The sequence below is a fragment of the Puma concolor genome, chromosome B2 (assembly GCF_028749965.1).
Source record: "Puma concolor isolate L17-30 chromosome B2, mPumCon1.1.hap2, whole genome shotgun sequence".
Classification (NCBI taxonomy): Eukaryota; Metazoa; Chordata; class Mammalia; order Carnivora; family Felidae; genus Puma; species Puma concolor.
The window spans coordinates 106,575,055-106,716,891 of record NC_141671.1 but is presented as its reverse complement, the minus strand read 5'-3'; the positions used below and the strand labels follow the sequence as shown (position 1 = coordinate 106,716,891).

Genomic DNA, 141,837 nt, shown 5'->3' with positions numbered 1-141,837 from the left:
GCCAGTCGGATCGAAGCCAGTCAGGACATGGCATTCCCTAGCCCACAACCATTGCTGCTGACATAGGGCAGAGGTCCAGGATGAATGGATTGAAAGAAGAAAAGTCTGCCTGTTACAGGAGCTAATAAATTTACTGTATTCTTTTTTTTTAATTTTTTTTTTTAAATTTTTTTTTTCAACGTTTTATTTATTTTTGGGGCAGAGAGAGACAGAGCATGAACGGGGGAGGGGCAGAGAGAGAGGGAGACACAGAATCGGAAACAGGCTCCAGGCTCCGAGCCATCAGCCCAGAGCCCGACGTGGGGCTCGAACTCACGGACCGCGACCTGGCTGAAGTCGGACGCTTAACCGACTGCGCCACCCAGGCGCCCCAAATTTACTGTATTCTTTAAGCGAGTAGTGTTATGTTTCACTGCATAATTATCTGAAAGGTCAGATAATTTGCATCATATTGGAGAATAGCAAAGAGAATAAACTTTATTATTATATTTTTCTCATGGTTGAATGCTCAACGAAATGAAGTTGGATTTACAACAGCTCTCCTCCTCACAGAAAGGAAAGGGCTGTGGGAGACAGAGAATAGAGAGAGACCAGCATGATAGTGTGCATCCACCCAGCACACAAGTCCCAGAAAGGGGAGATCCCACAGGGAGAAGACCTTTTAAATCAGTGGTAGCTCTTTAAAAACAAACAAAACTCATACATTTCTGGTACGTCAACTATTTTTCCTGGAAACTTAAATCACTTCAGGAGTCACCTGGGGATTGCAAACTCAGAACAATCCCGATTTCCGGAGACTCTCAGTGGCCTCTATCTTTCAAGCCAGCAGACTACTTAGTGACTTTGCTGTTTCTGTGCAGTGCATGAATCACATAGAGTTTAATGGCTTAAAAGAGGAAACGCTAATTCCTTGTGGCCTGTATATATCAAACAACAGAGGCACCTGGAAATGCTACTTTCTTGGTTTGGGATTCAATTAAGATTTTTATCAGGTGCTATGCACATTAATTATATGCTGTGTCACTTAATTTTCATAACAATCTGCGAGTCATTAGGTTGATAACAAAGACAAAGTTGGACAGGAAACTACAAAGGAGTTCAATTTGCTGGCGCTTTCAATGCATCAAAGAGGCTAGAGAGTAGTAGGAGTGGCAATGGCTCTGGAGTGTCTCCTGTCTCTCTTGGGAGGCTGAGGGACCACAAGGAGGCAGCTTAGAAAAGAAGCTAATAAGCTTTGAATATTTTGAGTTTGAGGTTCCTTTGAAGCATCCAAACATCAGATGTTCAGAAGACAGGCCTGAACTGAAGACAGGCTGTGGAGTCATCAATACACGGATAATAGTAGAAGCAGTGGATGTGGATGGCAACATCTGGGGAGAGCATGGACCTCAGGAAATATAAGGAACAAAGAATGTGTAGAAATACCACCATTCAAGAGGCCCCAGGGAACAAAGAGCACAGGTGAGACCGAACTTTTCTTTTTTTTTTTTTTTTTTTCAAACGTTTATTTATTTTTGGGACAGAGAGAGACAGAGCATGAACGGGGGAGGGGCAGAGAGAGAGGGAGACACAGAATCGGAAACAGGCTCCAGGCTCTGAGCCATCAGCCCAGAGCCTGACGCGGGGCTCGAACTCACAGACCGCGAGATCGTGACCTGGCTGAAGTCGGACGCTTAACCGACTGCGCCACCCAGGCGCCCCGAGACCGAACTTTTCATTCACAGACAGAGATGGAAGAAACTGGTTACATGAAAGCTAAGAGTCTCAAGGAGAGCAGAGTGGGCAGAGACATTAGATGCCACAGAAAAGCCAAGAAAGGCCAGAAAAGGGACATTGGGTTTGATTAGGAGAATGTCTCCGCCTCAGAGCAATTTCAGGGCAAGACGGAGGCAGCAGATTTGTTGTAGTGGATTGAGGAGTCAGCAGGAGGTGAGTCACCATGTGATTATTCCAAGATGGTTCTTGGAATTTGACTGTGAATGGAAAGAAACAAAAGATACTTGGTGTAAAGATACTGGGTGGCTGTTGCTCTTTTATTTTTCTTTTTTTAAGAATGCAGGCATTTGAAGCTATAGGAGGCAGGAAATGACCGAGGAAGCAAGGCTCTGAGGAGGTAGAAGGGGTTGGGATCCAGATCAAAACAGTCCGACTCTGAACTGCACAAAAACTACCCTATCCCCTGAGAAGAGAGTAACGAAAGCGAGAGGGCTCATGGTTGGGGATGGGATTGGACATCTTAGGGGAAGACCTTGACAGAGCTCATGAACTGTGGCCTCAATCTTCCCTGTGAAGCAAGATTCAGAGTGTTGGTGGAGGTGGAGGTGGAGGTGGAGGTGGAGGGAATCCAGATGAGAGTACCTTCTGCTCGAAGCCATGGCCCATCCTCTCCCATTCACACCCAGAAATAGAAAATAGCCCAGCCTTCAGGTTGAACGATCATACACATGCCAGGGGAGAAAATACAGATCACCTTGACCTCTGTGCTCTAGTGAACAATTCTCTACCCTCCCACCAACACAAGAGGGATAACATCCTGAGTGGAGGCACTTACCTGAGACTCCACCTGGATCACAAACAGGATTTCCTATGTCTCGGGAGGAAAGAGAGACATTTGGTTCCAGGCCTTTTAGAGAGCTCTATCATGCAGCCAATAGATGTGTGTCCACAAAGTTGCCTCAGCTACTCCAGCATTTGGCAACACAGAAATGACCCTTTAGGAAAGCCACAGAAAGCCCCAAAACTAGACTACCAAGACTTGTAAAGTGATTTTTCCAAAGATGTAAAAGAAATGACATTGTTTCCCTTTGGAAAAGATTTTCCAAGGGTTCGTAGAGAATCTTGTGAAAAGCTAACATAAATGCCACTGTTGGGAGGAAAAACACCCCAGGGAAAGAAGCACAAAAACTGAACCTAATAAGTAAAAGTGTCCACTGACATAATTTTTATTGCTGCAGAGACACTTAAAACCGACAGGAAGAAGAAAATGCCCTCCCCCACCGTCAGCAGTTCCTGAAAACTGTAACCTGTGACTATTCTGTGGCTGCCTAAGGCATTTCAGATGGTCAGGAAAACCTCCAGGTCCAAACAATACACTTTTCAACCCCCTTTCTTTTAAGCTTTCTGAACACCTGCTGGGTTGAGTCCCTCATGAGGATGTCAAATCTAAATGAATGAATGGGGGGGTGGGGGGGGGGAAGGAACTGCAAAACTAGTTACTTGAGTTTAGACAGATCAAGAGGCAATTCTTTGCCAAAAATTCAACCACTCTAGGCCCAGTATTTGATTAAGATGGTGTTTCTGTGCATGGATTGGGCCAGCTGTCTCTTGGCAAGGATTTGTACTCAAATCTAAAGTTAAATGTAGTTGAACATAGTTGAACTACAATAATATGTCTGGTGGCTCCTTCTAGAGAAAGAAGTATTTGCAGTAGACTTGGCTTGGAAGCAGGGAGAAATCCATGCAACAACTCAGAAAGTTCTTTTCAGTTCTGGGATAGTGGACTTTATAGAAAAAGCTATAAAGATAAAAGTTTAGGACCAAACATGGTCTTGGAGATATCTAAAGTATCCTACTTTTTACATTCATAAGTTTACTGAGACCTGAAAGGTTGATAATGTCATGAAAAAGACCCCAGGGAAGAGCAAATTGAATACATAAATACTAGCATATGGAATTGCTTATTCTGATACAGACACAGGCATGTTCTAGTTCCCACTACCTCATCAGGGACCTTATTCTTATCACTTATCCACCTTCACCCTCCACTTGGCTCCTCCTCATAAGCCTAAAAATATATTCAAGACTCTCCCATCCTAGGAAAAACATTCTCTTAACACTGCTTCCTTTCTTCTACTGGCAAACTTTGAGAAAGCATGATGTAGCGGGAAAATGTTCTATGGCCTGAATGTTTGCCTCCCTCTAAATTTCATATGTTAAAGACCTAATCCCCAGTGTGATGGTATTTGGAGGTGGGACCTTTGGGATGTGACTGGGATTAGATTAGGTCTTGAGAGTAGGGCCCTCGTGATGGGGTTAGTGCTCTTAGAAAAAGAGAAAGAGACCCAAGATCTCTTTCCTCCCCTTCCATGTGAGGATATAACAAGGCAGCCATCAACAAACCAAAGAGAGGGTCCTCGCCAGACACGGGATTTGCTGGCATCTTTATCTTGAATATCCCAGCCTCCAGAACTGTGAGAAATAAATGTTTGTTGTTATTTAAGCCACCAAGTCTGTGGAATTTTGTTCCAGCAGCCCTAATTGTCTAAGAAAGAGAGCCAGTTTTGAAAGCGTATAATTCTATGTTGAAATGCTTGCCAGTGCTTACCTTAAATCTCTCGATTCTGACTCTTCTATTGTGTTTCAGCTGACTATTGATCATAAGTCTCTTTCATTCCTCTCCAGCTCCTCTTCCTTCCCCAAATTCTGATATATGCAGGCTCTGTGGTTTGCATTTCTCTTGAGGCCGATGTTTCCCCTGTGTAGAACAATCTGACACAGAAAATGTCACCTCTCTACCCTTTCACCAATCTGCTCCTATTCCCTACTCTACTTATATGTCCCAGAAGCATATATTTGGTGTGTTCAAAAAGCCAGCTCATTATTTCCTCTCACTCCCTGTAAAACCTCTTTTTCCTCCAACATTCCTAAATCCTAGTTAATGGTCCCATTGTTAAAACTAAAAGCCTCCTGTTAATTTCTGACTCCTCCCTCCCTTTTACTTCTCACATTGAATCTGTCGCCAAATTCTTATAATCCTACATCCTAAACTCCTCTTGATCTTTCTTTTGCCCTCAGTCCAGGGCCTCATCTGTTCTCCTTAAGTTGCTTCCTGATGTGATTTTTAATTTCTATTTCACTCTCCACTCTGGAATCAAGTGATCTCTATAATATACAATACAGCCACACTGCAAACTTCTCAGTTTTCCTGTCTGCAAGATAGAGCTTCTAGTACATACTAGACTCCTTATCCATCCAGTGAAGACCAACTCAATCTCTCCTACTTGGTGAAGACTATCCTAAGTGACCCATCTCCCCACCCCACCACTGGACCAAATGAGTTGTCCACTAATTTCTGGTCTCTTTAGTACCTTTTACATGTCTCTACACTATATGCTGAGTATTTGCCTACATGTCTTTCTTCCCAACTAGCCTTCTTTGGCAAAGAGCACATCTTTTTTACCTTTGTATTCCCAGCACCTGGCACAGTTTCTGACAATCAATACTTCTTAATATTTTTTGAGTGGCAAATATAGAATGAATGAATGAAGGAAGGAAGGAAGGAAGGAATGAAATGGTAATTTATAGGTCTTATTGGCCCATTTTGGAAGATTGTTCTCCATTTTATCTTCATGTGACCTTCTATTGCTAACGTCAAGCTTTTAGGGGAAAGTTCTCTGAAATACTGTATAAAACACACGGAATGCATCTGTGATACAGACTCCTTTGACCCTGAGGATACCTAGGGTGCCTTGACTCATCAAGCTAGGAACTGTGGACTCTGCTTTGCTCAAGAAGGTGAGATTAGGCTGGAGACCATAACGTCACTGCACCTTTGCTCTGCCCCTTAATTTTCTGGTGTAACCAGAGTCTCCATGACAAAAGGGTAAATAAATGTTGGTTATTCTACTTGTCCTTTGGCTCCCTCCAGGGCTCATTGTCCTCAAGGCATATGCTCTAAAATTAAAAACCATACGGGCTATAATAGAATGAATGTGCACACATTATCCAAAGAGATTTTATTCACCCTCGTAGGTAAATTGAAATAATCTTAAAAGAGCCACAGTAAAAGTGCTCATTGTATTACCAAGTCTTGCTAAATAATACCTCCACCTGTTCTCTATATATCTCAAGTTCACTTCCCTATACACTGTCACTGCCTTTGCTTTCATCCTGATCACCACAGCAGTGATTTTCTCATCCTGCAACCCCTGGAAACCAACCACTATTTTCTTCATTATGTTATGTGTGAGAGTAGTATTGTAGTTATTCAGGATATTATCATCTCTTGACAGATATATGTTAAAAATTTTTGGAAAAAGATGACATATTTGTGTTTTTCTTTAATTCACAAAAGCATTAATCAAATGACAAAATATTAATTGTAGATGTCTGCACAGGCTATTCATTTGTAATAACTAAAAAATAAAAACAATCAAATGTCTACCTGTAGAGGGCTGATTGAATGAACTATTTCCACATAATGGAGTACTATACTGCCATAAAAAAGAAATGAGTAATATCTTATTTATTGTATGGCATGATGACTTCTAGAATATATTGTCAAGTAATAAAAAGGAAAGTAGAAAAAAGTGTACATATATATTTTTTTAATAGGCTAAATCAAAAACATTTTTTAAAAGGGTACCACTGAGAGAGAGAGAACAGTATGAAAACAATAAGGATAAAAGCTAGATTTCTCAAAATATACCTTTTGGGGTGATTTAGTTTTGTTACCATGTAATCACTTTACATAATAATTAAACATTTGAAATTAAAAGCAGTTCTTAACAAATGAAAGCAAAATTAAATAAATGAATGTAACTACATATTGAATTAGTGGCATAGAGAGAACTAATTCAGGCAACTTTAAACACAGTAATTTGTACAACCTTAAAGGATATACCTTAAGGACAAAAAGGAGCAGAAAAACAATAAAAATAAAAATCCTAAACTTCTCTCGGAAATCAAATTGTCTGTGGCAGTGTTGGTGTCGTTATTTTGAGTCTTTTGGGTATGTATTGTGGTATAAAGAAATGGAGAGGCACCTGGGTGGCTCAGTCAGTTAAGCATCCAACTCTTAATTGTGGCTCAGGCCATGACCTCACAGTTTGTGAGTTCGAGCCACACATCAGGCTCTGAGCTAACAGCGCACACCTGCTTAGGATTCTCTCTCTCTCCCTCTCTCTGCCCCTTCCCCACTCTTGTGTGCTCTCTCTCTCTAAAAACAAAAACAAACAAACAAACAAAAAACCTTAAAAGAAATGTAGTAATCATGTGGTTATTAGGACTTGGGGTTTTGGAAATGAGGAAAAAGAGACAAAAGTTCAGTTAGATAGAGTTAAATTTAATTTTTAAAAAGCCTTGTAGTCCAGATTTGAATAGAAAACTACCAGTATATTTTTATTTTAAAAAATCCAGATATGATACCAAAACACAGGCAATAAAAAATAATAAATTGTAGTACATCAAAATTAAAAACTATGTGCATCAAAGGACACAACAGGGGTACCTGGGTGGCTCAGTTGGTTAAGCGTCTGACTCTTGATATCAGCTCAGGTCATGATCTCACAGTTCGTGAGTTCAAGCCCCAACTCAGGCTCTGTGCTAACAGTGTGGAGCCTGCCTGGGATTCTCTCTCTCCCTCTCTCTCTGCTCCCACCCCCCCCCCCAAATGAATATATAAACTTTAAAAAATACATTTAAAAAGGACACAATTAACAGAATGAAAAGGCACCCTATGGAATAGTACAAAATATTTGCAAATAATATATCTGATAAGGGGTTAACATCCAGAATATATGAAGAACTCCTACAGTTCAACCACAAAAAATAAACAACTCAATGAAAAAAGTAGGCAAATAACTTGAACATTTTTCCATAAAGGACATACAAATGGCCGCATGAAAAGATGCTCAACATCAAACCACTAGGGGAATGCAAATTAAAACTGCAATGAGATAACCACCTCACACTCATTAGGATGGCTATTATAAAACAAAAACAAAAATAAAAACAAAAAAGCAAAAAACAAAACAAGACAAAACAGAAAATAACAAGTATGTTGAAGAGTCAAGAAATTAGAATCCTTGTGCACACACTGTTAGTGGGACTATGAAATGGTGCAGCCCCATGGAAAACAGTGTGGTGATTCTTCAAAAAGTTAAAAATTGAACTAAAAATATGATTTAGCAATTCCATTTCTGGGTTCACACCCAAAAGAATCAAAAGCAGGATTTCGAAAAGATGTATCTGTACATCCATGTTCGCAGCAGCATTATTCACAATAACCAAAAAGTAGAAACAGCCCAAGTGTTCATCAAAGGATAAATGAATAAACAAAATGTGATATATACTTATAATGGAATATTATTCAGCCTTAAAAAGGAAGGAAATTCTGACAGAAGCTACAACATGGATGAACCTTCCATGAGGTACCTAGAGTAGTCAAATGCATAGAAACAGAAAATAGAATGGCGGTTGCCAGGGGCTGGGGAAAGGGGGTTTGGGGAGTCATTGTTTAATGAGTATGGAGTTTTGGTTCTGCAAGATGCTGAAAGTTCTGGAGATGGATGGTGGTGATAGTTACACAACATTGTGAAATACTTAGTACTACTAAGTACACTTAGTAATGGTTAAGATGGTAAATTTTAACCACAATTAAAATCTTTCTAAGCAACGAATCAAATAACTAAAATAAAAAAACTGATATGTTATTTTTTAATGTTTATTTATTTATGTTGAGAGAGAGAGAGAGAGAGGGAGAGAGTGAGCATGGGGGAGGGAAAGAGAGAGAGAGGGAGAGAATGCCAAGCAGGCTCTGCACCACCAGCACAGAACCTGATGAGGGACTTGAACTCATGAACCATGAGATCATGACCTGAGCCAAAATCAAGAGCCAGACACTCAACTGACTGAGCCACCCAGGTGCCCTGAGAATTTATATTTTAAAAAGACATTTAAGGGGCACACCAATTTTACAGTATATGGACCTTATTTGAATCCCAATTCAAACAAGTAATACTTTTATGAGGCAAGTAGGAACTTAAATACTGACTGGATAGTTGATGATATTAAGAAATTATTGTTGTTTTTTAAGTGTGATAATGATATTGAGGGCTTTGCTTTTTGGAGTAGTTTTTGTTTTAATTGAGACTTTGGTTTTATAGAGCAGTTTTAGGTTCACAGCAAAATTGGGGGAGAAGGTACAGAACTTTTCCCTTTATCCCTTGCCCCTACACATGCACAGCTTTCCCCATTACCAACATTCTCCACCAGAGTGGTATATGTTACAACTCACAAAGCTATACTAACACATCATAATCACACAGAGTCTGTAGTTCACATAATGGTTCACTCTTGGTGGTGTACATTCTGTGGATGTTTTACGTATTCTTTTCTAAAATATATACTTTACAGAAGGAATTGTATGACATTTGGGATGTGTCTCAACATAATCTGGGAATGGAGGGAAGTGTGTTGGAGAGTAGATAAGATTGGTAATGAGTTGGTAATTGTTGAAACTGACTTAGAGGTACAAGAGGCTTCCTTATGTTATTTTCTCTACTTATGTTTATTCTTGAAATTTCCCATAATAAACACTTTTTTAAAATGTTTACAATTCTACTCTGTCTCTCTCTGTCCCAAAAATAAATAAACGTTGAAAAAAAAATTAAAAAAAAAAAAGGGGCGCCTGGGTGGCGCAGTCGGTTAAGCGTCCGACTTCAGCCAGGTCACGATCTCGCGGTCCGTGAGTTCGAGCCCCGCGTCAGGCTCTGGGCTGATGGCTCAGAGCCTGGAGCCTGTTTCCGATTCTGTGTCTCCCTCTCTCTCTGCCCCTTCCCCGTTCATGCTCTGTCTCTCTCTGTCCCAAAAATAAATAAACGTTGAAAAAAAAAAATTTAAAATGTTTACAATTCTGAAATCTATGTTTATAGTGGTTCATTACACAGAGAAACACATTTCTCTGTGTTTATATAATATATATAATTTTCATAATATGTACTTTAAAAATCCTTCACCAGAATGATCCATCCATATCCAGTGGTATCACCAATTTCCTTACTACCTCTCCATTGTCTACAGGGCTAAGTGTAAGTTCCGTATGATGACAAATGAAGTGCTCGGTGAGCGGCCCTCTGCTTTGCTGTCCAGCCTGCATTCAGGGCAATGCTAAAGTAATTCGGTTCCTAAATACACAATGCTGTTCATGCCTCTGTGCCTTTTCACATGGTCTTCCTTGCTCCTGGAATGCTCTTCCCCTGCTTGTACACCTGACAAACAATTCATCTTCCAAAAACCTCTTCAGGGCTCATGTTCTCTAAAACCTTCCTTTATCATCTCTCACAACTCTTTAGTCAGTTTATATCTTGCTTCATTCCATAAATATCTTATGCAGCTCCCAGAAAAATTATCACTCTACTATTTCTCGGACATGTATAAACATTAATAATCTTCACACAAATTTCATTGCATTATAGTTATTTGATTATGGGGTTGCCCCCCTCACTAGACTATGATAGTATAATGGATGCTTGATAAATATTTATTAAATCAAACTGGCTCCTGCTTCAAAAACTTTTGGGTGACATTGCAAAGAGAAGGCAAGGCTACAATGAACAAAACCTATTCAATAATTAGAATATTGCTTTCCATACTCTACATCAATAGAGAAAACAAAATAGTCACAAGAACTGATTAAATAGATAACAAAAGATCTTGTTTCATCTCAGAACACAAAAAAATTCTTCTCAAAGAGCAAATCACTAAGAGTCCAGTCATATTTTTAATGATTATTTAAGTGATTATTTTAATCACTTCAGAAAACATGGAAAAATCTTAAGCAGAAGTTAATAAGTAGATATTCCTCTCTGTAGATGTGAGAACCTCATTTGGAGGACACCTGAAAGAGAATTTGGCACTCCAAAAGATGTAAAGCACCAATTAGTAACATTGGTAACATTTGCAGATTCTCACCATACATTTTAATGATTATTTTAGTAATTCTCCTGTTTCTCTTTTCTTGTTAAGTTTTACTTATTAAAAATGTATTCACACAAACAATTTAAAGAGCCAGATAAGAATATAAATCATTTCCTACCACTCCTTGACCTTCACCAGTCCTGCTTTCCACCATTTCCGGCTTCATATCAGCACCTCCTTTCTACTCTTGTCAACCGGTTCTTCTGGAATCTACTTCATTTTTGTCCATAATATGCTTATATAAGCTCTTTCTTGATTTTTCCGTTTGAGGCACCATTTTTTTAAATTTCCACATAGAAATGCAAGGCTTTCTCACACCCAGCCTTCATCCTAACCACACACATATACAAACTTCCTGACCCTCTTCCCTCTTATTATGTGGAATTGGACTTAGACGAGTATTCTGAGGTTCCACTACCATGACTGTGTAAACACTATAGACCACTGGACCATGTAGCATACCAAGAGTAGATTTCCCTGGAGTTAACGATAGAATCATTTTCACATTTTCTGAGCTTTCTCTATTCTTATCACTAGTCTTCAAACTCTTCCCCCATTTGAATATATCTTCTCTCAATATTATTCAGTACATTAACTTTTCTATCAATGTATCTTCTTAAAGAAGTCTCAAGCCTTCTGATGTTGTCTCCCTACTTAGCTGTTGCAGTGGGGGGAAAAAAACGGACTCAAAATTTAAACTGAGATTTTAATATTGCTGAGAACTGCACACAGGAAGGAAGGAGAGGTTCTCCCCAGCCAGTGGCTGGGCATATTCAAATTCCATTTCCTTAACCCATCAAAATTATAGCTCTTTTTACTCATGAGTACATTCTAAAACGCTCTTGAAAAATTGCCTCATGGCCAGCAGCAGAAGAGGAGTCTACGATGCTCAGGTGGAGAAAATGAGATGTAATGTCACTTAGGAACGTTAGGGAGGGTGGACCTTATAGTAGTCGAGTTACCAAATTTCAGTAGGCTATGTATTAGTTACTTTTTGCAGTGTAACCAATATCCTCAAAACTCAGCGACTTGTGACAACAATTTATTATCTCACAGTCTCTGTGGGCCATGAATTCAGGAACAGCTCAGCTGGGTGGTTCTGGTTCAGGGTTTCCCTCAAGGCTGCAATCGGGACATCAGTGAAGTCTGCAGCCGTATGAAGACTTGAGGATTTTACTCTAAGACAGGCCACACCCGTGGCTGTGGGCAGGAGGTTTTAGTTTCTCACCACAGGGGCCTCTCCAGGGGCTGCTTCATCATCCTCACAGCTTGGCAGTGAATTCCATCAAAAGAGCAGTCCAGGAGAGAGTGAGAGAAAGGAGGCTGCAACACCTTTTACAGTCCATTCTCTGAAGGCACATATCATCCTTTCCACTTTTTCCTATTCTTCAGAAGTGAGTCAGTAAGTCCAGCATACAACCAAGGGAGAGAATTCATCTCTACCTCTTGATGGTAGGCATGTCACAGAATCTGGGGATCCATTGTAAAGCCACCACACGTTATTTGAAACAGGTTGCAATGATTTTTTTTTTTTAGCGAAATATTAAAAACTCATAATTTTGTCAAAAATTTGACTTTCTCCCTGTCTAACCCTTGACTAACCCACCCGGGGCTAATCTTGTTATGGAGGGCTGCATTGCCATCATATTTTTTTTTTTTTTTGTCTATTTATTTATTTTGAGGCAGGGGGAGGGACAGAGAGAGAGGGAGAGAATCCCACGCAGGCTCCGTGTGGTCAGCACAGAGCCCAATCTCACAAGGCACAGCACAATCTCACAAGGACGCCTAAACCCAGTGTTCCAAAATTGCACCATGATGCACTTCACTGTGGGTCTGTATCCTTCCACTGTACTGATCACTCGATGGAACTCTTCAATCTAGAAATCCATGTCCTTTCATCTGGGGAAAACATATTGAATTATTTCTTTGGTGATATCTTATTCTATCCTACCTCTTTCTCCTGTTTCTCCTAGAATCTTATTAGTAGGATGACAGATATCTTAGACTAGTTTTCTAATTTTTTTCTTACTTTTCTCTCTTGTCCATCTCTTTATCTCCATCCATACTTCCTGTGAGATTTCCTCCAAGTCTATCTTCCAATCCTTCTACTGAATTTTTAATTTCTGCTGTCATGTTAATCTCCAAGAACTCTTTTGTTCTCAATTGTTTTCTTAATACCATTCTATTCTCATTTCATATATGTAATGTCTCCTCTTATATCTCTAAAATCATTATGGTAAGGTTTTTTTAAGTTTTCTAAAAAATATAATTTCTGGGGCGCCTGAGTGGCGCAGTCGGTTAAGCGTCCGACTTCAGCCAGGTCACGATCTCGCGGTCCGTGAGTTCGAGCCCCGCGTCAGGCTCTGGGCTGATGGCTCGGAGCCTGGAGCCTGTTTCCGATTCTGTGTCTCCCTCTCTCTCTGCCCCTCCCCCGTTCATGTTCTGTCTCTCTCTGTCCCAAAAATAAATAAACGTTGAAAAAAAAAATTAAAAAAAAAAATAAATAAAAATAAAAAATATAATTTCTGCTTCTTCTAAGTAGCCTTTTTCTTTGTTTTGACTTCTGTCTTTCATACTTTTTTCAAATCTCTGGAGATCCTTGGTTAGCCTCTCAAATTGGATAAAATATGAACTTTGGTAGAGTTTGGAGGTTATGGACTACAACATAGGATAATAACTGGAGGGGGCACTTAAATGTGAATCTTAAAATGTGTTGTTTTATTGAAATATCTTTTCTTGGGCAGTAAGATTTGCTAGATACAGATCCTCTGACCTACTGCCTAGAGAATAAAGGCCTGAATGCCAGTATTCTGGAAACCAGGTTGGGTAAGAAGGCTAGGGGGGAAAAAATTTGGTATGTACATTTTAGCTTAATTCCCATTTGCTCAATATACTGACTCTGTCTTCAACTAGCCTAGTGTTCCCCAGTTCAGAAATCTCTTCTAGGGGCATCTGTGTAGCTCAGTTGGTTGAGCATCTGAATCTTGATTTCAACTCTCCTGGTTTGTGGGTTTGAGCCCTGTATCAGGCTCTGGGCCGGCAACAGAGCCTACTTCAGATCCTCTGTCTCCCTCTTTCTCTGGCTCTCCCCAGCTCACACTTTCTCTCTCCCAAAAGTAAATAAACATTTTCTTAAATAAATAAATAAACATAGGAATTAATAGAAAAAAATCTGCTCAAAAAACTGCATCTAGAGATTGAAATTGCCATCTTTTTCTAGGTTACAGAGAAGCAGTTGTCCAGCCACTTGGAATGGGGACAGAGATCTGAGAGACCAATTCTTTTTTTTTTTAATTTTTTTTTCAACGTTTATTTATTTTTTGGGGGACAGAGAGAGACAGAGCATGAACGGGGGAGGGGCAGAGAGAGAGGGAGACACAGAATCGGAAACAGGCTCCAGGCTCTGAGCCATCAGCTCAGAGCCCGACGCGGGGCTCGAACTCACGGACCGCGAGATCGTGACCTGGCTGAAGTCGGACGCTTAACCAACTGCACCACCCAGGCACCCCTGAGGGACCAATTCTTAAAGAAGCTTTCAACCAATGCTGTTTTTTGCCCCCACCACCAGAGGTGACTGGTGCTGCTAATTCCTGAGCTTTTTTTTTTTTTTTTTGACAAATTCCATGGTAAAAATCATTTCATTTCTTTTTTAATTTTTTAAAAATGTTTATTTATTGGGGTGCCTGGGTGGCTCAGTCGGTTAAGCGTCCGACTTCGGCTCAGGTCATGATCTCGCGGTCCGTGAGTTCGAGCCCCGCGTCGGGCTCTGTGCTGACAGCTCAGAGCCTGGAGCCTGTTTCCGATTCTGTGTCTCCCTCTCTCTCTGACCCTCCCCCGTTCATGCTCTGTCTCTCCCTGTCTCAAAAATAAATAAACATTTAAAAAAAAATGTTTATTTATTTTCACAAGAGAGACAGAGCGCAATCATGGGAGGGGCAGAGAAAAAGGGAGACAGAATCTGAAGCAGGCTCCAGGCTCTGGGCTGTTAGCACAGAGCCCAATGCGGGGCTTGAACTCATGAACTGTGAGATCATGACCTGAGCCGAAGTCAGACACTTAACCAACTGAGCCACCCAGGCACCCCAAAATCATTTCATTTCTTATCTTTCTCAAGTTCTGGCTTGGGATTTAGATTTTTCAGGTCCATTAGGAAAATTGCCATTTACCATCTGCTTTGTAACTTCTAAAAATTGTGTTATTTTCTTCTCTCTTGTTCTCCATTTGCTTTCTGATGTAAAAAAAGATCTCTATACTTTTGTTTTATTGTGGTGGAATACATACTTTCAAACCAACAGTTTTAACCAGAAGTACCTCTTTCAGTTGTCTTTCACTGCCAATAATCATATTTACCAAGCATTGATTTTAATAAGTGTAAATTGTTCAACCTCAAGTTGGAGTGAGAACATAGAGGACCTGTAATAAAGGTTTAGATTTTAGGAAAATAAAAAACTTTGATAGAAGAGCTTCCTTGTGTATCTGCAGGGAGAGACAGGCAGTTTCTAGCTGGGATAGATGTGATTATGAGGCTGGAAAATTGTGGAATTCTGTTGGTATTAACAGTGGCAAACAGATTTAAAGTTAAAGAATGTGAACTCATTTAATGTTAGTCTTCTTAGGGGCACCTGGGTGACTCAGTTGGTTAAGCATCCGACTTCAGCTCAGGTCATGATCTCAAGGTTTGTGAATTTGAGCCCCACATTGGACTTTGTGCTAACAGCTCAGAGCCTAAAGCCTGCTTCTGATTCTGTGTCTCCCTCTCTCTCTGCCCCTCCCCCACTCACACTCTGTCTATCTCTCTCACTCTCTCTCAAAAGTAAACAAACATAAAAAAATAAAAAATAAATAAAGTTAGTCTTCTTGGATTGCATATGAATTGAATAGGAACAATCATCTCATCAAGAAATCTTGAGCAGAGCTGGGAGCTGAGAAAGGATTTAAGATTATTTTGATTTTTGAGAGGAAAAACATCTGGTTTTGATTTTATGCACTACCCTCTCTCCAAGCGTTTTTAAGTACCTTTAAAGATGCCTAGACAGATGACGATCTTGTCTCTGTGAAATAAAGTGTCATTTAATGAATCCGGAATGTACCCATCTACTTGTTTGGCCACTGAAATAAGTTGCCCTACAGCTTGACCATGTCTCAGACTTGAGTTTATTCAAGCTGCTATTTTTGTTTTTGTTTTTTTTTTTTTTTTTTTTAATTTTTTTTTTTTTTCAACCTTTATTTATTTTTGGGACAGAGAGAGACAGAGCATGAACGGGGGAGGGGCAGAGAGAGAGGGAGACACAGAACGGGAAACAGGCTCCAGGCTCTGAGCCATCAGCCCAGAGCCTGACGCGGGGCTCGAACTCACGGACAGTGAGATCGTGACCTGGCTGAAGTCGGACGCTTAACCGACTGCGCCACCCAGGCGCCCCAAGCTGCTATTTTTGGACAGACCATGTGATTTAAGAATACTATGAAGTAAGCCAAACAACAGTTGATTTTCCATCTGCCTCTCATTATCTAAGGTAATGTTTCCCAAACTATGTCCTGTAGAACATCAGAAACCCAAATTGTTGATGCGTACTCCTTGGAAAAAACAAACAAACAAACAAACAAACAAACAAACTTTTGTCTATTAAGTTTTGTTTCTTTACTATATGTAAGTAAAATATTAAATATATTTATACAATTATTTTTCTTACTCTATAATCAGCCTTTAAGAAATGCAGTGCCAGAGTGCTTGGGTGGCTCAGTCAGTTAAGGTTCCAACTCTTGATTTCAGCTCAGGTTATGATCTCATGGTTCCTGAGATCAACCCCACGTCAGGCTCTGCCCTGACAGCGTGGGGCTTGCTTGGGATTCTCTCTCTCTCTCTCTCTCTCTCTCTCTCTCAATGTCTCTTTGCCCCTCCCCCGCTCATTCTGTCTCTCTCTCTCTCTCTCTCTCTCTCTCTCTGTCTCTCTTTATATATATATAAACATTAAAAAAATAAAATGTTTTATCTCAATAAGTTTTAAAAATATTTGGTCTTTCTCAGTTGTTTTTATCAGTTGTTTTGCTGTATTGTGACATTTGTAAGACAATCAGTTTTCTTTTTAAGTCTTTATAAGGCATAAAATCATGCTGAGGAGAGAAAACACAGTTCATATGACACAAAGAGGTATGTGACCAAGTGCTACAGTGAGTTTCAGAGATGAAGTCATTAAGAGCTCAGGGAAAGAAGTTATGTGGACGGATGTCATCAGGGAATGCTTTGAATAGAAAACGTGATTTGAAAGAGGGCTTGAGGGCGCCTGGTGGCTCAGTTGGTTAAGCGTCTGACTCTTGGTTTCAGCTCAGGTCATGATCTCATGGTTTGTGAGTCTGAGCTCCATGTCAGGCTCTGAACTGCCAGTGTGGAGCCTGCTTGGGATTCTCTCTCTCTCCCTTTCTCTGCCCCTACTCTGAACTCTCTCCCCACCCCCCTCTCAAAATAAATAAACCTAAAAAAAAAAAAGAAAGGGGGCTTGAAAGACAGAAAATTATGTGCACGTTCCTACATGTCTCACTAGTATGCCAAGAATGCAAGGCTATGATTGCTTTTTACCCAGGCCATTTCTCAGAGTGTGTTTGCAGCAAGCAACATGGAGAGGTGAAATAGTTTCCCTCTTGGACAAAGAGCAGGCTTGATTACTATTTTTATACGATGGTGGTACCCCAAGCTCTGTGTTCTCTCAAGTAACATAATCCACTCAGTGTGATGGAATTTGGAGGTGATTAGGTCATAAGGGCAGAGAACTCATTAATGGGATTAGTGCCCTTATATAAGAGACTCCAGAGAGCTCCCTTGTGCCCTCTACCATGTGAGAAGACCCCTATCTATGAAACAGGAAATGGGCACCCACCCGACACGGAATTTGATGATATCTTAATCTTGGACTTCCCAGCCTCCAGAACTGTGAGAAATAAGTTTCTATTGCTCATAAGCCACCCAGTCTACAGTACTTTGTCTCCAGTGACTAAGCTGTTAATCATGGTATTACAAAGACTCCCACACACAGTAGGTATCCTCAATATATGTTTGGATGTTTCTTGAATGACTGAAAATGAATATATTAAGAAGATAACGGTGACCATGAGGGGATTGGTTAATGAGGCCCAAAACTTGACAAGGAGAATTACTTTAAAGTGATTTGCAGAGTTTTAAAAGCAATTTGTAATTATACAATTTCTTTTGAGTATATTAAGCTCATTTATCGCCATTATTAATAATCTTATCAAACCAAGTTTTCTTAAATTAATATTCTCCTAGCAAAAAGAAACGAAAAAAAACTATCAAAAACGTACTAAAGGCACCATAAAATAACTCATGTACATACTCACACACACACACACTCATGTACACACACACACACACACACACACACACACACACAATGCACACACGCACACATACACATATACTTTTCACCTGACTTTAATTCCACAGTAACATATGCTATTAAGTCTTGGGCATCATTTTTCTAATTCCAGGGCATCTATAGTCTTTGTTTTAAATGTTTTTTAACGTTTTTATTTATTTTTGAGACAGAGACAGAGCATGAGCAGGGGAGGGGCAGAGAGAGAGGGAGACACAGAATCTGAAGCAGGCTCCAGGCTTTGAGTTGTCAGCACAGAGCCGGACGCAGGGCTCGACGCGGGGCTCGACGCACGGCTCGAACTCATGGACTGTGAGATCCTGACCTGAGCCAAAGTCAGACGCTTAACCAACTGAGCCACCCAGGCGCCCCCAGGCCATCTATAGTCTAAAAGGGAGTATCACTTCCTCTTTTTGGAATCAGCATGTTCTTGCCTTCCATTGATTACCCGGTGTATCCAATGGTCTTGCTCAGTAATCAATTGATTTAGGCTTTGTAGGGAATGTGTGAGGTGGTTATTCAGTTCATTTAGGGTAAAACCCAAAGCCCTTATTCTGGCCCAAATGCTTTTTATGATCTACTGGCTAACTTCTCACCCCTTCCAGTCTCTGCCCAAAGGTGACTTCTCGGTAAGGACAACAACTCTCTAAATTCCAGCATTTCTAATGCCTCTTAGAGTGTTCTCCTTTTTCTTTTCTTCCTCACGGTATTCTTCTCTTCCTTACCTTCAATTATTTGCTTATTTATTATCGTTACTGTTTGTTATCTCTCTCTCCCCTTAGAATGTAAGCCTCACAAAGTCAGGGTCTTTGCTGTTGGTTCATTAATGTATCCCAAGTACCTAGTACATGCTGGAAGCAAAGCAGGCACTAAATAAATATTTGTTAGTCTAAATGAGTGAATAATAATGAAATCACAGAAATCAATAGGAAATATTTGCCCAAATCAATCAATATTTGCCCAAATATTAAAAAATGGGCAAAAGGCTTAAATAGGCATTTCATAAAAGAGGATATCCAAATGACTAGTAAACCTAGGAAAAGATGCCGAAAGCCTTTCATGGTTAGGGAGATGCCAATTAAACACACAATGAGAAATACCATTACATACTCACTAGAGTGACAAACAATAAATAATTGGAAATACCAAGTGTGGCAGAGGTGAGAAGCAGTGGGAACCCTCATAGTAGCGTACATTGGTATAACACTTATGGCAAACATTTGATATTATCTAGCAAACTGGAATATATACATGACCTCATGCTTTCATCTATTCCAGGAACATACCTTGAAGCAACACTTGCACATACCTACCAGAATTCAAATACAGGAACGGTCACTCCAGCATTGCTCACAAACGCCGGAAATTGGGAGCAAACCAAATGTCCATCAGCAGTTAAATGGATAACTAGATTGTGGTATATTCAGGTAGTAGAATACTATCCAGCAATCAAGACAAATAAGTTGTTCTAGGCATACTATGGATGAATCTATCAAATAAAAGCAAAAAAGATGATAAAACAATTCATAGAGAACCAATTAGAAAGTGATTTCACTCATACAAAGTTCCAAAACAGACAAAAATAAACATTAATAATTTAGGAATGCGCACATAGGTGGTAAAACTATAAATAAAAGTAAGGTAATGAGGGCGCCAGGGTGGCTTAGTTAAGCATCTGACTTCAGTTCAGGTAATGATCTCACAGTTCATGAATTCAAGTCCCACATCGGGCTCTCTGCCATCAGCACAGAGCTTGCTTCAGATCCTCTGTCCCCCCCTCTCTCTGCCCCTCCTCTGCTTGTTCTCTTTTCTCTCTCAAAACTAAATAAACTTAAAAAAAAAAAAAAAAGTAAGAGAATGATCTCTCCCCGCGCCCCCGACCGCCTGCCGCCCACATTTAGGCAGAGAGAGTTGACCCTGTGAAGTGACACTCGGGCAGGTGTTTTCTGGGTTGCTGGAGATGTCCTCTCTCTTTCCCCTCTGTGGCGGTTACGTAGATGTTTACTGTGTAATTATTTTTTTAAATGGACACAAATGTTTCATATACTCTTCTCTATGTTTGATAACCCACAATTTTTAAAATGACAATAAATTGCCCAATTTTATAGAGATTTCTTTCATTCAGAAGTTTTTCATGTTTTATTCCTTGTGGCAAAGGATCTTGATAGACAATACCCCTTTTTTGATACAGGTCTCTTTCTTTAGATAAGAATATAATATCATCAGTTCCACAGCCCTTATATTGCAATTCACAGGAGATATTTCGTAAGGCGACAATGAGGAGGAAGGGACAAAATAAGATCAACTACAGGCTTAGCTTTCAGGGCAGACCCAGTTTTGGACACATGGTAAGCACCCAATGGAAGCTTGCTGCTGACTAAATAGGCAGTGGCGGCTGGGGCTGACTCAGACAGGGAGTATTTCTCAATCTTTGTTTTAGGAAGAATTCTGTACAATAGGCCACCTGGTAGGTAAGATGTTGTGAAACTTAGGGTTCCCAGATGTTTTCCAGCCAGAGACATTTGTGGGGACATTGTGTAGACATCTGTCTACAAATGTAGACAGTTGTATATAATTCTGTTTGCAGATGCTCCCTCAGGACTTGCTTCTTTAGTTTGTAGAGCATTGATATTTTGATCTATGGCTTTGGATGGAGCAAAGAGATCATGCCTAATCTTATGAGGCTCTGTAAACTGTGTATCTTGCCTAACTCAACGCAGTGTGGAGTCATCTCTTAAAACAATATGGTTGTTTTGCAGCAAATATTATTAGTAGATGCTGTGTCTGAATCTCTTCTAAGCTGAAGCCTTTAGGGCAGCATAAAGCCAGGGTGATCATAAAGAATCAGTTGGTGAGCCAGCAAATAAATACAGTTGACCCGTGGACAACAGAAATATGAACTGCACAGCCCCACTTGTACACAGATTTTTTTCAGTACAGTATAATACAGTAAATGTATTTTCTCTTATGATTTTCTCACCTTATGATTTTCTTTACTCTAGATACAGTAAATAATACATGTAACATATAAAATGTGTGTTAATCAACTGTTTATGTTATCATGAATGCTTCCAGTCAACAATAGGCTATTCGTACTTAAGTTTTAGGGGAGTCAAGGGTTATACATGGATTTTCGACTGTACGAGGGTCAGCGCTTTGAAGCCCCAATTGTTCAAGGATCAACTGTATACACCCAGTGGAGAAATGCTTCGTAAGCCCATGATGTGGCCTGTTTGTGGCTGGACTCCAAGGAGTAGTGATAGTGGTGACCATGTTCCCACCATGAAATAACTTCTGTGTCCTGATTCCCTATGTTTATTCAAAGTGGTCTCAGGTATCAAGAGTTGCCAAGTTCCTGGATGAGATGAAAAATAGTAGGGGTCACTAAGGACATCTGCATCTTTTCTGCTCACAAGGGCACATGGGCTAAAAAGGGACAAAACTGGCCCAGTAATAAGGACAACAGGTGGCCACTCTGAACCACACTATCCAGACAGGCTCAGTCCACTAACTTTATTTAGTTCTGCCTGCCATTGACTGTATGACCTTGGTCTAGTAATGTAACCACTCCAACCTTCAATTCCTCACTTGTACGTGCGAGTGATGTGTTTTGTGGGTACCCTACAACGTTGTAAAAATGAACTGAAGAGAAAGATATAAAGCTTCCTGTTGACTGCAAAGCCCTACACCATTGTAAGGGTTCTTTTTAATCTTTTCTAACTACACAGTTAACATTTATTATTCATTACAAAAAACATCCAAAGATCAAAAACACATGAGGTTTTTGTTTGTTCTGGAGTTGGTTGTTTTTTTGTTTTTGTTTTTGTTTTTTGGTTTTACGTGTTTTTTTTTTGTTTTTTTTTTTTGTTTTTGTTTTTGTTTTGAGAGAGAGAGAGAGCGGGGGAGAGGGGCATAGAAAGAGAGAGAGAGAGAGAGAGAGCGAGAGAGAGAGAGAATCCCAAGTAGGCTCCACACTCAGCATGGAGCCCAATGGGGGCTGGATCCATGATCCTGGAATCATGACTTAAGCCAAAATCAAGAATCAGACGCTCAACCGACTGAGCCACCCAGGTGCCCCCAAAAGACATAAGACTTAAAGAAAAACTCCTCTGCCTTATTGCTAGTCTTTAGAATTGACCAAATTTGACAATTTGTTGCTTATCTTTATATACTTTATGAATGCATGTGTTTATATATGTGTAGGTATATTTTTTTTAACAAAAAAGCATAACTCTTTTCTAATTCTAAAAATTCTAATCAGCTGAATTTTTTTATGAGAGAAACTGTTACATAGGGACATGGAACAATGATATTTAATGTGAAAAAGCTGCAGAACCACATTTATAATACGATAATATTTGTGTAGACACAGCCTATGGCTTCCTCTGGTAAAACTATATTGCAAAGGAATGAGGTAAGTGTACGTTTTACTTCACATAGTTCTCTAGTGTTATCATTTTTTTTCTTAAGCATATATACTTGAACAATAATTAATAAAGACTGTGCAAGAGGAAGTAAACAAAATGGAGACAATATACTGTAAGATGTAAGTGCCCATGTTAGACCAGAGGGGGGGGGAAGCATTGAAAGAGAAGAATATACAAAAGAAATGGGAAGATGAAATAAAGGAAGCAAAAATAAAAGTAAGGATGATACGAATTTCAAAATTATTCATTAGGGAATAGAAAATAAAACTGGTCATGTAGTTTCTGCCACTAACCTTCTTATAATATAGACTCACTAACAGGATATTCAGTTCGGCTGACAAGTTCTTTTAAACGATCCTGTGCAACAAAGGGCAAATAGAGCCCAAGACAGAGATCTGTTCAGAGAGGAAGAAGGGCTAAATAGGCCCAGTGCTCAATTCCTTTACAGTTTAAAGTTTTCATATTTTATTTTTTTTAAATGCACAAAACAGCCATAAATTTGGGAGATGTGCGGGAATGACAAGCTAATGTCCCCTGATATTGTCAAGCACCCAACTCTTGATTTCAGCTCAGGTCATGATCTCACAGTTCATGAGTTCGAGCCCCGTGTCGTGCAGAGCCTGCTTGGGATCCCCTCTTTCTCCCTCTCTCTCTGCCCCTTCCCCCCACCTCTCTTTCTTTCTCTCTCTCTCTCAAAAAGAAATAAACTTAAAAAAAATAATTTTGTGGGGTGCCTGGGTGGCTCAGTCGATTAAGCGTCCGACTTCGGCTCAGGTCATGATGTCACCGCTTGTGGGTTTGAGCCCCGTGTCGGGCTCTGTGCTGATGGCTCATAGCCTGGAGCCTGCTTCGGATTCTGTGTCTCCCCCTTTCTCTCGGCCCCTCCCCCACTCACGCTCTCTGCCTCTCAAAAATAAATAAACATTAAAAAATAATTTTGTCTACAGATACTGTGGCTCTCAATAAGTGTATCCCTTCTCTCCATTAACAAATCCTGTCATGTCTATGTTCAAAATTTACCTTGACTCTATTCACTTTTTCTATCTTCATCACCAGTGACCCACTTCAAATTCACTCCTACCTATTTTCACTGCAGTGGCCTCCTGATGAGTCTTTCTGTTTCCATGTTGGCTCTGTCTCTTCCCCCATGCCATTCCTTTTTCCACAAGAAAATTAGAACAGTCTTCCTAAAATGCTCATGGGATGAAAACCAAAACCCTTCGCATGACTTAGAGGACCCGCACCACCTGTCCCTTGCTCCTTTTTTCCAATCACCTCTAACTAAGGCTTCCAGCTGCGCTCAGATCTTTCTCACCTTAGTCTTTGCCATGCTGTTCCGCAAACTGAAATGCTCTTCCGTTCCTCAGGTTTCAGTTTCTCACAGAGTTCCCAGCCCCCTCCTGTACTCTAAATCAGGCCACAATTGGTATTTCTATATTTACTTGCATGCTATGGGTTTCATCTGACTTCCCTACACTGTCAAAACTGTATAATGACTATACAGGGGGCTCAGAACATGATCCTTTCTACTTTTGTGCATATTTGAAATTTACCAAAATAAAGTTTTAAAATCTGCCCTCTGACCCTACAAACTCAAACCAACAGTTAGGCTTGCAATTGTCATTTTCCATATTTTGTATTTTTAAAACATTGACTTTCCTGTTCGTGATAATTTTTTGTTTGTTTAGTACCCACATTAGAGCCGTCAGAGGCGGTATTTTAAAGTTTGAAACAATGTATTATCTTCAAGAAAGTGAATTTGAAACTAACATCAGATAACCTAACAGAAAGGTCAAAAGTTCAATCATTCTTCCGCGGTTTCTGCTACTGTCTCTGCTACTTAAAGTCTTTTATTTGACAACATTCTTATTCAGTGAAAAGGACCCTAAACCAGGGGTGTAAAACTTTTGATCTAGTTCCAGTTTGCCCCTTGGACAGAATCATTTGACTTTGCTTCCTTTTTCATAACTAATATAATGAATAGGTAAAGTTCTCAATTTTTTATTTGATTTAAAATTGTTTCCACAATTTGAAAAATCGAAAAAAAAAGTCATAAAAATACCAAAGTTTATTTTTTAAAAATGAAGCGATAACTCAAAAGAACTTGCCTCATATCCATTAATAAGGTCACAAGTCAGCAGTAGTGTGCATACCAGGTGTATCCACAAAGCCAAGAATGGGAATCACTGTATCTCCTTCTTTAGATTTGATGCTCTCACTCTTCTCTGTTCTATGAACATACTTGTGCAACATGCTATAGTACTGCTCCTTTGGATTGAAAGTATATAGTGATGAAATTTGCTGCCAGTCTCTAATGCTTGGGGTATTGTATTCCTTCGGATGTGAGCACTCAAAGAAACATTTGACATTCTCTTTGGCCAATTGTGTCGCATGCTCTGTGGCTTGACTCTTAAGGATCTGCTGCTCCTGTTCCAAATAGATTTTCCAAAATTTCAGCTGCAGAAAACTAACTGGAGATAGGCATCGGATGATAGATGTAAAAATCAAAAGGAAGATGATAACAACTGCGATTAGGATCCAGCCCAGCACCTGAGGAAAACACAACAAAACAGCAACTTAGTGACATTTTTTCGTAAAAAAAATTTTAAATCCTTACATAAAGGTTGAACTACTCACAGTTATGCTGATGAACAAGCAACCGTTTTAGGTCTTAGTCTCTTAAGAGAAAGAAGAGACAACCTCCCCAACGCTTCAACCACTTGACAGGTTATTTTCCAAGTCCCGTCGAGGGCCCAGGGAAAAGCCTACTTACTCGCCACTCGGCTAGAATTCAACACGTGGAATTTCGGCAAATCCAATGAAACAAGCATTCATTTTCAAGAGTCTCCGGGCTTTATATGCCCAGAAGCAGTGTGGGGCGGGGGCTTTAGAGCCAGGGAGGCCCATTTTATTGTAACAATTCTGCCTTCTTCCGGCCGGACAAACAACTCGATCTGGACTTGGTGAACTGGCTAAAAAGAGAGTAAGGCAGGACGGGAGCTGAACGGCCAGGCGCGGTATCCGGCACAGAGCAGGTGCCTTCCCTCCTTTTCGTTCGTTTTACTGAAATTGTCGCCGTTCCAGCTTGTCGCCCGGGGTCCCGTGTCTGGGGCGAGGGCACCGGCCCAGCCGGCCCCGCTCCCATCCTCCCAACCGCGTCCAGCGCCCGCGCCTCACCTGAGACTGGGCCTTGAGCTCCTTCAGGAGGTCCTGCGCGTCGGGCGCCCGGGCCTGGTGGCAGGGCGCCAGCGGCAGCTGGGCCTCGCAGGCGGCGTCGCGGCCCCGGCACAGCAGCCGCGCCAGTGGGGCGCTCCCGCTGGCCGCGCACTCGTAGAAGGCGCCCCCGAGCAGCGCCACGGCCACCCAGGTGAGCGGCGCGACGGCGGCGGTGGCGCTGAGCTGCACGCACACCAGGGCGGCCCGCAGCCGCGGCCCGCAGCCCCCCGGGCGGGCGCCGCGCGCGCAGCAGCCGGTCAGCAGGCGCCAGGTGCGCGCGCTCAGCACGTAGCCCAGCAGGAAGAGCGCCAGCGCGGGCACCAGCAGGAAGACCAGGCCGTACGGCAGGTTCCAGACGGCGCTGCAGGGGCACTGGAACACCGCGACGGAGAACAGGCGCTCCCCGCCCGCCGTCAGGAGCGTCACCAGGCCGTAGCCCAGCACGCGGGGATGCTGCAGGTGCAGGTTTAGCACCTCCTGAAACTTATCCATGGGCCTCGTGCCGTGGACGGGGTGCCCTGGACGGGGCCGGATGCTTCTGCCTCTTCACCGCCCTGCACTTTTGACTGCCCCGCGCTTGCAGTGGTTTGGGTGGACTGAGGTCTAGGGCTTCCCACTCTGCGAAGCAGCAGCTTCCGGACAGGGGGAAAGGGCCTCTCCGGGCTCCGAGAGCTTTCGCTTTCTTATTTCAGGCAGAGCAGCTGTGGCCAACACACACCTTTGACGTCCGCAGGACCCTGGTGACTTCTCTCTCGCAGGTCAGGAACCTGACTGAGGATAGACCCCATTCCATTGTTACCTTTGTTTCCCCCCAACTTACAAGAAACTAGGGGGCTTTCCTTGGCATCCTGATTCAATGCAGCTACCCAAATGAAAAGAATACATTGTATTTGGGCAGACAGGAAAACACTCCATCTTCCCTTATTGCAGCCACCCTACTTAGTTCCTAAGCCAACTCTAAGATCAAATGATTACGAAAAAACCTGGTCATTTACGGGAAACATTACTCAAGGACAAATTTTCTAGTTTCTCTTTCATAAGCGAAATCACCACAAAGCCCAGCTCAAGTTAGGGTACCTCCGTGATCTTCTGTTCCCCTCCTGTTCTCTTTCTGGACAGAATCACCAGCATAATTCACACGGACTTCTCCTCTCATCTCCCACAGGTCGTTAGACTGGATATATTGTATTGACTTCTGCCTCCTTTATCCCCCCAGGTATGTGCTAGCATTGTCAGTACTTTGACAAATGTCCAATTTTTACTCAGTGACCACCAAGGTGATCAGAGGTGGGTGGTGAGGCAGCGGAGACATGGTTATTCGGAAAACACTGATTGAACCCCCAAAATTCCAACTGCTGCCACATCCAACTAACAGGTTGTTTCCTCCACCTTTCTCAAAAAGCAGCATTGCTCTGACTCAAACTGTCACCATTTCGGTGAAATTGAGCCATTTTGGTGTGTGGCTGCAGAGTGAGGTGAGAGGTGCTTGAAAGAACATAGGCTTTGGAGTCGGGTGCATCGTGTCTGTGCGTGTATTTAATAAGTGCGCCCCTCTGAGACTCTGCATCCCCATTTGTAAAAGCAGAATAGTCCTCACTTTTCAAGATTGTTGAGACAAGTAAATTGAGTAGCATATGTAAAACACCTTTATATATAAGGTGTGCCCATTAAATGAATGTTTTTTTTATTTTTTTTAATGTTTATTTATTTTTGAGAGAGAGAGAGAGAGAGAGACAGAGCATGAGTGGGGGGAGGGTCAGGAAGAGAGGGAGACACAGAATCTGAAGCAGGCTCCAGGCTCTGAGCTGTCAGCACAGAGCCCATCGCGGGGCTCGAACTCATGAACTGTGAGATCATGACCTGAGCTGAAGTTGGACGCTTAACCTACTGAGCCACCCAGGCGCCCCGAATGAATGTTTAATGTGAGGGATTGCCTCTTATATCGCAACGCTGGGAAGAGACAACAAATAACTGTGTTGTACATGATTTAAGAATGCGTATTAATGCTCAGTTTTAGACCAAGGATTGTATTCAGTGAGTCGATGATCCTCTCTTGCCTTAGGAGAATTGCTGTGCCCTTTGAGGTCCACCTCACTACAAGGAGGGTATTTGGTTATGGAGTCTGGGTGGACAGGTCATAGTGAACTGGTTACTGTCAGCATCCGTCCACCAGGTTTGCCTTATTCACCTGGGAAGAGTAAGTAGGCTAAAGAACCATGTGGACTGTTAGAGCACGGAAAAGAAATGTATTATTCTTTTCTTAGTCCAGCTTGCCTTCTTAGCTACCTCCCAGTACTGGTGCCTGGCCCCAAATCACCATTCCCTAGCATTTTGATGAAAAGCTGTTCTCTCTGTGTGAGTCTTAAGAAGCTACCCCCAGATCAGAGTCTAAATTGTCATGCAGGACAGTTGGGGACCATTTCTCTGAGATTAAACCAGGTACTGCTGGGCTCCCTGTAAACTTGCAGCAAAAGTCCGTATTTGAGGCACATCGCTTCTTCTATGACTATCATCTCTTTATTCCTACATCTCAAAAAAAATTTTTTTTTCTCTCCCATTGTCCTTCAGGTGATTCTGCCCTTTTACTGCTAGACTCTTCTTCACTCCCACCACACGTCTCCTAAAGATGTTGCCCTCCCCCTTCTTGCTTTCCATATATCACCATGAACAAATTCTTCTATATACACCTTTATGCAGATGGCTTTACCCAAACTGTAAACCAAACTGTAACTGTAACCAAACTAAAATGTGCCCGCTCTGTCCTCTTGAGTGAGGTTTATTTTATTCTCCCACATTTCTCAAAACAAGGAGGAGGGTTGGCTGGCATTCTCCCATTACAATGTCCAAACCCAGGCTTTCCTGTCATCTTCTAATACTTTATTCTCCACTGAGAGTCAAGCTATTCAGCACAACTTCCTCCCCCACTTCACTCCTGCCACCTGTGCTCATTCCCTGCATTTATCAAGACTTTCGCATCTGGTGACAGCCTTCCTCGTCTCCCTAGCTCCTGTTATTTAGTCAAGGATTTGGTTTCATATCTTTTTAGTTATGGAAACTTTCATTTTGCCAGTCCCCTATCCGTCTAATTTGTTTATTAACAGTTTATTTGTTCATTTGTTCATTCAGTCGCTCATCTAAAAGGTGTAATAAGCCCCCATGATATGATAGGAACTTAATAAAAGTGCCTGGTATTATTGGGTACCACAAGGAATAACACAAATAGATACCCTCCTTTCATTGAGCTTATATTAGTGAGGAGATAGATAGAGGAGGCAAGTCTCAAGGGTATGCAAATAATTAAAATGGAATCATGTAGTAGAGAGTCTCCTGAAAAAGCCTTTGTAAGGGGAGGACATTTAAGGGTCCATCTGAATGACCAAGGCTCTGGGGTTCAAGGTATCTTGGCATTCTGTGGTTGGAAAGAAAGCCAGAGTGATGGGACATTAAAGGTGAAAAGGAAGTTGGCACATTTTGAGGGCAGAGGTGCAGGTGAATGGTTGGGTTTAGGGGCTTTATAGACCAGAGTATGTGGTTGAGAACCCTGCCCCTGAACCTCATTACAGACTGAGCGGCTTCCTGACCGATTATCCTATCAGCTTGTGTCTCCAAACACGACCTCCTGGGGTTGCCACCACCGTACTCCCCAACTCTGCACTTATTACAGGTTACCGTAATTGTGAGTCTGGGTTCTGCCTGCCAGTCTGAATTTTCTCCCAGAACCAGCAGGTGAGTCTAGTACCCTGATATCTATCCCTGCCATCTCTGGAGCAGCGGGTGGTTCTAGTTCTGAGTCTATTGAAGATGGTTCAGCCCTTTATACCCAGCTCCGTTTGGAGAAAATATTGCTGAGAAGTTCAGTGTTTAGTGGAAATAGAGTAACATCCTAATGGTGTGGAGAGGATTCAAGAATTTTCTCTTGAGAGTAGACTAAATAATATTTGAAAGACCTTTACACTTTGGGAAATCTGTAATTTAACACCAATTTACTTTAGCTTTTAAAAAATGCACGAGAGATTCTCATGGTAAGCATGTTGGAAAACCAATCGTTATGGGGTTTGTTTTGTCTTGTTTTAACTGTAATACTTTCTTTCTCAGCACTTTCATTACCACTGTCAGGAATGGGTTTCAGAAACCACAAAAAATTTCATGGAAGAGACAGGAAAAGAAACTCTTGAAAGAATTTCACACTGAATGGAAAAGTTCCTTCTAGTCGTCTTCGAGTGAGCTAGTTCTCAAACATTATTCTCTGTAGTCTTCCTGAGAACTCAGACTACTGGTATGACCCTGCTTGGAATATGACTGCTGGATTCTAGCAATGTGTTGATCCCGGCCCCAAGACCCGCCCACGAAAGTAAAGTCAAATCAAAATTTGTCTATATTTTAAGTATCCACCATGTACAAGACAAAACTTTAGATGCCAAAAATAACACGTAAATTTAGAAAAATCTGACAATCTTAGAGAGTACCTTTCTGTGTGCTGTAATTTATGGATTTATTATTTATGTTGTGTATTTGAAAATCTTAACCTGATATTATCTGAAGATTTTTGAATGTTTATAAAAGTTCTTCCAGTGGAAGTTTAAAGCCAAAGGAGGGAAAGATCATACCCTTCCCCAGGCACAGGATGTCGCTTGTTAAATGGCAATCCCATGACGGTTCAAGTAACCTTTTTACGGATTATTTTCTCTTTTTCTTAGCATGAATTTTCTAAACCTGTCACAAAATTTTAAGTATTCACTGATTCACACACTAAGAATACTTTTTTTTTTTTTTTTTTTTTTTTTTACAAAAGATGATTATTTTAACCCTGAGGACCTAGATGTGGCCAGTCTTTGCCGGGACCACTGTTGTCATCATCATCGTCACCATCTAACACCGTAAGTCTATTAAAGGTTGTAGTTTTCCCGCCGTGGTTCTTAGAACCTATGTCTATTAAGGATTTTGGTAAATTAAATTATGTTTTTCCCTCGACTCAAATTTTTTCACAGGTGATTTTACTGTGTGCTAGAGTTTCATGGTCAATGGCCACTTACTTACACTTTGCTTCATCCCGAGCCTCAGTTCCCCTGCCATGCCGATTTGGTTTACCAGTTTGCGAACTATGATGAAAGGTTTGGATTTCCAAAGATAATAATGGTGAATCGCAAATAAGATTAAAGGACAAGAATAAAGAAGAAAAGTAATTTAATAGGAGGAAATTTGGGTTTCTTCAAATTATAAATAACATTATCGCAAAGTCTCAAAAAAATTTACGTTAATGGAGAACTTAAAAAGTGTTGTGGAAGGTCTTTCCTAAAAGAATATATCACATGAGGGGCACCTGGCTGGCTCAATTGGTAGAGCATGCTACTCTTGATCTGAGGGTCATGAGTTTAAGCCCCACATTGGGTATAGAGATTACTTAAAAATAATAAGATAGAGAAGATAAAAAATAAGTCACATGAAATACGCCACATATTGAAAACACTCACATCTATGCGAATGGAATACAAAGTAAGTACACATGATTGAGGTAGATCTGTATGTGCTAGTATGGTGAAAAGGCAGAGCTGACATGTTAATTGGAAAAGGTAAACCAAAATTCTGCCTGTCATACATTTGTGCAAAAAAAGGAAAGAAAAAGAAAATGTATATATGTCCCTTGCAGATGTGTACGCTATTCTGCAAGATTAAAAAATACTGTCAAGGGATGCCTTGATGCCTCAGTTGGTTAAACATCTGACTGGGGCTCAGGTCATGATCTCACGGCTCGTGGGTTTAAGCCGCACATGGGGCTCTGGGCGATCAGCACAGAGCTCACTTCAGACCCTCTGTCCCCCTCTCTCTCTGTCCCTCCCCACATCTCTCTCTCTCTCTCTCTCTCAAAAATAAATAAACATTAAAAAAATACTGTCAAATGTTTATCTCTGAGAAGTAACGGAGAGGGTTGGGAATGAATGCAGGGAGAGAGATTGGTTGTATATCTTTCTTCACTGTTTGCCTTCTAAAAACATGCATATGTTTCTTCTACAATTAAAAAACACTAACATGAAATGTCTTGATCTAATGGAGAATCTCTGAGGAACAAGTCTGGAAAGAGGCTTTTTCACAGGCTCTTCTTTGTCCTTCCTTCTCTGTACACAGGGCTTTTATCAAGGGTTGCTCCCTGAGCCTGGATGCCAATCATTCACCTCTCCATGGCAAAAGTAATAAATCATAGCGAGAAACTGACTGCTTTTGAAGAATATAGAAGATAAAGAAACTGAGTGTTTGAGAACTGGAAGGTGGCAAAAAGCAGCAGGAGGCGAAGAGGAAAAGATCAAGTGGAAAGGTTGGAATTGGGTGACATTTGTCCAAATTCTGAGGGAAACAAGATGGAAAGACCCATCTGTCTCCTTCAGAGAGGGCTTCAGCTCTACTCTGTAGAGTCTCCTATGTATCCATTACTGTCACAGAAACAAGGCAGAGAGGAAAGCCAGGTGGTAAAGAAAGGAGGTGTTTAGATTGTGGAGCTTTTGAAGGGCAATAGGGAGTTCAGCTTCCAGCAGTTTAGAAACCACTATTGCTTCTTTTAAATGTTGATCCAGACAAGTTTTTCCTGGGTTTCCAAGAGCTACCTGTTTTGCTCTAGCTTCCTTAAAAACCATGTATGTACGGGGGAGAATCCAGAAAACCAATAGTGTTTGGTGAGTTAAGATATTGTTTAATGGAGGCTGGGAACTGCTGCTAACTGAGCAACAGATTTAAGGAAAGAGAAGTGATTCCTAGTAAAAAGAATTCCAATTTATCCCAGGATCTCTTTCCTGGGGGGCTATTACCAAGTTGCAAGAACAGTAAGAAAAGAAATACCATTAAAGCACTACTCTCTTTCCATGGAAGGAGGAGGAAGTTGGGGCAGATATTAGAAAGCACTCTGGGAATTCATTACTGAATTGAAATGGCTTCTCATCTGTACACACTGACAGATAATCTTCAGGGATACTAGAAAACCAGGTTGGAGGGACACCACTGTCTTCTAGATGGAGTCTTGGCTTCTTCCCAGGAACCCCACACTCTCCTTGCTCCAGCTCTGGGAGCTGCATACTCTGCTCCTTTAGGAAGCAACTCTCTCCTCTTTAGGGATTGCTTTTCAATGATGAACATATAGATCATCTTCTCTGTGTCTACATTCTTCTACTAGGCAGCATTTGCATCTTGGGAAAGTTTGGGTAATACCATAATATCCTGTCTCCAAGACATTTTCTGTTCCTTCGTCCTGTTCATTATAGACAGTGATGTGATCAGAATATGTCCCCCAAAATTCATACATTGAAACCCTAACCCCCAAAAGTGATGGTATTAGTAAGTAGGGCCATTCTGAGGTGTTTAAGTCATGAGAGTTTTTAAGAGTAGGATTAGTGCTCTTATAAAAGAGGCTCCAGAAAGATCCCTAGCTCCTGGGGGGTGGGGATCTCCCAATAGCCGTTAAATACTTCAGTGACTTCTTGTGGTCCACTTTACTGTACGGGAACAAGTACATGTAATCTTTCCATTTGCCAGAAGGGAAGGAATGATCATCAGTTCTACTATAGGCTACTCTTTTGTTTCACTCCTCTTCCCACTCCAGAACTCACAAACCTTCTTTCCACCCCTTCTAACCGCCCCCGCCCCCCCCCCCCCCCGCCACAATAAAAACACAAAGAACAAAAAAGCAGAAGTCCAAACATGGAGCTCACAGTCCAGAGTTTGGGTAGTGCATGGTAGTCTCTACATTAGGTCTTCATGTGGCCCTTCTTGGGCTGCAGACCCATGAACTCACAGTAATAGATTAATCTGTCCCTCCACAGACAACGTAGAGTGGAGGAATAGGGCCAGAACAACCACAAGAAATACTCCATTCTGAAAGGGAAAAATGGAAGCCAGAAGCAGGCACTGATTGACCTCTTATGTTTCTGGGCAAATACCAGAAAGGCCTCTACCCAAAACAAGGCTGTTGAAAAATGTTCCTTGACTCTCGACTCTACCCTCTGGAGAGTCTTCTTATGTTACTGTCCTTGGCCACATACTCAAGGAGTATATGCTCTTCTGGGAGCAGACTAGTGTTCTTAGTTCATGTGCTACTTGTACAATGTTGGAAGACCACAAGTCCAGTTGGGTTTTTGATTCCTTTGACTGTAAATGTCTCCCCAGATTTTTTAGTAAGCTTCTTGTCTCTGATTTCAGTAAAATATATTTGCCAATACTGTTACTCACAGTTCTTTTCAAAACATAGTTCTCAGATATACTATATGCTTTTGCTTTCTTGCCCCATTCTCTCTCTTCTTCCCTCTGCCCCCACTAATTTGTACATACCTGTCTTTTTCTCTTGCCAGTACAGGTACTCTGAGTAAACATGAGACTATAGTTTTCTGTGGGAAAGCTACACCTTTATTTTGATCTTTCTGTGGCTCTTTGCCAATTGAATACCTTAATTTTATCTTTGCGCCAAAGTTCTGAACTTACTGAGAGGTATTGCCAATAGGTGTAGAAGCCACACTTAATTTGGCCTTTCCATGAGTTTATTTTAATGGACTTGGTCTTCCAAGGCTTCCCCAAATTCTCTCTTTGAGTTTGGCGTCTAAAACCTGTCAGGTTTTCCGGTTTTGCAAGTCCTCATTTTTCTGAAATATTTCTATTCCTTGTTATTTCTTCTTACAAATCAACCAGTTCTTTCTTAAGGTCATAAAGTCTTGCCAAAATGTAGCCAGCAGCAATCAACACACACTAGAAACATTGTTTTCTAATTTTTTCTCCTAGAGCCACATTTTCTTTAGCTATATATATATATATATATATATATATATATATATATATATACACATATATATATAAAATCTTTCCAAATTAATGCAGAAGTTCATTTTATCAGCAACCAAATAAGAACTGTGGCCTCACTGGCCTCCATTATCAGCTTCTATGCTGTTCACCACTGGCTTGCTAAACTAACACCACAAATTTTAGGAAGGGAAGTGAAACTTTTTCAAGCAATCTAACAATAAGACATAGAAAAAGTTATTTCCTTTTGGTTGTTGTCTACAGCTGAAGTAAAAAAGAAAAATGCCTCCCTTATTTCATCCTCTTCTGTTTGGGTTTGGGAATGACAGGGGAACAATGGGGCAGATAGTGAGGACGATGACAAATGATTTTTATCATGGAAGTGCCCCACGTCAAATACCAATATTTGGTCCAAACTGGTCATAAGGCTCCACCAAACTGCAAGGGAAAGGGGGAGTGTGGTCCTCTCCTGTGCCTTAAAGGTGAACAGAACTGCACAAACATGAATGTGTGAGGTCTACCGTGCGTTACACGATCAGTTTTTCTAAATTCCCCCATCCACCCCTGAATCTTTTTAAGCCTCCTATTTGTTTTCTTATTACATATGACAGTTTTATCATCTTTTATTTGCTGCTTACGATTTTTTCCATCTCCCCAACTAGATTATAGGTTTCGTGACGGCAAGATCTAACTCCTCTTTGGTTACACAAGTCTTAGCACAGTACCCAGGACATTATAGGTGTTCAAAAATATCTGTGGGTATAAGGAGTGAATCAATGGATGAATGAACGAATGAATGGGAAGCAGACTTGGATTTTTCTCTTCTCTTACTGCAGAGTCACCACCATGTGTACTTTGCTCAGCTCGGAACTTGAACCCTTCTACAGAGATCACGTCTGTCTGAGCCTCTTGAATCGCCAACCTTGTGATAAACAATAGATGAATGTATCCAGGGAGAAACAGGGCAACACCAAGGAGACAACAGGGCCATAGGACAGGTTCCAGGTACAGCTGAAGGGCCATCTGGACACCCACTCCCACCCACTTTCGTCAGAGTCACCAAGCACAGTGGGGGGTCGGGGTGGAGCCACAGGTGCTGACAGAGTAGTGACTCCCCCACAACTTCCTCCTTCCTGCCCAGCTCAGCCTGTTTACTCAGCAGACTTGTCTGTAAAGCTCTCATCTTCCCCACAACAGGCCCCATTCCTCCACCACCTTCCCATACCACACATAGCTGTATTTCTTAAGGGAGGGATTTTTCTTTTTACGTTAGCTGTAGACAGCAACCAAAGGTAAATAACAATTTGTCTATATTTTATTATTCGATTCCTTAAAGAGGTTTCACTTCCTTTCTTGGGAGCAATGAGCCAAGCATGAATAGGTTTTGTGGACACTAAGTCTCAAGTTTGACTGTGACTCCACTTTGGCACTCTACCTGACCTTCTCCGGTAGTGCCGGGCACCTGCCTTACCTTATTAAGTTAATTAAAGTTTGGCTACTAATGACACTCTTCTGGTTCTCCTCCTAACTTGGTGGCTGTCCATCTAAGTGTCCTTCCCAGGCTCCTCCTCCAATCATTAATATTGGTAGTCACTAGAATTCAATCCTTTCCACATACACTTCCCGAATAATCTCCTTTTGGTGCACCACTAGCTAGATGTGTGACCTTGGGCAAGTTATTGGCCTCTGTGTGCCTCAGTTCTTTCATCTGTGAAATGAAAATAATAATATTATGTGCCTCCTTGGGTTGTTGTGAAGATTACATGGGTTGATATAAGTAACATTCTTTTTTTGAATTTTACTAAGTTTTTAATTTTAATTCCAGTGTAGTTAACATACAGTGTTCTATTAGTTTCAGTTGTATGACACAGTAATTCAGTAATTCTATACACTACTCAATACTTATCATGATAAGGGTACTCTTAATCCTCATCACCTATTTCACTCATCTCCCCACCCACCTCCCATCTGGTAACCATCTGTTTGTTCCCTATAGTTAAGGGTCTGTTTCCTGGGGTACCTGGGTGGCTCAGTTGATTAAGTGTCTCACTCTTGGTTTTAGCTCAGGTCATAATCTCATGACTCGCGAATTCAAGTCCCACATCGGGCTCTGCGCTGACAGCACAGAGCCTGCTTGGGATTCTCTGTCTCCCTCTCTCTCTGCCCCTCCTACCCCCTCTCACACTCTCTCTCTGTCTCAAAAATAAACATTTTTTTTATTTCTTTTTTTTTTTTTTTTTTTTTTTTTTTCAACGTTTTTATTTATTTTTGGGACAGAGAGAGACAGAGCATGAATGGGGGAGGGGCAGAGAGAGAGGGAGACACAGAATCGGAAACAGGCTCCAGGCTCCGAGCCATCAGCCCAGAGCCTGACGCGGGGCTCGAACTCACGGACCGTGAGATCGTGACCTGGCTGAAGTCGGACGCTTAACCGACTGCGCCACCCAGGCGCCCCATCAAAAATAAACATTTTTTAAAAACTGAGTCTGTTTCTCGGTTTGTCTCTCTCCCTTTTTCCTTTGTTCATTTGTTTTGTTTCTTAAATTTCATGAGTGAAATCATAGGGTATTTGTCTTCCTCTGACTGACTTATTTCTCTTAGTATAATACTCTTTAACTCCATCCATGTCATTGCAAATGGCAAGTTTTCATTCTTTTTTTTTTATGGCTGAATAATATATGTTCTATTGTATATAAATATATCACCTCTTCTTTATCCATTCATCTATCAGTGGACACTCAGGCCACTTCCATAATTTGGTTATGGTAAATAATGCTACAATAAACATAGGGGTGTATGTATCCTTTCAAATTAGGTTTTCATATTCTTTGGGTAAATACTTAGTAGCGTGATTACTGGATCATAGTGTAGTCCTATTTTTAAATTTTTGAGGAAACTCCATACTGTTTTCCACAGTGGCTGTACCAGTTTGTATTCCCACCAACGTGTACAAGGGTTTCTTTTCCTCCACATCCTCCCCAACACTTGTTGTTTCTTGAGACACATGTAACGTTCTCAGACTAGTGCCAGCCACGTGGTAAATGCTCAGAACGTGCTGTCAATTACTCGTTACTCTCTTTTCCCATGGCTCTGACAACCAACTGTATGTCACCATTGCCAAATCCCCATCTCCAGTCCTTCCCTTTCCTAAGTTCTCTATGGGTATTTCTGATTTCCTATAGCAGACATTTTTGCTTATGTCCAGCAATCATCTCAAACCCAAAATAGAACTCATTTTCCCCCAAAACTTACTTTTCCTCCAGAATTCTGATGTCACTTAAGGATATCAGTCTTTCAAGCTGGAAAACCGAGGGTCACCTGTGAGTGCCACCCCATTTCCTGTGCAGCTCGGTGCTGCCCCAGGACCGTCCCTCATATTGGACCTCTTCTCCACCCTCACTGAAAGTGGACCGGGCCCTTATTCCCTCACTCCACTCTAGCTGATGCCACACGGTCCTATCAGACAGAGTTAACTTCCTGAAAGAAATCTGATTTTAGGCTGGAGAAACTGTTGTGCACATGTGAAAAGCTCAAAGTACAAAAGCTCATAGCAGTATTGTTTGTATTAGGAAAAAACTGGTTTAAAAAATGTCAATAAGTATCCAACAGCGTCACACAGGAGAAATTGCAAAATATTCGAACAGGAGAATGCTATGCAGCAGCGTAAATAAACGCTGACACAGCGACAACCAACAAGGATGCATGTTAAAAACATTATGTTGTTGGGCTGTCTGCGTGGCTCAGTCAGTCAGTTAAACATCTGAGTTCGGTTCAGGTCATGATCTCGCAGATCGTGAGTTCAAACCCCATGTCCGCCTCTGTGCTGACAGCTCAGAGCCTGGAGACTGCTTCAGGTTCTGTGTCTCCCTCTCTCTCTGCCCCTCCTCCCCCCTCTCAAGAAGTAAATATTAACAAAAAAATATTTTTAAAAAAACATTATGTTGAGCAAGAAAAATCAAACACAAAGAAAAATTTAAGTATGACTCCATTTATAAAAAGTTCACAGTTAAAATGAAATTTTATTTTCTGAGGATGTTTATAAAAGTCATGAAACAGTAAAGAAAAAGAAAGTGTTGAGGAAGAATCACAGACACAGTGATTACTGTCTTTGGGGCTTGAATGGGATTATGACTGGGATAGAAAGAAGGGGGAGTGTTCACAAAGTTATATTTCTATACCAGGGTGAGGGGCACAGAAGTATTTGCTTTATAACTATGCTTTATACAGTATATTTGTTTTACTAGTTTTCTGACTGTGGCTTATGTTTCTTAACTTATCAGGCAGAAAAAGAAACAAATACAGTCACATTATTTTCTGGTTGAATATCCTCAATATTCCCATTGTCAAGAGGACAAGTTCTGTATTCCCAGCTATATGGAATCTCTTCCCAGTCGTGCTCCAGACACCTCTGTCCCCTCCATCCCGTGCACCCCAGTTTCCCACAGCGCTGCCCCCTACATTACCTGTACTGACTTATCACAGCGTTCCTCAGTTGTGTGTCTTTTCATTAGCTCTGCTTGCTGCTTGGGATGCCGTTTCTCTGTTCTTCACCTGGCAAACTACTCTCCTCCTTTAATACTTCGTCCAATGTCATGTTTTCATTGAGGCTATCCTTAAAACCCCCAAGTGGAGTTAGTAGTTCTGTTTCCTTGCTCCACACTATTAAATAAATAAATAAATAAATAAATAAATAAATAAGTCTGCAACAGTCCTTATGGTGCCTACTGCAGCAATCCTTTCCAGAATTCTGTCTCCCCTACTAATCTGGGAGCTCCCAGAGGGCCAGGGCCTCTTCGTATTCATCACTGTGTCACTGAGCAAAGCCAGTCGTTGCCTGTCCAGCGCTCTTCTCACTCCTGAGGGAGCTCTCACCACACCACATATTAGCTGCCTCTCTTTACTTGGCTGTCTCCATTGATCATACAATTTTTGTGAGAATTGAAGTGAGATAGTGGAAAGAACCCAGCACAGTACTTAGGTCATTTTGGTTTTACAGTTAGATTTTATAAAAGATTTTTTTTAGCAGTGGTGACTCCGAAATGTGCTAGAGGGCGCTAGTTCACTGCCATAATAGGCTCTTAGGCTCTATGGGGTGTTAACGTTTGACTTGATCATCTAACAGAGAATCAAAGACAGTTTAGTAAACAAATTATCAGCCATCTTTATTCAGGGAAATAAATGAATACAGTTCAAAAATTTAAGTCTGCAACTTGCTTGAAATTATTTGGGGGAAGAACAATCCAACAGCTGGATTGATGGCATCATAAACTTGTTTTCATCCCTGTTTTGTTTATTCTCCCCAACCAAGAGTTGGTCTAACTTACAGTTGGAAATGTCAAAGCAGGCAATGTTGATTTTGGTGACGCCTTCACCTGCACCAAAGTGAAGAAATGCCAAGCAAGGTAACTCCTTAACTGTGAAATGAAAGGATTGGACTAGATCATCTGCAGAGTCCCCTTCAACTCTAACATTTTGTAATCCACAATTCTGGTTCTGGAAGGAAACAGGCATGATCTCCAGAAATTACAAACATTCAACCAAAAAGTGCCAAAATTCAATCAAAAGTGAAAAAATAAATAATTCTTTAAATCTTCCAAAACAGGAAGATAAAACAAAACAAAACAAAAAACAGTTTCATTCTTTCCTTCCATTGAACGCTGGGGTTTAAAAAGCAGTGTGAGCATCCCCAAAGGCAAGGGAATTAAAAGCAAAAATGAATTACTGGGACCTTATGAAGATAAAAAGCTTCTGCACAGCAAAGGAAACAAACAACAAAACTAAAAGGCAACCAATGGAATGGGAAAAGATATTTGCAAATGACATATCGGACAAAGGGCTAGTATCCAAAATCTATAAAGAGCTCACCAAACTCCACACCCGAAAAACAAATAACCCAGTGAAGAAATGGGCAGAAAACATGAATAGACACTTCTCTAAAGAAGACATCCAGATGGCCAACAGGCACATGAAAAGATGCTCAACGTTGCTCCTCATCAGGGAAATACAAATCAAAACCACACTCAGATATCACCTCACGCCAGTCAGAGTGGCCAAAATGAACAAATCAGGAGACTATAGACGCTGGAGAGGATGTGGAGAAACGGGAACCCTCTTGCACTATTGGTGGGAATGAAAACTGGTGCAGCCGCTCTGGAAACAGCGTGGAGGTTCCTCAAAAAATTAAAAATAGACCTACCCTATGACCCAGCAATAGCACTGCTAGGAATTTACACAAGGGATACAGGAGTACTGATGCATAGGGGCACTTGTACCCCAATGTTTATAGCAACACTCTCAACAATAGCCAAATTGTGGAAAGAGCCTAAATGTCCATCAACTGATGAATGGATAAAGAAATTGTGGTTTATATACACAATGGAGTACTACACGGCAATGAGAAAGAACGAAATAGGGCCCTTTGTAGCAACGTGGATGGAACTGGAGAGTGTGATGCTAAGTGAAATAAGCCATATAGAGAAAGACAGATACCATATGTTTTCACTCTTATGTGGATCCTGAGAAACTTAACATAAACCCATGGCGGAGGGGAAGGAAAAAAAAAAAAAAGAGGTTAGAGCAGGAGAGAGCCAAAGCATAAGAGACTCTTAACAACTGAGAACAAACTGAGGGTTGATGGGGGGTGGGAGGGACGGGAGGGTGGGTGATGGGTATTGAGGAGGGCACCTTTTGGGATGAGCACTGGGTGTTGTATGGAAACCAATTTGACAATAAATTTTGTATATTGAAAAAAATTTTTAAAAAAAATTAAAAATTAAAAAAAATAAAAAGCAGTGTGAGTAACAAGTGATTGGCTGTCTCAAAGATGTATTGATTGTGAAGTATTTTCTAGCTTCTTTTATATCTCCACACCTGTTAATAATTATTTCAGACAAATATTTGTCTTTAAGAGAGGGAGATGAGGTAGACTTCTTTTATATAAAGTATTAGCCAGCCAATATAAGCCAGCATTATAGTTTTACAATGACTTCATTCATTTCAAACAACCTGAAAAACCCACAAACATTTATGAGTAAGAGCAAAATCCAGATAACAATATTAAGGGATGAATATGAAGAAATCAGTAAATAATTTGTTTTTATGTTTATGAAGCATTGCTACTTCATAAGAATCAAAGTGACTCGCAGTTTGGGTGTAAGATGAGACCAGAAACAAAAAGCAGAAGTCTGATTTTGCACTGATGATATATCTGATGCCCTGTGTAAGCCGTGCTGCAGAATCTTAAACTACGACAAATAGTTGTAATTTCTAGAATATGGGGTTGTCGTTTAGAGGACAAGCCAGGCTGGGACCCGAGAAGGTAACGGGGTAAAAATACTGCTCTGGTGGGCAGCGAGGTGCAGGTTCAGAAGCGCATTCATTACAGTGTTGCTGAAGCATGGGGAAAATCGAACTGTGGCAGAAGATGAGAAAGAGCCCAAGACTGAGCCAGAAGTCAAGAAGAGTAAGGCAGGAGCAAAGGAAAATGGAAAAAAGGCAGCAGGAGAGGGGGAGTCCTGTACGAGGACCCCCATCCCCACAGATGGGAAAACCTTGCCCAGTGGCAAATCGGACACGTTCAAGATCTGCACCTGGAATGTGGGTGGGCTTCAAGTCTGGATTAAGAAGAAAGGTTGAGACTGGGTAAAGGAAGAAGCCCCAGATATCCTGTGCCTCCACCAGACCAAATATTCAGAGAACAAACTACCAGCTGAACTTCAAGAGCTGCCTGAGCTATCCCATCAGTACTGGTCAGCAGCGTGAGACAAGGAAGGTACGGTGGCGTGGTCCTGCCCTCCCACCAGTGCCCACTCAAAGTCTCCAAGGGCATTGGTGAGGAGGACCATGATCAGGAAGGCTGAGTGACTGGCTGAATTGGACACCTCTGTGCTGGTAACAGCCTAGGGACCTAACCCAGGCAAGGTCTAATGCATCTGGAGTACCAGCCACACAGGGGGGAAGCCTTTCACAACTTCCTGAAGGGCTTGGCTGCCCGTGAGCCCCTTGGGCTATGTGCGGCCTCACTGTGGCTCAGGAAGAAATGGGCCTTTAAAACCCCAAGAGAAACAAAAAGAATGCTGGCTTCTCTCCCCAAGAGCATCAAGACTTTGGGGGAATTGCTACAGGCCGTACCACTGACTGACAGTTTGGGGCACCTCTGGACCTACATGATGAATGCCTACCAAAGTGTTGGTTGGCAATCTTGATTACATTTTTTGTTGTGTCACTCTCTGTTACCTTGCACTGTGTGACAGCAAGTTCTGTTCCACAATCCTGGGTGACCAGTGTCCCATCACCCTATACCTAGCACTTTGACACCTTCCCTAAATTAAGCCTGGGAAGTAAGTTCCCCAAGCTAGCCTTAAAACTTAACACCCATCCCCAACTTCTTTAAAAACTGCTCTCTGAAGAGGGGTGCCTGTGTGGATCAGTAGGTTAAGCACTGGGCTCTTGATTTCCACTCAGGTCATGATCTCCTAGTTTGTGAGGTTTAGCCCCTTGTGGGGCTCTGTGCTGACAGTGGGAAGCCTGCTTGGGATTCTCTCTCGTGCACATACTCTCTCTCTCTCTCTCTCTCTCTCTAAATAAACTTAAAAAAAAAAAAAAAACCCCGCTCTCTGGAGAAATCTGCACTGTATTTCCCTTCTAAAAATGTGAATCCTTCAACCAGGCTCTTAGTGATACTCAGGTTTCCTTTAAACCCAAAATTTCTCTCTATTTTGGTGGGTTTTTTCTCCTTCTCCTTCTCCTTTTCTCCTCACCCTCCTCCTCCTCCTTCTTCTTCTCCTTCTCCTCCTCCTCCTTCTCCTTCCCTTCCTCTCCCTTCTCCTTCTCCTCCTTCTCCTCCTCCTCCTCCTTCTTCTTTTTGCATTAAACAAAAGCTACTGATGACTTCCTCTGAACTGTCCACTTGAAAATAAAGAGCCATAGTTTAAAAAAATAAGTAAATAAAATACGGGGGTGTCTTTTAGTCTTTTTTTAATGTTTATTTATTTTTGAGAGAGAGCAAGCAGTGGAGGGACAGAGAGAGGGGGAGACAGAGGATCCAAAATGGGCTCTGCGCTGACAGCAGAGAGCCCAGTGTGGGGGCTCAAACTCTAGAACCTGTGAGATCATGACCTGAGCTGAAGTCACTTAACCTACTGAGCCATCCAGGTGCCCCAAGTCTATCTTATTTTTTAAAGTCTACTTTGACAAAAAAAAAAAAAAAAAAAAAAAAACCCACCCTTTTGTTGCTGTTTTCAGTTTCACAAGATTAAAGGTAGAAACTGCAGTGACACTTTAGTAGTTTTCACATGATTATGCTCATAACTCAATTAATAGTTTAAATTGTTACAATGAGGCATTTTGAGCATTTCAAGTATTAGAAGCAAATATTAAAATATTGTTTTACCTTTTTGATTTATTTTGAGAGAGAGAGACAGAGAGAGAGGGAGGGGGAGAGAGAGAGAGAGAGAGAGAGAGAGAGAGAGAGAGAGAGAGAATCCCAAGTAGGCTCCTCACTGTCAGCACAGAGCCCCATGTGGGGCCTGAACTCACGAACCACACAAGATCATGACCTGAGACAAAATCAAGAGTTGCCATTTAAATGATGAGCCACCCAGGTGCCCCAAAACATTGTTGTATTTTGAGGTTCATAAAATAGTCCATAATGATTTCTGTGCATCTCTAGTCCCATTTCTTAACTTTGCTGAGCCTAGCTTCCTAATTTATAAGATGGGGCTATAGCTTATATCTTCCTTACATCCTTACCGAAGTGGTGTGCAGATGTCTGCAAAATTCTTGCTCTACAGGTCTCAGTAAGATGGCTATTATTATCACTGCTCGCCCATATGCTTTAACATAGTAATGGTGTAAACATGGAGAGGACAGTGTTTTCATGAATTGTGGGCTCTTTATATCTATCCTATTTAAAAATTTTTTTTTCAAATGTTTATTTATTTGAGAGAGAGAGAGAGAGAGAGAAAGAGCAGAGGAGGGGCAGAGAGGGAGACACAGAATCCGAAGCAGACTCCAGGCTCTGAGCTGTCAGCACAGAGCCCGACACGGGGCTCAAAACCACGAACCGTGAGATCATGGCCTGAGCCGAAGGCAGACACTGAACCGACTGAGCCCCTCTGTCTGAGCCCCACTGAACCAACTGAGCCCAGGCGCCCCTCTTTATATCTTATTTTAAAAACAAGACTTATTTTACAGAATTATCAAATGCCCTTTCATTCCCTATTTCTTCCTCTGGCATCCAAATTATTTTTTTAAATAAAAAAATGACCTCTCCTAAGCAGTAAATTCACAAAGGTCCTCTCATCATCTATAAGACTTTTAAAACATCCACTAAGCAACACAGAAACTCTATTTAGAAGTAGAGAAAACATGCAGTAACTTATATGAGCTCCTCCGCTTGCCAGTTTTCTCCAGGAAGTCCGATGTTCTCCTAGGTGCCCTGGCGTGACTCTCCACGCATGTAGGTGTGGCTGCAAAGCCAGCTGAATAATCAACCCTCCTGGCCACACTGCCTGCCCACATCCCCTGCACCCACACCACATTGTCCTGTGTTCTCTAGGAAGTCAGCTGTGCTGGCGTTGCCTTGCTTGCTGCATTGCACAATGTCGTGAACTCAAAAGGCATTCTCCTGGGCAATTCCTGAAGCTTAGCAACACTCTGTTGATTACTGGTGGTTTACAACATCCCACACAAATGGTGTGTTATTTTAAGTCGTGCTTTGGCATCTGGGCTTTCTATCCCACTTGGGACCACCACACGTATTACAGCCATAGCGCAGCAGTTCACATCTGTCTTTCTCATGTGGCTTGTCCTGGAGATTGAATTTTAGAACCACCACATAGCCCAGAGATTTCAACGCTGAAACAGCTCTAGGGTCTAGTTGGAGCATCTCTCAGGGCCAAAGTTCACAGCGATGTGGGAGGTTAGTGATGTTAGCTCATTGCACCAGCTGGAGTTCTATATGTTAAGGTCTTCTGAGACTACGTTCCATTCATGTATTCCGTCAGTCAGTTTGTCAAATATTGTTTGAACACCATGGATGTGCCAGGCACTGTGTAAGAATCATGTATATACAATGAGCAGGACGGGCACCTGGGTGGCTCAGCTGGTTGAACATCTGCTTCTTGATTTCAGCTCAGGTCATGATCCCAGGGTCGTGGGATTGAGCCCTGTGTTGGACTCCCTGCTCAGCATGGGGCCCGCTTGAGATTCTTTCTCTCTCTCCTTCTCTCTCTCCCTCTGCCCCTCTCCCCTGTCCCTCCTCTCTCTCTCTCTTTCAAAATAAAAAATAAATAAAAATTAAAAAATAAAAAACACAACGAGCAGGAGACCTAATCGCTACCCTCAAGGTTTGTAGTGTAGTGGCGAAGTCAGAGTAGTGATTTTCATGTTCTCTTTATGTCTTCTAAGTGTGAGGTACCCAAGGGCAATTTTCAGTAATAGTGATGTTTTCAGTTGTTATTTCAATTTATAGTTCAACTTTGATAAAAAGTTCTGTGAATTCATCTTTCAAAATAATCACATTTTCTTTCCTTCAGTCCTTTTTGTATAAGGAACAGAGCTTTAAATATATATAGTGCTCCAAGAATTCTCCTCAGAACTCGAATAAATGGCATGGATATGCTTTGTCACTAAAACAGATTCCTTAGAGAGTGGGGTGAGGGAACTAAGGAATCAAGATTATCTGCATAGGAAGGCAATAAATGAGAATTTCCTGTATTTTACCTGTGGTCTCTTACCCTGGACAAAATTAAAAAGTGGTAAACAACAAATGCTAAAAAGTGAAAAGCAGGGGCACCTGGGTGGCTCAGTTGGTTAAGCGTCCGACTTCGGCTCAGGTCATGATCTCACCCTCTGTGAGTTTGAGCCCCGCATCAGGTTCTGTGCTGACAGCTCAGAGCCTGGAGCCTGCTTCAGATTCTGTGTCCCTCTCTTGCTCTGCTCCTCCCCCGCTCATACTGTCTCTCTCTCAAGAATAAATAAAGCATTAAAAAAAAAAAAAAAAAGTGAAAAGCAGAAAAGACTGCTGGTATGTCCCCTTCACAGAGAAGGGTAATTCCAATATCCTGTTCTTACACTTTATTTGAAAGGAAAAGAAGGTGCCTAAACCATTGGAAACTTTTTTTATTCAGAAAATAATTCCTAAATATATACTAAAATCACTTCTCCTTGTTTAATTTGGAAAGTGTGAGCTGACTGAAATGTTTTTAGAAGCTCTTGCCTTAAGAAAATCCACCTCGGGGCGCCTGGGTGGCTCAGTCGGTTAAGCGGCCGACTTTGGCTCAGGTCATGATCTCGCAGTCCATGAGTTCGAGCCCTGCGTCGGGCTCTGTGCTGACGGCTCAGAGCCTGGAGCCTGTTTCAGATTCTGTGTCTCCCTCTCTCTGACCCTCCCCCGTTCATGCTCTGTCTCTCTCTGTCTCAAAAATAAATAAACGTTAAAAAAGAAAATCCACCTTAAACCAAAGCTTCAATAGCCCATCCCCAATCATTCGTGTTTCCTTTGGGGCTCACCATTAAAGTCACATGATCCTTCCATGACAAAGTTGCCCTATAACTTCCAGGGACAGCAGGAGGAGGAAGGAGCACCTCTAATTTTCCCATTTAGAAGGTATTTCGACTGCCTGCATTAATCAAAATGCCAATACAATTGGTACTATTTAAAAAATTAAGGGGAGAAATTAAAAAATTAAGGGGAGAGAAGGGGCATCTCCTCTACCCCACTGTCTAATGTTTTTAAAATTTTTAATGTTTATTTATTTTTGAGAGAGAGAGAGAGAGCAAGCAGGGGAGGGGCAGAGAGAGGGAGACACCGAATCCAAAGCAGGCTCCAGGCTCTGAGCTGTCAGCACAGAGCCCGACTTGGGGCTCGAACTCACAAGCTGTGAGATCATGACCTGAGCCAAAGTTGGAAGCTTAACCGACTGAGCCACCCAGGCACCCAGCACTGTCTAATTTTTTAGTCTTGTTTTCCACTACCCTCCATCGTACACCCTCTACCCCGACCACACCAATCTATGTGGAGTCACTGAAACAGGCAGGCTGAAAATAGAAGTGGCAGGAAGACTTGGACAATTTCCGAAGCTTATTAAGGGACAGTCAAGAGGATCGGAGCAGAGGTGTGCCAGGCACCTGTGCTCTTCTACAGTAAATGGGACGCAGAGACACATACATCCTGAGGGCCCCTGGATTTATCATCTTTTGACCTATCCTTCCACAAAATATATATCCCTTTGGTCACATGTTTTGCCTGTGAGCTGGATCTTAAATATTCCCTCTCTAGACTTAAAGAGCGAATTATCTCCTACCTATGGAAGGACTGTGCAAAAAACTTCCTATCTCTTCCCTATTGGGTCCATCCCGTGTTGAAGCTAAAGCTGTCTTTCTAAAATGCAAATCTGTGAGGTGTCTGGGTGGCTCAGTCGGTTGAGTGTCCAACTTCAGCTCAGGTCATGATCTCACAGTCCGTGGGTTCAAGCCCTGCATTGGGCTCTGTGCTGACAGCTCAGAGCCTACAGCCTGCTTCTGATTCTGTCTCCTTTCTCTGCCCCTCTCCTGCCCATGCTCTGTCTCTTTCTGTCTCTCAAAAAATAATAAATAAATGCTCAAAAGATTTAATGAAAATAAAATGCAAATCTGTCTATTTAAAAAGAAAATCTTTCAATGGTTCTCCATTGCTTGCAGCGATTTCCAACTAGAGGGAAAACTTCTACTAGAGTGAATGGGTGGGAAATGGGGCATATGAGCACCACTTCAAGGATTTTTCAAAACCTCACACACACACACATACACACATGGATGTGTGCTATCATTACCTCCCTTCCTTCAAGTCCCCTTAGCCACCCTATCCACACATCCCACCTGGTGAAACTTACTGCCATGTTGGTTCAGTAATAGGCATTGTTTGTATCCCTCAGTTATGCTGAAGCATAAGAAAGGTTGAGGAGCCCTCACTGCAGAATGAAGTCCAAATTCCTTAACATGCCATACAAAGTCCTCTTTACTTATTTATTTTTTCAAAGTCCACTTTAATATTCTCCCGGCTTTCCATTCCAGTCTCATCTTCAACCACTCCCCATTTTATGCCCTATGAGCCAACCACATCAATCTGGGTCAATCCTTGAATAAGTCTTGGTTTTTCATACATCTGTTTATGCTATTCCACTTACCAAGAATGCATTTCTCCCCTTACACAGCTAGGGATTTTCCATTTAACCTTTAAAAAGATATCAACAACTGAGGCGCCTGGGCGGCTTAGTCAGTTAAGCGTCTGACTCTTGATTGTGGCTCAGGTCGTGATCTCATGGTTCGTGGGATCAAGCCCCACGTCTGGCTCTGTGCTGACAGCATGGAGCCGGCTTGGGATTCTCTCTCTCTCTCTCCCTCTCTCTCTGACCCTCCCCCACTCTCTCTCTCTCTCAAAATAAATAAACTTTAAAAAAAAAAAAGGCACCGACAACTCTATCTACAGCCACAGCCTCTTCCTGGATTCTAGGACCATCTGGGTGTTTAGAAAATATACAAGCTCCTGGACTCACCTCTCCCTGGTTATTTCTCCTGCAGCTGGCCACATCTCCCACTGACTTCTCCCCCTCAAAATCCAAGGCTTTGCTACAATCCATGAGGGAATGTATAATCAGATCTTGCTTCCCAATATTCTCCCCTTTCCCATTCTGCTCCAGCCACACTGGCCTCCTGTTCTTGAAACACATCAAACACATAGTGACCTCAGGGCCTTTGTAACTTCTGTTCCATCGGGAACACACTTCTCCTAGAAATCGTCCTTTCTTTCAAGTGTCTGCTCATATGTATCACACATGAAACCACTTTTTATAGAACAGTACCAGCTCACCATCACTTTACATCCCTTCCCATTATTCTCCATAATGCTTACCCTACTGGACATATTATATTTTTATTGTGGTTGTTACTTGCCTCTCCCTCTCACCCACTCATATCAGAACATAAACCACCCAAGGACCAGGTTCTATTTTGTTGTTCTCTACCAAATTTCTAGCTCCTAAAACAGTACCTGGAACATAGTAGGTGCTCAGTAAAAGTGTGCTGTTGTCATTCTTATTTAGCAACTCTCTTAAAAAGTGATATGGTGCTTCCAGTTAAACACACTGGGTTCAATATCAATTTATATCTGTTTCTTCCTGAGACTCCACTAAATTGACAGTAAAAGGATCTTAAAAATGAAAAGGAGAACGGGAGTGGGGACATCAATGGAGCCTACCCTGGCCACCCTGTTTAAAATTACACCCTTCCCTTCTCAGTCTCCATTACATCCTCCAGCACCTATCATCCTTTAATAGGCTATGTAATTCACTTATACATTATGCTAATTTGTCAGACCCATCCCTAGAACGTGAGCAACAAGAAGGCAGAATCTTTCTTTCACTAATGTAATATTCTAAGTAATACAACAGTGCCTGGCACTAAGTGGGTTCTCAAAAAAATAAATAAAAAATAAAAAATAAAATATATATATATCTGTGTGTGTGTGTATATATATATATATATATATATATATATATATATATATTTGTAGAATGAATGAATGGAGAATGGAATAAGACTGTGGGAGCTGAGAGAAGATGGATGGATGGATGGTAACTAAAGAGGAGGCTGGAATCCAAGCAAGAAGAGAATGGGGTTGTCAACAGAAATAAGCCAGTTTGCTCTGCAGCACTGCAAGGAGGCTCAGGAATTGGCAGGTGGGGGGGGTGGGGGAAATGCAGTTGAAAGTGGAAAATCCAACCACAGAGCAGGCAGAGGCACACTTGGACTCCAGCAGAAGATGAGGCTTTGCCTCTCCAGAGAGACTGAGAAGAGGGATTCTGAATTAAAGACACGACACAGCTGAGAGTGGAGATGCTGAGCTTAATCAGAGAATAAGTGAGACTTCTAGCTCCCTTCCTCCATGACCTTCAGAACACAGACAGTTAGGTTTATTAAGCGCCTCCTTCCCCCAGCATCCCTCCGCTGAAGTAACCAGGGAGGAGAGTGGAGACTTTGGTGAAAATTGCTCTGTCCAGGAGAAAACTCAGTAACATTTGGGAAGTCATGGAGCTACGCCATCACAATTTTGAGGAAAAGTTATTTCCAACCTACAGTAGTTGTTGGCTAAGTGATTGATCAAAAGGAGAGAATAAAATTTTTTTTCAGATATGCAAAGGGGCAAGATATTTACCACTCACGTGTTCTTCCTCAGAAATCTCAGGGAGGAGGGGCAACTGGGTGGCTCAGTCGGTTAAGCATCCAATTTCAGCTCAGGTCATGATCTTGTGGTCCTTGGGTTCGAGCCCCACACTGGGCTCTGTGCTGACAGCTCAGAGCCTGGACCCTGCTTCTGATTCTGTGTCTCCCTCTCTCTCTGTCCCATCCCCACTTATGCTCTGGCTTTTGCTCTCTCAATTCTTAAAAATGAACGTTAAAAAAAGAGATATTAATGAAGAAAAAGGAAGCATGAAGTTCAAGCAGCAGACGATCTACACAGAAAAAGGCACACAGAATCCTCAGAATGATGGAGAAAAGAGATCTGAGCACAACTAACATGTAAGGAGGGCTGGTCCCAAGAACACAAAGGGCTATCCGATTACATAGAGGTGACTGAACATAGAGGGAGGAGAGTCCCACTCCTATTGGAAAAACTGGGAGATGAAATGAAATTGCTTGACAACTAAGCAAATGGAAAAAAGAAATAGTCATTAACCTTGGGGAAACCAAAGTTCTACATGGAAAGAAGCAAGACAGTGCTCTACATGGCTAACCCGCAGGTCCTACTTATCATGGTGGTAAGTATGGAAATGCTGAATGGTGACTTAACCAAAAATTATGATAGCTCTGTTAGAAGGTTGGGGGTGAATGAAACAGGTGTGAAGAGAGAGGAGATGGACAAGGGAGCTAAATCCTCTTCTTCACTGGTAAGAAGTTTTAGACCTTGTCATAAACAAGGACATAATGGACACAGCAGCTAAGACAATCAAAAATTAGTTACTTCTGGAAAGCATGAACCTAGAGTGAAAAACGAGTGGGCAGGATGTGTTTAAAATTACATGCCTTTTGAGGCACCTGGATGGCTCAGCTGATTAAGAGTCTGCCTTTTTTTTTTTTTTAATTTTTAAAAAATGTTTATTTATTTAGGGAGAGAGAGAACACGTGTGGGGGAGGGGCAGAGACAGAAAGGAGAGATTCCCAAGCAGGCTCCTTACTGTCAGTGCAGAAGAGCCTGACACGGGGCTGGATCTCACGAACTGTAAGATCATGACTTGAGCTGAAATCAAGAGTCAGACGCTTAACCGATTGAGCCACCCAGGCTCCCCTAAGTGTCCAAGTCTTGATTTCAGCTCAGATCATGGTCTCATGATTCATGAGATCAAGCTCTGTGTTGGGCTCTACACTGACAGTTTGGAGCCTGCTTGGGATTCTTCCTCTCCATCTCTCCCTGCCCCTCCCCCTCTTGTGCTTTTCTGCACACTCTCTCAAAATAAACATTTTAAAATAAATAAAAATGCAAGCCTCTTTGTACTATTTTACCTTTTTAATCATGTATGTGTATAACTTGAGGAAAAAAATCTAAAACTGAAAAAGAAACCCCCAAAAACCTCTTTCCCCCAAAGAGAGGGAAACTATACAGCCCAGAAGAACAAGAAAGTCACAGTGCAACTTTGACCTTTGTTCTTCAAGTGGTGATGTGTCTGAACCTGTTAAAATAGAGGACCGAAAATTAACTATTTAGACTCTGGAGTGGATTGCATGATTCCCTGCAGTCATTTCCTGAGAAATGTCAGCAGTGAATCTGTGTTACAGCATAAAGCAAATAGCTGAAACACTGCTGGGAAAGTATTTATCTTTGCCAGTAACCTAAACAAGCTGCAGAAACTGACCTCTTCTCAACGTGATCCTAAAGATGGGAGAATCAAGCCTATGGACTTTGCCAACGGAAATGGAATGAGCGCAGGAATAAGCATGACAGGAAGTGAGAGAGAGGAAAGCCCCTTTGCTGAAGACTGTTTCCCCACCTGTAGAATTTGGAGGCACAATTAGATCATCTCAAGTTCCTTTTTTAGCACTAAAGTACAAGTGAGACCTTTGCACGCACCTCCTTAACCTCTTTCATTTCCTGAATTAACTAATGGTTTATGGCATAGATGACCATATGTCCTAGTGTTCCCAGAACATTCTTGGTTTATATCTGTAGTTTGCTCTTCCTTTAACTCTCCAAAGTGCCTAGTTCAGATGATAAATTACATGGGCCTATTCCCCATCGTCATATCCATTTTAATCTTGTTTATATTTCTAAGGAAAAACATGAATGTAGTTTTTAACTTACAAATACAACATTTCACAACTTGGTTTCTCTGAAAAATCTGGAGAAATCTCAAATTCCTTTGTGGGCAGTTTTGTAAACTATCAAGATTTTTTTTTTAACAGATTAAATCATAATGTAAATTTTTCTTTCAAAAAAACATTCAGTGTGCATGATATTCTGTTAAAACTATCAAACTTAGGGGGCGCCTGGGTGGCGCAGTCGGTTAAGCGTCCGGCTTCAGCCAGGTCACGATCTCGCGGTCCGTGAGTTCGAGCCCCGCGTCAGGCTCTGGGCTGATGGCTCAGAGCCTGGAGCCTGTTTCCGATTCTATGTCTCCCTCTCTCTGCCCCTCCCCTGTTCATGCTCTGTCTCTCTCTGTCCCAAAAATAAATAAACGTTGAAAAAAAATTTTTTTGAAAAAAAAAAAAAAAAACTATCAAACTTAGGACATTTGCTACTTCTTTAAAATCATGACTAAATATTCGTGGAAGAATTAATTCAATATTCTAGGCAATACAATAAGTTTTAATCATTAAAACAGTTCCAGAACAAGGCCTGCCACCGACTTTATTAACAATTATAACAATGATCTCAAAAGAATGTTCTTAGTAGATACGTCTCATCCATCTTCATGGCTGTTTGTAAGCTAATCAGTTACCAACCAGGGAATACGCATGCCCCTTCCACTGCACAAAATGTGTATGCTATTAATTCCCAAACTTTTTTTAAGGTTAAGGCTAGAGTCCTGCCAATCCCCTGAAAAACAGCTTACATATTATTCAGTGAACTTGAAACACTCCTTTCAGTGAGCAGCCCTGAAACAGATTCCATAATTGATTACTCCGTTACAAGGGAGATTTAACATTGCTTGGTTTTCTGGGACAAAGAGTTGCTTAGTTTTATTCAAATATGCACTATCCCTGATATAAAACATGTCTCACTATAAAGAGCTGTGATTTGTTTCAGCATTTTCTTTTTTACTTAACCACTTAAGACACTGCCTCTGGAAGTTTCTTTTAAGTGAAATATGAGGTCCAATTAGAAGGGGAAAAAAACCCAGTGAATGAATTTTGCTTCAAGGATGCATGATTACCATATTTTTAAAAATTGCTTAAAAAATGAGCTAATGTGTTAGACTGGGCCATGCTATGATGACTAATTCACTGTCTGCCCTAACCTAACGAAAACAAAAGGAGAGCTGAATCTGGCACTCGCTTGCGCTTTTAATCGGTATTAGAAAGTATGCCTTGAGTTTTTGGATCTGAGATCAGGTTTGCTTGGTAGCCTCAAAGAGCAATTTTCCCTTTTTTTTTTCTTCCTAAATTTGCTTTTGATCATTTCAGACAATTCATCCTTTTGAATGAAAAACAGAAGAGAGGAATCTTGAATGAGGTTAAGTAAACGGAGAAACTGTCACATAAAGCAAGTTTAAATCCCAGTAACAGCATCCATGCAGGACAAACGGAAGCATTATTCTTTTGAAAACATTATTCTTTTAAACAGTGTGTAATGACATCCTCCCTAGAGACTTCTTCCATGAAAGAAGGAAAAATACTTCCTCAGAAGTCATTTTCTAGATTCCAAGTGTAATGAGTGAAGCACAGTTAAAAGTTAAAACCTGGGTTTTTACTTTACATAACAAGGTTCAAAATTGAACCGCAAAAAAAGGTGATTCTAAGAGTTTCTCCATTTCCTTGTTTTCTGTTACTTTCTGATATGTCCATGAACGAAAGGGACAAGTAAAAAGACTGCCATTACTATTTTAAACCTACAAATCAGTGCATGTGTTCTTACTGTAAACTTTGAGCTAAGCATATTTTCTGTTTTCAAGGAGGAAATCTGCAAGACTCAACTATGTGGAACGTCAGATAATTTACTCTTAACTTCCCTGAAAGTAGATAATTTTCTTACGCTGAAATATAAACTGTGGAATATGTTTCAAGTACTCTGTGCTCCCGTTACCACCTAAGAACTTAAGTAAAATAACTATAGCAAGTTTATGTTTTTAAGTTTGGTATTTAAGTATCAGAAGTTGGCTTTTGTTCCAAATGTTTAAAATAGGATTAGACAACAAAAAGGTACGTAGCAGAGAAAGTACTTCTTTCAATTCAAACACTACTTTATAAGTGATGCATGGTCCAAATAAAGAGCTCTCTTCAAAGATTTCAAAACTGTTGCACACACATTTAATGTAATCCAACAATGAAGAAAGACACTACAGATAAATCATAATTATGATGTTTATTTAGCAAAATAAACTTAAAGTTTTCTATTAAAAAAACATAAGAATCATATCCAAACTTTAGCTTCCCCCATCTTCTTTGGTATTGAAATCAATGTTCGGGGTATAAAATATTTTATTCTGAAGTTGCGTCACTGGGTCTATAACAGTTTTCCATATAAGGAAAATAGAAAATTAAATTGCCTGTAACTGTCTTATTTATTGAACAACAAATGGATGCATTACGTGTGCGCAGAGACCAACATCAAGGAAATATTCATTCACTGATGTGTTTTCTACAGAAAAATATATTTCAATTTTTTAATGATCATCTGTCATCATTTTATTATGTTGTCCGAATAGTAATCCAATATGCAGATCCTGCTGTCACTTCCCTGATGAACTACCCTCCAAGGAAGTGAACACTGCCATCCCAGGACTTAGCAATACTTATTTTTCAACATGATTCCACCATTAAAATTTTTCTGAATTTCTCATTATTGTGGGCTTCAGTCTTTGCCATAAAATAGTATCTGGAAACTGCTAAACATCATTAAATTAATATTAATAAAACCCAAATCTATCTAAATCTTTTTCTCTCAAGAAAAAATATCACTTAAAATCAGACTTGTTGTTTCTTCTAAGAGTAGTATTATATGCATTGCTAACTTAGCCAAGCCAGTTACTTCCAGAAACACCATGGGACAACCAAGCTACTCTCCTTCCTCTGATAAACCTTTGCCTTTCCAATTCCGATTTCTCCATATCCCTGCTTTCTTGTATGAAAAAATCTTCCCCTTAATTTGTTAAAATGAATCTGAGATAAAAATTCCAGTAACAAACTAGGGCAATTTTTTTTTTTTTTTTTTTTTTCTGCATAGACTCTTGTGACCACACAACGATCCGGCAACGCATGGCTTTAGCGCTAACACTGTGACTGGGAACAGGACGAGTACAACCACAGTAAAATACAGCTGTCTATGAGAAGGACTGCGTAAAGGCATCTTTGGCCGTGCAGGCTCTGGGCCCTCTGGAAATAAGTCAGCTGCATCGCCAACATGACAAAGAAAATAGCGATGTTCAGGATCAGGAATAGTTTGGTGTACGAAGCGGAAGGGGCTCTGCTGCGAGTTGTCATCATCCGCGTCTGTCCAAACCGGCCTTTCATCAAGCCCCCGTTTTTGTGTTTCTCATACGTTACATCTGCAAAATCTAAAAGGTCTTTCATCTCTTCATCTTCATCTATGGGCAGTTCTTTCTGTGCTAGAATCTGAGCTTTCTGTCGAATCTTTTTTTCATTGACCTCAATCTGTGCAAAAATATCAGGGACCGCGTCCACAAATTTATAGCGTTTGCCTGCCCTTCGGTTTTTCTTTGACTTGCTCTGCTGCTGCTGCTGCTGCGATATGGCAAAAATCCTATCAATGGCCTCCTCCGTCTGCCTCTTGTCTGAAAATCTCAGCAGGCGCTCAGCGGTCTTCCTAAAGCTAGCTGTGTTCCGGACTCGAGACAGGATCTGCTTCTCCAGCAGCTGGAACACTGGCTTAAAATGCTGCAGGTTCTGTTCCACAATAGCAGCGTAGTCCTTCACCTCGGGCACAGGGGTGCTCTTGATGGCTGAACTCCGGTCGAACAGAATTTTCTGACGATCTGCAATGACCTGTGCAAAGGCAGACTGTCCCGTGGTCTCTCCTGTCCAAAGGTAAGTGGCGTAGGCATGCTGGCTGGTGGCTACGAACACATCCAGTTGCTGGGAGTCCCCGTGGATGCTGAAACTCTGAACATCTACAGACGGCCCTATAAAGAGGTAAGCGGTCCTGGTGATGGGACTCCGGAGGTGCATGGTGACATTCACGTAGTTTGTCCCGTTGTAGGGATAGCCCCGAGGGTATGTCACTGAAGCAAAGGTTGCTTTCTCACTGTAGCCGGTATCATCCATCCAGTACATTTTGTACAGACCATCCCGTTGCCTGATAAAAGCCCCGTGGACCCCATCTACCACTGTTTCCTCAAAGGGAACATCCACATTGTGGAAGAAGCTTGCGGCGGTCTCCAAGGGGCTGTCCTCTCCCAGGTGTATTTGGTCCACGAGGAGAAGGAGCTGTGGATGAAGGAGGATCAGATTCCTCTGCACGCTCCTCAGATTAAGCTGGGGGTTATAAGCTCCCACACCTTCCCCTCGGATGAAAACCACTCCATTTTTCTCCACTGCTGCAACCACTCTCCCCTGGCAGCTGGCGGCCAGGTCATGCTTGTATTTAGACCATTTCGATGAGCAGTCTTCCGTGACCTGACCCTCCCAGGGAGAAAAGCAGCTCTTTGACACAGCTGGGGAAAACATCAAAACATTGTTGAAGAAGGTGTACTTTGGCCCATAGAGAGCCTCAGTGATGAAAGGCACACCATTGGGAGCAAAAGTAAATGAGTTTTGATCAGGATGCTCGTGCCCGGCATTAAAATTTCTCCATCCTTTGATCCAATCTTTGTATTTGTTTCTGTGGACAATGTCATATATTGCACGGCCCCCCAGTTTTCCTGACTTGAAGGAAAGAAACGATCTATTGATTTCTGCAGGCAGGGCACTTCCGTAAGTCACAACACCCCAGTCTTCAAAATAATGCAACGTAGGGGTGCCAAAATCCGGAGGAGGAACAGATTTCAAGCTGGCATCATACCTGAAAGGATTCATTTTTAAACAATGAAATGGGTTTCTGGTGGAAGTTAAATAACACCTCAGGACTGTGATGCCACTTTGTGACGTGGCTGGAGGAAACAACACAATGCTCCCCAGAGGGCCGGCTGTGTATTCTGTGTTCGGGACACTTCCGGAAACACCCGTGGATAAGCATGCACAGGGGAGCACCCTTGCTGAATGGGAGAGGAGTACTTCACACCGTGGGATCCTCGGGCTTGAGCCTGAAATGGCTGCTGCTGTTCATACTACAGGGACGTTCTTCACATAACGATTTCAGAACTGCCATCCAAATGACCAGGGCTCACAGAATTAAGTTCCCATCTAAACTAGTCCAGGGGTGCCTATTCTAGAGAACCCCGTGTTAGGATCTAGACTCTAACAAGCCTCAAGTTGTTAGGAAGTACTGTTCTGTCATGGCTGATATTACTGAAAGTTTGGTAGAGTACTTTCACCCTCTAAAAAAATAGATTTAAATAGAATTGAATTTCACACACTAGATAAAATTTACTACCAATACCACACGTAAGAATGTAAGTGGATGACAGGCGCCTGGGTGGCGCAGCCGGTTAAGTATCTGACTCTGGATCTCAGCTCACGTCATGATCTCATGGTTCATGAGTTCGAGCCCCACATCGGGCTCTGTGCTGATGGGGTGGAGGCTGCTTAGGATTCTGTCTTTCCTTCTCTCTGCGCCTCCCCCGCTTGTGTGCACTCTCTCTCAAAATAAATAAAGAAACTTAAAAAAAATTAAAAAAAAAAAGAATGCAAGTGGATGAAATTCAAGAAACTATTAATACCAGGAGATTTATAATTGTGGCCTACTAGTGCCTACCTGGACCCACAGGTTTTGTTTTAATCTGCAGATGATGTCATGCATTTTGGACAATAAATGGCCTCTCATTTTTTTATTTATGACAAATGCTTATTGTCAAATTTATACAATAATTAACATTAAACTTTCACAGTGATTAAGAACACAGGTTTGTGGCTCAGAGAGGCCCCCAAAGTAATCATAAACAAGACTGTTTGCTTTTGATGATTTGAGATAACATTTCTGACAGGTCTGGATGATTTACTGCTCAAGGGAAGAAAGGCAGGCCTAGATTATTAGCTCTTAGATGCTTTTCTCTGAAATGAATCAATCACCAATGGTAGAGTTAATCTTACTGGTGTTTGGTTTTGGCCGTTTTGTGTCTTGTTCTAGAATCTCAGGCCATCAGAAATTGTGTTTCTTTTCAGGTCTAGTTAATAATGTTGACTTAATTATTGTGATTTAACAAATCCAGATATAAGACAAATTGGTAATACTTCTCTGACTTTGGTCACTTTGCATATTCCTATAAATGGCAGAATTTGAACCAAGTGAGATTTAGCATCAATCTGACTCCTAGAGTCAGCTTTATAGGGCTCTCCTGGTCATATATTTAGGGTAAGTGAAATCACATCAAATTACTATTTTATCTGTGACAACAGTCTTTTAAAATGCTGGTTAAAGGATAACCAGTTTTAACTTTATTAATGTCTTTGTCCTCTCTTAATTTTTTAAATTAAAAAAAAAATAATGAGAAGTAGAGCAAACCACAGAAGCTTATCTTGGAGTTGAATACACATTTCAATAGCTTGAAAAGACATCAAGGATTAATGATTAACCAGTTCCCTGTAATTTTTATTTTAACTTATTGGATGCCAACAATATACTTGGCAGAACTTTAAACAGGAGGCCCTGGCTTCTCTTTCTGGGCTTAAAAGATTAAGGCAAAAAAAATTACATGGTTCTTTTATTATCAAAGTGAAACTGTCAAATACTGTCAAACACTTTTAAATAGTTTTGAAAATTTAGTACCAGCTTTGCTATTAGAAGATTATAATGCTCCATTTACTAAAACAAAACATTTTACTACCTTTATTTATTTATTTCTTTGGTGTGATTGTCAGAGTAAATCCCAGTCTAAATTGTGTGCTTTTCTCTTTATATGATTTCAAAAATGATGGAAATCAAAACATGCACATCTATTAAATATGTGAGCCTAAGTCATCTCCCAGTATGAGAAAATCAAAAACCGCAAACAGTGATGAGATCTTACATGTAAGGAAATGTTTCTAAATGTTTCTAGCAGTGTCAAAGGCTGTGATATGAATTGAAGCTGCAAGGCGGGAGGGGGCATGGAGAAAGGGCTACAAAGTACTTTAGATAGTTGTTCTTTTTAATTGCAATAAGCTAGCACCCTGTATCCCCAGGGCCCAATTCCCCCCTCCCCGCCCCCCTAGACAGCCCCACGTGTCATACCAGAGAAATTCCGTGTGAAGAGTGCACCAACGCTGGCCTTTGGATGGTGTTCCTGGACCTTCCACCACACGGTTCCTCCTGATTTGGTCAGCCAGCCAGTTACCACTGCCATTACGCATGACAAATTTATCCAGGAACACTAATTGGCTTTCTGGACCATAAAACCAGTTGTAATTGGAGTCTGCAATAGCCACAGTTCTTTGAAACCCTGGGGAAAGAGGTTTGACAGAATTAAGATAAATGTAAAACTGCATATTCCCATGAAGATCTAAACAATGATTTTCAATCCTGGTTGCAAATTAGAATCAATTCTGTATCCTGGATTAAAAAACCAAAAACACAATGTCCAGGCTTTACTCCAGCCGAGTTAATCAGAATCCCTCTGAAGCCCTTCCACAAATCTTGTGTACAAGTTTGTGTCTGTTATGTGGCAGCTTATTATTGGTAACAGAAGTGCCATAGTTCCTAATGCATTTGTATATGGCCCCCTTCCTCATTTTCCAATGTCCATGTTACGTGTAATTATATTTGCGTAGACACACAGGCTATCTATCCTCTGGTGCGTGGTGAGCTGCAGAACCTGGAATGAACATCAGCTCTCCTACCAACTCAACCCACATTCTACGCCAAGATAATGACAGAAGGTGCTTCAATCTTGCATCCAATAAAGTGGAAGTGATAAGGTTTAAGGGAGAAACTCCATTTCTATAGGAAGAAAACAATTCCCATGGAAGAGCCTGCTAATACATACTGCTGGAAGTTAGAAAATGCAAAGATCATACAGGAATAGGTCAGCAAAACAAAAGCAGGTAAGACTGGATATGATCCAGGTGTTCTTGAAGAATGGGAGGCAACTCTGAGCTAGACAGGAATAATTGGTACTAGAACAGACATTGTAGAAGGAACAAAAAGAGAAATGCTGTTGAGAACAGGCTGACTTTTAACACACAATCCCTTCTAAAAAGATGCCATGACTGTATTTACATAATTTACAGCTAGTGTTTTCACTTCTACCAGCTTCGTAGATGCTACTGCAAATAAGTCTTATGATAAAATGTGACTTCTGAATCTTCTATTAATCTGTGAATTCCCTGAAAGCAGATGATATGCTTTATTTCTCTTTGAATCCCCTGCCTTGTACAATGCCTGGCATGTAGATGTTTAATAAAGATTTGCTGGATTAACTGGCACAAATACATGCATCTTTCTTAGAGGTATTTATACTGTCTTCCAGTTTAGGATGCAGTCAGGGACACAGCTCACAGCAGTGATGTGGCTGGCTGTTAGATCTCAGCTCAAATTACAAAGCAGTGAGACCTCTTCAAGATCCCTTGCTTTAGATGGCCTTTGTTTATCAAGATAAACTACAAAACAGACCTCTCCTCTATCTAAGAATATGCAGTGAAACAATAGGGTTCTGAATGTTCAGTCTCAACTAAACTTTAAGAATCTTAGGGTTCTTTTGCTCTGTAATGTTTTCTAGATAACTAATCCAATAATGGGAGTACTATTCAGTTCATGTGTCAACAACCAGAGCAAAAGATTTAAAGACTGGATTATTTACCAGAGGTCTAGAATCACCACCTAAAAATTGCATTTCACTGGGGTAAAAAAAATCCCCATCCTGACGAAAATCTACATCCTAAACTTTTTCAAACATCTTAGTCTTGTTTAGAAATGAGAGTTATAAGGCTGTCCTAGAAATGAATGCGTTCTTGAATCAAATACATCTGTTTTTAGAGCCAGTTCTCTTAGAAGCCTAAGCTACATAGCAACACAGAATTTAGAAGCTTTATAGCAATTCATTTTTTTTTGACTTTTCAAATGTTTATTTATTTTTGAGTCACACACAGAGAGAGAGAGACACAGCATGAGCAGGGGAAGGGCAGAAAGAGAGAGAGCGAGCGAGAGAGAGACAGAATGCAAAGCAGGCTCTAGGCTCTGAGCTGTCAGCACAGAGTCCAACGTGAGGCTCGAACTCACAGACCGAGAGATCGTGACCTGAGCCGAAGTCAGACCTGACTGAGTCACCCGGGTGCTCTTACAGCAATTCATTTTTTTATTTTTTATGTAATTTTTTTCAATAAACTGTTTAAAGAAAACACCAAAGCTCCAGCAAATACATAGGTGTAATCTTTCATTTTGAATATATATAAAGTTCGGAAATAAAAACTAAAAACTAAAAAATGAAAGAGACTCAAGTTATGATCATACGTCAAGGAAAATTACCATGTAATCATAAATGTTTATATTTTGTGAAGGTTCATGAAAAGTAATTTGTATACGTACCCAAGTATACTTGGGTACAAGTATACCCAAAATACAAAAATAAAAGTACTATGGGGGCTATGAATTGCATCTGATCCATTATGCTCCAAGTTTTAGAGTGTGTAAATCACAAATCCTCGCATTAATTCTCCAAATGTTCTGGTGATACATAACTCTTGAATTCTTTATTTTTTTTTTAATTTATATATGAAATTTATTGTCAAATTGGTTTCCATACAACACCCAGTGCTCATCCCAAAAGGTGCCCTCCTCAATACCCATCACCCACCCTCTCCTCCCTCCCACCCCCCATCAACCCTCAGTTTGCTCTCAGTTCTCAACAGTCTCTTATGCTTTGGCTCTCTCCCACTCTAACCTCTTTTTTTTTTTTTTCCTTCCCCTCCCCCATGGGTTCCTGTTAAGTTTCTCAGGATCCACATAAGAGTGAAACCATATGGTATCTGTCTTTCTCTGTATGGCTTATTTCACTTAGCATCACACTCTCCAGTTCCATCCACGTTGCTACAAAAGGCCATATTTCATTTTTTCTCATTGCCACGTAGTATTCCATAGTGTATATAAACCACAATTTCTTTATCCATTCATCAGTTGATGGACATTTAGGCTCTTTCCATAATTTGGCTATTGTTGAGAGTGCTGCTATGAACATTGGGGTACAAGTGCCCCTATGCATCAGTACTCCTGTGTCCCTTGGATAAATTCCTAGCAGTGCTGTTGCTGGGTCATAGGGTAGGTCTATTTTTAATTTTCTGAGGAACCTCCACACTGCTTTCCAGAGCGGCTGCACCAATTTGCATTCCCACCAACAGTGCAAGAGGGTTCCCGTTTCTCCACATCCTCTCCAGCATCTATAGTCTCCTGATTTGTTCATTTTGGCCACTCTGACTGGCGTGAGGTGATACCTGAGTGTGGTTTTGATTTGTATTTCCCTGATAAGGAGCGACGCTGAACATCTTTTCATGTGCCTGTTGGCCATCCGGATGTCTTCTTTAGAGAAGTGTCTATTCATGTTTTCTGCCCATTTCTTCACTGGGTTATTTGCTTTTCGGGTGTGGAGTTTGGTGAGCTCTTTATAGATTTTGGATACTAGCCCTTTGTCCGATATGTCATTTGCAAATATCTTTTCCCATTCCGTTGGTTGCCTTTTAGTTTTGTTGGTTGTTTCCTTTGCTGTGCAGAAGCTTTTTATCTTCATAAGGTCCCAGGAATTCACTTTTGCTTTTAATTCCCTTGCCTTTGGGGATGTGTCGAGGAAGAGATTGCTACGGCTGAGGTCAGAGAGGTCTTTTCCTGCTTTCTCCTCTAAGGTTTTGATGGTTTCCTGTCTCACATTCAGGTCCTTTATCCATTTTGAGTTTATTTTTGTGAATGGTGTGAGAAAGTGGTCTAGTTTCAACCTTCTGCATGTTGCTGTCCAGTTCTCCCAGCACCATTTGTTAAAGAGACTGTCTTTTTTCCATTGGATGTTCTTTCCTGCTTTGTCAAAGATGAGTTGGCCATACGTTTGTGGGTCTAGTTCTGGGGTTTCTATTCTATTCCATTGGTCTATGTGTCTGTTTTTGTGCCAGAATTCTTTATTTTTTTGACAACAAGTCTAACCTCAATATGACTCAAACCTCACATTTCTTCTCCTCATCTAGCCCATTTTCATAATCAGAAACAAACAATAGCTAATGCTTTCCCACTTTCCCACTTCTGATTCCTCACTGTACCTGGTAGGATGGTTCTATACATAAACGCAAAGTGTTGTTTCAGCCATGGGTGGCCAAAGTGGTTGATATCAAAGTGCCTCTGAACGAGAAACATATACTGGAAGAGGGATCGAGTGGTGTAGCTGCCATAGGCAACTCCTTCATAGAGGGAGCCATCTGTCACCTCTCGGAGCAGGACCAGAGACTTCTCCATGATGGTCAGAACTTGTTTGGTCCATAAGTATGCTTCTTGGAGATACCCTGAAGAATGAAAACACATGGATACAATCACTATGGCTCTAATAAAGCATAAACAAAATTTGGCAAAACGATAGCCGAATAAAACCCTCTGAGTCATCTGGCTAGTTTATATTACAAATGGCATTTTGCAAAACTCATTTGTCAACATTACAAACAGCATTCTGCTAATCTAGGTTTGGGTCGGGTCCATGATGTGGGTTAAAAAGTTCTTGAATGCAAGTCCCTTATTAAATGAAGATAAACCTTGAAATGAGTACCGCTGTTAAATAAACTGAAACCTCATCACATCTAAGATAACTTTATGTCTATGTGTAAAGATCTTGTATATTGAGATTTAATTCAATTTTTCTAAATTAAAAAAAAAAATTTTATTTGTTTTTGAGAGAGACAGAGCGTGAGTGGGGGAGGGGCAGAGAGAGAGGGAGACACAGAGTCCGAAGCAGGCTCCAGGCCCTGAGCTGTCAGCACAGAGCCTGACGTGGGGCTCGAACTCACTAAGTGAGAGATCATGACCTGAGTCGAAGTCGGACATTCAATGGACTGAGCCCCTCGGGCACTCCTTCAAGTTTTTTAAAAACTACTACTTGAAAATATTTTTGAAGCTTAATACTTCATATAACTTGCACCATTATTTTATAGGATTTTTAATAAGCTGCAAATATGATAAAGCCTAAGCAGATAGTCTTCAGTTTGTCCTGTCATTAAAGACAGTTTCTCATTCTTCCTGTGCTTTTAGATTCCAGAGGATCTCAAAAGGCAGCACAGTGGGGTAGAGAGACCATTGGAGTGACAATCTCATGGTAAAAATAATCAACTTGGAGTCCTGAACCTACCTAAAATGAGGTCCAAAATTTGGTTCAAGCGCTCAAGCTGTCACATTTTTCAATTTCTGCAACTGAAAATTAAAGGCCTACAAACTTTATAAAATTCTTTTGACTCAAAAATGCTAGTTTTCTATAATTCTTGCAAGGCTAGTATTTTGGTAACAGTAACAACTCACATTTCTAAAACATTTATAATCTCCACAGCACTGAACACAATCTTACTTAATCCTTTTAACAATTCAATTAGGCACTGTTACTCCAAAATTGCAGAAAGCTTGCCTTGTTCAAGACCTCTGACACATGACTAAAAGTGAACAGGACTTTGATCTGAACCTAGGTCTTTAGATTTCAGGTTTGTTTTGTTTGCTTATATTTAAAACATAGAACCAGTGAGGATAAAATTAAGCTCATTGCCTCCTGATGTGGATGGAGTTTTGTGGCTTCACCCCCACAGACATGTGTGTGATCACCAGTGCCAAACACTGCCACAGCTTACTGCATGTGCTGGGAGTGAGGGCTTCCAGGGGCCCAGGGACCACAGACCCCAGCCTAAATCCAAGGTCCCAGGCTATGCAGGACCGGGCTCCCATCTCATGAGGGCAGCACTGTTCTCAGGCTCAGCTTTTGCAGAGGTGACTGTTAATTGCACATTGACTCCTCCTATCCAGCTCTACACCTGACATGCCAGTCTTCTGGAGAGTTTTCAGTTTCCATTCTCTAATCATTAGGGTTTAAAATTCCAGGGGTGTCCGGGTGGCTCAGTCAGCTGAGCATCCAACTTCGGCTCAGGTCATGATCTCACAGTTCGAGGACTGCTGCAGCCCCACGTCAGGGGCAAAATACGCCAGCACGGAGCCTGCTTCGGATTCTCTGTCTCCCTCTCTCTCTGCCCCTCCCCTGCTTGCGTGCCCTCTCTCAAAAATAAATAAACATTAAAAAAATAAAAATTCCAGTCATCATCTTTTTCTTCTCCATATCTACCATCTCCAACCAGACACTAATGTGATGATTAAAATCAGGCCTGCTAACTTACTGCTCCCTGATATAGCATTACCTAGCTTTTCCTTATTTTTTCCTTACAACAACCTTGTTCAGGAGATATGAGGCAGTGTCCACCTTTGTGAACTTCAAATCTGTCAATATGAGGCGCTGGGATTGTTATTGATGCTATGCTCTGTGTTTATCTACCATCCATATAGACCTTGCCTGGAATGTGCTTCATTATTTTCATTATCCATACCCTGTCAATCTTTCAAAGTTCTATGAACCTTCTCTAACCCACCTAAAGAAGACTGTTTTCCTGAATTCAAACTTAATACACTCAATTGATATTTAACCATAGCTTCATAGTACCTCTTACTTTATTCTCTGTTGCTATTATAACTATTGCATAATCACTTAAACATTTCACATCTATCTTCTTTGCAACTGATGTGTAAACTGCTTATGTGTGATCTTGCGGTCCCTGTGCACCGAGTTCTAATTCTCCCACTTTTGAGATTTTATGTGAGTCTGCTGAGAACTACCGATACACTAAGCTACCTAGTCAGTATCTACGAGGCTGGTCTGGAGGACGCGGGATTGTTGAAACAGCCTGTGAGGTAGCCCCTAAAGGTAGTGGGTATGCCAACAAAGCCAGGACTGTAAGCCTGATTATTAACTGAGATGTGCAGGGCCAGAGATTTCACCTCTTCGTCTGTCCAATCGTCTCATAAATGTGTACACTGCTGGGGCACCTGAAAGGCTCAGTCGGTTAAGCCTCTGACTTCGGCTCAAGTCACGATCTCACAGTTTGTGAGTTCAAGCCCCGCATCAGGCTCTCTACTATCAGCACAGAGCCCACTTCAGATCCTCTGTCCCCTTCTCCTCTGCCCCTCCCCAGCTGTCTCTCTCTCAAAAATAAATAAACTTAAAAAAAAAAAGGCGTACACTGCCTATGTGGGGGTTCTGTAAGACTGTATCCCATAGTTCTGAGCAACCAGAACCGTAATCACAAAATAAATGCACAATGAAAACTCCTGCCAGGGGAGAACTACACATTTTGATCCAATCTGAACCAGTATTTTCGATGCCTGCATACTTTCTGGAACAATTTTATCTACCACAAAGAATGAAGAAGTAAGCTCTCTTCCTGCTACTAAAGAACTAAACATTTATATAAAGAAATAACACTATATTGGGCTAAAACCAAGGACCCGGGCTGAGACCTAGCTCATCTTGGGTTCCTTCCACCATTTCATGATGATGTCATTCCACAGGCATTGGGATTTATAAATACTTTGAAGGTTTGCATTTTAATCTTTCATTTTTTTAATTAATTAATTAATTTTCATTTTCATCTTTTAAATCTTGTTTGTTTTTGTAAGAGTAGGGGACAAAGGGAGCTAGGATGAAACTCTACCCTCTTAAAGCTTTCCTTAAATTACTATAAATTGAATCTCTATTCCAAGAGAGGCAACAAAATGTAATGGAAAGAGAGTGAACTTTGACTTTGGCCAGAACTAGGTCCAAATCCCAGCTACCTTATATGGCTAGTGCGATAATAAAACAGGGACAAGGATTAGCACGTGTCATATGCTTAGGTAATGTTAGTTTCTTTTCCTCTAAGACTAATTAAAAGTGATGGCTGGTTGGTAAGACAAGGGAGAAAGCTAGACTTGAGGAAATCTGATGTTGGATAATCTACAAAATGCATACTAAATCTCATGGGGAAGTAGTCAAGAGTTCTGTTAGATTTGCCTATTCCAAGTATATATTTAGTATCCTAATAATTCGCTGTGATCTTAGGGCTGCTTTTCTTAAATACAGTCTTATTTAATCATTTGTAGACTTTCACAGGTGTTGTAATTAAGTCAGAATTATAGAAGCAGAGCAAATGTAATATCAGCAATTACATAATACATTAATGCAAAGTAGCTATGTGATCCACAAAAGTCACTTCCAAATTTGAGCTAAATGATCTAGATTGGTTGTTTCAAGTCTTTAGAGAAAAAAAATAGTGTTGTAATGATAGACATCTATTTGCAAAGAACAGTCATTTCAAATAATAAACCACCCACTTAGGTTTTAAAAAGATGAACATATGGGAAGGGAGAAAAAAAGGGAGAGAGAGAAGGAAATCACAAGAGACTCTTAAAGACAGGGAACAAACTGAGGGTTGAAGGAGAGACGTACGTGGGAGACGGGTAAGATGGGTGACGGGTATTATGGAAGACAGCACTGGGTATTATGTTTAAGTGCTGAATCACTAGGTTCTACTCCTGAAACCAATATTATACTGCATGTTAACTAACTACAATTTAAATACAAATTTGAATGAATGAATGAATGAATGAATAAAACTAAAAACTCCATTTATCCAGGATGGCTGTCTTCACTGTCAAAATTCTCTGGGAAAATGAATTTTCACCACTGACAGTGTGCTGTAAGGATATGGCTTGGCACAATCAGAAGCCTTACTTAAATAACCTGCAGGCTAATATAACTAGCAGAAATGAGGAAAGAGATGTGTCTCAATTCTCTAAGGGATATCCTAGGTATTACTTCATCTCATGAACTTAGTTGGGATCTGACTATGAACATATATACTAAGGCTAGGTACAAAAATGCTCTGCTCTCAAGGCAACTGTGACTGATATTGGCTTGGGCATCCCCTCAATTGTGTCCACACGCACCTTGATTCATCAGAACTAGGCTTCCCGTGAGCAAGGCCATGCAGTTGGTGGGTTGGTGATTGTGGAGGTACTGAAATCCCCATCCTCTTCGGTATGAAGTTTCATACATATATCCCGAGACATTGGCAATCACTTCAAGAAACTTCTCCTGCTGTGTCTTACTCAAGTAGTTGTACAAGAAGTCATAGGCAGTGGCAAAACCAACCAGGGAGTGAGCAAGCGGGACTTCATCCCAAGGAGCGTCTTTCACCAGCCTGCAGAGGAAAAGCAACCACGTGACTGAGTGCAAGGGTCTTATAGCGTTCATCCCACTTTTCGAGTATCTGTTTCTTAGAAGGAAAGGGCACCACTGAAGACACAATCCAAGAGGTTTAGTGCCTCACAATTAGCTTCCTTCCACAGTAGACACAAGCATAAGGCTCATCTCATGGGAAAATTACAGAACAAATGATTTTTTTTTCTCTCAGATTTCTGGCAACAACAAGATGTTGAGAATTTTTACTTTTGACTTTTTTACTTTCGACGAGAGGTAGAAGGATATGGTCAAAGAGATCTAAAGCATATAACATGTAGTGGCAGGGCAAAATTCTCAGGAGTACCCATTTCACCAATACTCACCCTCCCCTTTTTACCTGTGTAAGAGGTTCTCAGTTTTATTCTTAGGGCTTCCTTGCCAAACCAGTGGAACATGTACATCCCATCTCATTTCCCATAGGCAGGTCAAGGTGAAGGTATCACAGCCTATGAAATCTAGTTAAAGTGAGTGAAATGAACTGATTCTAACTCAGATTTCTACATCTTGTTCTTTCTCTTAAGATGAACTGCACTGCCTTTAGGTCCTTTGAGTAATAACTTCCAGAGAAATGTAAAAGCTGACCTGTGAAATATGAAACCGTCACTTTCTAGGAAGCCAACTTTCTGCTTAACTTGCTACATTATTCTGCAAGTGTTTTAATACTGTGTGGCCCGCATTACAGAGGAAGCTTTTTAAAAGGGATCTTTCACAATCACAATTCTACGGAACTATCCAGAAAGCCCAAACCATCTCAAGATGTATGTGACTAATCTCTAGGAGAAGGACACAAGTGAAGGAAGTGCTGTACGGTTGGGAGGTTGAAGAAAATTCTCAATTGGGGATTAAATGAAAGCTTAATATTTCTATGCCAGGAACCTCCTGACCTCTTGGCAATCTGGTGAAGCCTCAGCCTCTTTCTCAACGCTCTAAAATTCATAAGATAGAATACGTAAGGATATAAGGAAAACTATTACTTTGACATCTAACTATTAATACAGAGTTCTTAAAAATTGTGATCTCTATGCTTCTTTATTACGGCACTAAAAACCAAGATTTAACAGTAGAGATAGGAACTACCATAATTTATAAGTCGTGATGAGCATAAGCAAGAGTGTCTACAATACTTATAATGGGACACGAAAATATCTCTCTGCAACAAAATTACAAGTTCTCCCAATATTACTATAGCTATGTACATCATTTGGAAGAAATGCTAAATTGCAGTTAGAGTCCATGAAAACTAAGATGCAGTATTTCTCCCATGCAAACCCCAGAGATCCCAGGACAAGGATACTTAAAAATGTTCTGAAGGGGCGCCTGGGTGGCGCAGTCGGTTAAGCGTCCGACTTCAGCCAGGTCACGATCTCGCGGTCCGTGAGTTCGAGCCCCGCGTCGGGCTCTGGGCTGATGGCTCAGAACCTGGAGCCTGTTTCCGATTCTGTGTCTCCCTCTCTCTCTCTGCCCCTCCCCCGTTCATGCTCTGTCTCTCTCTGTCCCAAAAATAAATAAACGTTGAAAAAAAAATTAAAAAAAAAAATGTTCTGAAAGGGGCACCTGAGCAGCTCCGTCAGCTGAGCGGCCAACTCTTGATTTTGGCTCAGGTCATGATCCCAAGATGATGGGTTGAAGCCCCACATCAGGCTCTGGGCTGACCATGGAGGCTGCTTAAGATTCTCTCTCTCTTCACACACACACAAATGTCCTGAGAGACCACTTCCTCTAGACTATAGCCTTCTTTTAGGAGTTTATATGAAAGACATGATCTTATGCTGGAGAGGATGTGGAGAAACGGGAACCCTCTTGCACTATTGGTGAGAATGCAAACTGGTGCAGCCACTCTGGAAAACAGTGTGGAGGTTCCTCAGAAAATTAAAAATATACCTACCCTATGACCCAGCAATAGCACTGCTAGGAATTTACACAAGGGATACAGGAGTACTGATGCATAGGGGCACTTGTACCTCAATGTTTATAGCAGCACTCTCAACAATAGCCAAATTGTGGAAAGAGCCTAAATGTCCATCAACTGATGAATGGATAAAGAAATTGTGGTTTATATACACAATGGAGTACTTACAGGGCAATGAGAAAGAACGAAATAGGGCCCTTTGTAGCAACGTGGATGGAACTGGAGAGTGTGATGCTAAGTGAAATAAGCCATACAGAGAAAGACAGATACCATATGGTTTCACTCTTATGTGGATCCTGAGAAACTTAACAGGAACCCATGGGGGAGGGGAAGGAAAAAAAAAAAAAGAGGCTAGAGTGGGAGAGAGCCAAAGCATAAGAGACTGTTAAAAACTGAGAACAAACTGAGGGTTGATGGGGGGTGGGAGGGAGGGGAGGGTGGGTGATGGGTATTGAGGAGGGCACCTTTTTGGATGAGCACTGGGTGTTGTATGGAAACCAATTTGACAATAAATTTCATATATTGAAAAAAAAAAAAAAGACATGATCTTAATGTTGCCTTCTATGGTCACCCTGCAGAATTCCAACTAACAGTATCTCATTTCCCTTTGTCACTTTTTTTGTCCTCTTAGCATTTGTGTATGTATACATGTATGTATGTGTGATTGCATATGTATATGTACATGTATATGTATGTGTATATGTATATGTATCCTCTACCAGGTGTTAAGTTCTACAAGTGCAGGGTTTTATTTTTGCCTCTATTGTATTCACTATAGGATCCCTAACCCTACAACAGTGTCTGACACACCGCAGATACTCAGTAAACATTTTGGGAAAAAAAGGAAAAAAGAAGGAACAGGCCTACAAAACCAGGCCACACTGTTAACAGTGTGAAGAGTATGAATGAACCCTCCACTTCCAGGGAAAACAACTTATCCTGCAAGCTCACTGTTAGGGAGTTAGGAACACAGTCTTCACTGACTCCTGGTGGTTGCTAAGCAAGCCAGGCAGAGAGTCCAGGCCATTTGTTTCCCAGCCCCTGTCTCTGCACCATGTCACGATGCATCTATTAACGACAGCATACGTACCTGGCCATGGTAGAGCTGACATCAGTGAACCGCTACCATCACCCCAATCCTGACACATCTGATTGACCAGGGAACTTATTTTCGTAGATCAAAGAACACTTATTATTATAATTCTCATCCTTCAGGAAGTATTATTATGCAATTTATGAAATTAGGCAAACTATGAAATCCCCAAGATGCCCCCATATACTTGCTTATTCCAGGCAGTTCCCAACTCAACAAAATGCTAGTATACTGACTTTGAAAAAAAGCTGATACCATCCGGCTCATCACTGTATCATTATGAAATCTGACCTGTAAGAGTTATATTTCTAAAAGGTTATCTAAATACTTTACCAATACAATTTGACTCAGCCACAGATTCAAAGTGCAATGATGGGAGAGAGCATATTTTACTATCATGGAAACCAAAGGAAATTTGCTTCTAGCACATGGATAGCCGCAAAGTAACTATCTGATTCAATGTGACTCTCACTACTGGTCAGCAAATCTACTGGAAAAGTTGGTTAAGTGGTGAATCATTAAAAAAAAAGATACAGGTATTAATTTATGCATTTTACTTCAGCTTAACATATCCGTATGTACATACATTCATTAATCTTTTGAAGGTGAGATAAAAGCCTTTTTTAAAAAAAAATGTGAGGGGTGCCTGGGTGGCTCAGTCGGTTGGGCAACCGACTTCGGCTCAGGTCATGATCTCACAGTCTGTGAGTTCGAGCCCCGCATCGGGCTCTGTGCTGACAGCTCAGAGCCTGGAGCCTGTTTCAGATTCTGTGTCTCCCTCTCTCTCTGACCCTCCCCCGTTCATGCTCTGTCTCTCTATGTCTCAAAAATAAATAAACGTCAAATAAAAAAAAAAATTAAAAAAATAAGTAAATAAATAAAAAATTTAAAAAAATGTGAGTCTAAAGATTGGTTTCATTGTTCTTTCCTGCAAAGAACACACACAACACATCATCACAATTGCAAGCTTTAGTTTCTTTATAATATAGAAATCAAAGATATTTGTGAAGGAATGCAGAATCCTTCCAGATTTGCATGTTTTTCCCTAACCTTTTACAAATCTCATCCACAGTAAATTATATGATAGCAATCTTTTACAGTAAGTCATTCCAAAGCATTTAAGTTAGTTTTAGAAACACTAAGTGTTTTCTTTTTGAACTCCTACTTACTCACATAATATTAAAATTGTGTAACTAAAGTATTGATGGCATTGGCATAAAGTCATTTGAGAATACAACTGGTATTTGCAAAAACACTTCACTCTGCTGGTGGGAACAGAGATGAATGGACATAGCAGAGGACAGCTGACCAACCTTGACATTCAGCATTTTGTGAGAGTTGCTGCCAGATGACACAAGGAATGGAGGCTAATTTCACTGGCGAGTCAGTTAAGAGGGGGGTTAGAAAAATGTTTACTGTAGCCCTCTTTTTATAAACTATACCTTCTTCCCTTACGGGCCATTCTTAAAGTAAGGTCCATGGATCTCCAGGGTCTTAGAGACTCTTTGAGGGAATCCTCAAGTAAAAATTAGTTTCCCGATAATACAAATACGTTATATGCTGACATTTGCACTGATGGTGCCACAGCACTTACAGGTTAAAAACACTGGCACCTTAAGCAAGAGTGCAGAAGAGGGGGGCGCCTGGGTGGCGCAGTCGGTTAAGCGTCCGACTTCAGCCAGGTCACGATCTCGCGGTCCGTGAGTTCGAGCCCCGCGTCAGGCTCTGGGCTGATGGCTCGGAGCCTGGGGCCTGTTTCCGATTCTGTGTCTCCCTCTCTCTCTGCCCCTCCCCCGTTCATGCTCTGTCTCTGTCTGTCCCATAAATAAATAAAAACGTTGAAAAAAAAATTAAAAAAAAAAAAAAGAGTGCAGAAGAGGTACCAAACTCCTCTAGCAATCCTTGCCTGATTCTGCATACTGTCATGAACTCTTAGCTACACACACAGACACACACACAGGCCAGTTTCACTTAAGAATATTCTTGATAAAGGGGGCACCTGGGTGGCTCAGTCAGTTAAGTGTTTGACTTAGGCTCAGGTCACGATCCCACATTTTGCAAGTTTGAGCCCCGCTTTGGGCTCTGTGCTGACAGCTTGGAGCCTGCTTGGGATTCTCTGTCTCCCCTGCTCTCTGCCTCTCCCCTGCTTGTGCTCTCTCTCTCCCTCGAAAATAAACAAACATTAAAAAAAAATTAAAAAAAGAATATCCTTGATAAAGTGTGAAGATTATTAATTTTATCAAATCTCAAATCTTTGAGTATATCTCTTTTCCATATTCTGTGTGATGAAATGAAAACTATGTAAAAAGCACAGTGGACACCAAAGTGCAGTAACTATCACAATGAAAAGAAACTATGCATTAAGAGCTGAAGTAGCTCCTTTTTTTTTTTTTCCATGAAACATCATTTTTATGTGAGAAAATGACAAACTGACAAATTGCAATTATTTAGACTTAGGTATTTAAGTGGAAGTTTTCTTGAAGATGAAGAAGCCTGCCGGCTCAAAGAAAATTGAAAGCCTCTGCTGCCAATGACTAAATTGGAGCTTCCAAGAGAAAATAAGAATTTTAGAAAACGTGTATCTACCATGTACTTAAGAGTTTACCAATACATAAAAGTTTTTCTGATGAGGTCAGTAATAACAAATGTGATTTATTTTTATACTGTATAACTAAATACATCAACACTTGGAAGACTGGAATAACTCAGCAAGCAAACATTCAAAATAAAAAAGGCAAGGTATTTTTTTTTTAATTTTTTTTTTTTCAACGTTTATTTATTTGTGGGACAGAGAGAAACAGAGCATACGGGGAAGGGAAAAAAGGCAAGGTATTATAAAACCATGCACAGATAAAAGATCCCCTGGACGTGCAAAATCTACCAATGGATTAGTCTACTAATTAAAAGATGGGAGTTCATTAACATGGCTTCAGATCCCATACTTTTATGAATCAGAGTCCATTTAAAACCAACTTTTGGGGCTCCTGGGTGGCGCAGTCGGTTAAGCGTCCGACTTCAGCCAGGTCACGATCTCGCGGTCCGTGAGTTCGAGCCCCGCGTCAGGCTCTGGGCTGATGGCTCAGAGCCTGGAGCCTGTTTCCGATTCTGTGTCTCCCTCTCTCTCTGCCCCTCCCCCGTTCATGCTCTGTCTCTCTCTGTCCCAAAAATAAATAAACGTTGAAAAAAAAAAATTTTTTTTTAAATAAAAAAAAAACAACTTTTATGCAACTCCTACTTGTCAAGTTCTAGTATAGAATCAAAGAATATCCATAATTTTCTGAAAAGATTCTTAAAAACTCTGTCCTTTTCAAGCACATATTGATATGAAGCGGTTGTGTTTTCTTCATATATAGAAACCAAAACACCACACTGCGACAGACTGAATACAGTAGACATGCAAAATCTGCAAGAATGAGCAACCAAGATCTCTTTTGTGCTAAATGCTTTGTTTTAAAAAAGTATAGTTATTTCTTCCTAAAATTATGTTAATGTTAATACAAAATGGACCTCTCACCCTAAAAGGAAAAAAAATGAACCTTTAAAATGAACGCATACATATTTTCAATATCTTTCAGCTTTAATTTTTAATATAGTAAAATATCAATAGGTATAGTCGTCACAAAGCTCTTTGATGTTTTCATTAATTTTTAAGAGTGTAAAAGAGTCCTGACTCTAAAAAGTTTTTAAAAAGCTGCCTAGACCACTTTCAGAGATAAGTTTAAGTGAATTTATGTGAAACAGAAGGATATGAACACAAAAATGAACTATTAATGGCCTAGGTTGGGGGTATGGTGTTGGTGAGGAGAGGAATAGAGGTTATCAAGATGTGCTGCTTCCATGAATCAAGATGGCTACAAAAGGAAGAAAAGTGGCATAAAAATCTTTCCAAAATGCAATAGCTTCATTGATCCAAATTTTTATAATAGTTTTATATGAACAGACTGCCTCCATTATCATAAACGCCTTTTGAACCATCTATTATGTACAGAGTACAGTGGGCATTCTAAGAAGTCATACTTAAAATTGGACAGTTTACTTGATAAAACGAGTAAAAAGAAGCTTAATAATAATATTGGCATCTATTTTTATTTCTATAGATTTATGATCAAATGACTGTATTTAAATTTTTTTCTTATAGCTCTAATAGATACATAGTCTTTCAAAATAACCATGTGTGAAAAGATTAACATTTAGTATTACAGGGTTCACAGAATACTCTATTTTTATGTTATTTCATTTACACAAATACTGTTAAGGTAAATGCTTGGAATAACAGAAGTTTGGTGTTTAAAATCTAAGAGGGGTCAAAAAGTCACTGATATTTATTTAAATGAATCAGTAGTATAGAAAAAATAAATACTAGAAACAATGGGACAACTCGTAACTCCCTTTACAATGTTATCATGGTTATTAGTCCTGTTTTCTAGCACATTTTACAGCCTAACAATTTTATGTCATACTTTTCCATATGTAAGTATATCTTGAAGGTCATGATTTGATCCATGGTATAGGCAAATTCATACATTTTTATAAGCATGTTGAAATGAAGCTCTACTGCTTGTTTAGCTTTTACAAAAAGCAGAACTCAAAAACAATCCTTTTTCTCATTTTGAGGTAACATTTAGTTTTATTAACCTATAAAATATTTAGTAAATTCATACAGAAGATTCATGTTAAAAAATCTGGCTTAGGGGCTTTCGGGTGGCTCAGTCGGTTAAGCATCCAACTTCGGCTCAGGTCACGATCTCACAGTTCACGAGTTTGAGCCCTCTGTCAGGCTCTGTGCTGACCCCTCAGAGCCTGGAGCCTGCTTTAGATTCTTTGCCCCTCCCCCGCTCCTGCTCTGTCTGTCTCTCTCTCTCTCTCAAAAATAAACACTAAAAAAATTTTCTTTTTATGTTAACAAAATCTGGTTTTAGACACTTGATATTTATAGCAATGTAAATTTAAGAAAAATGAAAGAAGCTTTAAAATAATTAGGAATTTAAATGTAGAACATAGCAATGAACACTTCAGAAATTATTCCCAAGGGTAAACTTTACAGGCTGGAGCAGTACCAACTTCACTCTTACCAGCTTCACGGCTGTTGTGTCTACTGTATATTAGCCACACCTCTGCCTACTGTGTGCCCTGGGTCACACCACCCAAATATGCCAAAATAAGGTCAATTCTACCTTAAGATGTAAATTAGTCTATTCACTCTAAAAGCACCCTGAAGACAGTAATCTGATAGAAAGTCATTCAGTTTTCAATCAATTGCCTTTGTGTGCTTAGAAACAACTTCCAATAAGTTAGGAGAGTCATGTAGTACCACTGTTTTTAAAACATGACTAATGGCAGCTGTGATTCATCTTTTTTCCTTTCGTAAGTTAAACATGAAAACTAACTATGAATGTTAAATGTCAGTAATACATTAAATATTGTAAGTTATTCCTATAAAATTTAGCCAAAGGAAGTGGATTTCTAAGCTGTGTGGCCTTGCCTGTGAAGCACATTGGGGCCTCGACAGTGACTTTCCAAGGAGAGCAGAATAAACCTGGAATTTAGAGAGACTTGATGTGGGGGCCTCTGAGTGGGTGGCCAGGTATCCAAGGGGCATATTCAGCTAAATTCTGGCCTGCCTTGGTGTCCATATTCCAAGTGTTTGATCAGGTGGCTAAGAGTGGCATTTGCATCATCAAGCAAAATTCACTATTTGTAACTGGGAGGAAACAGAGATGTTGTACTTCATATTAAGCACATGGCATGTGCCAAGCCCTTTATGTACTTTATTTCATCTAATCTTCAAAACTCACATTAGGTATTACATGTCCATTTTATAAGCTGTAAAAGTAGTATTTAGAGACAGGAAAATTACATGCTTAAGATCACACAGTTAAGTTAAATGGTGGAGCCAAGAATGGCATCCAAGATCATCTGAATCTAGAATCATTTTACTTCTTTGTGAGGAAAAGCACAGTGCTTTCAAAGAAAAGTCACCAAGTTTGCAATAAGAACCCGGCCAGAAGAAAGTGCTAGAGTTAACAGACCTACCATGAGCCAGGCAGAAGGGCACTTAGGCTGAAATACATTACAGGGTTCCAAGTCCTGCCATTTTCATGACACCAAGGCAGATACAAGGCAAGAAATGTGGGGGAAGAAGGCAGACATTAGAAGAGATACCATGATTCTGTGTCCATATGGTTGCTCAACACCCACCCACGGAACATGAGATACCAATCATGAAGAATGCCTGAAACAACTCTTTCTCTCTCCACAGACATCCACTGAGCCTGGGGCTCCCAATATTCTACTCCAGGTACAGTTGGTGAAGGGGATAGTGGGCCTGAACTTGCATGCTCAGAACCTTTAGCCCCTTAAGCAGGACAGGGCTACAATAAACAGAAATGGTCAGTGAGCTTCCTTTTTAACATCTACTTTATTCCCTACTTGGTAAAAAGTATTGCTGGAAGGAATATATATATACATTAAGAGATCTTCAGGAAAAATATCTTATCACCCCTAAAAAATAAAAGACATTTTCTCCCACTATCTGTATTTCTATATTCATTAAATTACTAGATTCAGTACAGCAAAACATTACCACTTAATTTCATTTTAAAGATGAGAATTCAGTATCCCAAATTTTAAAATCTAAAATACAAAAATTTAGTTTAGGTTGGCTTCACTCAAGCAGAATACTGAGGAATCACTTATGTGAAAGCAGAAATTAAAGAGAATATTCTTTTTTACTTGAAAAAATATTCTAAATAATGTGTAGAGAAAATTAATTAATTTGAATGTCAAAATATACCAAGCTAAATGAGTAGTGTTGTTAAATGGGAAAAGGCACTGCTATGCCATTATTCCAATGTTTAGTTCACTGACACAAGTCTTAACCAAACATCCAAGTGTGCCATCCAAGCATAATCTATTTAAATAGAATCAAATAGCTTTTATGATTGTAATCCCTTTTAGCTGACCAGTGGGCTAGTGTCCAGCCTGGGCTAGTGTCCAGCCTGAAAAGATAAGGCGGAGAAACATGATAGGCAAGATGATTCGAATTTGATAACAAGACCTCTGTTTCATTGGAATGGCAGAGCTCAAAGGACCCTAGTCCTTACCTATCAAATTCTAATGAAAAACTATCAAAGAACCCATTATAATGGAAAAATTGTGAAACCTACAAAGAATAGGAGAGAATAACACAGACTTGCCTATATTGTTCACAAAGTGTATTCGAATGATTTTTGCACATTTAAAAAAGTATCTTGGTATTTTATAAGTAGAAACACACTTACATGTTACACACATACACATTTATACGTTAACAATGTAAAATATGTTTCAAAGGGTTCAGCAGGACAGCTTATTGCGTCATTGCTTCAGTCGATGACTATGCAAGCATACAATGATCATGTAAGAAACAATGCCTTAAAATCGTCAATTTGATTACAAAAATTAAGCATGCAAGAATAGCCAAGGAGGTCAATTAAAAGAACAATGATGGAGGGTAACTAGCTCGGCAGAGAAGAAAACATGCTCTAAAGCTTCACTAATCAAAACAGAGTGGTACTGACATATGAACAGAAAGACACACAAATGAAGCAAAACAGAAATGTGGAAATTTGGCACAGGACAAAGGTGGCATCAAAAATCAACAGGAAAAAGAAGTATCTTTAAACAAGTTTTCTGGAACAACTGGACAGTCATTGGAAAAAAGATAAAACTGAATCCAAACCTCATGGAATACAACAAAATAAACTCTAAATAAATTAGGCCTCTAAATGTAAAACATGAAATCACAGTACTCTTAGAAGAAAAAGTGGATGAATTCTTTTGTGACCTAAGGAAGGAAAACCTTTCCAACCATGACTCAAAAACAGAAAGCACAGAAAAATAAAGTGATCGTTTGGGCCATATAAAACTTTAAAAAGAACTTTTGCATAGGGGAAAAAAATACCACAAGCAAAGTCAAACACAAATAACAAATTGGGAAAAAATACCTGTATCATATACCTTGAATACAACTACACTTACCCAAACATACAAAAAAACTCTTAAAATTTAAAAAAAAAAAAAAATCATAATGTCATTAGAAAAATGAACAGAAGACAAGACAGTTAACAAAAAAGAAAGGTAAATATATCTCCCCTCCCAAATTCTCATCTCATAATAAAAGAAATGTAAATTAAATCAACAATAAGGTAACATCCAGATTAGTAAAATATCAAACTATGACAAACACTCTAGTAAAAGCTGTAGAGAAATGAGGTCACTGTCAAAATGCTGTTAGAGGTGCAAAACAGTACAAATCCTATAGGGTAGAGTTTAGCAATAATTTAACAAAATTATATAAACATTTTATCTTTTGACCTACTTCTATTACTTACAGAAATACAGCTCCACAAAGACAAAAGCACATATGTATAAGGTTGTTTTCTCAAGGATCGTATGTAATAGGATTCTGATATGGCACATTGTGAACTATGTAAATGTTTCAAATATTTCAAATTAAATATATGTCAAATAAATACTAAAGTGAAATGAATGTTTGGGATTTGATTCAAAACGAAATGAACAAACAGGGCAATATGTTCCCCAAAAGAATGAGATAAATCTGTAGGAAGCAAAAATCTGTAGGAAGCAATCTTAATGAAATACAGATGAATGGTTGCCTGATAGAGAGTTTAAAATAATAGTCATAAAGATGTTTACCTAAGTCAGGAGGGCAATGTATGAAATAAGTAAGCATTTCAACAAAAAGAAAATATTAAAAGTACCAAACGGAAATCACAGGGCTGAAAAATATAACAATGAAACCGAAAAATTTGATAGAAGGATTCATCAGCAGACTAGCTCAAGTGGAAAAAAGGAACAGTAAACTTAGAGACAGGGTAGTGGAATTCATCCAGCCAGAGAAGAAAAAAAAGAAAAAAAGGAAAGGTAGCTTAAGGGACTTAAAGGACACTATGAAGAGGACCAATAGAAACATTATAGGGGTATCAGAAAGAAAAAAGGGAGAAAGGGACAGAAGTTTATTCAAAGAAATAATGGCTAAATTGGGGGAGAAATGAACAGACATCCAGATACAGATAGCTCAAAGGGTTAAAAAAAGATGAATCTAAAGAGACCCACAAGATACATTTAAATTGTCAAAAATAAAAGATAAAGAAAGAATCATAAAGTAGCAATAGAAAAGTAAGTCGTTAACATACTTAGGAACCCCCCTAAGACTATGAGCAGATTTATCTGCAGAAACCTTTCAGGTCAGAAGGGAGTGGGATGACATATTCAAAATGTTTTAATAATAATACTAACAACAACAACAACAACAAAGACCCTGCCAATCAAAAAATACTCTACCCAGCAAAGTCGTCCTTCAGAAATGAAGAAGAGATAAAGCTGACCAAAACAAAAGCTGAAGGAGCTCATCACCACTAACCAGCCTTACAGGAAGTATTAAAGGGAATTCTTCAAGTTGAAACGAAAGGATGCTAATTACTAACACGAAGACATAGGAAAGTATAAAACTCACAGGTAAAAATAAATATATACCCAAATTCAGAATACTCTAATGTTGTAATGGTTGTGAGTAAATCACTTAGAACTTTTGTATAAATTTTAAAAGAACATAAAAAATAATTATATAATAATTTTTTAATAGATGCACAATATTTAAAAATGTAAATGGGGGTAAAGAAATGTAAATTTTGACATCAAAAACATAAAATGTGGTGGGGAAGAGTATAAAAATGTAGAGCTTTTGTATGTGTTAAAAGTAAAGTTATCAGGGGTGCCTGGGTGGCTCAGTCAGTTAAGTGTCCTGACTTCAGCTCAGGTCATAATCTCACTGTTTCAAGTTTGAGCCCGTGTCAGGCTCTGTGCTGATGCCTCAAGTGGTAACAAGAGACAAAGAAGGTCGATACATAATGATAAAGGAGTCAATTCACCAAGACGATATAACATTTATAAGTATGCACCTAACGTAGAAACACCTAAATGTATAAAGCAAATATTAACAGATCATTAGCAATACAGTAATCAGCAATGAACAGCAATACAGTAATAGTAGGAAACTTCAATACCCCACTTTCAACAATGAATAGATCATCCAGACAAAAAAAAATCAGGAAGGAAAATTGTACTTAAACTACACATTAGACCAGATGACTCCACATAGGCATCTAGAAAACATTCCATCCAACAGTAACAGAATACACAGTCTTCTCAAGCCCATGTGGAACATTCTCCAGCATAGATCATATGTTAGGTCACAAAACAACTCTTAATAAATTTAAGAAAATTGAAATCATAGTAAGCATCTTTTCTTGTTTTAAATGTTTATTTTTGAAAGAGAGAGAGACAGAGTGTGCATGGGGGAGGGGTGGAGAGAGAGGGAGACACAGAATCCGAAGCGGGCTCCAGGCTCTGAGCTGTCAGCACAGAGCCCGACTCGGGGCTCGAACTCATGGACCACGAGATCATAACCTGAGCCCAAGTCAGATGCTTAAATGACTGAGCCACCCAGGAGCTGGACCAGTAAGGATCTTTTCCAACCACAATGGTATAAAACTGGAAATCAATTATAGATGGAAATTAAACAACATGCTCCTAAGTAACCAGCGAGTTAAAGATGAAAACAAAAGGAAAATAAAAAAACACCTTGAGACAAATGAAAATGGAAACACAACATACCAAAACATATTGGATACAGCAAAAACTGTTCTAAGAGGGAAGTTCACAGAGGTGCCTAGGTGGCTCAGTTGGTTAAGTGGCCAACTCTTTATTTTGGCTCAGGTCATGATCTCATGGTTCATGAGTTTGAGCCCCACATCAGGCTCTACGCTGACAGTTGTGGGCCTGTTTGGGATTCCCTCTCTCCCTCTCTCTCTGTTCCTCCCCCACTTATGCTCTCTCTTAAAATAAACTTAAAACATTTTTTAAATAAAAATATAAGAGGGAAGTTCACAGAGATAAAAGCCTACACTAAGAAAAAAGAAAGCTCCCCAATAAACAAGCTAACTTTACATCTCAAGGAATTAGAAAAAGAACAAATTAAGTCCAAAATTAATGAACGGATGGAAATAATGAAGATGAGGCAGGAATAAATAAAACAGAATAAAAAGACCATAGAAAAGATCAATGAAACTAAGAGCCGTTTTTTTTTTTTGAAAAGATAAACAATATTGTCCAACCTTTAGACTAATAAAAAGCAAGGAAGACTCAAAATCAGAAATGATAGCTGTTACAACTGATGACACAAAAGTACCAAGGCTCATAAGAAATTACTATGAACAGGGTGCCTGGGTGGCTCAGTCAGTTAAACGTCAGACTTTGGCACTGGTCACGATCTCAGGGGTTCATGAGTTTGAGTCCCGCATTGGGCTCTGTGCTATACTGACAACTCTAAGCCTGGAGCCTATTCCAGATTCTGTATGTGTCTCTGTCTCTCTCTGCCCCTCCCCCACCTTTGTCTCTCAAAAATAAACATTAAAGAAATTTTTTTTAAAGAAATCACTATGAACTATTATACACCAACAAATTAGATAACCTAAAGGAATAGACAAATTCCTAGAAATACACAACCTACCAAGACTGAACCATGAAGAAACAGAAAATCTGAACAGACCAACTACTAGCAAGGAGATTTAATCAGTAATCAAAAAGCTCTCAGCAAAGAAAAGTCCAGGACTAGATAGTTTCACTGATGAATGCTTCCAAACATTTAAAGAATTGAAACCAATTCTGTTCCAATTCTTTCAAAAAAATAAAAGAGAATGGAATACTTCCAAACTCATTTTATGAGGTCAGCATTAGCCTGATACCAAGGGAAGACAAGAACATTGTAAAAAAAAAGAAAATTATAGGCCAATATCCCTGATGAACATAGATTCAAAAATCCTCAACAAAATATTGGCAAATTGAATTCAATGGCACATTAAAAAGATCATCACCATGACCAAGTAGGATTTATTTTAGGGATGTAGGGATGGCTCAATATGTAAAAATCAATAAATGTGATACACCACATTTACTAAAATGAAGGTAAAAATCATATGATCACTTCAACAGATGAAGAAAAAGCATTTGACTAAATTCAGTATCTTTTTATCATAAAAGTTCAACAAACTGGGTATAAGAGGAACATACCTAAACATAATAAGAGCCATATATGACAAGCCCACAGCTAACGTTATACTCGACAGGGAAAAGTTAAAAGCTTTTCCTCTAAGATCAGGTACAAAACAATGATGCCGATTCTCACCATTTTTATTCAACATAATGTCAGAAGTACTCGCCAGAGCAGGGGTGCCTGGGTGGCTCAGTCAGTTAAGCGTCCAACTTCGGCTCAGGTCATGATCTGAGTTGGTGAGTTGGAGCCCCACACTGGGCTCTGTGCTGACTGCACAGAGCCTGAAGCCAGCTTTGGTTCTGTGTTTCCCTCTCTCAGCCCCTTACCCACTCACACTTTGTGTGTGTGTCTTTCTCTCTCAAAAATAAATAAACATTAAAAAAAATTAAAAAAAAAAAAAGAAGTACTAGCCAGAGCAATTAGGCAAACAAAAAAAAAAAAAAAAAGAAGAAAAAGAAAAAAAGAAAGAGTATCCAAATCAGAAGGAAGTAAAGCTGCCTCTATTTAAAGATGACATGATATTACATAAAGGACACTTTATAGGTATCTTTTAGGGATACTTAAAGATTCTACCAAAAAAACCCCAAAAAAACAAAAACCAAAAAAAAACCAAAAAACAAAACAACCAAACAAATCTGTTAGAATAAGTGAATTCAATAAAGTTGCAAGATACAAAATCAATTTATAAAAATCAGCTGTGTTTCTGTACACTAACAACTATCAGAAAGAGAAATTAAGAAAAACATCTCATTTATAATAGCATCAAAAAATACTTAGGAATAAATTTAAATCAGGTAAGTGATCTCAACACTGAAAATTATAAAACATTGATGAAAGAAATTAAAGAACATACAAATACATGGAGAACTATCCCATGCTCATGAATTGAAATAACTAATATTGTTTAAAATGTCCATACTATCCAAAACCACTCATAGGTTCAATGCAATCCCCATCAAAATTCCAAAGGCATTTTTCACAGAAATAGAAAAAAAAAAATCCTAAAATTCATAGGAAACCACAAAAGACTGAATAGACTAAGCAGTCTTGAGAAAGAACAACAAAGCTTGAGGCATCATCACACTTCCTGATTTCAAATAGTATTACAAAGCCACAGTAATCAGACAGTATTGTCCTGGCATAAAAACAGACATATAGACCAATGGAGAATAGAGAGCCCAGAAACAAACCCATGCGTATACAGCAAATTAGTTTCTGACAGAAGAGACAAGAATATACAATAGGGAAAGAATAGTGTCTTCAATGGATGGTGTTGAGAAAACTGGATAGCTTCACGCAAAGGAACTATACTGAATTTCTATCTTATACTGTACACAAAAATCAACTCAAAATGGATCACACTTGAACATAAGAACTAACACCATAAAACTACTAAGAAAAAAACAGCAAAAATGCTCTCTGATACTGGTCTTAGTAAGGCTATTTTGGATTTGACAGCAAAAGTACAAGCACATAGGACATCAAAACTAAACGCTTCAGAAAAAAAAAATATAGCAAAGGAAACCATCAGCAAAATGAAAAGGCAACCCATGGGATTCAAGAAAATATTTGCAAAATACTTATCTGATAATGGGTTAATATCCAAGATATACAAGGAACTCACACAACTTAAGAAAAAAATAATAATAACCCAATTAATAAATGGGCAGAGGAACTGAACATTTTCCCAAACAATGTATAAAAACAGGCAACATGTAAATGAAAAGGTACTCAAATCATTAATCACCAGGAAAATGCAAATCAAAACCACCACGAGACATCACCTTACACCTATTACAATGGCTGTTATCAAAAAGACAAGAGAAAAACGCTGGTGAGGATGTGGAGAAAAGGGAGTTTTCCTACACTGCGGGTGGGAATGTAAACTGGTACAGACACATGGAAAATGGAATAGAGTTTCCTCAAAAAATTAAAAACAGAAATACCTATGATCTACCAATCCCACTTCTGGGTAAATATGCGAAGGAAACTAAATCAATATCTTGAAGAGATATCTGTACTCCCATGTTTATTGCAGCATTATTCACAATATCCAAGATATGGAACCAACCCATGTCCATCAGCAGAGGAATGGGTAAAAAAAATTTGACACACACACACACACACACACACACACACACACACTCACACACAAGAATATTATTCAGCCATAAAAAGAAATTTATCATCTGTGACAAGATGGATGAACCTGGAGGACATTAAGTGAAATAATTCACACAGAGAAAGACAAATACTACATAGTATAACTTCTGTGTAAAATCTTAAAAAAAAAAAAGTCAAACTCACAGGAACAGGGCAGAATGATGGTTGCCAGGGTCTAGGGAGCAGGCGAAACAAGGAGAGGCTAATAAACAGATACAAATTTTCAGCTATAATATGAATAAGGTCTGAGGAGCTAAAGTGTAACATAGTGACTATGGTTGACACAACTGTATTGCATAATTGAAATTTGCTAAGAGCGTAGAACTCAAGTGTTCTCATTTTTAAAAAGGTAAATATGTGAGGTGATGGATGTGTTAATTAATTGGATGATGGGTATTTTTCCACAATATATACGCATGTCAAATCATCATGTTGCACACCTTAAATACATTACAATTTTACTTTTCAATTATACCTCAATAAAGGTGAAAAAAATTGAATGTGAAATAAAGAATTTTAAGATAAATTAAAAGGTGACAGAATTTGTTACCAGCAAACTTGTGCTAAATGAAATGGTAAAAGATTTCCTTCAGGCTGATGGAAATGATAAATGAAAACCAGACTCTATTCAGAGGAATCAAGAATACCAAAAAGGATAACCATGGGGGCAAATATAAAAAGACATTTTTCTCTAATATTTATATTTATATATGTGTATGGATATTCATTCATTCTAAACTTTTAAGAAAAATGAGTGTCTCTTTGAAGAGAATATAAGTAACAATGTAATGTGAAGTCTGCAACAAATGTAGAAGCATAATATATTATAGGAGCAAAAAGGGGAGGGGAAGTAAATAGAATTATACTGCTGTAAGGTTTCTACATTTTTTCTGATGTATAATTTGTATCTTGTAAATAATGTAATTCATAGCAAGCACTGGGGTAACTCAAAGTAGTATAGCTAAAAGCCAAAAGAAACAATAGAATGAAATACTAAAAAATGCCTTACATAAAAGAGGACAGGAGAGGAAAAACAGAGGAACAAAAACAGAAGAGATAAATAGAAAACAAATACCAAGTTAGTACACTTGAACCCAATCATCAATGATTACAGTATATGTAAACAGACAAATCCACCATGTAAAAGGATTGCCAGGCTGTATTTAAAAAAAGCAAAATGGAAACTTACGGATACAACAAACAGATTTTAAGCAAAGGATGAGAAAAGATAAACACTGAGAAAAAATGTGGGAATGGTTATATTAATGTCAATGTAGGCTTTGAGATAAGGAATATGACCAGAAATTTAAAAAAAAATGTTTTATAATGAAAATGTGTTGATTCGCCATGAAAATATAACAATCCCACATGTTTATGCACCCTATGAATTGGCCTTCAGAAATATATAAAGCAAAAACTGGCAAAACTAAAGAAAGAAAAAATAGATCTGCAATTGTGGTTGGAGATATTAATACTCTTCTCCTACAGATTGATAGAACAAGAAGGAAAAAACTAGTAAGGATATAAAAGATCTGAACAGCATTACCAACCAACTTAACTTAATTGACGTTTTTATTTTTTTTATTTTAAATAGGCTCCATGCCCAACATGGGGCTTGAAGTCAATACCCTGAGATTAAGAGCCACATGCTTACACTATCAACAATAGTCTAAGTATGGAAAGAGCCCAGATGTCCATTTACTGATGAACTGATACACACACACACACACACACACACACACACACACACACACACACGTATGTATGTATGTATACATACATACATACAATGGACTATTACTCGGCAATCAAAAGGAATGAAATCTTGCCATTTGCAACAATGTGGATGAACTAGAGTATATTATGCTAAGCAAAATAAGTCAGTCAGAGAAGGACAAATATCATATGATTTCACTCATATGTGGAATTTAAGAAATAAAACAGGTGAACATAGAAGAAGGGAAGCAAAAATAAGACAAAATCACAGAGGGAGACAAACCATAAGAGACTCTTTAATACAGAGAATAAACTGAGGGTTGCTGGAGGTGAGGTGAGGAGGGGATGGGCTAAATGGGTGATGGACATTAAGGAGGGCACTTGTTGACATGAGCACTGGGTGTTATATGTAAGTGATGAATCACTAAATTCTCCTCCTGAAGTCATTATTACACTATATGTTAACTAACTTGGATTTAAATTAAAAAATTAAGAAATTTTTTAAAAATGAAAAAGAGTCACATACTCTACCAACCAAGCCAGCTAGGTGCTCTTTAATTGACTTTTATAAAACACTACATCCAACAACTGTAGAAAGCACACACATTCTTTTTTTTTTAATTTAATGAAGTTTTTTCATTTTTTTTTTTTTAATTTTTTTTTTCAACGTTTTTATTTATTTTTGGGACAGAGAGAGACAGAGCATGAACGGGGGAGGGGCAGAGAGAGAGAGGGAGACACAGAATCGGAAACAGGCTCCAGGCTCTGAGCCATCAGCCCAGAGCCTGACGCGGGGCTCGAACTCACAGACCGCGAGATCGTGACCTGGCTGAAGTCGGACGCTTAACCGACTGCGCCACCCAGGCGCCCCTCATTTTAATTCCAGTATAGTTAACTGCAGTGTTATATTAGTTTCAGGTGTATAATATAGTGATTCAACAATTCTATACATTATTCAATGGTCATCATAAGTGTACTCTTAATCCCTATCACCTATTTCACCCATCCCCCTGACCTACTTCCCCTCTGGTAACCTTCAGTTTACTCTCTATAGTTAAAATCTGTTTCTTGGTTTTTCTCTTTTCTTCTTTGCACATTAGTTTCTTAAATGCCACATATGAGTGAAATCATATGGTATTTGTTCTTCTCTCACTGACTTATTTCACTAACATTATACCCTTGAGCTCCATCCATGTTGTTGCAAATGACAAGACCCCACTTTTCTTATGGCTGAATAATATTCTATTTCACACACACACACACACACACACACACACACACACCCCACATCCTCCCCAACCGCTCATCCATCAATGGACACTTGGGCTGCTTCCATAATTTGATTATTGTAAATATGCTGCAATAAACATAAGGGTGCATGAATTAGTGCTTTTGAACTTTGGGGTGCGATTACTTGGTCATAGGATAGTTTTACTTTTAACTTTTTGAGGAACTTCCATGCTGTTTTCCAGAGTGGCTGCACCAGTTTGCATTCCCACCAACAGTGCAGGACGGTTCCTTTTTTCTCCACATCTTCACCAACACTTGTTTTTTCTTGTATTTTTAATTTGTCATTCTGACAGATTGAGATGGTATCTTATTGCTGTTTTGATTTGCATTTCTCTGATGATGAGTGATGCCTAGCATCCTTTCATGTGTCTGTTGGCTATCTGGATGTCTTGTTTGGAAAAATGTTCATATCTTCTGCCCATTTTTTAATTGGATTATTTGGGGTGTTTTGGTGTTGAGTTGTGTAAGTCTGTTATATATTATGGATACTAACCCTTTATTGGATATGTCATTTGCAGTATCTTCTCCCACTCAGTAAATTGCCTTTCAGTTTTGTTGATTGTTTCCTTCAGCTGTGAAGAAGACTTTTTATTTTGATGTGGTCCCAATTGTTTACTTTGACTTTTATTTCCCTGACCTCAGAAGACATATCTAGAAAACTGTTGCTACAGCCAATGTCAGAGAAATTACTGCCTGTGCTCTCTTTCAGAATTTTTATGGTTTCAGGTCTCACATTTTAGGTCATGACCCATTTTGAATTTATTTTTGTGTATGGTGAAAGAAAGTGGTCCAGTTTCATTCTTTCACATGTTGCTGTCCAGTTTTCCCAACACCATTTGTTGAAGATACTGTCTTTTTCCCATTGGATATTCATTCCTCCTTTGTCAAAGATTAATGGACCATATAACTGTAGGTTTATTTCTGGGTTTTCTGTTTTGTTCTATTGATCTGTGTGTCTAAGATCTGTGTGCCAGTATCACACTGTTTTGATGACCACAGCTTTGTAACATAACTTGAAGCCCAGAATTGTGGATTTCAAGCTTTGCTTGAATGCCTCCAGCTTTACTTTTCTTTCTCAAGACTGCTGTGGCTATTCGGGGTCTTCTGTGGCTCCATATAAATTTTAGGACTGTGTGTTCTAGTTCTGTGAAAAATGCTATTGGTATTTTGATAGGGATTGCGTTAAATGTGTTAGACTGCTTTGGGTAGTATAGACATTTTAACAATATTTGTTCTTCCAACCCATGAGCATGGAATGTCTCTCCATTTCTTTGTGTTGTCAATTTCTTTCATTAATATTTTATAGTTTTGAGAGTGCAGACCTTTGACCTCTTTGGTTAAGTTTATTCCTAGGCATTTTATTACTTTTGGTGCAATTGTAAATGGGATTGTTTTCTTAATTTCTCTTTCTGCTGCTTCATTATTAGTGTATAGAAATGCAACAGATTTCTGAACACTGATTTTGTATCCTGTGACTTTACTGAATTTATTTATCAGTTCTTGTAGTATTTTGAGCACACACATTCTTTTAAAGGTACATGGAGTATTCACCAAAACCTACTTAATGCCGGGCTATAAAAACAAGTCTCAATCAATGTCAAAGGACTGAAATCATTTTAAGTATGCTTCTGCAACAAAGGCAATAAGAAGATAGCTAAAAGTTGAATGTATATAAAAATCAACCCACTTCTTTTTTTTTTAATTTTTTAACATTTTTATTTATTTTTGAGAGAGGGAGAGCAACGAGCGGGGAAGGGACAGAGAGAGAGGGAGACACAGAATCCAAAGCAGGCTCTAGGCTCCAACCTGTCAGCACAGAGCCCGACACGGGGCTCGAACCCACAAACCGTGAGATCATGACCTGAGCCGAAGTCGGACACTCAACCGACTGAGCCACCCTGGTGCCCCAAAATGAACTCACTTCTAAATAACTCATGGGTCAAAGAACAAATCACAGACAATTATAAATTAGTGCAAAAACAAATGATAATGAGAATAGAATGTATCTGAATTTGGGGGATGCAGCTAATGCAGTCCTTAGAATAAATTTTATGACACTATAAAGTTTATATTAGGAAACAAAAAGGTATAAAATCAATGATCTAAGCTTCCACATTAAGAAGCTAAAAAGGAATTAAATCCAACATTAATAGTAGTAAACAAATAATAAAGACAAAAATCTATGAAATACAAGAGACAAGTAGTAAGAGAAAATCAACCAAGGGAAAATTGACTCTAGAAATACAAATAATTGTTGAATACAGGTAATGAATATGTAAGTAGATATAACTACATAATTCCTTAACTTCTATGCATTTATGAAAGTTTTCAAATTAAGTTCAGAAAAAACCAAAAATTTATAAATGTTGGCTCTGACAGTGGCTCATCAGTTATAATAATTGTGTTTATCTTTATATATTTATTTTTCTTCTAAAATTCAATATGAATTTCATGACATACAAAATTAAAAATGTCATCTATTGCAAACATAACATGATACATAAAGCTTAAGTACTCTATGACCTAGATTAAAGATCTAAAGATTCTGACATCAAAGTTTCCAAAGGAAAGAGATGGAACCAAATTGTTATCAACCTTATAGTACATGAAACTTCCTCCCCAACACAAACATAGAATGGATAATCAGCTGTTTAGAACCTGTGGTAGGCAGAACAATGGTCCCCTCAAAGATGTCCACATCCTAACTCACAGATGGTGTGATTAAATTAAGGGCTGTGGTGACAGATTATCCTAGTTTATCAAGATGAACCAAATCCAATCACATGAGTCTTCAAAAACAAAGAACCTTTCCTGGCTGTGGTCATAGAGACATGTGACCAGAGAAAAAAATCAGAGAGATGCGATGTTGCTGGCTTAGAAGATGTAGGAAGGGAGCCAAGAGCAAAGGAATTTATGTGGCCTCTAGAAGCTAGATAAAGCTCATCCCACAGCCTCCAAAAAGAAATGGAGTCCTACTAACACCTTAATTTTATCCCTGTGAGACCCAAGTCAGAATCTAACCTTATATCTTGTCTTGTGTAAGATAAGTCTGTATTGTTTTAGTCACTATGTTTGTGGTGATTTGTTTCAACCACAACAGGAAACTAATATAAAGCTCCACACATATGAATAGGCAGTCAATTATTACCAGAGACTTAAGGAAATCCCATAATAGGAAAGAAGAGGCCCAGATTAACAAAATGATAAATGCAGCTAGAAAAAAAAATTTTAAACAAAAAGGAACTCTTGAAAATGAAAAGTAACAGAAAGACAAGCTTAATTAGAAAGGTTAAATGAAAGTTGAAGAAATATCAAGAAACAGAGATATGAGACAATGACATAGAAAACAGAAAAGAACATCAGAGGATTGGTCCTAGAGGTTGAATATCTCACCAAGAAGAGAAGCAAGCGAGCGAGCGAGCGAGCGAGCGAGCAAGCAAGCAAGCAAGCAAGCAAAGCAAGCAAGCAAGCAAGCAAAGCAAGCAAGCAAGCAAGCAAGCAAAGCAAGCAAGCAAGCAAGCAAGCAAGCAAGCAAGCAAGAAAAACAAAGAGGAAGAAATCAAATGTATCCAGAAAATTTCCTAGAACTACAATGCAGGAGTTTCTAGACTGAAAGCGTCCGTCAGGTGCAACAGGACAGGGATGCAAAGAGAACCATTCCAAACCAACACCCAGAATTTCATAACAGTGGTGACAGAAAAGACCCAAAAAAGCCTCAGAGAGAAAAAAAAGTTTCGTTCAAACCATCAAGAATCAGAGTGACATCAGATATCTCAACAGCACACTAAAAGTTCGAAGACAATGGAACAACACCTTCAAAACTCAGGGAGACAATTTCCAGAGTATAATTCCATACCCAGCCAAGTTACATTCAAGCTGGAGGACAGAATAAACACATGCAGATATGTGAGGCTTCAAAATCTACCTCTCGTGAACACTTTCTCTGGAAACCAATGGAGAATTGCTCCACCAAATGAGGATATGTACCCCAAAAGAAGTCAGCACAAGGAATCCAACACAAGATAGAAAGGAGAACAAATCAACAGCTTTACAGCAGAGCCACATCATCACAAGTCAAAAGGCTCTGGAGGCTACTTCTTCAAGATCAATGGTTAAGAATACAGGCTCCTTCCACCTTTCCAAAGTCTGAATTATGCAACTTTACTTTTATGAAAGACCTACATTAGTACGCATTTTTTGCTAGCTGAAGGAAATTTCAAGATTTTCCCTTTGACAAAAAAAAGTGGAAAAGTCAAAATAGCGTTCAGCACTTGTCTTGTAGCAAGCCATTAGAGGCAGCACACGCCCCAAGCAGCAAGAGTGGCACCACCAGGATCCTTCCCTGGGAACCACACTTGGTATCTCAGCATCCACATGCCAAAACTTGAATTGTGTCTGTGAGCATCTTTGCTTTATTTGGATGTTTTTTGCACATCATTAGCAAGATGTGCCCTAAGTTATCAGAACAGCCTAAAACAGGTTATTTTTTTGGGTCTGGGAACACTAAAAAATATTTCCATATAAATTAATGGAACTGGTTCTTTGCTTTATGCCATTCCAGCATAAAGAATTCAGAATTTCATAAAGAATTTCAGATCCTTTTCTACCTGAACATGAGGTTACTCCCATATATTTATAAACGTTTTTTTTAAATTATGTTTATTTATTTTGGGGGGGGGAGGGGCAGAGAGAGAGAGGGAGACACAGAGTCCGAAGCAGGCTCCAGGCTCTGAGCTGTCAGCACAGAGCCTGACGTGGGGCTCAAACCCACAATCTGTGAGATTATGTCCTGAGCCAAGGTCAGATACTTAACCGACTGAGCCACCCAGGCGCTCCTAGTCCCATTTATTTTAAAGAGCCATCCCCTAATATTCTGACAACACAACATGCAAAAAAGTAAAGAATTATTTGCAATAGAAAGTTTAAAAAGTAAAGGACACCTTAACAATGGCAAAAACTGTATTCAAATTGCTAAATCTTGTTGCCCTAATGGTAGGAAAATATCAAAACCAAAATGAGGCAGACTTTAAGGTGTTAGGATACATGAAAAGATATTTAACTTTCTCTTATGATTTCCTCAGTAAGGTTAATATTTACTCCAAATTCCCATTTTTTAATGCTTTGTCAAAATTCTTCTATTTTACAGTATGCCTTTTTAAAAGGTTTTATAACAGTAAATGAGCTGTGGTTGATTTTATTCTGGGCACCAATTGGAAACAATGTGCTGCAGAATGTATTCCACTTAGCGCTGGAAACCTGAAATGTAATCATTAATCACAGATTTGCACTCTTTCCTAATGAATAAAAGATCCTTCCTAACATATTTTAGGAACAAGTACTCTAAACACTCAAAATAAGGAATAAAGAGGCCACCTCACAGAGTGAAACAGTCCCCTCACTGGTGATATTTACGAAGAAGGATATTAAGAAAGGGTTCTCTGAAAAGGAATCATGTTTATCAGAATGTTAGGGAGAGTTTTCAAATCTTAAATCAGAATCTATTAACAGATTATGAAGTAAATATAATGGGCTATGACCAACACATTTTAGTGGAATTTAATGAAATGGAACAGAATAGAAAACTGTAGAGTGCGAAGCATGACTTAACAATTCGTGCAACTTTCACTTACATATTTACAAATGTGGAGTTAAAGGTACCTGTGTATTGAGTTGTGATGCCAACATTTTTTTCTTCCTATGCGTCACAATCAGAAAGGTTTGCAAAGGTCTCAGAGGATAAACTCCACACCAAACAAGCAGCTGGCCAGATGCATCCTGCAGGCAGAGAGGACCTGGGCCCAGGGCCTGCTTCAATGGGTGGAGCTTGGTTGAGACCCAGCCTGCCCAGAACACTTTCCAGCACAGGGCCAAGCCAACACTGGGAAATCCCATCGTGAGATCACCAGGAAGGAACCCAGAACACTAGACAAGCTCAGTCGGGTTCAAAGTAGAGGGCAGAAGGTACCGTAGGATAAAGGCGGACAGAATACACCACACAGGCACAGGCAGTCAATTCAGGAATGAAAAATAATTTATCACTATGCAGAAAAACATCTCTCATCCTCCCCAAAGCAATTGTGTTTTGCTTTGAAGCCAATTACATTCAAGAGAGACAATGAAATAATGCCTATGAACAGCGGTCGGTACCAATAATGTTTATTTTATTTCATGTCCTCAAGACATAGCTTAAGTACTTCTTAAAAAGTAATCTGGCAGTAAAGTGGAAAAAGTCACTTTAAGATTTTTCTTTGTGAATCATAACAAATTTGGAAGATGTGCTAGCTCACATGTTGCCAGAAAACAAAATTAATGAATAAACTAAATTTCAATTGTGAGCCAAACTTGTAAACTATAGACAACATGCCATGAGCATTAAACACTCCCAAGTTTTAGATCTAGACTTACATCATTTTGAAAATAAAAGTTGACCCCACCCCAAATGTTGAAAGCAACCACATCCTCTCCGTCTTCTGTGACCAGTAAAAGCAAGAGGAAAAGATTCAAACTGGATTCAGTAATACTTCAAAATCTCTCCCAGGTCAACAAACTCTCTAAGGAAGGTAAAATACTAAACTCCATCTGGTTTTTCAAAATTATGGCCACAAATTTAGGGCAGGAAGATATTCAAGTTAATATAAAGTTTTCACAATATCTCTGGATTTATTCTTTTGTTTTGTTTTTAGTTATTTTCATTTCTTTGTGTGTATTTATTATCTTTTTCCTTTCCCCAGATTTTTTCTTCTAAGAGTGAATTTCCTGTAAATGAATCAACAGAAATGAACTCAAAATTGTTCACTCAATTGTTATAAGCCCAATGGTTGTCCACACTTCCTCAAGAATCTTTTCTTTTTCTTTCTTTAACTTAAAAGAAAAAAATTTTTTAATGTTTATTTATTTTTGAGAGAGAGAGAGACAGAGTGTGAGCTGGGGAAGGAGCAGAGAGAGGGAGACACAGAATCTGAAGCAGGCTCCGGGCTCTGAGCTGTCCGCACAGAGCCTCACACGGGACTCGAACCCATGAATCACGAGATCATGACCTGAGCCAAAATCAAACACTTAACCGACTGAGCCACCCAGGCGCCCCTCTTCCTTTAACTTTAGAAGAAAGAGGCCAATCCGCTCCAATTGATGCTTTCCTCCTGCAGTGCCGCCTGTATGATGTTTCATTTTGGTTTCAGCTCCAAAAGAGCAACGTGAAGACACTCAAGTGGCTATAATGCTCCATTAGGGCCTTGCCTTTTCATTCTTCCAATTGTTATTCATTTATTTATTATGGTAGGCCTACTTTAATTACATCTGACCTTCTTTGAACTTTCCTTCTACATTTTTTCTATCATCAACAGAAACTGTATATTGTACTTGAAGCGCATTTTTCTCTTGGAAAAAATCTTTTTTTGTGATGACATTTTTTTAAGTCACAATACACTGATGATAAACAGGAAGTGGTTAAAAACATGCTTGAGAGTGGCAAACTCGACTTCTCCTCTTGGGCTCACAGGTGCTTCATACTCAGTATATCTAGAACCAACCTTTTATTGGCATTCTCTAACAGTTCCAAATATTGCAATCTCACTGAAAGGTCTGGCCATTCTCTCAGCATCCCAGAAAGAAATTCCTCTGTCCTGTCTTCCCATACAGTTGTCAAGTCTTATACACTTGAATTCTTGAGATTTTCTGGAGCCCAGCATTGCTTTCCATTCTCAGAGCCCCTATTCCAGGCTCTCATCTGGATAAACACAAAAGGCCTAACTGGTCTTTCTGGTCTGACCTCTGCAAGCTAGTCTCCACATGTGGCCAGACTCTTCCTAAAACACATATCTGTCACATGGAGAAAACAGCAGCCCTTTTATGTCCCCTGATGAGAAAACAACCACCACCTACGCTTGTGTCACAGTGATCACAACAGTTGGCTCCAGCTCAGCATCCTGTCGTCAGTTTCAAGAAATACCCAGGGTGGAGGAACTCCTTGAACATACAATCAGCAACATCCAGACTGCGGGAGGCTGCGCAGATCAAAGGGCCCAGGTTCTTCCACAGATAAATTGTAACGAAAGTACAGAGATGGTGGAGAAACGGCACACAGAAAAAGACTGAAGACTGAACTTGTACCTAGGGAGGCACAACTGAATGAAGTATAACAGAACACGAGGGCATGATGACTGAAGTCAGGGTAAGCTTTGTGGGGACAGCTATGACTTCTCAGCTGTGGAGGCAGGCACAGTGCTGCCTTCTCAGGATGGCAGGCAAAGTGCTATTTCTGGGTCTGTGCTGTGGTTACCAGGGAATTTCCTTCAGTTACCTTATGAAACTACACACTTGTTCATATGGTATTCTCTTTTATTTTGCGCTAAACAGGTGAAAACATGCACACACACAAATTGGACCATGTCACTACCCTGTTAAAACCCTTCAATGGCCTCACAGTGCTTGTGAGGAAAAGTCCAAGCTCCTTCCTTCACATGGCAGAGGAGGCCTTGTAGCCCCTGGCTTCCTACTCAGAGCCTCCACACATGCTAGTCTCCTCCCTACATGACATTTTCAGTTCTTCAAAAGCATTGTGCTTTCTTATGTCTTGGCCTCCGAACATCAGTGACTTCTGCTTGAAACAATCAAACACACTCTCTTTCCCCTTCACTTGGCTGATTCCTATTTGTCTGCCAGGCCCTAGTGCGAAAGTCTTCCCTGATGCTCTAATGTTGAGTGAAAGTACCTCACTACCTACCCATTACACACTGTACTTTCCCAGTCACAGCATTTCTCATCTGCATTCATATTTGTTCACTAGTGGCTATCTTCCATAGGTCAACAACAAGGCAAGATATAGAACACGCCCTCAAATTTTCATATCCCCAATCCCTAGCACGATGCCTAGAATAGAATAAGTACGCAGTACACAGACATAAAATGAATATGTACATATATTTATTATAAATGAAAATTACCTTTGTTGGCATCAACTTATAAGAAAACAAAATATAAGCAAAGTAATAAAGGTAACAACCTTATGCTAGGTAATCTTTCATTAACTCATTTAATGCTCTACTATGACGTATTATATTTATCATCAATTCATAGGTGAGGAAACTGAACCATGAGAAGGCAACTAACATGCTACAGGTCACAGAATCCATAAATGGGATTAGAACACAGGCAGTCGGGCTCCCCAGCCCTTGCTCTAATTCCAATAAATTATCACCTCCCACTGCCTAATATCACTACCAAACATTTAGAAGACTGAAGCGGGTGGCTTTAATGGGAAAACAGAAACAAAAACAAAATGCCTACTGAGGTTACCTGATAGGGAACACCCATGAATATTACATACATATTAAGATGCCAGATGCCAAAATTTGAGGACCTGGGGAGAAGAGAATACCAGGTTCGGGAGCACTTCAAAGGGCAGGTAATCTGACTCTCCTGGTAAACTATCCACTGAGATGTCAAATCCTGACATACCTTCTACTGGCCTTCAACTGGGCCAAGGAACAATACCTCTGTGATTACAGGCTGATGACACGTAGGCCTGAGGAGCTAAAGTGAGGCAGACAAATATGAGCATCCACGTGTACAAGGTACCAAATCTGATGCAAAGATGTATACAGATCCAGGACTTCAGCTCTTGGTAAGCTCAGACTCTCAATAAAAATTCATTCATTCATTCATTCATTCATTCCTTCAGTATAATTTATTAGCATCTTGGTGACCATATTATAGCTCTCAGGACTCAAAAGTAAAACATGATGATGGTGCTACCCTCATTAAGCCTATGTGCCAGTGGGATAGGCAAACAAATAAAGCAAGAATTACTGGACAGACAAAACATCCTATAAGAAGTCTGCATGGCTCCCTTGGCATATCTGAATCAGTGGAGAAGGTATGGGTAGAAGCTACAGCCCAGGATGTTTCTGGAAAAACACTGTGAGTGGGCTGCATCTTGAAGATACATATTCCTGATCAGAGAACCAAGTAGTAAACAACCCACTTACCATTGCAAACCCACAAGTCACATGAAAAGTAATAACTGTGGGATTTGAGAAGGATAAAGGGCTAGAGAAAATGTTACGGAAAAAGGAGAAATTAAACTGGATTTTGAAGTCTGGGTAGGGTTGGAGGGGAAGGAGGAAGGAAAGGAACAGATCCATCTTTCTGTAGGCAGAAAGACCAACTCAGAGCTGGTTTGTAAACTTACTGCCAGTAGACTAAGGGCAGAGTTGAAAATGCCGGTCCCGTACGATCCAAGTGGACCACGGGGGAGATGCACATCCATGCCTGTCAGTGAAAAGCTTAAAACACTAAAATCACAAAATTCTAGGAAAAATAAGACCAAAAATCTGTAAGCTCTGGACAGGGACATGTTTTATGATGACAATAGGCTGACCTTTTTTTTTTTTTTGACACCTAAAGATATTTTTTCCTGAGAAGCTTACCCACATTCAACAATGACACAAACAACGATAGCAAAATGCAATCACAGAGAGGCAAGAGTGAACAACAGGATAAACGAGGGAGGAGAAAAATGGTGGAGGTAGAGACTAGCAGCGGCAGTGCAGAAGCCACAGGACAGGTGAAAGTGTACGACACTGAACTTACAGGAGGCCCAAGTATGTACAGTAATAAATACACACAATATATCCACCAAGGGTATCTCTGAGCCTCTGTGCTGGTTAACCGAGGCAGAGGGCTTTGAAATGCATCTGTCCACATCATTGGCTGATATCAACAGAGACAAAGTGAGACAGATAAAGTAGACAGAAGAAACAGTGACGCCAAAAGATGTGAAAAAGTGAACTATCTTCTCTCTCCCATATTCCCTAACTCATCTGGGCATCGGTGTGCAACCATTTCACCCAAGACAAAAGCCAAGTACCATTTTTTAAAACGTCCCTTTCCTTCCCTTTTTAAATTTTAGTGTGTCTCAGAATCACATGGGGTTGGGGGTGGTTTGGCTGGCTCCAAAAGACGGTGATTCACGGAGACTGTGTAGGGCCCAGGGATCTGTCTTTTTAAGAATACCTATATGTTACCTCATATCAGTCAGAATGGCTAGTGACAAAAAGACAAGAAATATTAAGTGTTGGTGAAGATATGGAGGAAAGAGAACCCTCATGCACTTTTGGTGAGAATGTAGTTTGCTACAGCCACTATGGTATGGAGGTTCCTCAAAAAATTAAAAATCAAAATGCCATATGATCGAGTAATTCCACTTCTGGGTATTTACCCAAAGAAAATAAAAATACTTATTCAAAAAGATGTATGTACCCCATGTTTATTCCAGCATTATTTACAATAACCAAGATCGGGAAGCAACCTAAGTGTCCACTGACAGATAAATGGATAAAGAAGATGTGGTGTGTACAGAGACGGAATATTACTCAGCCATAAAAAGAATGAAATCTTGCCATTCTTGACAACATGGATGGGTGTAGAGGCTATTATGCTAAGTGAAACAAATCAGACAAAAAAAGACACATGAATAAACAAACACACATACACAAAACAAAAACAGACTCATAAATACAGAGAACCGGTAGGTACCAGAGGGGAAGAATGTGGGGGGGATGGGCAAAATAGGTAAAGGGGATTAAGAGGTACAAACTTCTAGAAATAAAATAGTCACAGGGATGAAAAGTACAGCACAGGGAATATAGTCAATAATATTATAATAACTTCATATGGTGACAGATGGTAACTATATTCCTTGTGGTGAACATTTTATAACATATAATTGTTGATTTATTTTGTTATACAGCTAAAACTAATATAATATTGTATGTCAACTGTACTTCAATTAAAAAAAAAACTTGGGGCACCCGAGTGGCTCAGTTGGTTAAACAGCTGACTTCAGCTCAGGTCATGATCTCACAGTTTGTGGGTTCAGGCCCCACATCAGGCTCTGTGCTGACAGCCTGGAGCCTGCTTCAGATTCTGTGTCTCCCTCTCTGTCTGCCCCTCCCTTGCTTGCTCTGTCTCTCAAAAATAAATAAATGTTAAAAAAAAAAAAACCCTAATCTACTTGTATATTTGTTATAAATGAATTGGACCTGTAGTATGATTTTTTGCAGATATGAAATAGACCACTGTTTAATTTTTCATTTTTTTTTTTAATTTTTTTTTCAACGTTTATTTATTTTTGGGACAGAGAGAGACAGAGCATGAACAGGGGAGGGGCAGAGAGAGAGGGAGACACAGAATCGGAAACAGGCTCCAGGCTCCGAGCCATCAGCCCAGAGCCTGACGCGGGGCTCAAACTCCCGGACCGCGAGATCGTGAGCTGGCTGAAGTCGGACGCTTAACCAACTGAGCCACCCAGGCGCCCCAATTTTTCATTTTTTTAAAAAATTTTTTTTTTCAACGTTTATTTATTTTTGGGACAGAGAGAGACAGAGCATGAACGGGCGAGGGGCAGAGAGAGAGGGAGACACAGAATCGGAAACAGGCTCCAGGCTCTGAGCCATTAGCCCAGAGCCCGACGTGGGGCTCGAACTCACGGACCGCGAGATTGTGACCTGGCTGAAGTCGGACGCTTAACCGACTGCGCCACCCAGGCGCCCCAATTTTTCATTTTTTAAGTAGGCTCTGTGTCCAATGTGATGCCCAAACTCATGACCCTAAGATTAAGAGGAAATAAAGACAATTTTTAACTCCCCCTGCCCAAAAAAAGGACATCTATAGAATTCTGATGAAAGAACTACATGGTGAGAAAGTATCTCGTATCCAATCAATCCCTGTACAGCTTCTCTGTCCTAAGTGTCTTTTAAAATCATTCCTTCTTCTCTCCACCCTCACGGTCCTTTTTTTTTTTTTTTTTTTTTTTTTGTTTATTTATTTTGCGAGAGAGGGTGGGGAGAGAGAAAGAGAGAGAGAAAGAGAGAAAGAGAGAGGAGAGAGAATTCCAAGCAGGCTCTGTGCTGTCAGCACAGAATCCAATGCGGGGCTCGATCTTGCAAGCTGTGACGTCATGACCTGAGCTGAAATCAAGAGCCAGATGCTTAACCAACTGAGCCACCCAGGTGCCCCTCTCCACCCTCACTGTCTTAACTGTAGTCTTCATTTCCTTCCTGGACTAAAATTATAAGCTTCTACCTATTTTCCCTCCTCCTGATTCCTCCCCTCCAAGCCATTCCACACACAAAGCTTCTAAACCACAGGCTTATGTGGGATAAGCAGTGATCTGGAGACCCCTGACAGTGTCTCCTCCTGCTGTCCCAATGCAGCATATTGACACTGGAAAGGAAAAGGAAAGATGGATGAGGCAGACTGTATTAAGCATGGCTAAAACATGTTCCCTCAATGGATATGGCAGAAGGAGAGGAAGAAATAAAAAGCCACTCTGAAGATCACTAAGGTAAAATGAACTATTCACTTAGACTCCACGGGCATATTCACGTCATTATTACTCTCTAGGAGTTAGAAATATCTGTACGGCGTTAGTAAGAACCTAATGTCGGCAAGAACCCCCCCCCCTTTTTTTTTTAAGATTTATTTATTGTTGAGAGAGCATGGGGTGGGGAGGGGCAGAAAGAGGGAGACAGAGGATCCAAAGCGGGCTCTGTGCTGACAAGCTGACAGTAGAGAGCCTGACGTGGGGCTCGAACTCATGAACTGCGAGATCGTGACCTGAGCGGAAGCTGGATGCTCAACCGACTGAGCCACCCAGGTGCCTGAAGACCCTACATCTTAAGTAGTATTAAATTGATTGCTATTTTACCTGACAGAGAAAGCCAACCTTTAAAAAAAATGACTATGAAGCATCATTGCAACAGAATACAGACACACAAGCAGCACTTGTCAATTAACGTTTTCCCTCCAGATAAGGGGCAAGAAATGCACAAAATTCAAACATCATGCTTGGCAAGTTTTTCATATTAGAAAAATTTAAGCGTCCAGATTGTAAAGACCACATGGACCACTTGTGTTGCCCCTGTTTGTATATATGGGGTGAGGAGCACTGACTTAGAGCTCTATCAAAAGATGAACAAGAATTCCTCTGGCCTTAAGCATGGCTCCCTCTGGGAACTCTAAAAGCCCATGTTACACTTAAAAAGGCAAAATGACACTAAAAGGGCAGGAGGGGTAGGAGAGAGAGTCACTCATCACCAATACAGACTCTGAGAGTCAAACAACAAGAAAACCAGAAAAATTAACTTGGGATTTCTGCTCACTTGTGTATGATCATAGCTGCTGTAGAACGTCTAAATTTGTTGTTAGAAAGAAGTGTTGTTAAAACCACTTTATCCTCACCAGCAGTTGAAATAATAGGTGGAGAACGCTTTGCTTGTTGTGTATCGAACAATCATACCCCAAAGGAGATGCTCGGCTAACCCGCACACCCGACGTCACCTCTCAATTAGCCACTCTTCACATGCTTCCTCCCACCATGGGTCACCTGACCTCAATCCTTACCCAATGTCTTCGTTTATTATTATACTGGCAACAACCCGCTTATTAAATAGCCTTCAAGAAGAGAATTCCCAGTGGCCAGGTTCCTAACATGTGTTTCTATACATTTTTAAGAACTTGATCATCGGGGAGCCTGGCTGGCTCAGTCAGGAAAGCATGCAACGCTTGGTCTCAGGGTCATGAGTTCAAGCCCCACATTGGGGGTAGAGTTTACTTAAAAAAATAAATAAAATAAATGTAGGCTCTCTTTTATAAAACATCTATCATCAAAAGCCTCATAGTCATCAGTTTTAGCCTTCTATTTTCAAGGATCTGAAGTAGGGTAAAAGGGGATCACTTCTTTTAGATCACAGAATGAGAAGAACAGAGAAAAAGAGCGGCAAATTGATAAGGGAAAGGGTAAAAGGAAGGAGAAACAGGAATGACAAAAAGGCAGGAGAACTGGGGGCTGGGTTTTCTGAGAGCCCAACATTTGTTTCCCAGGAATCCAATGGTTTCCAGGTGCATTCTGGGCTAAGCCTCCCAGTCGTCACCACTGTAAAGTCAGAGGAGAGGAAAACCTGATCTTTTTACTCACAGTGCTGTGGCTGCGCGTGTTGGGACCCAGCTACACCCTCCCCCTTCCTTTGATTCCCAGCCTTACTGAACAACTTAGAAAAGTAAAAAGTCTGCAAAACAGCTGTAGGGAACTGCACTCGGAGCCAGCAGGCCACACTGAGAAAGACAGGCACACACTTCATTTTGGAATGTACAGGAATAAGACTGATTGGTTCATTTCCATATGCCAGAGGCTTTCCTTTCTTTTTTTCTTTTTTCCTCTCCTTCATTTTATTATTTTATTTTATTTTATTTTGCAAATACACTCTCGGATATCACTGTCCAGAAGTTGCGATTCATAGGCAAGGATTTAGTACTCAGTCTGTTGCAAATCAAAGTACAATTACTTCTCTGTCTCAAAGTTCAACTTTCTTTGTTTCCCTCACCAGTTCTGATTTCCTGTAGCTGACTGGCTCCAATGCAAGAATGAAGTAATTTCTTTCCTCTGTGATTTATTTTCTGACGATAAGCAAAAATACTATAAAGAAAGGAAGAAAGCATGATTCACAATGAATCCTTCTCAAAAACACAACTCCGGAGTGACAGAGCAGGTAAAACGGAGTAGTGTGTATCAAGAAACTTGAGAATCAAACTGCATGTTCATATCTAAAGATAATAGACTTTTTAGTAAAGCTACAGGCCAGGTACATAACGCTAAAAGCTTTACATGCATTATCTCATTTAATCCCGAGAACTATCTTGCACAGGAAGGCTCATCCACATTTTATAGATGAAGAAACTGAGGTTTCTACAGGGTAAAACACCTGCCAAAGGATGCATGGCGAATAAAATGGCAGGTTTTTAAACCTGTGGAAACCTCAGTTTCTTGCCAGCACTGTTTTGCCTCCAAAGACCACTATGCAAGGCCCGTTCCCCAGGGTGTACAATGCTTAGACAAAAAAGCCTGTTGCCTGGAAATGCACACAGGATCGCTATATGCTATCAACTAGAGCTGAACACAAATCCTTTTTGTTACAATCTTATCTTAAATCTCTTTTAAAGGCATTCATCTCTTCATGTTATTAAGTAAAATAGGATCAACTTAACTGCGCGTTTATTAAGCGGTTAAGGATCTGTAGTGTTTTCCAATAATCACGAGTGAGTTTTTTTCTACTTCCTTTGTTTGTTTTTAGCTATAGATCCCTGCAAGAACTTCCTAAGGAGTGTAATGGTATCTACTGATCGCTAGCTTGAGTGAGATACACAATGTATAGGGAGCCTGCCCGACACATAAACAAAATTCTACTGAAGGATTAAGCTAGACTAGGGAAAAAAAAAGTGGTCTGAGGCTGAACCATACATCCCTGTATTTCAATGAACTTCACTTTGGAGATGCTTTATCCAGGGATGCTATGGTATATTCATTCACTGGACAGAAATCTACTTCATGCCATGCTACGAGCTGGAGGATACATGCGTGAGCCAAAGACACAACCCTGCCTTTAACATTAGTCTGGTCTGGTGTAAAAAACAGCACCATGCAAGCAACTCATCACACGTGCACTGTAAGGGTGTTCATGAGATCATTGGGAAGATTCTTCCCCAAAACCCCAGGAGACATTTCTGTCTGGCGCTTGGCTCAAAGGTAGTAGTTCTGTAAAATAACTGATCCGTTTTTGATATCATGGACACCCTACACTTCAGAACTAACGAAGCCTACTGTCTTTGCTGTCGAAAAACGCCGGGCCCACTTTGGCCCACCCATGGTCTGTGAGGGACAACATTTTACAACGGTCTCATTCTTAATTCAGCTTAATATCCCCAACCTTTTTCTCTCCCTTTCTTTCTCAGCTACTTCTAATTTCAATCTTATATTTTGTATTTTGTTTCCTCAGTCTTGTGGGAGGAAAGGTATAGTAGAAATAAGTAAATGAAAATATACACATGAAAATTTTAGGAAAGTAGAGTAATATATGCTGACTCCCAAAACTCCAAAAATTGACTTTCTGGATATTTCTTTGAATCCCTACTAAGAACTGCTTTTATTTTTTTCCTGCCTTAAATTTTAAGCTTCTGGGAGGTGGGGGTGGGGGGGAACTGAAGGAAAATATTTATTTGAAGTCTAGCTGTGTTCTTTTTTTTTTTAATGTTTATTTATTCATTTATTTTTGGGAGACAGAGACAGAGAACACAAGTGGGCAGAGAGAGAGAATCCCAAGCAGACTCCATGCTGTCAGTGCAGGGTCCAGTATGGGGCTCAAATGTGGGGCTCAGACTCACAAACCGTGAGGTCATGACCTCAGCTGAGATCCAGAGTCAGATGAGTAACCAGCTGAGCCACCCAGGCACCCCCTGGCTGTGTTCTTTTTAACTATGTAAGGTCTGAAGGCAGAAAGCAACCATTTATAAATGAGAATACCCCCACAGGCCAACTGACATACACAGAACTTGCTCTAGTGACTAGGTGACACTATATAAAAATTGAATTATATAAAAAATGAATTTACTTTAAGTGAATCAAAATGCATTTCTATTGTTACCAGTTCTAGATTTAGGGTATCAGGTCATTAAGCTTTCTCCAAATGATTTCATATTAAGTTCTTTTTTTTTTTTTTTTTAAGGTAGGGAGGGGCAGTGAAAGAAGGAGAGAATCTCAAATAGGATCCACGCTCAGTGCAGAGTCGGATGCAAGGCTCAATCCCACAATCATGAGATCATGACCTGAGCAAAATCAAGAGTTGGATGCTTAACCGACTGAGCCACCAGGCGTCCCAAGGTCTCATCAAGCTTTCATCTAATACAGAGCCAACTGCAGCCCAAATTCTAGCTCTCATTTGGAAGATGAGATCTACAGCTGAAAATGATTTGCCACTTTATATAGAGGTTAAAAATGACATCTTTTCAAATTTGCTTTTATTTAAAAATTTTTTTTAACATTTATTTATTTTTGAGAGACAGAGACAGAGCACGAACAGGACAGGGGCAGGGAGAGAGGGAGACACAGAATCCAAAGCAGGCTCCAGGCTCTGAGCTGTAGCACAGAGTCTGATGCGGGGCTCAAACCCACAAACTATGAGATCATGACCTCAGCTGAATCAGACACTTAACCGACCGAGCCACCCAGGGGCCCCTAAATTTGATTTTTAGAACTAAGTTAAGAACAAGCTTAAATTACGCTGCTACTTTTACTACTATGAAGAAGTCAGAAGAACCAAGGAGAGTGTGAGAGAGAATGTGGCATCTCTGCAAAGGCACATACAGCACACAGACAGGACTCATCTTTCTGTGGAGCCCACGCACTGGGGTACTGGGAGACACACGCAAGTATGATGCTAAAAGAAGAAAGAAGTTTGCACGCTCTTGTTTTTCAATCACTACCACCCTTGGGATCAATCTTTCAGACTCCCTTTGTACTTTATGGTATGCATTATATAAAATGGATATATAACAGTTATATCAGTATAATTATATTAGTATTATATATTATATCAAATATATAATTATGTATTATATATAATATTATATATTATATCAGTATAATTAGATAGTATTTTCCTTTAACTTTTCCTTTACGATAGCCCCAAAGCCTTAAATAAGTGAATATAGAGATGTTACCTTTTAGCTCTTTACCTACAAAATACTCAACTGAAAAATAAACCACATTAAGAAACTTATGTGCATGTACACCTCAGATGTACTTCTTCTTAATACCAGATAAAAGACACACCACCATTATGTTCCCCTAAGCCTTCTTCGTTGGCGTTACCTTCAGATTCTTATAGGCATAAGAAAAGGCCCAGGGGAGCATCACTGAGCATTTTAATGGAACAAGGCCAAAAGGAAAACTTTGTGAATTAAACAGATGTTCTAGTTTAGAAAGTCATTTGAACAATGAGTAAAATCTCCAAATAAATTTCAAACACGGGGGCGCCTGGGTGGCTCAGTCAGTTAAGCGTTCAATCAGGTCATGATCTCGCGGTTTGCGGGATCAAGCCCTTGTCAGTGTGTGAGCTGACAGTGCGGAGCCTGCTTGAGATTCTCTCTCTTCCTCTCTCTCTCTGCTCCTCCAACTGCTTGTGCATACTCTCTCCCTCTCAAATTTAAATAAACATTAAACAAACAAACAAGAAAGGGCACCTGGGTGGTTCAGTCAGTTAAGTGTCAGCTCTTGACTTCAGCTCAGGTCACGATCTCACGGTTTGTGGGTTCAAGCCCCACATCAGGCTCTGTGCTAACAGTGCAGAGCCAGCTTGGGATTTTCTCTCTCTCCCTCTTTTTCTACCCTTCCCCATCTTGTGTGCTCTCTCTCTCTCGCTCTCTCTCTCAAAATAAATAAATAAACTTTTTTTAAAAAGAAAAGAAAAACAGCTTTATAGGCAACAGTTTTTTTTTCCTAAATAAAGTATTTAATGGGTGCCATTTTTAACCAATAGCACAATGTCAAATGAGTAATTATAACATTTGGTAATATAATCTCGTAGTTCAAATATCAAATAATTTCACACATATTTTGTTTTGTTTTCTTTCTTGGTGTCAGGAATAGAGTAAAATCAGTTAATTAAAATCAAAATCAGAAACTACTGCATACATGGCTCAATTTTGAAACAAACCAAATAAAAAGGTTGTTTTCAACCTAAAATATTATAAGCTTCAAAATGATTATACACACCTAACAACGAATCTTAAAAAGTCAGCTCTGATATGGATTTAACACCAGGTCTTCCGTAATGTTTTTCATTAAGAAATTCCAGAAAACCCTTCAAACTCTATAAGCAAACAACATTCTTGATGATACTGGCAGAAATTTAGGAAGAATTAAATTTCATTACCATATTGACTGAATTCAGGAAGCTTGCAAATGACCATTTTTCACCCCTGTGATGTGTGGGATATAACTCATCACAGCATTATATGTATTCACTGATTTTTTTCTAACCATTTAAAAATGAGCTGTCTATAGCCCTATAAAAAAGTAGCAGCCTCTGTAATTTTAAAAGGATATTTCATATAATTTGTATTTTTTTGGTGCAATTATACCATGAATATGCATTAAAACACAGTTTAAGTATGCAAGTGATGAATCACAGGAATCTACCCCCAAAACCAAGAGCACACTGTATACACTGTATATGAGCCAACCTCACAATAAATTATATTAAAAATAAATAAATAAAATAAAAATGTGGTAACAGCAAAAAAGAAAACAAAACAAAAAAAACACAAAAAAACAAAAACACAGTTCAAGTAAGAATACCCACAGGATCCCTAATCAACTCATTGCCTATCTTTCTGACAGCAGGTAGACACATTCACTATAAACAAATAAAATAAATTTAAGCTAATCAACAAGGAAGTAGTAAGTTTGTTTTCAAATCTTGGAAATCTGAAGTAAATTATTATGTAATTAGAATTCCTCACATAATTACACAACACTGGTTTTCCTAATGTTGGTAGTTCTTGGATAAGTATAGTTTGGTAGTTATTGGATAAGATCTTGTTTATAAATTGCCAGTTAATCCTATCACATTCATTTTTAGCTCCTAATTGTCACAAAATGTAAAGAGATCTTAACTGGCTAAAATCTCTTGTTGGCAAAAGTCTTAACCACTTGGGGCTCAAGCAAAATCTAAAGCCAGATGACCATGATACATGCTTGTTAAACAGGGGGGAAAGAATTCTCAACAATCGAGATGATAGTATTTACTCAATTCAACAATTTATGTTTTCTTTGGCTAGGCTGTAGCTAAATATTTTCCTGCTAACTTTAAACATGGACGTTACTGGGTCTTTTGAAACTGTGGACCATTCATAAGCCGCTGACACCACAAATAACAAGCAACTCCTCCCCTCCACTCACACACACCTAGGTGAAAATCTGGCCTCTGAAATCTCATCTGAGTATGAATTCATTTCTTTAAATTACAGAGTTAATACAGTAAGAAGAAAAAGACAAAAATCTACCAACTAGGCTGAGCTGCCATCCTCTCCATGTAGTCTTTGGCCATGTCTCGAGCTTCAATGTTTTCAGGATACAGCACACAGAACATTGCCAAGGCGCCCAAGTTGTTGCCGTAAATTTCATTCCAGCGGGCGCTGTAGTCCTTGGGGTCCCAGGGAGGGAGGTACTCCAAGGGGCTGGACAGCATGGTGTGCACGGCCTCGGTAAGCCGGGCGGCAATGTGCTCATGGGAGCCCGCAGCCCTGAGCTGGAGCTCCGCCACCTCGTCCCTGGAGAAGAACAGCATCGGGTGGCTGTCGTAGTGGGCATTGGTGAAGGGAATCATGACTTCTGGGTTCTCGTCGGTGACGTAGGCTGACACAAAGCAAAACAAATATATGAAAAACACACTGGGAGCCCCCCGTGTGTGAGTCCTCATCGTGGCATCAGATCTCCAAGTCTCCAAGGCAGCCAAACCATCTTCGAAAGATCCTACATGAGGAAAAAGGAAGAAAAGGGTATGTCAACCAGGGGAACATGACCAATAGGAAACACAACCTTGCTTGTATTATGAGGTCTAAATATCTAAAAAATAAAGCTTATGGATTTAGATTTTTTTAAAAAATGCAACAAAAATCTGAGCTAGGAAGAGACTTACTAAAACCTAATAATTTAGTCACGGAAATAAAAGGTACAACATAATAGGTAATACGGTCAATGATATTATGATAGCGTTGTATGGTGACAGATGGTAGCTACGTTTGTGGTGAGCACAGCATAATGTCCAAAACTGCCAAGTCACTAAGTTGTTCACCTGAAACTAATGTAACACTGTGTCTCAACCATACTTAAATAAAAATAATCTAATTTTATTAATCAATTAAACATGATACATCAGATATATATTCACTGAGGGAAACAGAACTTTGGACTTGGGGAAACCATGTAATATATTTGCTCAAGCAGGGAAGAAAAACTCTCCTTGGTATTTTTCTCACACTTTGTCATACAAAAAAAGTTTAGATTTTATGGTATTTTTTAGACATTAATATGAAAACCACAGTAACCAAAAGCTGGTGGTGAAATGTTGTCTGGGAATCTGAATGGACATTAGGAAAGAAGAAAAATCCTGTCTTTCCTTCTTTCTTTTTTTAAGTAGGCCTCACCCCCAGTGTGGAGCCCAATGCAGGGCTTGAATTCACGACCCTGAGATCAAGACTTGAGCTCCGATCAAGAGCCGGATGCTTAACCCACTGAACCACCCAGGCATCCTAATCCTGTCTTTCTTCATATAGGCTCCTTTACTCTGGCCTCTCCCAGCTTCCTAACAATCTGCATTCTAAAGCAGGGATTAGGATCAATACATCTGTAAGAATGTGAGCAGACAAAATATTACGAGTAAGGCTATATTCTCTTTGTGTCAGCAGAAGGTGGGGACGGAGAAGACAAAGCAGGGTAAACCATCAGCCAAGCCCTTGCAATCCCTGGGCTGACATCAGCCAAGTATGCAGTGAAAGACCAGACAAGGAGCTGCTGAGACTAGAAACTGACAGGCCTTCACTCAGAAAATAAAACCCCAGAATCAAAAGGCTGAAAGAACATGTGTGCATTTTCCCCTTATTATTTGACACTGCTGCCCATTATTTCATTTTGCACATGGGATTTTGGTATGTCATCCAGTAAGTCAGACATTGAAACCAAGCTATTTTCTTAACCACTTAACTTTCTTAAAAACCCTTTTTTTCAGTGGCACAGGTTAAAAGAACGTCTTTCAAATACAAGAACATTTTAAAAAAAGAGAGAAAAGGAAAAAGAAAACCTCAGCCTAGTCTATGTCCTACATCTGGGATAAAGCAGGCATAAAATCCCCCAGAGGAAAGTCAGGGAATTCTTAAAATTCTTCAGAGGGGAAAGGTTATAGAAAGCAGACCAGAAAAAGACAGTTTTATGTAAATAATGAACAGTAGTTTTCAATTATTAAAGAGAGAAACTGATGGAGAAAAATCAACCTCCCCAGCTGAACACAAACTACTTTTCCAAGGAAAAACTGCCTCATCAAATTCACAAGAAAGAAAACTAAAGATTTAACACACATTGGAGATCAATCCACATTCTCAGCTTGCTGTATCTCCAAGAAAAAGGCAATATGGCATCACTTATGGACACTGCCATTAATTCTAATTCTTTATATTTCTGAATGTGTTTTAGACTATATGTATGAAATTCAATGGCAGCAATTTTGCAAAGCATTTTAGATGTATTTCAAGAGTAGAACTTGTGATGAATTAAAAAAATTGGTATAGCCATGCTAAATAAAATATATGAAATAGAAATAACTCTTGGAATCTACTCATATTATGTCTAGCACCCAAAGCTTCACGGCGGCTGGCTAGACCCTTCAAGGTCAGAGGCCTGGCCAAAAGAAATAGTCCTCCGTGGTTATGTCTGAGGAGGGGTGTGGTCTCTGGCAACACAGAGACATGGCTGGGTCTGAAGTCATGCTTAGTCCCCACTGCCCCCACCTCCACTCCGAGGCTTATTTTTTGCTCTTTTTCATTGAATATCCATGCAAACAATTAAAAAAAGAGCTTGCATATGTTAAATCCCCCAAAGTTTAAGGCTGGATGCAGTTACCAATGCAATTAACACTCTGGAGGTTTTAGGCACCCAGTGTGAGGATGGATTAGGAGTTTTTCCTTTGATGCTTAATTGAAGATCTTCTCTCAACTACTCATTTTTGAATGTGTAGCTCACGTTCTAGGTGTTTGTGAGGTGCTGGATTTTGGAGGGATGGCTAAGAACCCACTGGGAGACTAGAATTTGTCTTAGATCCTATACCAACATTCCCTAAACGTAGCTACAGGCAGATTGGTTTTATTCTCTTCCTCCTCCTGTTATCCATACTATCCTCCTACTCAGGTCCAGAGTTACTGAGGTAGTGGGGCGCTCCAGAGGATCCCTTACAATGTAGGACTCACGCTGTGATCCCAGGCACTTCTGCCACATTGCGTCCAGTTACGTAGGTCATGGCTAAGTGTATTTAAACAAGAAGAGTTGCTCCTGAAGCACAGAACCTCATTAAGATGTTGTTTTGGGAATGATGCCATCTCAACATGCCAACTGTTATTGAAAGTTCCCTAGTTATTGCTTCAAATTCACATGCGGGTATGAGGGCAGAAAGGCTGTGAGCTACCTACCACACATTTAAGACATTAATTCTTGTTGGAATACCATGTGGACCAATGCAGAACCCACAGAAATTCTACAGAACAATCACAAAGACTGCCTGAAAAGAAAGGACCACAGCGTTCATCGTGTCACAGACTATGTTGCCTTCTTATTACATTGCACTCAACCACCCAGCCTTCGCAGCTCTCCCGGTGATTAAGGCCTTTGTTGACCTATCCAAAGAGTTCATTTCTTCTGTATTTGGCACATCCTTGTATCACATGGAACTATTCTGGCGGTTTATATGCTGTGCCTCACAGAAGGTGGGACCATAGCTTCCTCTTTGTATCACAGGGCTTAACACTGTGCTTGACGAGGAAAAGGCAGCTCCTGATGCTGGCTGAACTGAATTAACCCTTGGGCTTAGGACTGGCAGAGTAGATATCATCACTAAAAATGAGAAAGGAGAAACCTTATTCCCCCTTATTTGAAGCCAAAGCAAGTTTAGAATTTTTCAGAAAAAAAATTCTGCTAGGAAACTTATAGAGGAAACAAACTATTTACAAGGCCTAGAAACTCCTGCAGCCTAAAAATAATTTTGAAAGAAAGATAAAAAAGAAAGAAATTAAACCATATAAAGCCTAACCCAAACTACTGAGGCTGATAACCTAAAAGGAGACGTCTACCATCTTAAGTCTGTCTAGAAAATTCCATTGAAAAGCCCCTATTTCTAGTCTTTGGGTTTCCTCTTTAAACTTCTACCTTCTGGGGGGCACTTGGGTGGCTCAGGTGGTTAAGCTCTGACCTTAGCTCACGTCATGATCTTACAATTCGTGGGTTCGAGCCCCTCATCAGGCTCTGCATTGACAGCTTGGAGCCTGGAGCCTGCTTCAGATTCTGTGTCTCCTCACTCTCTCTGCCCCTCCCCGACTTGTGTTCTCTGTCTCTCTCTCTCTAAAAAATAAATACGTATTAAAAAATTATTTTAATATATACATATTTAAACTTCTACCTTCAGCATTCTGTGTACCACTCTGTGAAGAGTTGGAATAACATGAAAGGAGCATTTCTCAAGATAATTTTAGGTAGACCACAGATGGACAGGTTTTATGCCAACTTATTTCAATGTATGTTAGGAAAAACTATAACTAGTACATCTAACCTGAAGTTTTAACAGCAGATATAAAATTCCTATTTACAACAAATTTAAGTTTAAAAGTTTACATTAAAAAAAAGTAAATAGGGGCGCCTGGGTGGCGCAGTCGGTTAAGCGTCCGACTTCAGCCAGGTCACGATCTCACGGTCCGTGAGTTCGAGCCCCGCGTCGGGCTCTGGGCTGATGGCTCAGAGCCTGGAGCCTGTTTCTGATTCTGTGTCTCCCTCTCTCTCTGCCCCTCCCCCGTTCATGCTCTGTCTCTCTCTGTCCCAAAAATAAATAAACGTTGAAAAAAAAAAAAAATTAAAAAAAAAAAAAAGTAAATAGATAAGGCAAAAATTGTTGAAGGTGATAGCTGAATGACTACTGGAAGATGTTGAAATGCTGAGTAAAACAATGGCCACTGAGTTTACCAGAATGGCCAACTCGGAGGCATCTAGGGGGCTCAGTATGTTATGCGTCCGACTTTGGCTCAGGTCATGATCTCACAGTTCCTGAATTCGAGCCCCGTGTTGGGCTGTGGGCTGACAGCTCAGAGCACACACACACACACGCACATGCACGTGCGCGTGCGCACACACACACACACACACTCATTCACACACAGACACACGCTGAACAAGTCTATACTTTCAGAGGTCTGTGGATGATCTCTCAAGCCATTCTCCCCCCAGTTCAGTGTGTTGCAGACACAGCAGAGCACTGTCAACTCCCTTCAATCTTCAGGCTGCATTTGGCCCAGCTCAGAGCATAGCATTTTCAATATGGCAAAATCACGAGCAACCCTCAGCAGGTGCCGCTAATATTTCGGTTTACCCATAGTTCAATTCTCAGGATAGTTCTGAATGACTCTACTGAGCCTCATTTCCCCTAAAAGTCTTTCTCTTCTCCTATAACACACTAACTTTCCTTATCCAGCTTTTCTTCCCATTCTTTTGTCTCACTCAACACAGCTCGGAAAGCAAAACACTCCTAAATTTTGACCTAATCAATGACTGTAATAGACTGTAGTCATTTAAGAATTAACCTGTCGGGCGCCTGGGTGGCTCAGTCGGTTGAGCGGCAGACTTCGGCTCAGGTCATGATCTCACGGTCCGTGAGTTCGAGCCCCGCGTCGGGCTCTGTGCTGACAGCTCAGAGCCTGGAGCCTGCTTCAGATTCTGTGTCTCCATCTCTCTCTGACTCTCCCCTGTTCATGCTATCTCTCCCTGTCTCAAAAATAAATAAATGTTAAAAAAAAAAAAAAAATTAAAAAAAAAAAAAAAAAAGAATGAACCTGTCACTACCAGATAATTGAGACAGCAATTTAATCATCTCCACCCTGCTTATATCAGTAGCAGTCCAAAGTTTGACATTATGCTTAGGCCAGGCCAAATAACACAACAGGTGTCTAAGAAGATGCCTGAATTCTAACTGTTTTAAGTAGGTCCTCACGAAGCAACAATAAGCCTAAAATTATTTTGCTTTAATCCTGGTTCCAACAATCCACTGCAGCTGTTATGGTTACTGACACACAGAGAAATTTTGTGTAAAATGCTTTTCACACATTTGATCTTTAATTTATAATAACTTAATATTACAAACAGTATTTAGAGTTAGTGTCTACTGATACTCTAACAGTATCTTACAGGCAAAACTAGAACCCAATCTCTTAAATGCTAAGCCAACATTCTTTTCTTTAATGAAATTTTTAACAATATTCAGTGACATTAAAAGTTCCATTTTTGCCATCCTTACACAAAGAAAGCACAGAAAGAATATGCTGAGAAGAAAAAGAACTAGAAACTAGACTAGTAACATCGAGTTTCAAAAATGAAGGTTTCCAAATGGTCTGGGACAGTTTATAAATGAAACACATGATGATACAAAAGGTCTTTCAATTTCCTTGGCTTCAGAAAATGTAGAAAGTATAAGGATTGAAGACTGAGATTACCCTGCAGAAAGTAAAACATGTCCCAAATTAAGATGGATTAAAAACACTCTTACGTTATGATTAACACCGGGCATGGAGCTGGGCAGACAGGAGTATAAACCCCTGCTCTGCTGTCTGCTAGTTTTGATCAACTGACTCCTGCTCTCAAAGTCTCCATTCTCTCATCCATCAATGATCCCAACTTCACAGAGTGATTAAATATTATGTGATGCACTTCACATAGAACCTGACATGAAGGAAGGGCTCTATAAATAATTTTTCTAATGTTTATTTATTTTTGAGGGTGGGGAGAGAGACAAGGAGACATAATCTGAAACAGGCTCCAGGCTCTGAGCTGTCAGCACAGAGCCTGACACAGGTCTCGAACCCGGGAACTGAGATCATGACCTGAGCCGAAGTCAGATGCTTAACCGACTGAGCCACCAGGCACCCCAGAGCTCTATAAATATTTTTAATAAAAGGGAAGAAGTTTGGGGCATGCAAGGTTATATTAATCCATCCATAAAAGTTTTTTTGAAAGAAAAAGGAGCAAAAGAAGGAGAATCACAGATATTAACTGACTGAGCAAGGTCGAGCGCTTGTTAGAAACTTAGCTGAAACTCAAACACAATGCTCCTGACTCTAACACATATTTCATTAGCTCGCTCAATACTCACTGGAAAAGAATGAATATAACCCTTGAGATTTTTAAGTACTGGGCAGGGGTTTGGCCCTCAAAGAAAAGAATAATGATTAAATAAATGATTATCTGAGTTTGACTGCCTCCCAAGGTCTGTAATTCTTGGGTGTATAAAAGGTGACTGCTTCTTACTGTATTCTTTCAAAAGGGCCAGTATATAACAGGAACTAGAAAAGAAAATCTCTGGCTGGGGAGTGTTTCCTAGTAACAAATTTATATGACTGAAGGGATGCGTGAGTACTTGGGAGACATCTGTTGCCACTGCTTGAGTTGATAAGACCCTAACCTCAAGGGTCTGCTGTTGGCTCAGGCAATGTCATCAGTATTCCAGCTGATCATCCTGGGATGTGCTATCTGATGATAATAAAACTAAAACCCTTCTCTCCCAGGATATCAGTGCATTAATTCATAAGAAATACAACCATCAGTCAGATTGGGAGATATTTTCTGACTTCATCAGAAATGTACACAAGGAGTAAAATTATTAGATAATTGCTGGGGGAGAGGCCCTGGGATTGGGGTAACTCAACCAGTCAAGAGCATAATTTGCTTGAAAGGAGGCTGTGTTGTCAGCATATATCACAGATGCCCTTGGGATATCATTAAGAACAAACATTTTTTAATTGAATCATTTAGGAAAGAAGAGCAAAATATACCTGTCCCACAGCTCCTGCCACCAAGCCCATCAAGCTCAGCTCAAGAGCACTGGCTCCAGTTTGCCCAAGCCAATGGATGGGCCCAGCAGTCAGTTAGTTATGTGATTAGGACAAATACCTCCCACAGTAGAACTGGATGTGCCCATATCCATGAAGGGCTAAAGCAGTCCTGCTGACCAGACAACAGAACACTCTTCCTTGGAAAATGTATAGACACTGTAGAAGTCAGCAATTCTTTCTCGTGTGTTCTTCCACTGAAAACCAAGTTCCCTCATTTTTAGGCCTCTAATTGGGTTTTAGGCAACTCTGATGCCCTGAGAGCACTAACGTATTGTAACAGAGCCGCACATTTCCTTCTCTGATCTATTTTGGGATTTAACTCTCAGAGAAACCTATTTCCAAGTATTTGAGAAACAACTTGCTGTGGTCTCACACACACTACTCCACTGTTTCCACGGATTTTTTAACTAACGGAATGTACATATTTTTAAGGTTCTCCTTACTTGTCTATTTCAATTTTTATTAAATGTATAATTTGGATAATTTTTTGAAAAATAATTTTACCTCAATATCAAAATAAAACCTTATATGTCCTTCATAAATTTCTGTAGTGAAATAAATCTAACATTATTCTTACATACATCAAATCCTAAGAAAACATATGGTTTTGGTACTATACAATCATTCCCTAAAATTATACTCCCTGATGTGTAAAGCCTATAGACTCAGCCAAAAAAGAAAAATTTAAAAACCAAGGGCTCTTAATCAAATTGAAAGTTCCTTTTACTGAGGGCTTATTGTTTTCCTTATTTAGGATGAAATGAAATATATCTCCCCAAAAAGTCATTTCTAAACAAAAATCCACAATATGAAATTACAGCATATGGAACCCCTAAGAATTTACACGCACTACTGAGGGAGTAATTACAACCCTGAACCCACACAGCAAAACCACACCATGTATAATCATGGCACATATCACCTTCATGCTCAACACTGGAGGAACTTGAAGTTAGGTTTGTAAGTTAAGTGCAGCTCTGTGCAGTCCAACACTGTCCCCAGGAAAGTGTTTGTGAAGATAACACATTTCCTCACAATATAATCTGGACCTCACTTCTTTCTTAGGCCAACAATGATAACTATAACTTTCTTCTGTGAGAATGGTTAACCGAAATTATGTTTAAAATGAAGGCTCCAGATCCCATTCACCAGAGGGCTACTTGAGTAAGTAATTTAGTGGTTCTCAAACTGAAGGCATCATTTAGCAGTAGAGTTCTGTCTGCCTGGTGCACCTTACTACAAAACTAAGAACCATTAAGATCCAGCTTTCGGGGCACCTGGCTGGCTCAGTTGGTAGAGTACGTGACTCTCGATCTCAGAGTTGTGAGTTCAAGCCCCATGATGGGCATAGAGCTTACTTTAAAAAACAGGGGCGCCTGGGTGGCACAGTCGGTTAAGCGTCCGACTTCAGCCAGGTCACGATCTCGCGGTCCGTGAGTTCGAGCCCCGCGTCAGGCTCTGGGCTGATGGCTCGGAGCCTGGAGCCTGTTTCCGATTCTGTGTCTCCCTCTCTCTCTGCCCCTCCCCCGTTCATGCTCTGTCTCTCTCTGTCCCAAAAATAAATAAACATTGAAAAAAAAATTAAAAAAAAAAAAAAACAAATAAATGAAGGTATTACCTAAATAAATAAGCGAATAAGTCAGATCCAGCTTTTGAGAGCATGGCTGTCTTACAGAAAATAGAAAGAAAGTAAAATCTGTACTTTCACGGAGGCAAAGTGAAAGCAGGGTAGAGGTGTGGTGGAGGATCTACAAATCACTTGGGAGAACACTGAAGTAGCTAATTTTGCTTACAAAGAGGAAATGAAATGGTTATACTTTTTTAAAAGTTGTACTTATTTAAGTAACCTCTGCATCCATTGTGGGGCTCAAACTCATGACCCTGAGACCAAGAGTTGCATGCTCCTCTGACTGAGCCAGCCAGGAGTCCCGAAACGGTTCTACTTTCTAAGCTATAAATCAGTTGTAGTTTATCTAGCAGTCTAACAACTGGACATCTTCTAATTGGTACCTCTTCATTACAATTTTGATTTTCTTTAAAAAAATTTTTTTTCACGTTCATTTAATTTTGAGAGAGAGAGAGAGAGAGAGACAGTGTGCGAACAGGAGAGGGGCAGAGAGAGAGGGAGACACAGAATCCGAAGCAGGCTCCAGGCTCTGAGCTGTCAGCACAGAGCCTGACGCAGGGCTTGAACTCATGAACCATGAGATCATGACCTGAGCCGAAGTTGGACACTTAACCAACTGAGCTACCCAGGCACCCCTTGATTGATTTTAATGATGGTATTGGAATACCATATCCTATAGTATTTTCAGAACTTTTTACTCTGATACTATTTTCAGAATAATATAATGCTGAGTATAACTAACTGTATTTCTTTTTGGTATTCCAAAACTTTTAAGAAGTAGTAACTTATGAACATGAAGTTTTCCAATGCACTTTTTTCCACAACTGGAATATCCATGTAGGGGCTAAGAATTACTTATAAACATTAATTAATTAACTCAGTTATGTATTGAGCAGCTATTAAATCAAAGAACCATGCTAGGCATGGGGTAAAAACTAAATAAGACGGGTGCCCAGGTGGCTCAGTTGGTTGAGTCACTGACTCTTGATTTGGGTTGGGGTCACGATTCCCGCGTTGTGGGATCAATCCCCACACCAGGCTCTGCACTAAGTGTGGAGTCTGCTTAACATTCTCTCTCTTTCAGGGCACCTACGTGGCTCAGTCGGTTAAGCTGTGAGTTCAAGCCCAGCATCAGGCTCACTGTTGTCAGTGCAGACCCCACTTCAGATCCTCTGTCCCCCTCTCTCACTGTCCCTCCCCTGCTTGTGCTCTCTCTCTCTCTCTCTCAAAAATAAATAAACATTAAACAAAGATTCTCTCTCCCTCCTCTGCCCCTCTCCCCGCTGCTCACATACTCTCTCGTTCTAAAAAAACAAAAAACAAACCAAAAAAATGTAAACAAGAAAAACTATGCTCTTCAATTAATAACTATACGATAAAAATCTAAGAAAATGATGTTTCTGAGTTGTGTTTTTTAACTGCAGAGCTTATATTACTCTGACAATAAAGATGAATAGAATTCTCCCTTAGTCCAACATAATTTATTTAACTGATTATTGACTATACCTGGTCCAAAAAGAAAATTAAAAATATTTTTTTTTCCAAAATTTTTCTCAACAGTAAGTAACCAAAGCTTTCCTGGAAGGGTATGCAAAACCACCTATGGCCTTCCCAGCAATAGCTTTAACCATGAAAACACTCTTTTCTGGCATTACTAGCTAAAAATATAAAGCATAGAAAGGAAGATAAAGATACCGAAGCCCATGGCTGAATGCAACTGCATATAGCTTCAAATAACAATTAAACTAAACCATAAATACTCATGAAAACTAAAATACAATTTTTCTTCTTGCCATAGATTGATGAAGACAGACTGGTGAGGTGGCTAAGAGGGGTATCAGAGTGGCCTTGGTTTACTGCTCTGTGACTCTGGACAAGTCAACTATAACTATCTAAAAACCTAGTCCCTTATTTCAAATGAAGATGAAAATAGTATTTGTGTCATATAACAGTTGGGGGATTAAATAACACCTATAAAGCATTTACCACTTTCTGGTAAGAGTTCCCCCAAAATACTTGTCCATCACCATTCACCTCAGAACATGGTTAGTGGCTGAGCACCTGGGTGGCTCAGTCATTAAGCATTTGACTGGCTCAGATCATGATTTCACAGTTCGTGAGTTCAAGTCCCACATCGGGTGTGCTCGAGCCCTGCTTAGGGTGAGCTTGAGCCCCGTTTCAGGTGAGCCCCACTACTCTCTCTTTCCTCCTCCCTCTCTCTTTCTGCCCTCCTGGTATATTCTCTTTCTCTCTCTCTCTCAATCTGGCTTTCACTCACTTGCACCTTCTCTCTCTCTCTCAAAAAAAAAAAAAAAAAAAAAAAAAGAAAGGAAAGAACATGATTGGTGGCTGTGTGGGCACAAGTTGGAACCAGACTTCCAAGGTCTGAATGAATCCCAGCACCACCACAGCCCTAGCTATGCTCCTGTTTTCTCTTCTGTAAACTGGATAATACCTTCCTCATAGGGTTTCTGTGATCTTTAAGTAGCTGATTTATTTAAAACATTAAAAGGGTGTCTAGGATTTAGGAGGTGTTCTGTAAGTGCTAGCAGCCATCATCTTCTTATCGATGAAACTGCCAAGGTCAGTCCAACTGAGAGCAAGGGGGCCATGACAGCAGGAGGAAACGCTCACAGAACTAACACACGAAGAATGTTATTTTTAAAATAGGTACAATGCATTGTGTGTTCAGAATCTTGCAGAGTCATCAGGAGCCTAAAAATATCAAAATATTTTGACAAATATAAAGTATGTGAAGCCAAGAGGTTTCTCCTTCCTGCTCAACTGCACATTTATAATTTTTAGGCGACATATTCCAAGTAACTGAACACATCTGAGAAGAAAAGAAATCTTCAAATCTAACACAATTTCTTCATCAACCAATATTTATATATAGAGATAAAGCTTACAGATATACCATAATGACGCATGTGTTTACAGTCAGAAAAACATCCTAAACCTAGAAACCCCAGTCTTGATGAAATTTAAAAGATGAAAAGAATCACTTCTAAACCTAAATACAACTTCAAAAATCTGATGTTTGATTGAAATACATTTTCTACTTCCCCTAAATGGCAATATGCATTAACTTTCAGTTGATAATGTAATTCCTTGAATTTGTGGATAAAACTACCTTTAATTCTGTGACCAACGCTCCCCTTTGATTTTTAGGTATGTGACTTCCTTTCTTACCATTTGTGATGGTTAATTTTATATGTCAACTTGACTGGCCATTTCTGGATCGTCCGTGATGGGGTTTCCACAAAACTTAGCATTTGAGTAGACCAAGTAAACGAGACTGTTCTCTTTGATGTGGGTGAGCCTCAGTCAATCCACTGAGGGTCTGAACCGAACAAAAAGGTAGAGGAAGGGAGAATTCATTCTCATTCGTGTGCACACTCGCTCTCCTGCTCTCTTGTCTGCCCGCCTGCCTGAGCTGCGCCATCAGCCTTCTCCTGTCCCTGGACTGGGGTTACACAACCAGCCTTCCTCGGCTCCAGCTTGCAGACAGCAGTTCATGGAACTTCTCCAGAGTTGAATGAACCAATTCCTCTGCCTCGACATTAACTTCAGGGCTACGTTCTTCCTTTCCACCTCTTCCCTGATTTTAGTCAATACCACATGTACTTGCAGGTTCATTCTTCTAGTAAACTTCTGTATCTGCAAACTTCTGTGGAATGAGTCATGATGTCAATTATAGATTCTCAGGCTAAGTACCACAAAACACATTTAACCTCTCACGTGCAATCTACTTAGTTTCACTCATTTATGAATTTAGCTAAGACTGTATATTTTGGGTATGTCCTTATATCATTCTCCTCCAAGATCAGGTCCTAGAGGTTTACCCTCTAATGATAATGACTCTAAGAAACACTAATACCATGTTCAAAGCCCTACCACACTATGCAGGAATGGGTTAACTCAATAGGCCTACTGCTCAAACCCTACAACATTTCTAAGAAAGGCCTGTCTTCAGGATTGGCCCTTGTCTGGCTCATAGGAGATGGGCTCTGAGCCTTTGTAATATTTTGCCTGATAAAAAGCCTTTGTATACCTGAGGCCTCAGGCCATCTAGTACCCAGCATGACCAGATGGTTTGTACTAACAATGTGACTTATGACAAACTCCTATCTTTGCTCTGAGGGGCTAGAGTCTGAAGAGCCGAAGTCAGCCAAGCAGGTGCTGCACGTCTACATGACTGGACCCCAAGCTGGGGTGAGCTTCTCTGGCTGGCAACACTTCGCACCTGCTGTCCCATACTGTTGCCAGAGTACAACTCCACTGAGAGAGGACACCTGAATGCCTGTGCCTGGTGTCTCCTGGACTGTGCCCCTGTACCATGTCCCTTTGCTGATTTTAATCTGTATCTTTGGCTTTGTTAAACCATATTCATGATTAAAACAGCTTCTTGTGAGTACTTTCTAGTGGATCACTGGGCCCAGTGGTGGTCAATGGGAAGCCCCCACCCAACCTTCTTTTTAGTCCAATCATCTAAATTCCCATTAGAATCATGAAAGTCTTGCCACACACTTTGCCCCATTAGAAAATGTGGTGATACTCTTCACCAAATCTTCTTTTTCACTCAACTTTTGCTGATTTTTTCTCCCCAGGAAAATGATTCTGTCTCTGTCCAAGGATGTTGCCGTTGAAGCACAGGACACAGCAGAATATACAGTGTTGTACTTACAGACCGCCTGAAAGCTTTAGGTAGTATCTAAAAAAAGAAATACACAGGGGCGCCTGGGTGGCTCAGTCAGTTGAACATCGGACTTCGGTTCAGGTCATGATCTTGCGGTTCGTGAGTTCGAACCCCGCATCAGGCTCTGTGCTGATAGCTCAGAGCCTGGAGCCCGCTTTGGATTCTATGTCTCCCACTCTCTCAGCCCCTACCCTGTTCACACTGTCTGTCTCTCTCTCTCCAAAATAAATATTTAAAAATATTTAAAAAATAAAAAACGAAATACACAGAAGTTAGGCAAAAAGCTTAAAAGAATTTCATGGGAAAGTAATTTGCTGGCATCAAACCCATAATTCCAGCATAATCAAAATTAAAATTTCATTTACTGGATACGTATATACATTCATGAGTATGTCTACTGAGTATATACTGCAGAGTGATGTTTTTCTCGCTATATTTAAAGTTCTTTTTCATTCCTTACTTATATTCAAGCACTCTTCCATGTTTCCAATCTTCAAATACTCACCAATGACAAAATTTAATTTTTTCTTTTTACTGCCTTTCACATTCTTAACCATTTTTATATGTACTTTTTTTGATTCTCATTTTTGTCTCACAGATCATAGTTCTTTGGCACCAAAATCCCTGAGTACTTTCCAAATATCTTCTCATGAATCATAATCAAAACTCAGAATACCACAGACTTGGTCTGTGAAACAATGATACATACATGTAATTAACCCAAAGATGCAGGCACTGTCTTCTCAGGACTTGCCCATCTCAGTTATTGGCAACCAATCCTGCCAGCAATTCAGGCCCAAACTCCCGCTCCTCCCCTTACCTACTCTGTCTCTATGTTTAAACCATCAGCCAATTTTGTTGACTCCATCCTCAAAATATACCTAGAATCCAGACACTTTCGCCACTGCCATAATGCCTAAGCCACACCATGTCTTGCCTGAATCACTGCAAAAGCTTCCAAACTAGTCTGCCTGACTTCACCCTTACCTCCCAATGGCCATTCTCAACACAGGAGCCGGAGCCATCCTTGTTCGATCACAATTCAGATTATGTCACTGCTCCATTTAAAACCCTCCAACGGCTTGCTTCCCCATCATTCAGAGTAAGAACCAAAGTGCTTACAATCGCTCTCAAGATACAACATGGCCTGGCCCCGTTGCTTCTCTGCCTTCACAACCTATAGCTCTTTCTCTCTTTCCCCATTCTAGCCATGTGGCATCCTTGCTCTTCTGGTACACATGGGACACGCTCCCTCCTCAGCATCTGTGTGCTTGTTCTTTCTGCTTAGAACGTTACCCCCAGACATCTACATGGCCTGCTCTCTCACCTCCTTTAAGTTTTTGTTCAATGTCACCTTCTCAGTGAGGTTGGCTGTGTTCATTTTACTTAAGTCAATCATCACCAGCCCCTAACTCCCTTCCGGGTTTTATTTTTTCTTTATAGCACTAATAATCTTCTAATCTACTATATAATTTACTTATTTCTTTTGTGTGCCTAGCTCCATCCTCTAGAATTAAGCTCCAGGGGATCACTTTGCTTCCTGCTATATCCCTAACACCTAGAAGAGTGTCCAGCTCTTAAGAAACATGCAAAGATCATTTACTGAATAGATTAACTAATGTGTCAAGATGTAAACCTTTAAAAACTGAGGGATAATTATGTATATAATCATATAACTATACAAACATAACTACATATAGAGAAGTGATAAAATTCTTTGTGTGCCAAGACAAACCCTTTGGAGGTAAAATGTACTACAACCTTGACCCTTTCAAGGTTATTATGCAGGGCAATGATTACGGTTTACTGACAGCTGGCACCATAGCCGCTGCCTTCTCAACCCTCCCTTGAGCACAAAGCTCGCACTGTAAGTGAGAGGTACTGCTGTGCCCCTAAGTCTTGCCACGTCCTTGTTAAGGTGCCTGGCCCACCTCAGATCTCACTCCTCACCCAGAGTATCTCATTTGGTTTCCCAACAGTCCATGGATGGTTTGCATGGGTTTTTCTCAGAGCCTTTTTCTAAACGCCACCTCAAAGCTTTCAGCCCATTTTACATGGGGTTAGACATTCCACCACTTTTCCCATCCACTCCTGCCCAGACCGGGCAGGCCTCTCCTTCCACTGGCTAGTTGTCTTGGTGCTAAGACTTCCACTGAGGTTGTTCTGTTTTGCAATTTAGAGTGATTCCTTTCATGTCCCTCCTTTTAACTATATTCCCAAAGATTATTATTATGATTATTTAATGGTTTGGTCTAAGGGCTTTATTAGTGCTGCTATTTACAAATAAAAAAAAATTTCCTGTACTGCTGACATTTCTTTTAAAATGGAGAATTTAAAAGAATAAAGATGCTTTCTAATGAATTATTATTTCTTGTACACCTATACCACTCCTGTTATTTTGTGCTAAATATCTTATTATGGTGAGTTTCTATAGATATATAAAGTGTTACTGCTAGGAAACAATCTTTAAGGAAAAGAAAAGCTTTACTAAACTGCTGGAGACTCTGATAACTGAGCAGAAAAGAATAAGCACTGGCCACAGATCCACAGGCCAAAAAAAAAAGTGTCCTGCCAGAAACACCCCAAGTCAGAGCCTATAATATGGCCAGATATTTAACGTTTGTGTCTGTATGTCCAAGGTCATGCATGCTTAACTGGGTATCTTGGTGAATATCCAGTTGACTTGACTGTCTACATTTCATACTATCTTTAGCATCTGGGAATCTGGCCCCATTCTCCACATCTCCTAATCTACGCATATGCCTCTCATATCTGCCCTACCCATTTCACCCAATCTCTGCTCACGGCCAGGTCCCACCTAGCTGTTTCTTTTGGTCAAACCTGATGGCATTCTCTTCGTTGAGCTGGATGCTGGAGAAAACTCCTTTTGTACTAATCTCATTTTGTAAACTTTCTTCTCAGGTCTAGTCCTAAATGAATGTGGAGGCTAGATGACCACTTGTCAGGCAATTCCTGAGTTAAATGAGGCAGGGGAGGGGGACCAGGTGTTCATTCTACCTCAATCCCAACTATAAACCTGAGGCATCAACTTCTATCTTACCTCTGCATATCTACCCACTCATTCATCTCCAATCGACTCTTTAGTAAAATCCTTGCTGTTGATACTGTGGATTTTTGCCTCTTTCCAAAAGTATTCACTTCTTCCTTTATCACCTATACTTTGGGACAGTGATATATCTTTCAAATTTATAGGGAAGACTGAAATTATCCAGTGCAAGTATAATGTCCCTAAACTTATCTCTAATCCCCAAATGGAGAGAAGTCACAGAGACTGCCATGCTGAGAAGAAGAAAGAAATGCAAAAGATCCTTTCAGAAGACAGGGACATATTGATATCCCAAGGCTCTTTGTGGCATGTCCATCACTGTGACTATCCAGGGAATGGTGCAGGTCTAAGGCAAAGAGGAGACAGAAGAGCCAATGAAAGCCTGTTGTTTCTCATATAGACCTACAGATTCCTCCCCTTTCCCACAATCCTTTTGGCATACCATGGTCACCGTATGGTAGACTCAAAAGATCTGACTTGGAATCTGTTATGAGTTGAACCATGTCTTCTAAAAGTTCACTAAGTAAAAGTCCTAATCCCCAGTACCTCAGAATGTGACCTTATTTGGAAACAGGGTTGTTGCAGATACAATTAAGATAAGGTCATACTGGAGTAGAATGGGCTCCTAATGCAATATGACGGGTATTTTTAAAAAATAGGAAATTTGGAGACAGAGACACACAGGGAGGATGCCACATGACGATGAAGGTAGAGATAGGAGTGAAGTATTGCCAAGTCTAGGAACACCAAAGATTGACAGGAACCACCAGAAGCTAGCAGAAAGCCGTGGAATAGAGAGTCTCTTCCATGGCCTTCGCAGGAACCAAACTGATTAACACCTTGATTCTGGACTTCTAGCCTCTAGAATTGTGAGACGATAAATTTCTGTTGTGAAAGCCACTCAGAAGCACTTTGTTACAGCAGCTCTACCAAACTAACATACAGTCCTAGCTCCACAATTCTCTCGTTTCTAAAGTAGAGGGCGTATTTCTTATATCTGAACCAGAGGCTGCTATAAACAATAAATATATATAGTGCTTACCAAATGCCAGGAACCATGTTAAGTATTTCACATGGATTAACTCATTTAATCTCACCACAGCCCATAATGTAGATACTAATATCATCCTCTTTTTACAGATGAGGAAACTGAGGCATAGGTGGTTGAGTACGTTACCCAAGGTCACATAGAAAGCGAAGGAGCTGAGAGAGAAACCCACAGCCTGACCATACTACCTACAAAACAAGTATCTTTGTAAACTACAAAATTCCTTATAAATTAAAGAATCACCATTATACCACTTTCCTACTCAAGAGCCTCTATTCCAACAACAAAACAAACAAATTTCTCATGCAAGAGCTTCCATAACCTAACACTTACCTACCTTCATTTTATCACTCATTTCTTCCCTATACAAATTCTCTCTTCACACTTACCTGCTCTTCCTTGAGTACAACTCACATTTTGTTCTTTATTCCCACTATCACTCTCTTTCATGGGGCTCCCCCTCTGTGCTGCTCCACACCCGACCTCTTTTCTTTTTCTTTTTTTTATTAAATTTTTTTTTCAACGTTTATTTATTTTTGGGACAGAGAGAGACAGAGCATGAACGGGGGAGGGGCAGAGAGAGAGGGAGACACAGAATCGGAAACAGGCTCCAGGCTCTGAGCCATCAGCCCAAAGCCCGACGCCGGGCTCGAACTCACGGACCGCGAGATCGTGACCTGGCTGAAGTCGGACGCTTACCCGACTGCGCCACCCAGGCGCCCCCTCTTTTCTTTTTCAAAGAACACAAGGTTCTTGATGAAGCCTTCCCTGGCAACTCCATCCATAAGTGGTCTCCCCTGTGGCCTCATACCTGCATTGTTCAATATTCTTTGAGAAATCAGAAATAATGCCAGCCAAGAAGATGCTTACACCATCTTAGAAGATGGCAAAAGAAATAAAATTTTTACACACACCACTAAAATAAAAAGGAGGATGTATGCAAGAGAATGACAAACTACAACTGAGATTTAGAGAAGTTAACACATCTGGCTAGGGTGGAGAAAGAAGGATGTACTGAGAAGGGGGTACCTGAATTGGACCTAAAAAGGTGTCAATAAAAATGTCTGTAGCTTTATATGTGTTTACTAATGTATGCATTTAGTACTAATTGGTCTTTTCCTATAGTGTCATGTACCACTGACTACATGCAACACGACCTTCAAGAAGTACTTGTGGAAAACAATGAAAGAGTAGATGCAGAATGAAGAAAGGAAAGAGAATGTTATAGAAGTGAATTCCCACGCTTCTCCCATGTTCTCCCCAACCTTCTCCTTTCTCAGCCTCTCCCTTTCTCTGCTGACTCCTCTTCCAGTGCTTTGGTTCAGCTGCCCTGTTTGTGATGCTTTCTCCCTTCCCCTTTTTGGCATAAAGTCCCCTGAGGCCCAATTCATTCTCCGCTCCTAGATGGGTATTCTCTGCCCATGTAATCCTACAGCTCTCTCCTTCCTGCAATTCTACTGCATGCATTCGGCCCTTTCAGCACTTAGTTGTTCTCATAAGTTTCATACTTGATTATCCTTCTCCAACCAGATTTTATAGTTCCCCAAGGCTGGAAACCCATGTCATATTTATTTTGTATGTTTCCCCTCTTTGCCTCCACACAGACGTCCCTTCAAACACAGAAGTACCTGGCAAATACTTGCTGAATGACTAAACCCTTTCAGTATTTCTATCGCTAAAGTATAATGTTCTTTCATCTAACTCTCCAGGTTCAAAAGTACACTGGAAGAAGTTATATATCAAAGCATTCATTCCCAAGTAACACAGACTTATCTCTTCTAAAACTTGCAATCACTGAACCAAACTTCGGTGGCTTCACCAACAAGAAAAAAAAAAGTGTAGGCACACAAAGAAGGATCTGTTATATAACCACCCTGATGCTGCCAGCTCAATTCAGCTTCTTTAGGCACAGGATTTATCATTTTATGGCAATTTAGTAATATAAATACTATACACATTGCTTCCCCAAGAAAGAGATACTGAGTGGACCAACTTAACCTGAAACTTGGAAGATGAAATCCAACAAGTAGAAGTGAAATTGAATTTGTAAAGTTCCCACGTTCCTACAGCAGATACTCAAAATACTATTAGTTAATTTGAATCTTATATGGAATAATTCTATACAAGTCACAGTAAGTCTAAAAATGTTAACGGTGAAAATCCTAGAACTCAAACATAGCACATGGTTATTAACATGTGATGAATCCAATCTGAACAATGCTGATTTTCTCAGAGGAAACAGAGGTGCTTAAAATTTCACACCAGTATTTAAAAACATTTTTTAATGTTTATTTATTTTTGAGAGAGAGAGACAGACAGACAGAGTGCCAGCGGGGGAGGGGCAGAGAGAGAGGGGAGACAGAGATTCTGAAGCAGGCTGCAGGCTCTGAGCTGTCAGCACAGAACCGAACACGGGGCTCAAACTCAACCAACGTGAGATCATGACCTGAGGCGAAGTAGGACACTTAACTGACTAAGCCACCCAGGCACCCCTAAATTTCACACTAATGTTTAAGAAAGGACAAATTGGGAGTATTGCATAAAAGCAACAGATTGGTTCTTATTTTGCTCTCTACTTCTACTGGGTTTCTCAGTAGAATCAATAGGCTCTAACTTGTGGAAGACTTAAAAGTAAAGATAAAGGAGGGAGAGAAGAAATTAACCTTACCACCAAAGGGGCCAGCAAAAAGACACTTGTACCTAAGATAACTCTGCAGGTTTTTCAGTGCTTCCAAGAATCAGAGTTGTCTTTGAAAAGGGTCATGGTGAAAACATTTCAAAACTGCTTTAAAACCATGGGCTGTAAAAGTAAGTTGAAACACTTAATTCCAATTGCCTAAGACACTGACTTTGCTGGGCTTCACTTCTTGCCCAGTGACCCAATAATGGCTGAGAGTGCTTTTTCCAACACCTAATGTCGCATCCAAATGAACCTGCTTTTAAGATAATTACATCTTAAGGACTAATTTTAATATTGAGAAAAAACAGAACCACCGGCCTGACACCACAGAATCAATTCTCTTGGAGATTCTATCTTCCTACAGAAAAACGAAGTTCACATTCTGTTTTTATAAATACCATTATTATTTTTAACCATAAATACTGTAATAAGAAGTCTGGTAAATGAGAAAAGTTTCCAGACTCTTTCTGACATAGGCAACCTCTGTATTTTGACCAAATAACTGATGAATGCCCCATATGTTCCTGTGGCCACTACTGACAGTCTAGTTATACTATAAAAAATGGAGCAGAAAAACAGAAAAGATATTACTGAAAAGCCCAAATGGAATACTAGAGTCTAATGCCAAAATCTTTTAAGGTTTTCTAGATTAAAAAAGAAGTGTGGGGAAAACCGACCTGTTTGGGGGAGAACAGATTAAGCAGAGAGAAGAGGAATTTTCAGATATTATAATGTGTACCTGAATAAAGGCTGCGGGACTCTTACACATGATCAACATTTAGCCAGTGAGCAAATACTTTGTTCTAATAAACAAAAATGCTAAGTAGAAACTATGAAGGCAACTTGTGTTTCAAACACGAAAACTGACCATTTCTTCTATATTCCTATACTTAAATCCTTTTTAATTCCTATGATTTTCATATCCAGATGAGCCAAACTCATAAATTTAGAACCTGAGAAGACAAAAGCTAATATCCCTCCAGGACAGCCTCACTTAAATCTTTCTAAACACAGAAAAACTCAAAGGCCTCCTTCAGAAAGCCATTCTAAAGGTTAAAACATTCAGAAAAACTTCCCTGTATTTAGCATAAATCCCTCTTGATGCTTGCTGTAAGTCGATTTCCTCTATTTTTTCTTCAGGGAAGATGGAAAACAGCTGTTCAACATTCCCTTTCAGGCTACTTTTTCCTTCCGGCCAGGCCCATTCCCCCCCAGGGAGAAGTGTAAACACTGCAGGTGATTCCAAAATGCAGCTGGCCCCCAGGCTGCATGGCTGGTGAGCCTGGCCCCTTTTGTACCTCTTGGAATGATATCATTAAACAGCAAAGGCCCCAAGAAAAGTTCTTCACCAGAATTTGTGGAATTCTAGAAATCCATTACTTACAGTCTATTCTCAGTAGACTCTAACAATAAAAGTGCTGTTCAAGAAGAAAGAATTACAGTCAGAACTGTGAAGAAGGTAAGCAGTATTGTCCCGCAGCCAGGCTGTCTTCACTACTGCTCTACCCGGTGTGTCAGGGTGTTGAGTGTACCTTGGCATGGGACACTTTTAAAGTACTTGGTGATTTTTATCATGCAATTCTTGAGTTTCTTGTCACTGACGCAACTTTCTGGATGCAAGCTAACTTTAGCAATGCAATAACCCTTTCCATACTTCAATCTAAGGGAGTATCCTAATTTTTTAAAATTTAATTTAAGGAAGCTCCACATCCAACGTGGGGCTTGAACTCACAGCCCTCGGATCAAAAGTCACACTCTCTACCGACTGAGCCAGCCAGGCGCCTCAGGGAGTATCCTAAATCAAAGTGTCAATCTGTAGTCTGTTACTTTTGTAAATGAGTAATTCCTGCTAGAGTCACAACATAATCTGGAGATTACTATGTTTTACACTAAAATTTATATAACCAACTTAATGTTTTTACCTCCCACTTCATGAATTGCTAACAAATACCCCCATTTTTCTTGCAATAGCCATTAGACTCCCAACAGTAAAGCCAGTATATGGCCTGTGTACTTCATCAATAAAAATATTATAGACCCACAAGCTTGGTAAGCCCATTTCCTTTACAAATTCCTTTTAAGAGTTATGAAATGCTGATTCAACTTTGTTGTGGTATAACATCTGCATGCATTAAGTGCCTTTTGCTTAGTAGCTAAGTTTGTTACACATGAGAAAAATGCAGAAGCATTGATTTAATCAACAAATACAAATTTACAACGCTAAGCCATCTGCGTATGCAATGAATATTTCAAATAGAAAGATTTCAATGACGGCAATTTAACTGATTGCGGACCTATTCAATTTCTATTAAAAGAGCAATGTGTACCATTTTAAACACACACAGGGAATCCTACTAGGTTTATCTTGCTACTTTTTTCACATTAACTGGGGGAAAGAGAGGCACTATTAATTCCTTAAATAATATGAAAAAAATTTGGTGGGGTTGGGGGGCACCTGGGTGGCTCAGTCTGATGTCTGCTCAGGTCATGATCCCACAGTTCATGGGTTTGAGCTCCACATCAGGCTCTCTGCTGTCAGCACAGAGCCTGCTTCAGATCCTCTGTCCCCTCCGTCGCTCTCTGCCCCTCCCCTACTGGTTCTCTCTCTCTTTCTTTGTTTCAAAAGAAATAATAAACTTAAAAAAAATTTTTTTTTGGCATGCAGACATATACGTTCAGTTGCAAACTCTCTCTGACCCTGTCTAGTAGGAAGCAGATGGACACAAATAACCTACAGTGGATACGTCGTATATATGTTTTTTTTTTTTTAATTTTTTTTTTTTTCAACGTTTATTTATTTTTGGGACAGAGAGAGACACAGCATGAACGGGGGAGGGGCAGAGAGAGAGGGAGACACAGAATCGGAAACAGGCTCCAGGCTCTGAGCCATCAGCCCAGAGCCCGACGCGGGGCTCGAACCCACGGACCGCGAGATCGTGACCTGGCCGAAGTCGGACGCTTAACCGACTGCGCCACCCAGGCGCCCCACGTCGTATATATGTTAATTAACTGTATATATGCCTTCTATTTTTTAAAAACAGGACCATACTTACCTGATGGTTATAACCATTCCCAAATATAAAATGTCAAACAAACTACACTTATTATCAGTATGTTTATAGTTCTACCTATTACTGAAGAGGCAAATCTGTTCTTTCAGGAATTGTTTACTAACATTTGATGACACCAAGTTCATGCTTACAGAATCTCTCAAAGGAATTGAAACAACTAGAAGGAAATCCAGTGGTAATCTTAACACACATTAAAACTCACAGTGTTATTCTGAATTAAGAACTGAACAAACTATTTTATTCAAGAAATAAACAGATGGCTTCAACTCTCTTTTCTTCTCTTGCCAAATTAAAATCATTCCCTTTTCTCCTTTGTGAGCTCCACCAGGCTCTGCGAACACTCTGCCTCCTGCAGGTTTATACTCTTCTGGGCGGCTGAAAGAGGATCTGGATTCCACACCCTCAACAGGCTGGAGCTTGCCTTGAGAGGCAGGAGCAAGCCACGCCATGGGTAAAGCACCCAAAGACTTGAAGTCAGCTAATGAGGACTGAGCGGTGAGCCTAGGGCTCTGCAGGAATTCGAGAATTAGAAGAGAATTCCATTCCCACAATGGAATCCTTACAAAGCCCAGAGTGGAAGTGGAGGGAGCTGTAGGAAGGGGGTCTGTAAAAAGCCAGTGTACAGAAGTCTGGAAAGCACATAAGCATTTGACAGGAGCTGATAGTCCCTGGACAGTAGTGAGTAGTAAAGGAGATAATAAACTAGATCTGTAGGAAAATGAAATGTAAGAGTCTTTAATAACATGCACTTGGAGTCATAAAGGAGCAAAGTAGAATTAAATGGGTAACATAGTTTCCTCTCATGTTTAAGGTAGACCACTAATTACTTGTAAACTGATTGACAAGTCTCTTACCCTCACAGTACTTTCATTTCCACATCCCTAAAATGAGGATAAGACACCTGCTCTATATCACTCTCCATTTCCACTATGCTAAAATATGAAAATATAAGATTTGAAAAAAATTTTAAAGTACTAAGCAATTAAAAAAAAATTTTTTAATGTTTTATTTATTTATTTATTTATTTATTTTTTTCAACGTTTATTTATTTTTGGGACAGAGAGAGACAGAGCATGAACGGGGGAGGGGCAGAGAGAGAGGGAGACACAGAATCGGAAACAGGCTCCAGGCTCCGAGCCATCAGCCCAGAGCCTGACGCGGGGCTCGAACTCACGGACCGCGAGATCGTGACCTGGCTGAAGTCGGACGCTTAACCGACTGCGCCACCCAGGCGCCCCTGTTTTATTTATTTTTGAGACAGAGAGAGACAGAACGTGAGCAGGGGAGGGGCAGAGAGAGAGGGAGACACAGAATCTGAAACAGGCTCCAGGCTCTGAGCCGTCAGCATACAGCCAGACGCGGGGCTCGAACTCACGGACCGTGAGATCATGACCTGAGCCGAAGTCGGACCCTTAACCGACTGAGCCACCCAGGCGCCCCCTAAGCGATTTTTAAATGCAAGTATTAGTATAGCCATATGATCTATCAGGGACTTTTCCGTTCCTTCAATTGTCTACACACATATGAATTTGTAAGCAAGAATTTATTAATCCTAATGGCCCCTCTTGACCTAATACATTCCACTAGTTTGAATCTCTTCTGTAACACTTCTCCACTGTGAGCTAACCAAACCAATCTTCTATACCAGACTAGAAGTTCTTAAACAGTAAGTTTAGATGGGCCAGAATATGGGACTGAGTTTATTCGGTAACAGATTTTCTTCAAAGAACAATTACTTCAATTAAAGATATTATCCACTTAATGCAGAGTTTAATTTTTAAAAGGGAATTTCCTCTTAGCATTGGGCATTAGAGTTGGCAAGACTTTTTGAAATTCATCCATTTCCAATTATTGCTGTCACCAAATGGACGCATGGATCAGTGCCTCAGGAATCTGGGATTTTTAGTCTCTATTTCCTATTCTGCCACTACTAACTCACCAAATGAATTGCATGGGGAAATAATTTCTCTTTATGGTACTCTGGGCTTATACACTTGCCTAATTGCTATGTTGGGCACTGATTCTAGGTTTAGAGAATTTTATTGTGTCATCCAAACATCTGCTGGTAATTTGGTGACCCCCAGTTAGGGGAAGATAATGTCATTCCAAGATGAGAAAACCCTAAGGCTCAGTAACAAGAACTGTTCTGTCCTCTGTTTGCACACACTCCTTCAGAAGGCTGATGACCATCGAACCTCATCACGTGCCCTACCCAATCCTTCAGAATAGTAAAGGTCCAGCCCCTTTCAGTAAATGAAATACCAATATCCACCAAGATGATGTTCTTCACCTCCTCAAAGACCTGCCACAAACACATCCCAGGACAATAACAGTATTTCTCGTTTCACTGGGGAGGAAGGGTTGAAAAAGAGTAAGAATACCAATTATATTTTAGACTCAAACATGCTAATGGTTAAGTAATACTTCATATATGCTGAAATGATGAAATGCTAGTCTTTTACTAGTTCTTTACCCCCTTTGAAAACATTGATTACTGATATACTGAAATGCAAATTTAAATATTTTATCCTTTATTCCTTTCCAATCATTGCTGTAATTGTAATACTGAATGGGAATAATGTAATATCATTCACACAACACAGTGTGATCCAAAGCAATACAAATAAATACCAAAATAATCCACTAAAGAGTACATTAAGATATATATAAATATTTTATTATGTAATTGCAGAATGCATTTTCACCTATGATACAAAACACTTTTTCAGAAATTAAATAATCTTTAAAAAAAAAAGCACAGCAGGGGAGGGTGCCTCGGTGGCTCAGTTAGCTAAGTGTCCCACTCTTGATTTTGGCTCAGGTCATAATCCCAGGGTCATGGGATCAAGACCCACATCAGGCTCAGTGCTGAATGTGGTGCCTGCTTGGGATTCTTCCTCTCCTTCACTCAAGGGCAAGCATACACACACACACTCTCTCTCTCTCTCATTCTCTAATTAAAATAAATAACAGACAAACAAAAACAAGTACTGGAGGAGGAAGGACATCTGTAAAGTTAAGAACTTCATGGATGACCACCATGTCCCCTCCAGGCAGCACTGCAAAATACTGAGTAGCCAGACCACAAATCTCATTGAAAACCTGTATTTGCTAATCTGTGGACTAATTTTATAAGTCACTATAATGGTCCTGACCTCATGTGGCCAACCCAGCTGACTTCTCACCAGGTGTCTTCCCACACTAGGCCCCTAACCTCAGAGGGAGGAACATTAAACAGCTTTCACCCAGCAGAACCAGCAAAATCCTAATAATCCTCAGGGTGGCAAAGGCCTATACTGTTTGTTGCAAATTTCCCTTTTTGTCCAAATTCTTTTTTTTTTTTTTTTTTTTGGAGAACTCCCTTTTATTTGGTGACCGTACTATCAATACTTATTAATCTGAATGTAAAAATGTACTTTGCAGGCCACTGTTTTTATTTAATTAACCAAAAATTGATGAAACTGATACTGACATGATATGCCCATCAATGGACAATGACACTTCCCAAGCTCAAACTCTCAGGTGCTTTTTATTTATGTTTTCTCCCTTTCCACGTTGGAAGCTTCAAGAGAATTAGGGCAGTTTCTTATACATCTCTGTATATCCCCTCAATTACCAGCAGTGTCTTGCACTTTTTGCTGTACTCACACAAAGGGGTCACTAGATGCTGGAGGCATTAAATTTCATCTTTTCTCCATTTATACTAAAACACATCTAACCTACACACTTCATAAAAGGACTTGTGCCTGTATGGTGAACTTGAAAGAAAAAAGTTAACACATGACAGACAAATGGTCAGATAATCCTGTATTTTATTCTTTCATGAGCATTACATTTTTGTGATCCCATTTTGGGAGTACTGTCTGAACATTCTACCAAATACTGCACATATAGCATTTCAGAGGTTATCACTTACTAAGACATAAAAACAAAAAACAAAAAACAAAAAACAACAACAACAAAAAAAAAAAACTGAAGGGGACTCCCGAAAAATTAAATTCTGTCAAAATTCTAAGTGAGAACGTCCATTCTCAAATTTAATGTATCATTAACTAAGCCATGACTAACAACAACAACAACAAATTTAAGAACTTCATTACACGAAGATCCCTAGAAATTAAAAGTGTCACTTCCTGACCTAAGGAATTCCAGGTAAACTAGGCTCACCTCCTGCTTTTAAAGCAGTGGATTTGGTTTCAACCTTTAATGCCAGCCAACCAGCCTAAGCGGAGGCTGCTGCCTCAAATGAGCGATGAAAACGAGAAAGTTCTCGGGTCACAAACTTAGCTCGGATTCCAGCCGCGACAGATCTCGAGCCCATGTGGCATTGCTTACAGAGCTTCCCAGCCTGTGAGTCAGGCGTCCCACCACCACCACCACCACCACCACCAGGAGCTGCCTGCGAGTGAGGTTTACCCACAATTTCTCCCGGTTCGGGGGAGCCAAGCGGCGCTGGAATCCAGCATCTGGGGGGGGGGAGGGGGGCGCTCGGGACAGGCTCCCCCGGCTTCCGCAGCCGCACAGAGAGGCTACCCGTGCCGGGGTCCGCACACACGACAATCACCAACCCCTCCCCAACTAGCAGGGCACGCAGGGAAAGCAGGGCGCGAGGCTGTGCCACCCAGCCGGCCGAAGAAGCGGGAGCCCCGTGGGCTGGCCGGGAAATCGCGGCGCCGAGGCACCGAAAGCGATCTCGGGGTCCTCACCGTGCGCCGACTCTGCGCTGGGCGCTCAAGGGCTGGGAAGGGGCTAGGAGCTGCCCGGACGCGGGAAGCCCACGGCGCCGGCTCCACGCCTCGCGCGCCCTCCAGCAGCCCAGCCGCGCAGGGCCCGGGCGCGCAGCCCGCGCCGCTCCGCGCGGGGCAGGGGACGTGGCTTTCCGCCTCCCGCCGGCACCCTACGACCCGCCCGAGACCCCGGAAGAAAGATGAGCCGCGCGGGGCCCAGAACGGCGACCGCCGCCGCCCCTCCGCTTACCGCTCCCCGCCGCGGCTTCGTCCTCCCGGGCGTCGCCTCCCCAGCCTCGGCCCCGGCTCCGCGGCCCCCTCACTCCACGGCGCCCGGGCCCCCCGGCGCCCTCTGAGCCGAGCCCTCAGCGCGCCCGCCGCGCCTCGGGTGCCGGTGGGCGCCGCGCCACGGGATGCGCAGCTTCAGCCTCGGGCGGCGCTACTGCGAGCCGAGCGGGCGGGTGGGTGAGGGGTGTGGGCGAAGGAGGAGGAGGAGGGCGGGACGCGGCGGGCGCTGAGGCTCGGCTAGAGGGAGGAAACCGCAACGTCACCAGAACCCGGGGAGGCGAGATGGGGAGGGGGAAACGGGGACCCCCTTCCCCGCCGGACCCCGACCTCCGGCCCGCCCTCCTTCTTCTCCGCTCCTCCTCTCCTGGGACTCGCGGCTCGGCGCTGAGTTCGGCCTTCCCCTCCACTGGGGCCCCAACTCCAGGCACCCCTGCCTTGCCGGGCCTCTTTGGCTCCAACTTGCTCTCGTTTCTAAGTGACCCACACGTTTCGGGTTCGACTCTGGAATCGCCCCGAACAGAAAGATACTTTTGGAGGCCCAGAGGGGAGGAGCTGATGCTTCCGTCCAGCCCGGGGAAGGAAATCGAGGAAAACGCGGAGAACCTTGCCACCCGGGCTGTTGCCCACTCCCCTCCCCTTCTCCACAACAGTTACTCCTCCTTTCCTCCAGCATTTGGTTTTACTCTCAGAGAGTAAGGGAGGAAATCACCTACTTAGACGCAGTTCTCCCCTTTAACTGCACTAACGATCTTAAGATCACTAAAGCCGAAAGCACTGAACCCCGCAAACTGAACGGATTTTAATCATCAAAGGTAAAGGGGTCAGGGACAGAGCAGTTGTATGCAGTTTTTACCTTATCGCCCAGGCCCGCGTGGCGGGGAGAGGGAGGGAGTAGGAAGGAGAGGACAGAGATCTCTTATCCAACACTTTTTCAGGTGGAGGATTTATAACCTTAGTAGTAGTAGTCGTCGTCGTCGTCACAATCCCCCTTGGAGAAGTTTCCACCCTTTTCTTAAAGCAGCCACTGAGCGCAGCCTGGTCTAACCTGGCTCCAGGGAGGTGTTCTAAATGACCTAAGGCCTAACTTGCATCCCTCCCTATTAGCGTGTAATCAAACCTACCAGAGCCAGGCTGTACAAAAGTGACAGATGTTCACCCATTCATTCATTAGAATTGGAGATGTTTTACCTGAGAGCAGTGTCTTTTCTTCGTTCACTTCCAAGTGCTTTGTTTGATCTCTAAAGGGCCACCTCCATTTCCCCGGTCCTCGCAGGTTCTCAAGACCTTCAGAGAAGTTTCCACCAGTCCACATTAGGGAAAAAAAGTGGATGTCTCCTCTTATGCTTCTCTTTTTCAGAAAATGCATATGAAGAGAGATGACTTACCAACAGGTCAAGAGGAAGTGGTTTTATTAAATTTTTAAATGTTCACACAGGTAAACCACTGTTTTGCATAAACTTCCAAAAGGTTTAAAAGTGACCTGTGGGGCTGAGGAGAAAGGACTTTCTAATTTAGATCTGGCTGTGATCTGGTTTAAATGCTTATCTTGCAGTTTCCTACCAGAGGCCTTAGAAAACTGACTGCAGAGCTTCAGTTTCCTCATCTGTAATGTAGAGATACAATCCCTCCATTGAACCGTTATACCGAGGATACAATAAAAATAGCTAATATTTGAGAGTTACGACATGCCAGACGCTGTGCTAAGGGATTTAAATGTATTAATTCAATTATTAGGATTAATTGTGAAAGTGCCTAGCTGTAAAAGGTAATCCAGAAGTTAATTTCCACTGATCTTCTCAAACTTGGGAGACACTTTAGAAAAAGCATCTGGTTTGATTTATTTAATTTCTCAACAAAGTAGTCATCTAGTTCAGTGTGTTTCCAACCTAGATCATTAAATTAGCAGAGGGGCTTTGATAAAAATACTTTTTTAATGAGGGCTCCATACCAAACCAATAAATCAGAATCTCTAGGGGTAGTATCTAAGCATAAGCATTTAAAATCTCTTCCCAGGTAATCATAATGTGCAACCAGGATTTAGAACTCTTCAAAAGTGTCAGTACCCGTTGTCATTTGCTCCCCTCTTCACCCCCAGTTTTGCCTTCAATTGACTGGAATCTGTTTCTGGATTACATCTACTCTTGCAAAGCCTGACCCCCACCCCCCACCGCATACAACAGGCCTCGAAGATCTGCCATTCTGGTGTTTTCCAGGAAGCATCTGGCACATCAGTTCCACAGAAGAGTGCTTCAGTGTGCCTGGGTACCTACCAACTCCATCAGCTCTTCCTCATCCTTTCTGAAAAGCTCTTGGAAGGCAGTTTCTTTTGTCATCGTCCCTCTCAAAATGTGACCCCAACAATAAATTCAAGGTTTCATCCCAAATAACACAGAGTAAAAAAATGGTTAATGGCTTTGTTCTAATTACGGTATTTCCTCAAGTAAATCCTGTGGGCTCTTATGGCAGCAGTATTACCCTGATGACTCCTATATTACAATCCACTAAAATTCTGAAGCAGTCGTCTTTTTCACAACTGCCCAGAAACACACCTTCCTGACCTATACTCATTATTGCTGGTGTTCATCACTTAACATGTGATTGATTCCATTAAGTTCGATTGTGCTAAGTTAGGTCTCTTCTTCTAGCTTGTTGACATGTTGAATATCACTGATGTAATTGAGTAATTCTACCTTCCAATTTGGTCTTCTGCAAATTCGGTCTGTGTGCCGTGTCATCATTCAAGTCCTCATTCCCAGGCACTTTCCA

At 40.4% G+C, this 141,837-nt stretch overlaps 3 protein-coding genes, 2 long non-coding RNA genes and 1 pseudogene across 9 annotated transcripts; 4 read left to right on the top strand and 2 right to left on the bottom strand.

Annotated features, from left to right (window-relative positions):
- The first annotated feature begins 1,067 nt into the window (after positions 1-1,067).
- Positions 1,068-36,003, top strand: LOC147581169 (uncharacterized). Of its 2 annotated transcripts, none has more exons than XR_015251494.1 (4): positions 1,068-1,461; positions 30,519-30,603; positions 31,850-32,036; positions 35,335-36,003. It is a non-coding gene; the product is annotated as an uncharacterized LOC147581169 (long non-coding RNA). The 2 variants fall into 2 exon arrangements; XR_015251493.1 differs by lacking the exon at positions 1,068-1,461 and adding an exon at positions 27,278-30,077.
- Positions 17,340-19,617, top strand: LOC147581170 (uncharacterized). The gene is made up of 2 exons (XR_015251495.1): positions 17,340-17,725; positions 19,362-19,617. It is a non-coding gene; the product is annotated as an uncharacterized LOC147581170 (long non-coding RNA).
- CALHM6 (calcium homeostasis modulator family member 6) lies at positions 24,496-26,639 on the bottom strand. Its single transcript, XM_025925882.2, has 2 exons — positions 25,688-26,639; positions 24,496-25,060 (listed from the first exon to the last, which is right to left on the bottom strand). Exons 1-2 carry the CDS (start codon positions 26,216-26,218, stop codon positions 24,638-24,640), a joined length of 954 nt encoding a protein of 317 aa, XP_025781667.1. The 5' UTR covers positions 26,219-26,639; the 3' UTR covers positions 24,496-24,637.
- A 3,885-nt stretch (positions 36,004-39,888) lies between the features above and the next one.
- Positions 39,889-42,861, top strand: LOC112862669 (DNA repair nuclease/redox regulator APEX1 pseudogene; annotated as a pseudogene).
- Positions 42,862-55,036: 12,175 nt separating this feature from the next.
- On the bottom strand, positions 55,037-140,405 carry DSE (dermatan sulfate epimerase). Of its 4 annotated transcripts, none has more exons than XM_086707645.1 (6): positions 140,260-140,405; positions 110,236-110,704; positions 68,757-69,010; positions 64,019-64,258; positions 60,018-60,225; positions 55,037-57,710 (listed from the first exon to the last, which is right to left on the bottom strand). In XM_086707645.1, the coding sequence occupies exons 1-6, from the start codon at positions 140,381-140,383 to the stop codon at positions 55,961-55,963; spliced, it is 3,045 nt and encodes a 1,014-aa protein (XP_086563771.1). In that variant the 5' UTR covers positions 140,384-140,405; the 3' UTR covers positions 55,037-55,960. The 4 variants fall into 4 exon arrangements, with proteins under 4 accessions (XP_086563771.1, XP_086563773.1, XP_086563772.1 ...); XM_086707647.1 differs by lacking the exon at positions 140,260-140,405 and adding an exon at positions 139,925-140,054; XM_086707646.1 differs by lacking the exon at positions 140,260-140,405 and adding an exon at positions 139,034-139,212.
- LOC147581168 (uncharacterized) lies at positions 127,960-141,460 on the top strand. The gene is made up of 5 exons (XM_086705976.1): positions 127,960-127,965; positions 138,344-138,911; positions 139,004-139,883; positions 140,429-140,506; positions 141,167-141,460. Exons 1-3 carry the CDS (start codon positions 127,960-127,962, stop codon positions 139,765-139,767), a joined length of 1,338 nt encoding a protein of 445 aa, XP_086562102.1. The 3' UTR covers positions 139,768-139,883; positions 140,429-140,506; positions 141,167-141,460.
- Positions 141,461-141,837: the final 377 nt, after the last annotated feature.

Bases quoted from the DNA above. Each gene is read 5' to 3' on its own strand.
- DSE (XM_086707645.1), bottom strand. From the start codon at position 140,383: ATGTGGACTGGTGGAAACTTCTCTGAAGGTCTTGAGAACCTGCGAGGA. The intron at 69,011-110,235 runs GTAGATTTTTGT...TTTCCTCTGCAG, and splicing joins ATGGCAGCTCAGCCTAGTTG to GCTGGTGAAAGACGCTCCTT. The intron at 64,259-68,756 runs GTGCGTGTGGAC...TTCATTCTTCAG, and splicing joins CCTAGTTCTGATGAATCAAG to GGTATCTCCAAGAAGCATAC.
- CALHM6 (XM_025925882.2), bottom strand. From the start codon at position 26,218: ATGGATAAGTTTCAGGAGGTGCTAAACCTGCACCTGCAGCATCCCCGC. The intron at 25,061-25,687 runs GTGAGGCGCGGG...TGTTTTCCTCAG, and splicing joins AGCTCAAGGCCCAGTCTCAG to GTGCTGGGCTGGATCCTAAT.
- LOC147581168 (XM_086705976.1), top strand. The intron at 138,912-139,003 runs GCGCGGGGCAGG...CGCGGGGCCCAG, and splicing joins CGCGCAGCCCGCGCCGCTCC to AACGGCGACCGCCGCCGCCC.